Below are 144,179 nucleotides of genomic sequence, written 5' to 3'. Positions count from 1 at the left end.
AAATAATGGCTTAAACCTTCCTAAATTTAGCAAGAAACATAAACCTACTGATTCAAGAAGTGAACCTCAGGCCAAACCCAGAGTAGTCTATGCCAAGATACATCATAATTAAAGTAATGAAAACTAGAGAAAGAAAAATCCTTGAAAGCACTCAGAGAAAGAGTAGAAATCATACAAAATGTATTCTTTGACCACAAGGGAATCAAGCAAGAAATTAACAACATCACGATAATAAGAAAAGCAACAAATACTTGGAAAGTAAACAACCGTATTCTAAATAATCCATGGGACCAAAAGAAATAAAATATATATATAAAGAAATGAGTGCAAATGAAAAAATATGTCAAAATTTGTGGAACACAGCTAAAGCAATGTTGAGAGGGAAAGTTATAGCACTAAGGAAGGAAGGAAGGAAAGAACAAAGGAAAGAAAGGAAAGAAGAAAGAAAACTACAGATCAATATCCTTCATGAATATAGATGAAAAACCCTTGAACAGTTAAGAACAAAGCAATATATATAAAAAAAAAATTATACATCATGAACTATGGAATGTATTCCAAGATAAACATATTAATAGCCACATAGGTAAAATGAAAGCCAATAGTATTGCACTTTTTTTTGTGTGAAACTACATCTTTCCTTCTGTATGATTTAAAAAATCAGTAAATAAAGCAATAGTTATAAATCAATAGTATTGGGCATACAGTGAGTAAAGGTATAAGGTACAACACTAACAACATAGAGTATGAAAATGTAAAAGAGTTTTAAATATAAAATAGTTTTTATACTATTGAAACTAAGTTGTTATTAATTCAAACCTGATTGTTATAAAGTTAAGATGGGGACTTCCCTGGTGGGCCAGTGGTTAAGAATCTACTTGCCAATGCAGGGAACATGGGTTTGATCCCTGCTCTGAGAAGATTTCACATGCTGTGGGCAAGTAAGCCCATGCGCTGTAACTACTGAGCCTGTACTCTGGATTCCTTGAGCCACAATTGCTGAGCCTATGTGCAGCAACTACTGAAGCCTTTGTGCCTAGAGACTGTGCATCCTGACAAAAGAAGCCACCGCAATGAGAAGCCTGTGCACTGTAAGTAGACAAAGCCCACTTGCAACAATGAAGACCTAGCACAGCCAAAAATAAGCAAATAAATTTTTTTAATTAAAAAAAAAAAGAAACTGGAGCATAGACTTGCCCAAGGTCACGTAGCTATTGAGTCAGGGAGGCAGAATTATAAAAAAAATGTTAAGATGGTGATTGTAATTCCCCAAGGTAACCAGTAAAAGAAACAACTTTAAAATATACATAAAAACAAACAAGAAAGGAATCAAAACAGTATGCTAGAAAAATAAATGAATCACAAAAAGGCAGTAAAGGAGGCAATGAGGCAGAAAAGTTATGGTAATATAGAAAACAAAGCAAAATGGCAGAAGCCTTTCCTTATCAGCAGATACTTCAAACGAAGGGATTAAACTCTAGAATGGACTTAAGAAACATGATCCAACTATATATTTCTACAAGAGACTCTCTCTTGAAACACACAACCTGGATGAATCTCCAGAGGATTATGCTAAGCGAAAAAAAGCCAAGCCCAAAGGTTACATACATATCCTTCATATGTATAACATTCTTGGAATAACAAAATTGTAGAAATGGAGAACAGATTAATGATTGCCAGAGGTTGTGTGGGTGGATATATAAAGGAAGTGGATGAAGCTATAAATGAACGCCATGAGGGATTTTTTTCAGTGATGAAACTGTTCTGTTTCGTGACTGTATCAATGCCAATATCCTGGTGTTGATATTACACTATAGTTTTGCAAGATGTTAACTTTGGGGAAACTAGGTAATTGTTACATGAGACCTCTCCGCATTTTTTCTCACTACTGCATATGCATCTATAATTATCTCAAAAGAAAAAATTAAATTTAAAAACTCAGAATGCATAGAAAGAAATGGATGGATATATCTCCATTCTGGATGGAGATGTACTATATGTGAGTGACTATATTATTGCAGAATGTATTTTTCCTTTGGGCTTTGAACAACTTTTGAATTTGTCTAATATAAATTATATTATTTGTGTATTAATTTGGGTTATTTGTGCAGATGTGTGGGGATCATCAAAGTGGTTTCTCCTTCCTCCTTCTTCTTCTCGCCCTTCCCACAAGACTCCCAGATTGTTTAACCAACCTCCCCACCAGACTCTTATACCACCCTACCCCACCACATCCCTGTATCTGCCTTTAGATTTTACAATTACGTTATACAGTCTTTCCTGCATCTAGCTGGGATCAAAGCCTTACCTTAAGGCTAGGATCTGTAAATGGATTTCAAGTTTCAATCTAGGGAAAAGGACAGGGATAGAATTTGGAAGATTCAGAGAGGGAGCAGGAGGCCCTTTGCTACATCCTTGATAAAATACACAGTGCATAAACTAGGAACTGAGAGAAAGACTCCGGGGATATGGTTCTGCATGGTTGTTGTTGTTTTTTTTCTGTTTTTATTTTTTTGCACTTGCCCACACAGCTTTACAAATGAATCCAGAAAATAGGCACTTGGCTCCCTTTTCTCTTCTAGAAATGCTGATTCTTTTGAGGAATGAATGCTTACCTCCCTCCTAAACAATAAATCAAAGCCTTGAAAATCATTTGCAAAGACACCAAGTTTTGCCCTTGATTAATTTCTTATTTCACCTTGTTCTTACTTAAGGCTGAAATCATGTGATGTGTTTCAGTTTTAAATGAGCCCTGCTGACTGGGATTCTTGAAGTATCTTGTTGTTGCTTTGGGGGAGGGGAGGGGAAGATTCCTGTTAATTTTTTTCCAGCATTTTATTAGGAAACTTTCAAAGACTCAGAAAAGGTGAGATAATTTTTCAGTGAACACTTGTATACCCACCATATAGATTCTAGAGTTTTCATTTTATTATACTTGCTTTATAATATACTTTCCATGTAGCCACTTTATTAATACAGACATCAATCTGTTGTATTTATCATTTTGAGATTCTCCTTTGAGATCATTTCAGAATGCAAGTTATTAGCTAGAGTTCAGTAATTTCCTAAGGTTCTTTTGTTCTTTTAATGTGAAACTTACATGCAACAAAAGTATGAATTTTTAGTGATATGTTGGCTGAGTTTTGACATATATATACAAATGTGTAATCCAAACTTCTGTCCAGATACAGAATAGCATCATCACAAATCTCACTCATACTCTTTCCCAGATATTCCCTGCCCTCAGTGCCCTTCAGAGGTAACCAGAATTCTTATATTTTTGTGCCAGTGCTTAGATCTGCCCCTTCTAGAATTTCATATAATAGAATCACAAAGTATGTACTCTTTATAGAAGGCTTCTTTCACTCTACATAATGCATTTGAATCATACTTGTTGTTATGTATCAATAGTTCTTTCCTTTTTATTGCTAAGTAGTATTTCATTGTTTGAATACACCACATTTTATCCATTCTTCTGTTAATGGGCACCTGCCTTGTTTCTAGTCTTATGCTATTATGCATAAAGCTGCTATAATTGTATTTTTGTGTCTGTTAATGTATGTTTCTTATTTGAGGAAATACCCTAGGGTATTTCAGTTGCATGAATGGGGGTGGGGAAAGTGATGGTCACTCACAGAGTGGTCTGGAAAAGGGACATCCATCCCTGGATGTGCTTCCTCTGAATTCATAAATTACTCTGAGCAGGCCTTACTGTATTAAAAATTTGACTGTGTGAATTAACCCTCACAAACTCAAATCAGTTTTTCTCATTGTACTGCAGGAAAAAGCCAATTCTGACTCCATGTTGGATCTTTTACCGTTAACCTTTGTTTCCATTGCTTTTGCTCACTAAAAGGAGCAAAAAAGCCTGCCTAGGGGAACCCTGCCCCTCTGTCTGAGTATTAAACCAAAGTGCTTTTGTTCAGGGCCCTGTCCACCTGTGAATGGCAGGAAGGAAGAAATTAACACATCCACTCCCTGAGGCTTGCCATTCTAGGAGATATTTGCAAGATTAATGGCCTTTTAACTTTATTTCCTCACCTCGTTTCTATAAAAGAACCTGCCATCCAGACCTCCATAAGATGGTTATCTTGAGACTGGTCTGCCACTTTCTCAATCAATGACTTTCCAAATGAAGTCATGCTCCTTGCCTCAACACTTCAACTCCTGGATTTATTGGCCTGTAGTGTACAGAGCAAAAGGAGCTTGGACTCAGTAGTAATTGTCCACAGGCTCCACCCTAACACTGGCTTCCATTGTGTTTAATGTAGACAACTTTGACAGGTTCCTATTGGGTATTCCATTTCTGTTCTAGTCCTCTGTTATCAAAAAGTCACTGTGTAATAATACTCATTTAAAGAACTTTAAATTAGCATAAAGTTGACTTGGGATGTATACATTTCTATAAACTATAACACATTGTAGATAAAATTTTGTCCTTTAATGGAAAATTATATATACTCAATAGCACACTCTTCCAGGCTCTCTGATTCAGGCTGGTTCGTTGTCTTTGAGCAGTTTTGCAAAGAGCAAAATTGCTTTCTAAATTGTAGATAATTGATGGATATTCAAACTCTGTCTTATCCAAAAGTTTTGCCTGACTTCCCTCCCTTTTGTGGAAAAAAGTTTTGCCTTTATTTGCAAATCAATTCCTTCATTCTTTAAACATGTATTCATTTTTAGATTTGAGAGCCATGATTTTACCTTTTTCTGAAAATTATGTTTCTCCAATTTTTAATTGACATACAGTTTACATACCATAAAATTCATCCTTTTAAAGTATACAATACATTGTTTTTGGTAAATTTTTAGTACATTTACAAAACCCAGCCATCATCACTAATTCCTGAACAATTAGCATATCTTTGAGATTCATCCAATTTGTTGCAAGGATCAAGAGTTCATTCCTTTCTGCTGCTGCTAAGTCGCTTCAGTCGTGTCCAACTCTGTGCGACCTGGTGGCAGCCCACCAGGCTCCTCCATCCATGGGATTTTCCAGGCAAGAGTCCTGGAGTGGGGTGCCATTGCCTTCTCCATCATTCTTTTCTATCACTGAGCAATACTCCACTATATAGATATACAGTTCATTTATCTATCACTTAGTGAAGAACATTTGCATTGTTTCCAGGTTTTGGAGATTATGAACAGAGCTGCTATAAACATTCATGCATAGGTTTTTTTTTTTTCATGTATTGCTATTAAATATTGTATTTCCATTTTATTTTTACCATCCCAAATTGTTATTGTTACTGTTGGATTTTGTAACCAAGGCTATTTAGACTTATACATAGATTAATTTATTTGTTCGCTGCAGCAGACTATACTCTTCAAAGATAGAGACACCATTTCCCTTACCCTACATACTGTCTTGCAGTGTGACCTTGCCACTCCACCATCAATAGGTAGAGTCTAATATTTCTCCCCTTGAGTCTGAGATTAGCCTCAGTGACCTGTAGTAATCAACAAAATGTGGAGGAAGTAACACTGTATGACTTCCAAGGCTAGGTCAGAGAAAGCCACACAATTTCCACCTGGATCTCTTGGAACACTCACTGTCTGGACTCTCCCATGGAGAGGCCGTTTGTAGGTGCTATAGCTAACTATAGTTTCCACTAAGCAGTATTTGGGTCATCCCAGTTCACGTGCTAGTCATGTGGGTGAAGAAGCCCCTAGATGCTTCCAGTCCTCAGGCCTCTGAGTCATCCCTAGCCATTCAAGACTTTCCACTTGAGGCCCCAGACATCATAAAGTAGAGACAAACCACTCTTGCTGCATACATAGATTTTTATGTGAACAGAAGTTCTCATTTCTCTAGGGTAAATACCTAAGAGTGGGATGACTCAGTCATACGGTAAGTGAATGTTTAACTTTGTAAGAAACTACCAAACGATTTTCTAGAGTGGCTGTACAGTTTCACATTCCCACTAGAAATATACAAGAGTTCCAGTTGCTTGCAATCTCATTGTGACTTTAATTTGCATTTTTCTAATGGAAAATGATACAGGACATTTTTTCATGTGCTTATTTGCATTTGTTGTTGTTCAGTCACTAAGTCACGTCCAACTATTTGCAACTCCATGGACTGCAGCATGCCCAGCTTCCCTTCCTTAAGTGTCTCCTGTAGTTTGCTCAAATTCATGTCCATTGAGTCAGTGATGCTATCCAACCATCTCATCCTCTGTCGCCCCCTTCTCCTTTGCCTTCAGTCTTTCCCAGCATCAGGGTCTTTTCCAACGAGTCAGTTCTTTCCATCAGGCATCCACAGTATTGGAGCTTCAGCTTCAGCATCAGTCCTTCCAATGAATATTTGGAGTTGATTTCCTTTAGGATTGACTGGTTTGATCTTGCAGTCCAAGGGACTCTCAAGAGTCTTCTCCAGCACTGCAGTTCAAAAACATCAATTCTTTGGTGCTCAGCTCTTCTTTATTGTCCAGCTCTCACATCTGTACATGACTACCAGAAAAACCATAGCTTTGACTGTACGGACCTTTGTGGACAAAGTGATGTCTTAGCTTTTTAATATGCTATCTGTTTGTTATAGCTTTCCTTCCAAGGAGCAAGGGTCTTAATTTCATGGCTGCAGTTACCGTCTGCAGTGATTTTGGAGCCCACGAAAATAAAATCTGCTACCACTTTCCCTTTTTCCCCATCTATTTGCCATGAATTGATGGGACTGGATGCCGTGATCTTAGTTTTTTTTTTAATGTTCAGTTTCAAGTCAGCTTTTTCACTCTCCTCTTTCACCTTCATCCAGAGGTTCTTCAGTTCCTCTTCACTTTCTGCCATTAGAGTGGAAGCATCTGCTTTTCTGCATATCCTTCAGTAAAATGTTCAAGATTTTTGCCATTTTTAATTGTTGACTTAAAAAAATAAAATATAATAATAGCCCATATCTCCCCTTCCCCTCAACATGACACTTATCTCTCAGTTTATTTTCCATTCAGTTTTTCTTTTTGATGTGTATTCACTGAGTTTTGAAAAATGCATGTGCCTCGAAACTAAATCTCTATGAAGTGATACAACATAGTCATCACCTTAGAAAGTTCCCTTGTTTTCCTTCCAATTATTCCCTGTTCCTAATTCCCTTCATAATAATCAGTGTTCTAATTTTTTTTTCCACCATGGATTTTGCCTGATATAAATGAAATATTACTCTTTTGTGTAAGATGTCTTTTTTTTAAGCTTTGACTTAAAAAATAATTGTATTTATTTATTTAGTTTTGGCTGTGCTGGGTCTTCATTACCACACGGGCTTTTCTCTAGTTGCAGCAAGCAAGGACCGCTCTCGAGCTGTGGTGTGCGGGCTTCTCACTGCAGTGGCTTCTCTTGCGGAGCATGGGCTCTAGGTGTGAGTCACTTCAGTAGTTGCAGCTCTCAGGCTCTAGAGCACAGGTTCAGTAGATGTGGTGAACAGCCTTAGTTGCTTCATGGCATGTGGGATTGTCCCAGATCAGGGATCAAATCCATGTCTCCTGCATCGGCAGACAGATTCTTTCCCACTGAGCCATCAGTGAAGCCCAAGACTTTAATGCATTTTTGAAATTCATCTCTGTTGCATGTATCAGTAGTTCCTTCCTTTTTATTGCTGAGTAGTATTTCATTTTGCAAATAGATCACAGTTAGCTAATCCACTCTTGATGCACATCTGGTCTGTTTCAGTTTGGGCTAATAAAGCTAATAAATCATATATGAGTTTTTTTGGATATATGTTTTTATTTATCTTGAATAAATACCGAATAGTTGAATGGCTGGATCATAAGATATGTATATAGAAGTTTATAAGTAGCTGTCATATCTTTTTCCAAATGTGAAGAAATACTTCTTTTGTTCAAGATGCCTTAGGCATCTCTGACTCATGGGTTTCCCAGGAATAGAAGTGCCCTTTGTTGTGGAAATTGTGGAGGTGGAATGATTCCCACCCCCTTCCTGGATCAGAATTGATTCAAGGATATAAGTGCTTCTTCTAGCAGCTCTGCTCTCACAGCTGTCAGCCTTGGTCAGGGGGAGGCAGGGAGGTTTAATTATAATGCTTCTGACAGTTTCTGAGCACGGAGCCCAGCGCCTGCTGCACCAACAGCTGAGCTCAGCCAGAAGCTGCCATGCTGAAAACTCACCTCTCAGTATCAGGCTGTTCATCGGTAGGCCTGCCTAATGGTCCAAGAATTTCACATTTCCACATGCTCATTGCTCATCAGGTGCAGGTTGCAGGCACATTCCAGCTACAGAGGCTTGCATCAGTTTCCTCATATTACCACTGAGTTAGCTGCAGCTCATGATACAGTCCAGCAGAGCCCAATCCTCCAGAGAATGAAATCTTTAAACACACTCCATGTTCTCAGAGTTCATAACATTTGCACATACATCTACTGACAGGCTCTGCTCATGTCCCTCTGGGATCCATTTTATGACTTCTGACTTCTTTTTTCTGTGGCTGAAAAGGAGAGTAAGGTCACCAGGATAGTTTGGGACGGAAAGCACTCTTGTTTTTCCCCTTTCGAAATGCTCTTTACTTCTTCCCATAGCATTTCAGCAGTGCCTCTTTTATGACACTGAACACATTCTTCCCTGTATTGTCACTGTTTGAGGTCATTTGTTTACTTAATACCCACCTAGTTCCAGAAAATATTTTAAGTGATCTGTAAGAATAAATTGAATACAAATAGATACTGTAAATTAAAAGTGGAATGAAAGACAAACGAGGGTGGGGACATAAAATGGATTCAGGAATGCCATTTTTGTACACTTTTTAGCCCTCCTTATGAATATGAGTGCCCTAAGGCAAGAACTGTTTTATTCATCTTTGTATTTCTAACAAGGTTTGATCCATTAAAAAATAGTTTTATCGAGATATTTACATACCATAAAATCCACCCATTTATTTGTAAACTTCAATGTTTTTAGTATATTCACAGTTGTGCAATCATCATCATAATCCATTTTAGAAAATTTTCATCACCCCATAAAGAAACCCCAAACCCATTACCAGTAAATCCCATTTTCCCCTATTCCTACCCCTGGCAACCATTAATCTGTCTCTAAAGATGTGCCTATTCTGGGTATTTTATATAAATGGACAAATACAATATATGTCCTTTTGTGTCTTTCTTCACTTATCATAATATTTTCATAGTTCATTCATGTTGTTTCATGTATCAGTATTTGTATTCTTCTTATGGCTGCCTAGTATTCCATCACATAGATGTAACATATTTTGTTTATCCATTCATCTGTTGATGGGTATTTATGATATTTCTACCTTTCTTGGCTATTATGAATAATGCTGCTGTAAACATTTGTGTGCAAGTTTTTCTGTGCACATGTTTTCATTTCTATTGAGTATATACCTAGGAGTTGAATTGCCGAATCATATGGTAACTCTGTGTTTAGTCATTTGAGGAATTGCCAGACTGTTTTCCATGTTGGCTACACCATTTACATTCCCATCAGCAGGGCATAATGGTTCCAATTTTTCTATATTCTTTTTTAAAAATTTTTATTGAAGTATAGTTGATTTGCAATGTGTTAGTTTCAGGTGTATGGCAAATTGGTTTAGTTACATACATATATATTCTTTTTCAGATTCTTTTCCATTATAGATTAGTAATTTCTCTACATTCTTGCCAACATTTTTCATTATCTGCCTTTATGATTCTTCTCTCCTAGTGGGTATGAAGTAGTATCTCATTTTTTTAAATAATACTTGCTTATTTATTCATTTATTTGGCTGCATGAAGTCTTAGTGGCAGCATGCAGGATCTTCAGTTTTTGTTGTGGCACGTGGGATTCTTTGGTTGTGGCATGTGGGATCTAGTTCCCTGACCTGGGATTGAACTGGGGCTCCCTGCCTTGGGAGTATAGAGTCTTAGCCACTTGACCACCAGGGAAGTCCCATGTTCATTTGTTTTTGATTTGCATTTCCCTAATAACTAATAATGTTAAGCATCTTTTCATGTGGTTACTGGCCTTTTGTGTATCCTACTTGGAGATATGTCTCTCATTGCCTTTTCTATTTTTACTGGATTATTTGTTTCTTAATTTTTGAGTTGTTAGAGTTCTTTGTATATCCTATATACAAATTCCTTGTCAGCTATATGATTTGCCAAATATTTTCTCCTGTTTTGTGGGTTGTCTCTTCACCTTCTTGATGGTATCATTTGAAGCATAAGTATTTTTAATTTTGATGAGATCCAATGTATTTATTTTTTGTCATTTCTGCTTTTGATGTTGTGTGCAAGAAGGTTTAACTTAACCCAAGATCAGGGAGATTTGCCAGCTCTTTCTTATACAGAATTGCACATGTTTATTTACAACAAGAGCTACCATTTGTTGAACACTTGCTTTGAGCTTGATATTATGCCAAGCACTGTCAAGAGGGTATTTATGTCAATAACAGCAACAATAGCTAACTTTATTGAGTTTGTATATGAATGATCTTATTTAATCCTCACAACAAATCTATGAGGTAAATATGATTATATCTGTTTTACAGATAGAGAAACTGAAGATCAAAAACATTATCTGCATGTGATGCTTAGAATTGCTATAGCCATCTTCTGAGGCATTGATGTCAAACTGTGAGCAACATAAGGGAAATATGGAAAGAACAAGCTATTGATAGATAATGAGTTAAAACCAAACAGCATCAACCACAACATTAATAGCTGACATTTATTGAGCACTTGACAAGAGTTATCTCATTTAACAGTCACAATTGTTCTTTGAGGAAAAAATGTATGATGATGACCCCACTATGAGGTTCAGAAATGTTAAATACTTTAGCAACTCTTATTGGTAACTTCCACTTTTTCCTCACTAACAGAACTCCAGTTTTTTTCTCTAACCTTCCTTTGTGTAGCCATGATGGTGGTGGAGGGCAGTGAACTCTTTCTTATCCAGAGGAAGTGAATTATAATTAATTGAAGCCAGTGGTCTCATTCCCCTTGTCAGTAGTAAGTTTCTGCATGGAAATGGGATTAATACTGGAGATGGGACCTGAAGGGATATCTGCTGAGGAGCTTCTAAGAAAAAATTTTCACTGAGAATAAAAAGCAAGGGATCTTCCACTTTATCTTTGTCTTTTTGTCATGTCACCCCTCATCATATAGCACAGAGCCTGGTGCATTGAAGAAACTCAGTAAAAATTCTGTGGAATTAAACTCTTGAGTATTCTATTGTAGGTCCATTTTTTTTTTCTTATTTCACTTTGATCTATACAAGGATATTTTAGTCCATAAATTATCCCAGAGACTGGCTATAGATGAGCAAGTTTTCTAGTTGTTTCCTGGGACTTAAATTAGGCCAGTGACCACAGGCACCATCACTCTTCTAAACTTCTGGAAAAACTACATAAGGATTCGCATTCCCTTTGTTAATGTATTGAGAACACAGTTTTGCTCGGTTCAAGCAAAATTTATAGGTGACACCTTTCACTGACCTTACACTTGTCAAACATTTTCCCAGATGGAGATAGGTTATACCTTATATTTTGAAATTAATTTTAGTCATTTATATAACTAAATACATATTATTTATGTAATACATAAATGATTAACCTTTATTTCTTTAACATCATTACTTTATATGAATTATTTTTCTGTTTAAGTATATTCTGTAATAATTCATTCCAAGAGTTTCTGGGGGTGGTAAGTTTTCTGGGTTCTTATATGTCCAAAACACCTTTATTCCTCCATCCCACTCGTATAATAGTTTGTTTAGGTATTAAATCCTAGGTTCAACATTATTTTCACTCAGTAGTTTGAAGACATGGCTCCATTGCTGTCCTGCAATCTGATCGGGCTAATGGAAAGTCTGATGTCAAACCTATCCCTTGTGCATTGTGGATGGTCTTTATTTTCTCTTTGAAAGATTTCAGTATTTTCATGTTATCCTCTATGCGCTAAAATTTCTCTGTGGTATATCCAGGCTTCGAGTATTTTTTAAAAATTACTGTTCTCTTTTTTAAAACAGGTTATCATCCTTGGCACTTACAGGGTCCTTTCAATCTGAGTATTTGTGACTTCAATTCTAGGGAGTAGTTTTTTTATTTGTTTGCCATTTAATCTGCAAATATTGATTCCCATGCATTCTCTCCATTTTTACTCAGTGGAACTCCCTTTAGACAAATGCAGAAATTTCTTGATTTGTTTATATTTCATGCCTCTCATTTTTTCTTTACTACTTTTCATCCTCCTATCCTTTAATATTATGCTCTGGGTAAATGCCTCAGTCCAATTTTCTAGATCTATGATTTAATTTCTATTTGCATCCATGACAAGTCTTAGTTCGGTCCATTTATTAGCTTCACCTATGTTATTTATTTTTTAAAAGCCCTTGTTTTCATATTTACCTATTATTATTCATAATTACTTGTTCTTTCATAGATGTAATATCTTTTCTTTATCATTCTGAGGTTATTATTTTATACTGATGTCCTGAGGACTCTACTTATCTAATGAAAGTCCTTTCATTTGTTGAGCACATTATCTCTATTTAATGGCATTTGCTTTGTTTAAATGTTAGGTGATTCTTATTATATGCTTCTCTCACTAAGACATGTCCGATTCTCTGTGACCCCATGGACTGTAGCCGGTCAGGCTCCTCTGTCCATGAGATTCTCCAGGCAAGAATACTGGAGTGTGCTGACATTTCCTTCTCCAGGGAATCTTCCCAACCCAGGGATCGAACTCAGGTTTCTTGCATTCCGTACTTGAGATTTTTTCCTAGACTGTCTGTTCCTTCCATTTATATAACCTGTTTTAGAGAATAGAGGGAAAATATCTATCTGCTGTTTTCAATCAAAGTGTGTGTTGTGGAGAACATGCCAAAATAACGATGCCTTGATAAATCTGTGTACCTCTCTATTTCTCATTAATACTGTCATTTATTTTGCCATTGCCTATCACTCATGATACTAGACTATCCCACTATCCTAACTCCCATACTCATTGCTTTCACTTGAAGACAAATCTCTCTGTTACTGCTTGCTGGTCCATCTGGTTGGAAAAGGAATGGAGAGTTTTCTGGCTTTTCTTCCTGTTATACTGAGTAGTTGCCTCTAAGACCACTCTTTTGCCATAGGTTTTACCTTTTGACATGGAGAACTCCTGGGATACTTTTACTACCTATAAGAATACTCTCCACTGCTCTCCTATGTATGTCCTGAACTGTGGTTTCCTTCTTTAACCAAAACATCTTCTAAGGTGTTCCTCAGTTTTTGGCCCACCAAGAGTGATTTCAAGCATGACTATGTATTGAATCATTTTTCTGTTGTGTCAGGTAGAATAGAGCAAGTGAAGAAACTGAAAATAGCAGTGGTTCAAGGAAGATATGAGGTTATTTCTTTATCCCTGTTTTATAAATAGACTCCACCAACTTGCTCAATGTCACATAACTAATAAACTATGGAACTGGGGTCTGAACCCAGATGTGACTCCACAGTCTACCTTGTTAGGTTCTTTTCCTCTATACCAGTGGTGCTCAACTTTGGCTGTATATTAGAATCACCAAGGTAGCTTTAAAACGTACTAATGCTTCAAACCTACACCAGATCAATTAAATCATAGTGAAGAGTATTTTGTAAAACTTTCTAACATGCTTCTTTTTTTGCCTAAATATGCTATATATTCCTCTGCCAAATATTTTCCTGATTACCTGATTGCTAGCACTCTGCTTAAGTTTTACTTGTCTGTGTAATTTTGAAAATTATTTTGACAAAATATGGAAAATTACCTTAGTTCATATTTGATTCAAATTTTTAAAAAATCATTAAGAAGTACAGCAAAGCATGCAAAATTATACAGACTCTGAAAAATCAGTCTATGTAATCAATCATGTTAACAGACTACAGAAGAAAAATCACACAAATTGACGGATGCAGAAAAACCATCTGACAAAATTCAACACCCGTTCATGACTTAATTAAAAAAACCACCACAGAAAACTCTAGGAATACACAAACTTACTCAGCTTGATACAGTGCATCTACCAAAAAACAAACAAACAAAATCTCTTAGCTAATATCACATTTAACAATAAAGACTAAATGTTTTCCAGCTAAGATCAGGAACAAGTCAAGAATGCCCATTCTCACCACTGCTATTCAATATAGAACTAGAAGCTTTGCCTAAAGCAAAATGTGGAAATAAAAGGCATTCTGATTGGAAAGGACTAAAGCCATCTCTGTTTGCAGATGGGGCTTTCTGGGTGGCTCAGTGGTAAAGAACCGACCTGCCAATTCAGGAAACATGGGTTCGATCCTTGGGTCAGGAAGATCCCCTGGAGAAGGAAATGGCAATCTGCTCCAATATTCTTGCCTGGGAAATCCCCTGGAGAGAGGAGCCTGGCAGACTACAGTCCATGGGGTCACAAAAGGGTCAGGCATGACTCAATGACTAAAACAACAGCAACAATTTGTTGATGACACGATGATCGATGTAGACAATCCCAGGATAAGTATAAAAATCTTTTGAAACTAGTAAGTGAATTCAGAATGGTTGCCAAATACAAGATCAATTGCATTTCTATGTAGTAACAATGAATATGCGAAAGCAAAACTTTAAATAAAATATTATTTATAATCTTTTTAAAAAAGAGAAATATTTACGTGTAAATTCATCAAAACACATATAGGACATGTATGCTGAAAATTACTAAACACTAAGGAAAGAAATCAAAGATCTGAATAAGTAGAGAGACTTACCACATACATAGATTATAAGATTCAATATAGTAAACATGTCAGTTCTCTTTAAATTGGTATATAGGTTTACTGCAATCCCTATCAAAATTTCTCAGCAAGAATTTTCATAGATATAAGCAAGATTATTTTAAAATTTGTATGGAAATGTAAATGACTTAGAGTGGCCAAAACAATTTTGAAAAAGAATAAACTAGGAAACCAGTCTACCTGATTTCAAGACTTTTTTTTTTTATAGCTACAATAATCAAGACTGTTTGATATTGTAGGATGGATAGATACATAAATCCATGGGCTAGAATAGAGAACACAGAAATAAACTTACAAAAATATACTCAGTTCACTTTCAACAAAGGTGGAAAAGCAATTCAATGGAGGATCTTCTCAACAAATGGTGCTGGAACAATTGCATATCCATAGACAAAAAAATATGAATTATAATCTAAACCTCATACCTGACACAAAAAATTAACTCAATGTGCATCACAGATTTAAGTATAAAATGCACATCTTTAAACTTTTAGAATATGACATAGGAGAAAACTTCAGGACCTAGGCTTCATGAAGAGACATAATACCAAAAGCACAAACCATAAAAACCATGAACTCATTAAAAAAATTTTTTTTTTAATTTGCTTAACAGAGAATGAAAAGACAAGCTGACTAAGAGAAAGCATTTGCAAATCCACATGTGTGACAAAGGACTCAGATCTAGATTATATAATAAACTCTCAAAACTCACTGTTATAAAAAGCAAGCAATTCAATTAGAAAATGGGCAAAAGGCACAAAGGGTTATATCACTGAAGAAGCTATACAGTTATAGCAGATGAGCATGTGAAAAGATGTTTAACACCATTATATATTAGGGGAATGCAAATTTAAAACACAACATGATATTATTACACATCTGATAGAATAGCTAAAATAAAAATAACAAATGCTGGTGAGAATGCAGAAAAACTGCATCTCTCATATATTTCTGGTGGGTTATATAAAATATTAAACCACTCTGGAAAATAGTCTGGTAATTTCTTATATTAATAAGAAATTAATTGGGCCTTGTGGCTCAGCTAGTGAAGAATCTGCCTGTAATGTGGGAGACCTGGGTTCGATCCCTCCATTGGGAAGATCCCCTGGAGAAAGGAAAGGCTACCCACTCCACCATTTTGGCCTGGAGAATTCTATGGATTGTATAGTCCACGGGGTCACTAAGAGTCAGACACGACTGAGTGACTTTCACTTTCACACTTCACATTAATAAAATGAAGCATATAATTTTCAAATGACACAGCAGTTATACTTTTGGGCATTTCGTTTCCAGATAAATAAAATCTTATGGCTGCAAAGAAACCTGTGCATCACTGCTTACACTTAGCATTCATTTATTCTATTTCACTGTACGTAGCATTCAATGTATGAATAACCGCTAATCATTATTAGTAAGCTGATGATAGGCATCTCGGTTGTTTTTGCTTTTCAACATTTCAATAATGCTTTTTTGAATATCTTTGCACCTCTCTCCTTGAGCACATGTGTGAGGATTTCCCTAGGATGGATATCTAGAAATGGAAACTCTGGATTATAAGTTGATATATATTTTCTAACTATACTCAGTTCAGTTCAGTCACTCAGTCGTGTCTGACTCTTTGCGACCCCATGAATCGCAGCACGCCAGGCCTCCCTGTCCATCACCAACTCCCACAGTTCACTCAAACTCATGTCCATCAAGTCGGTGATGCCATCCAGCCATTTCATCCTCTGTTGTCCCCTTCTCCTCCTGCCTCCAATCCCTCCCAGCATCACAGTCTTTTCCAATGAGTCAACTCTTCGCATGAGGTGGCCAAAGTACTGGAGTTGCAGTTTTAGCATCATTCCTTCCAAAGAAATCCCAGGGCTGATCTCCTTTAGAATGGACTGGTTGGATATTCTTGCAGTCCAAGGGACTCTCAAGAGTCTTCAACACCACAGTTCAAAAGCATCAATTCTTCGGTGCTGAGCTTTCTTCACAGTCCAACTCTCACATCCATACATGACCACTGGAAAAACCATAGCCTTGACTAGACACACCTTTGTTGGCAAAGTAATATCTCTGCTTTTCAATGTGCTATCTAAGTTGGTCATAACTTTCCTTCCAAGGAGTGTCTTTTAATTTCATGGCTGCAGTCACCATCTGCAGTGATTTTGGGGCCCCAAAAAATAAAGTCTGACACTATTTCCACTGTTTCCCCATCTATTTTCCATGAAGTGATGGGACCAGATACTATGATCTTCATTTTCTGAATGTTGAGCTTTAAGCCAACTTTTTCCTCCTTTTTCACTTTCATCAAGAGGTTTTTCAGTTCCTTTTCACTTTATGCCATAAGGGTGGTGTCCTCTGCATATCTGAGGTTATTGATATTTCTCCCAGCAATCTTAATTCCAGCTTGTGCTTCCTCCAGCGTTTCTCATGATGTACTCTGCGTATACACCTGAGTGAACTCCGGGAATTGGTGATGGACAGGGAGGCCTGGCATGCTGCGATTCATGGGGTCGCAAAGAGTGGGACACTACTGAGCGACTGAACTGAACTGAACTGAACTCTGCATAAAAGTTAAATAAGCAGGGTGACAATATACAGCCTTGATGTACTCCTTTTCCTTTTTGGAACCAGTCTGTTGTTCCATGTCCAGTTATAACTGTTGCTTCCTGACCTGCATATCGGTTTCTCAAGAGGCAGGTCATGTGGTCTGGTATTCCCATCTCTTTCAGAATTTTCCACAGTTTATCGTGATCCACACAGTCAAAGGCTTTGGCATAGTCAATAAAGCAGAAATAGATGTTTTTCTGGAACTCTCTTGCTTTTTCCATGATCCAGTGGATGTTGGCAATTTGATCTCTGGTTCCTCTACCTTTTCGAAAACCAGCTTGAACACCTGGAAGTTCATGGTTCATGTATTGCTGAAGCCTGGCTTGGAGAATTTTAAGCATTACTTTACTAGCGTGTGAGATGAGTGCAACTGTGCAGTAGTTTGAGCATTCTTTGGCATTGCCTTTCTTTGGGATTGGAATGAAAACTGACCTTTTCCCAGTCCTTTGCCCACTGGTGAGTTTTCCAAATTTGCTGGCATATTGAGTTCAGCACTTTCACAGCATCATCTTTCAGGATTTGAAATAGCTCTGCTGGAATTCCATCACCTCCACTAGCTTTGTTCATAGTGATGATTTCTAAGGCCCACTTGACTTCACATTCCAGGATGTCTGGCTCTAGGTGAGTGATCACACCATCATGATTATCTGGGTTGTGACGATCTTTTTTGTACAGTTCTTCTGTGTATTATTGCCACCTCTTCTTAATATCTTCTGCTTCTGTTAGGTCCAGACCAGTTCTGTCCTTTATCAAGCCCATCTTTGCACGAAATGTTCCCTTGGTATCTCTAATTTTCTTGACGAGATGTCTAGTCTTTCCCATTCTGTTGTTTTCCTCTATTTCTTTGCACTGATCACTAAAGAAGGCTTTCTTATTTCTTCTTGCTATTCTTTGGAACTCTGCATTCAGATGCTTATATCTTTCGTTTTCTCCTTTGCTTTTGGCCTCTCTTCTTTTCACAGCTATTTGTAAGGCCTCCTCAGACAGCCATTTTGCTTTTTTGCATTTCTTTTCCATGGGGATAGTCTTGATCCCTGTCTCCTCTACAATGTCATGAACCTAACATTTTATTCTAATAATTTTCAAGCCCTGTTCTTTATATTCACATCTTTAAAACATCTGGAGTTCATTTTTACATATGGCATGAAGTAGGGATCTAATTTAATTTTTTCCATGCAAAAGTTAATTGTCCCAATATCATCTATTGAATACTCTTTGCTTTCTTTACTCTGTCCAATTAAACAAATACCCAAACTTACTATGTGCTAATCATTGTTCTAGGTACTTTGCATAAGTATTAAAAATAAACAAAATATTACTATTAACATTATAAATTATATTTCATTAATGCTGTTAGAATATGCTTGCCCTGTGGAGCTTGTATATTCTACTTTGGGTAGATATATAATAAACATAATAAATAGGTATATTATATAGTATGTTGGAAGATGATAAGTGTTATAGAAAAAACAGAGCAGGGTAAAGGAAGTTGGAGTGCTGGGTTGGGAGGAAGGTTGTCACTTTAAACAGGATGATCTGGGTTGGTCTTGTTGAGAAGTTGATATTTGGGGTTGATATTTCACTTGAAAGAAGATATTTCACTTGAAAGTTGATATTTCACTTTAAAGAAGTGAAAGAGGTGTTATGTGAATATTTGGGGCATGATAAAAGATATTTAACTGATATTTGTGAATTTCACAAAAGTTCCTGTTGAAGTTTCTACTGGAGCTTTTCACACACATTTTTATATACATTACTTTGAGGAGTACTGACACCCTTACATCATCGCATCTTGCCATTTATGAGCATGGTCTGGCTCTATATTTATTCACAGCTTCTGTTATGTTCTTTAATAGTATTACGATTTTCTCAATAAAGATCTTACACATATTTGTTGGCTTTATTACTATGTACTTCATAATTTTTGGTTCCTAGAAAATGTTTGTATATATGTCCAACCTCACTTCCTATCTGCCCATCCCACTCCACCCTAGATGGATGTTTCTGATAGGTCATTGTGTTTCTGATAGGTAATGTAAACTAACGATTGTGTGTGTGTCTGTGTGAGATGGATGATGGTCTTGTTTCCTGATCCTGATCCTAAAGCTGAGTTTGATTAACCCAGACCACAGCCCTTCTCCTTCATGATTTTTGCAAGATACATATTCTTGTCCTGTCTTCTCAGTGACTCTTCAAGTTCTTCAGGGGCAGTGGACTGATGTTTTCTACGCTGCAGCTTTCAGGTGGTACTGGGTAGGCACACTGAACTTACTCAAAAGGTCTTACTGGGATATTTCCCACAATGGGGTTGCTGCACTTTTTCTTCATTCTCTTCACTCCAGTGAACCATCAATCATGACTCTCCCTTGATCTTCAGAGTTGTCTTCCATACAGAAAGATGCACTTTTCCCCTGGACTCGTACCTGAGACATTGTTTTCTGCCGTGTTCCTTCTCCTCTGAGGAAGTGAGACAAAAAGTTTTGATTGGTAGCTGAGAATTCTTTGAGAAGAATTATGTTGGTGAAATAATCTAGTCCTGTTTTTGTAAAAGGTTTTCCCATAAGTCTATTGAATGCTCTGGGAGAAAAAAAAAAAAAGATTCTGAGTTAAAAAAAAAAAAAAAAAAAAGGCAGCAGGAAGCCCTTAATACTCAACTGACTTCTTGGAGCCTGTGCATGTGCTAGGTTGCTCAGTCATGTCCAACTCTTTGAGACCCTATGGACTGTAGCCTGCTGGGCTCCTCTGTCCATGGGATTCTCCAGGCAAGAATACTGGGGTGGGTTGCCATGCCCTCCTCCAGGAGATCTTCCCAACCCAGGGATCGAACTTGCGTTTCCTGCACTAACAGGCAGAGTCTTTGCTGCTGAGCCATTGGGGAAGCTCCGTTCTTGGAGACTTGTACCATATTTTAAGTATATTAAAGGCCCTGAGATGTTTATGATAAAGAAAACAAATTTCATTTAGCCCACCACTTTTCAAACATATATGACCAAGGAACCTTTTTTCTGTTCTTAAAGAACACCTATTAACATCCACATACCTCACAATGGGAAACACTGATCTCATTCACCCTTTGCTCTCTGGTATACATAAAGCAAACAGTCATCTATCCTAGACTGTCTTCTTGGATTTTGCATCCACACTAGTGTTTAAAGCTTAGACCATGAGGACATTTTCTCTAAGATCTATTCTAAATCCTTTATGTTTGTTTTAGTGTCCCATCCATTTTTATATCTTCACCAGAAATAAAATGATTTTGAATTCTGATGCAAAATCAATTGTTGTGTATTTACAGAATGTTTACTACATGAAATAAAACAATTTTTAAGATATTGGCCTTGCTGGACCAGGAAGTTACAGCCATTGGTTAGAATTTCCATATTTTCCTGCTTCTATTCCTTGATAGTTTTCTGCCCTTGACCTGAATAACCCTGTGTTCCCAAGAGGTGGCTACAATGTAAGGCAGAAACAAATGGAAGAAAACAGAGATGCTGTCCCCTGAAGTACTCATTTAGAAACCAGGAGAGCAGCAGCAAAGTGTTAGGAGGACTTGACTGGGCAGGTGGCACACTTGATGCTGACCACCCAACTAAGATAGATTGCTTAGGCTTTGCTGAGCTAGCACCTTCCAGAGAAGAAAAATCATATTTTTTTATCCCACTTTAAGGCAGTTTACGGTAAAACATGTGCATAGCAAGAGGTTAATTATAGGTCATCTAACATTATATCTAGAAAGGAGGGTTAATTACATTAAGAATCAGACAAAATATCAATCCTGAGCACATGATTATCTCTGAGCCTCCTGGAAGCCTAGCAGAAATGGAACAATGATAATTCAAAGCCACTGCATATTAATGCATGGAGCCTCAGTTAAAGATGGTAACCCACCCCCACTGGAGTTTCTCACTTTTCTTGTCTAATAGTTCAGCCTGATTTCTTGAATTCAATATGGATGTTTCCTGGCTTTGTATAACATATTTGATATAAAGAAGCCAATTAGTAACAAATAGGCAGTTTGAAGAGAGAGCTATTAATACTTATCTTGTAGCCATCAGACTGGGCTCACTTCACACAGAAAGGTCTCTGGGTTAGACTGGAACTCTGAAACTCTCTGTAGATCCCATGAACAAAACTATTCCACCAAGCTAAAACGTCTTTGAGATCCATCTTCAACTTCATCCTCCATGATATTCTCGAATGATTTTCCCTTGTCTTGTCCCTTTTCTACTGCTTCTTAGTCTACTCCACTAACCTCATTTCAAAACAACTAGCTGTTGGATGCATGAACTAAAATGCCATAAAGAATTCACATATTTGATTGTTTTTCTGTCAAGAACGTTAAATGAAGAGAGCTACAATTTCTAAGAAGGTTGGTTCGACTGCCTGAGTCTGGCCCCCAGGCAGAGTAGGCCAAGGTTTTGGCCAAGTGAAATTGCCAATTGCCTAAAAGAAAAGACTAGCACGTTGCTCATTAGGGCATTCTGAACTTGCCTGTGCAATCTTTTTGCTACCCTGCAATTTCCTGTCGGTTCTAAATGAAACCTTTCTAGCTGTTAATGCAGCCTGTGAATTGAAAAAAAAAAGCATGTAATTAATCAAAGGAGGTTGGGGGGATTCACTAAGCCTGGGTAAAGGGGAGAAGCTGGACAAGGCACTAGGACCTAGAAGGCATCTATCCACCCTGGCAGGAATTTCTTGCTTGGAGCTCAGACAACAAAGGCATAGAGAGATTGGTTTTCTTTCTCTCAGCATCTCCACCCAACCAGCAGAAAACCGGTGAGTGGGGCTTTCGAGTGATTTTGAGTGATTTTCAAGGAGAACGTAAGAGATGTCAAAGGGAAAAAGCACAAGGCAAAGTGCGCGCTCTCTCCCTCTCTCTCAGTGTGTCCTCTTTCTCTTTCTTTCTCTTCTCCCCTCTTTTTTGCCTTATTCTATTGGATTTTTTCCCTAAGCCTCTACCTGGGATTTTCCATTGGAAAAGTGAGTTTGATGTTCTTTTGTTTTCACTGTGATATTGATTTTAGAATAATACCACCCCAGATTCTAAAGCAAAGCCTAGTGTTGCTGGCATGCCTGGGGAGATGCTTGCTACTTGTTTTGAGGAGGTGGGGTCTCTTACACTGCAGGTTGTCTGACAGAGACAATGCTGAGCTCAGCACAGGTCATGGTGACATTGGAAGAAAAGAAGGACCGAGCCTGGCAAACCTGCTAGGCACCAGTCCTCCTTTATTGCCTGTCCTCCTGGTCCCCTGCAAATATCTCAATGTGGCAGTGTGTAGCAGCTGAGCCCTGCATGCTTTGTGAGTCCTTTTATCCCAGTCTGTGCAATGCATGTTAATAGTTTGTTTCCTAGGCTGTCACTACCTTTGCTAGCATTGGGGGCTTCTTTTGTATTTGGTTTCATATTATGATTTCCTTTCTTTCTTTCATTCTTTCAGCAGAAAGGGGGAAAGTAAATCTGACAGATGACTATCTTTTGCCTCAGCTAACACACCTAGGCAATAGACAAATTTGGGGTGTGCTGCCTGCTGTGAGGGTGAAATGCCCCTTCATTCAGTGTAGAAACCCAGAACAATGGAAGGTGTGCTTGCTTCTTAAGGTCCCATATGCTGTTCGGGGACTCATTAGAGAATCTTTACACAATTAAAATATTCCATTAAGAGATGGGGCTGCATCGTTGATGGAGGGTAGAGCACCTAGAGAAAGCGGGGGGCTAGAGGGTGGAAGGAAGGATTTTGTGGCCAAATGGTACCAGGGCTAAAGCAGAACAAATAACTTGTTAAATAACTGATTTTTGTAATCCTTTTTTTTTTTTTTTTCCCCAGCTTATTTCTTATGAATGTCGGATAGCTGCACCAGCTTGGTGGGGAAGGGGGTTGATGAATAGCACAAAGACTGGCTGTTCCCTAGAGGCTGTGGCTTTAAAGGAGAATCCTACTTTATTCTAGGGGGGAGGGGATGCACACATTAAAGTAGGAAAGGGGGCTTGGAATAAAATTAAAACACTACCCTTACAATTATTTCACTGAAATGCAAAGATCACTTCCTGAGCTAGAGATGCTAACCTTGGCTAGGTCCTTCTGTTCCCTTCAAGGGGAATTTTGTCAGGCTATGGATTCATTTACAACCGTTAGTCATGTGGGCATGTGTGAGGAAACAGATGCCAGTTTTAATGTATTTACCCTGAAGTTACAATTTGATAGGAGCCACTGTCAGTAAGTCCCATTATTTTAAGCGATTTCAAAATCCCTCCCTCTCCTCTCTTTGGAACAGTGCCCAAAGTGCCTCCCTCTGCATCTCTCACCCCCACCCCCACAACCACCAGCACCCCTCCAGCCCCTCCCTCTTCTCTATTAAGATCAATATTCTTGCAGGTCAGGGGCAAGCAGCAGATGGGTCACGGGCTTTTTCCAACCAGTTCTTTTCACAAGCAGCAGATTGCAGATCTGGATCTCGCTAATATTTGAATTCCTTTCTTTTTTCCCCCTCCTCGCCCCTTTTCTTTGCTTCCTTTCATCCCCCTCCGCCTCCCCGCTTTTCTCCAACACTCAGGTCTCTGAGGTTCCACCAAAATATGGAACTTGATTTTGGACATTTTGACGAAAGAGATAAGACATCCAGGAACATGAGAGGCTCGCGGATGAACGGGCTACCTAGCCCCACTCACAGCGCCCACTGTAGCTTCTACCGAACCCGAACCTTGCAGGCACTAAGCAACGAGAAGAAAGCCAAGAAGGTACGTTTCTACCGCAATGGGGACCGCTACTTCAAGGGGATTGTGTACGCTGTGTCCTCTGACCGTTTTCGCAGCTTCGATGCCTTGCTGGCTGACCTGACACGATCTCTGTCTGACAACATCAACCTGCCTCAGGGAGTGCGCTACATTTACACCATTGATGGATCCCGGAAAATTGGAAGCATGGATGAACTGGAGGAAGGTAATTCGAGGAGTGGGTGGTGGCCCTTAGTGGGAGGGGTTATTGTTACTTATGGTTACATTTCTTGGCTTTGATTAAAAGAAATTGGGAACTATGTTTGTTAAAACATGAGGGTGCTGCTGAGACTTCTGATTCTGTAGGCATAGTCAGAATCATTAGCCATTACCCTCCGTGGGCTTCAGTCTCGGCTGGGGTTGAAGTGTGGCTGACTGTGAGGATGCATTGTGTTGATCTCCCAGGGTATACAAAGAAAAATCTGAATTGTACCGTTTACTCTAGAATTTGTTCATCGTCAACTCTAAAGAGCACTATTGAGGCAGACCATAAAATCCTTAGGGGTATAAAATGAGGAAGGAGGTTTGGTTGGGTTAAGAGAAAGAAAACATTGCATACTTATATCCTTTAAACTGCGGAGAGACTCTTTGTGAATGGCAACTCATGGAAACGTGCACCCTAATAGCTGGACTTCCCCCAACGTATTCACAAAGGATTATACTTTTAGGTAAGTGGTCACTGCTCAGCTGTTGCTTCTAAAAAGCCCACTTCAGGGTGTGTCCCTCAGGCTGAGGTCATTAAGAGAAATGCCAAATAAAGCTGTAGGTATGTCTGGTATTTTAATAAACACTATTCCTATTAGAATAGGAACTGACCCGCTATACCTAAATCTGTATTTAAACAGATTTCTAGATTTTGGTTCTGCAATTGAATTTTATGACAAGATTGCTGAAAATCCTGACAACCTGTGCACTCAACTCAAAAACAAGGAAAACTCCAGCTCTTGCCCAAACTTGCTCAGCCATGAAGTCTTTTTCATGATCATATAGATAAATAGATCTGGGGACACGTTCTTAATATTTCACTTTATCAAATCAAGTATATTGAGGATGCCTCCCCACCCCACTTTTTCATGGGTGTAATATGTGTGATTGGTTTCACCTGACAATACTTTAAAGGACAGCTTTAGGAGTCCTTCAAGAGTCCTTGTGATAATGAAAATGTCCCCCCACCACCACCAAACTTCTTCCCATTCTCCAACCCTCCCTCCTCATTCTTTCCATTCCCCTGAGCAGATGAGTTTAGAACAGGCAGATCTCTAGGGAAACCAAATTTTGAAACAGCTGGCAAGGAAGGAGAAACAGCACATTAAAGGACTTGATAGGCAGTGCCCCGCCTCTGATTCACTGCTTCTAGGTTTCTTGTATTCCTAAACAAAGGAGCATGAGGGCTTCCCTTGTACAAGAGCACATTCTCACAAGGAGCTGCTGTTTTTCAAGTCAAGTCAAGTGATTTGGGGCCAGTTACTTATAAGAGCCGGTGCCCATATGGCTACCAGATCTGGGTCTCAGGCAGGGTTCAAGTCTGAGGTTTTTCTCCAAGTGGACCTTGAGAAACAATGCTGATGGGGCTTGATTATTTGATCAGGTGCTGGAGGGCCAGGAAGAGGTTAATCCTAGGCTTCTGAACATTGAAGGATTGGCCATCCTAGCAAATATCGTAAAAGAAAGGAGAGTCCGGGCAAACTTGAAGGACTAGAAGCTGGATCCAGGGAGCTGTCCAACAGAGTAATCGATAGGGCTTGCGTCCTTTGTCACTGTAAAATCCACATCTCAGTCAAACTGGGGTGGGGGGGAGTGTTTTCTGTGTAATAATTTTCATAAACAAAGCACCTGAATCACCAGTATGTCCACATTTCTACTAGCTGCTGTCTTTTAAAGACCACCGTAGATGCTCAGGCAGGATTCTGAATCAAGTGCCATTGTATTTGGAGCAAGGATTACAGTGTTTTTGTGTCTAATGTGAGAGATCTCAGGCACAGATTCCTCTCTTCCCCAAATACATTTTTAACATGTCTTGCTCAAAGAGTGGCCCTTGGTATTGATTTTCCTTCCTGGATTTGTGTGTGTGTGTGTGTGTGTGTGTGTGTGTGTGTGTGTGTGCGCACGTGCATATGTATATGTGTATTGTGGTGTGTGTTGTGATAATCTTAGCTGAATATATGTAATAAATACAATTTTGAAGACTGCAGCTTTCTTTTCTCTTGATCCTTTTGAGTTCTGCTAGATTGGACTCCTCTCATTTACCATTCTTAGGTGCAGTAGTAGTACTTCCTGGTGAATTTCTGGTGAGTGTGCAGAGCGTGAATTTATGCAGAGTGTGACTAAGGCTCATTTGCATTTATTCACATGTCACTTACAGTCACAGTCTGCTGTGTCCTCAATGCCCTCTCAGTCCTAAGTACTGCGATTCAGTCAAGGAAACTCTAGGGTATTCCTGGGATAGCACTGAGAACTGTGACCAATTTTCCATCACCATTGCACCAAATGGGAATATACACAGATATGAAGAGGATAAAGAAAAGGGGTCTTTGGGATTTCCCCGGTGGTCCAGTGGTTGGTACTTTGTGCTTCCATTGCAGGGACCAGGGGTTCAATCCCTGGTGGGGAAACAGATCCCACATGCTGCATGGTACAACCAAAAAAGGGGGGGCAGGTGTTTTTGCTCCCTTTTTTTTTTTTTTGTCCTTTTGCAACTACTCATGTAGGAATGGAGGATAAAAGTCTTTTACTTCGTTCACCTTTGGAAGAGGTTAAATGAATGATTAAAACAAATAATTTACACGTTGCTTTACAAGAGACTTCAAATTGAAAAGTTTGGAAAGATCCCTGGGGGAAGAGTCAGATTCATTGGGTTCTTGTCTTAGAGGCAGAAGGTTATAACAGGAAAATAAATTTTTAGAATCAGATTTGGTTCAAATCCAAGCTCTGCCACCTGCTAGCTTGTGTGAACTTGGGGAAACCATTTAGGCCTCCCAAGCCTCAGTTGTTCATCTGTAAAGTGGGCATAACTGCTTTGAGGGTTAAATGAGACAATGACTATAAATTGTTTAGTATTCTGCCTGGCACATTAGCAGTACTCAATAAAGGGTTGTAGTTTAGTCACTCAGTCATGTCCGACTCTTTGTGACCCCATGGACTGTAAGCCTGCCAGGCTACTCTATCCATGGGATTCTCCAGGCAAGAATACTAGGGTGGTTTGTCATTTCCTTCTCTAGTGGATCTTCCTGACTCAGGGATCGAAACCGGCTCTCCTGCCTTGGCAGAGGCGGGTTCTTTACCACTAGCGCCACCTGAAAATTCCAGTAATGGTAGATGTTACTATTGAGTTGGCATAAAAGTTTTAGTTTTTCTTAAGGTGGTACTGAAAAACTCGAATGATCTTCTTGGCCAACCCAATATTTGAGTCATCCTAGTTTATAGCTGGTTAAGCTACATGACTATAGATTTCTCCTTATCATCACTGTGACTAATGTTCTCTCTTTTTAAAACAACTTAAAAAAACCCAAATTTATTAGGGTTTAGTTTGCACACTGTAAAATTCACCAACTGAATTAAATGATTTTTAGAAAATTTACCAAGTGGTGAAACCATCATCATAATCTAATTTTATCCCATTTTCATCATCTCCAAAAGAAACACTGTACCAATTAGCAGTCACTGCCCACTTGCTGTATTCTCTTCAGCCTTAGATGACTACTTATCTGCCTATGTCTCTACAGATCTGCTGAGACTGGATATTTTATAGAAATTGAAATCATATTCTATGTGGTTTTTGTGACTGGCTTGTTTTCACTTAGAAAATGTTTTCAAAGTTTATATGGACAGAGAAGGCTGGTGGGCTGTAGTCCATGGAATTGCAAAGAGTTAGACAGGACTGAGCGAATAACACTTAACTAACTTATACCATGTATCAATACTTTACTTCTTTTAAAAAAGTTTTTACTTTTTTGAATGCACTGGGTGACATGTGGGATCTAATTCCTTGACCAGGGATTGAACCCAAGCCCTCTGCCTTGAAAGCACAGAATCTTAACCACTAGACTGTTAGGGAAGTCTCCATTCCTTTTTTTAAAGGAATAATATTGTATCATAAGTATAGAGCACATTTTGTATATCTATTGTAATATTCTTATCTGTAAAATGAGACTAGTAACACCTGCCTTCTGTATCTATTAGAGTGATTGTGAGGATAAAATTAGATAATAGATATGGAAACACATTGACAAGGTAAAGCTGCAGCTCCAAGGGACTATTATCGTTCATGATATAATAATAATAATGCTAGTGAGAGGTTGGAATAGCTAGTGGCTCCCAAACCTGCCTGCTTTTCAGAATCTTTTAGGGCTTTAGAAAAATATCAGTTCCTGGGCCACACCCAGGAATTGACTCAGAATCCCCAGCATGTGTTTTTACAGATTTCCCCAAGTGAACCTTACAAGCAGTTAAACTTGGGAAAGTACTAGAGTAAATAATCTTGATGGTCTCCTTTAGCTACCTACAGTAGTGGGTATTCCTGGGAATACAGAAATCTTTTTGTTTTTTGACTTGTTTATCTTAGAGAAATAATGAAGCATAGAACATACTATGTTTCCAAATGGCCACATTATGAAATTTTTAGCCTAAATAAAATAAAATGGAAACCAATTGGTTAATAATCACTATGGCCTTGTGGCACTCCTTTGTCTAATGCCTCTCTAGTCTTACTGTCTGCCGCTAGATACTGAAAGTAGTAAGGGGACTGTTTTGGACCAAAGTCAGGTTATTGATGTCAGTTTTCCCACAGTTCCTTGGTTACATGAAAGGTTTCGTGAAGCCATACAGAATGTGGTGATGTATGTATGAGCTGCATTACCAGTGGATCAACGAATGAAATCCAAGAGTGGCATTTTTGTTGTTTAGTCTTTCGTTAGAGAATTGTTCTTCCCTTATGTACTGTCTAATTCCTTCCCTACTTTCTTGTATGTAAGTACCAGATCAATCTTCATGGTATCATCTTGAGCATTATTATGCAGATCTTGGGACAAAATATTTAAATTGGTACAGCCTTGTTGAAAGATCTGTATGGTGACACTGGCTATGATCCACTTTCTTTGCCATAGCTCATTTGTTCCAATGAAATGAAACCACTTTCTCACTAGTTTATCTTCTAACTACTAAAGCAAGCACATTGCCGAAGAGGAGGATTTTAAGATACCTGGGAGAGTGATCTATCACTAATAGATCTGATAATACGATAAAGTGCCATTTAATATTTTCCTTCTAGAGGGAGGAAGCCCGGAAAAAGAGGAGAAAGTCCAGACAGATGTGCTTTTTGCACTGAGAAACTATAAACATATTTAATGTTTTTGGAAATGGAGTCCTCCTGAAAGTGAAGAGAGGTAGACATTAGATCATCTTGAGGCCACAGCTTGTTCCCTTCCTGCCCTTTCAGCTTTGCTTCCATGACTTCATTTCCTTACCCCCTCGCCCTGAAGCAGATTGTCGATTCCAGCAAATTGTCACCTTGCTTGGCTCTGAAGCCAGCTTTCCTTTTCGACTTCCAGCGGGTGGGAAATGGCTCCTGGAAGCTGTGACAGGAGTAGGACTCAGCTGTGTAAAGGTGCAACATCCCCACCCCCCTGCCTCCCACCGCCCCCCACCCCGGCTCCAAGTGCCTGGCAGCTGGACCTGCAAGAAGCATCGAGCTCTGGCAGCACACATTGCAGATGCTCACAAAATCAGAACAAGGAAACTTTGATCAAGAGAAGCAGCTCATTTGTTATCTTTCTGGAAGAGGAGAGTCCTTAGTGGTGGGCACCTATTTCTTTAACAGGCCATTACCATAACAACTGTCTCCCAAAGCCTGTTTGGGATGGAGAAGAGAAGAAAATTCCTTCTTATAGACCTTTAGGGATGGAAGGAACCGAAATGTCACCTAGCACAATACCTTCCATTATAGACAGAAAAGCTGCGACTCAGATATTAAATGATTTGCCCGAGGTCAACCCAACTTGTTGGGTTGGGTAGGATTTGAATCTAGGTCTGCCTGACTTCCCCTCCACCATCACAAACGTCCTGCCCTCTTTTGGGGGATGCAGATAATGGGTGCGGGTATGCATTATGGGGTCAGGGGTCCTATGGAAAATCTATACCTTCCCCTGAATTTTACTGTGAACCTAAAACTGCTCTAGAAAAAGATAACCTTTAAAAATATTCTGCCCTCAGTGTGCGCCAGCGGTGGCAGCAAGTGGATTTGCTTGGTGTTAGCCATAAAGTTACCACATTTGGCATGGAAGCAATGGAAGGCCTTCTCTCAAGCCTCAGGAAATATCATCTTTGAAGCATGAGTCCCATGCAGTGCTCGTATTCTATATGGATTATGGTGCAGTTCCAAGATGGCTGCCCTTGCTGCTGCCTCTTTTCTTTCCTTCAGCTTCTACTCCTCCTCTTTTCATTTCCTTTCTCTAAACTCTTTCTTCCTCCTTTCCCTCTTCGCTCTTCTAGTTCTCTCTTTATTCCTTCAGATTAGGGCCTTAATAATAGTGATGGCCGGCGTTTATCAAGTGCTTACTAGGTACCAGGCTGTGGGCTCAGCCTTCAGAAGTAGATACTGTTATCATCATCCCTACTTTGCGGACAAATAACTGAAGTGAAGGGGAGTTAGGTAATTTGCCCAAGGGTGCACAACAAGAAAATATTGGGGAACCCCATTCTGACTGACATCACATCAGCTGCTCTTTTTCCATTACTTCATATTGGGGCCAAAAGGAAAGAGAGTAGAGAGACTAAAATGTACTGTTGGAAAGTGTTCAACATAGATTTGGCTGAGAGCTGGGCCCTCGGAAAAGTTCTTGGGTGCCATATGATACTATAGCTGTCTGCCATCGTGTTCATTTTCATCTGGGGTGGTTAATCATACTCATAGTTCAGAGGCTTAAGAGGTTTAAGAGATGGAAGCAAAAAAAGTCTAGAGTCCTAATAGGGCTACACAGCTGACTCTCCAGAGGAGACTGTAGATGAGTGAAATCATAAATATATAGCCTCATACATTTGCACACCACCAGTTGTCTGACAGAGTTTTAAAGTACATGACAAATTATGGAAAACATCTGACTCAAAGGCAGTGACCTCGTGGAAGGTGCCGTGCATCTGGGAGAGTGGTAAGGCAAGAGGCCATTTCTAGCATGTGGGGAATAATGGCTGTAAATATATATGGAGGAATTGAAAGGGTCCCTTCATCCTTTAAGTCAAAAACTAAAGACCAAACCCTCTAATCACTTCGGTTGGATTGAATTGGCCAGTGGGAGCCAGAGAAATTAGGGTTTCTTTTGGCTGAGGTCTTTGACTTCCCCCGTCCTAGCTGTGCATGCAGGCACGGAGTGTAGGAGGGGGCCTGTGCTCACCTACAAACCCAGGTCTTGGTCTCTTTGTCAAGACAGAACACTAGCAACTCCTGGGACTCAGAACAGGGTTAGAAGTTTACCTTCCCCTTCCACACTCACATCTAAATGTCCTCAAAGGTGCCCTAGAGAATCTGACTGAATCTTCTCTCAGCACTAACTGAGAAATTTATTAATTAATATGACTTAAAGTCTTTGGTGCTACAGCACAACAATCAATATTTGCACAAGGAGTGAATTACCAGCCTAGCTGAATGTCTGCTCGGTTCTCCTGCTGAGACCAAAGGAAGAAGAGCCATCAGATTATAATTGTGTTTAATGCTTTCTTTGCACCAGCTTGGGTTGATTTATTTATTTATTAAACATTTTTACTGATGAGTTAAACCTGATTAAATCACACTGATTTTCTGCAGCTCGACCTCTGGATGAACTTCCGTATACCTTGAGACTAATGTGTTTTACCTGACAAATTCAACCTTTTCCAATAGTCTCTCCCTCTCCAAGCTGAGCCTTCCTCTTTTCTTCATTTCTCCAGCTTCTAGGTCCAGGTGTCTAATCCCTTCCTCTTGCCTCTGGCCTTTGCCTTTCTTCCGCTGAATTAGTCATTTCCCCTGTGCATGCATGCTCAGTCGCTTCAGTCGTGTCTGAGTCTTTGCAACCCCATGGACCATAGCCTGCCAGGTTCCTCTGTCCATGGGATTCTCCAGGCAAGACTACTGGAGTAGGTTGTCATATCTTTCTCCAGGAGATCTTCCTGACTCATTGATCGAACCCACATCTCCTGCATTGCAGGCGATTTTTACCACTTAGCCACTGGGGAAGCCCAGTCATTTCCTCTAGCCCATGGTAAATGGGAAAAGTGCGCTAGATCCCTCCGATCCATAATCAGGCTGTATAATGTATTTTCACATCTCCACCTCATTACTTGTGGCAGCCAAGGGTGAGCACTGGTGAAGATGGCCCGGAACACATAGAGCTAGTGTGTAGCATTCGGTAGGATGGAAAGATGGGGAGGGGGTAGTGAAAACGGGAAAGCATTTCTCAAGCAAGAACTAGACTGAAAACACAAGAAATAGTGTGAAACGTTTGTGTGTGTGTGTGTCCAGGTTATTATTTAGATAGTTTTTCTACCTGCCTGTGGGGATGATCAGTAGAAGACACAGTTATACACATACATGCACCACACACACACACATGCACACATTTCACATTTTAGTATTCTGCTGCTTAACCATGTACTCTGTCCAAAGTACAGTCTGCCTTCTTGGCCAGTTTGCACTGTATACCCAATATGAAAGGTTACTGTGGTCACTTTAACTTGGAATAAATTAATTAATTTTGAAAGTTCTCCCCAATTCATAATATAACAAAGGCATGGGGCTGTGAGTCCAGAAATAGAATGGGAACATTAAGAAATAGAGACATGTTAATGGAAACTTACAATACCATATGTAAAATAGATAGCCAGTGGGAATTTGCTGTATGACTCAGGGAACTCAAACAGGGGCTCTGTAACAACCTGTAGGGATGGGATGGGGAGAAAGACGGGAGGGAGGTTGTGGAGGGAGGGGACACATGTATACCCATGGCTGATTCATGTTGATGTTTGGCAGAAGCAAACAAAATTCCGTAAAGCAATTATCCTATCATATGTGAAACGAATCGTCAGTCCAGGTTTGATGCATGAGGCAGGGTGCTCGGGGCTGGTGCACTGGGATGACCCTGAGGGATGGGATGGGGAGGGAGGTGGGAGGGCGGTTCAGGATGGGGAATACATGTGCACCCGTGGCGGATTCATGTCAATGTATGGCAAAACCAATACAATAAAGTAATTAGCCTCCAATTAAAATAAATAAATTTATATTTTAAAAAAAGATTAATTAAAAAAATAAACAGAGACATGTTAAAAAACACTTCAGTAATGCCCCTAGACATTAACACATATCCTAGAAGTTAATAGACATTTCAATTCCAGTAAAACAATGTCAAGCTTGAGAACCCCACTTGGTAGATTATACTTAGATATAGTCATTGTCCTTGGGACCCTTAGCTTTATAGGATTTTTCACTAAGTATGCCATTATAATGAAGACTGTTTTGCTGGTTACTTGCCCTTGAATTTGAATGACCAAACTATTAGAGAGCCTAATTAGGAATGGCACATGAAGTTTGTTATTATCATCATTTCTCCAAAAGTCCTACTCCAAGGTCAGCGTCTATTAGTCTTGTTAGAGTAGTCCATATACCTGCTATTAATCACCATGTATTTCTTCCCTTAGGGGAAAGCTATGTTTGCTCCTCAGACAACTTCTTTAAGAAGGTGGAGTACACCAAGAATGTCAATCCTAACTGGTCTGTCAATGTGAAGACATCTGCCAATATGAAAGCCCCTCAGTCCCTGGCCAGCAGCAACAGTGCCCAGGCCAGAGAGAACAAGGACTTTGTGCGCCCCAAGCTGGTGACCATCATCCGCAGTGGGGTGAAGCCTCGGAAGGCTGTGCGTGTGCTTCTGAACAAGAAGACAGCCCACTCTTTTGAGCAAGTCCTCACTGATATCACTGAAGCCATCAAACTGGAGACCGGGGTTGTCAAGAAACTCTACACTCTGGATGGAAAGCAGGTAGGCACTTTTTTTTTTCTCCCAAATTATTCTTCATTTGTTCTGAATCCTTAGTTGACCATCTTAAACCTCAAACATCATTTTTGGTTGGAAGACCCTTCCTCCACCTCTCATTATCCCTACCTGATCTGTTATGTCTCATTTGGAAGAAATGTCCATTCAGCAGACAATGCAATGGAACAGGGATCTGAAGCTTTGGAATGCAATCTGCTTCTGACTTACCAAGTAGAATGGTCACTTATTAGCTTCCTTATCTGCTAAGAAAAGATGTGTTGAAACCTAGGTACTGCATACTCTTTTGAATATGAATTTAGCTATTACATGAGGCAACCTTGATTGTTCAATGTATATGACTGGAAATGAGATTTGTGCACTCATTCCCTGTCTGATATTCTTAAATTGGTACTCAACATCCATTCTGATGAAAAGAAGTTGAAGTGGCCACCGTATTCTATGGAAGGAGTCATATATGGGGGAAGCACTGAAGTCCCTGGTTTGTTGTCTTTGCCTCACACAAGACTACATTTTTTTCCTCTCTTTTCCATGTGACATAGCTGTCTTAATTTGGCTCCACTGATGGTTTCTGTGAGAAAGGGACTATTTCAGGATCCTAAAATTAGCCCAAGAAAGATGCTGACATCTGTTCCTCTCCAAATCAGGTTCTGCATGTCACTGGTTATGGTACTAAAGTACCACCTATATTAATATCTGGGAAAGAATGCAGCCAGGCGTCTCCATCTGACAGATGCACCATTCTCTTGAGCATGGGGAGCTGTAAATATATGGCAAAAAATGTTCCAAGGAAAGTGGAACAGTGGCTGATTCCTTTGCCTCTAAAGAGGATCCTGGTCCATCATCAGACAAGACAAGTGTGGATTATTATCAGTCCATACTTTCCACCTCTTAAAATACCTTTTGTGTTTGAACTATATAGATTCTAAAAAAAAAAAAAAATGATTCACTCTATCAGAATTATGAGTATTCAAATGCAGAGCTATGTCTCCTTCCATCATTTCTATTATATACTGTGCACTATAAGATTTTAAGTTGCTGGGAAAACGCAAATTCATGTACATGGTGATTTGGATAAATGTGTGCCTTCTATCTGTTCCCAACCATTTTGTGATCTGAGAGAAACCTGGAGGTATTGGTTGTATGTGATTTGTGTTGGTTGTGCCAAAGCAATGGGTTTGTCTGCAGTGCGAAAAGTTCTAACTCCTAAGTATCTGTCTAAAGAGTATCTGTTTTTTGAGGACCAAGTATATATTGAACAGGAGCTATCCAGGAATAGGAATACTCATCAGAAACCTCACCTCAGAGAAGTACGGCCTAGGAATTTTATGATCAGTGGATCTTAGAGTTGAGGGTGACCTTAGAAGCCATGATATTTAATCTCCCTTCCATGACAAGGATATAATCTACAACCATTTCAATTTCATAAAAGCCTATTTCACTGTTGAACAGCTGGAGTTTTTAGAAAGATTTTGCTAGCATTAGGCATAATTCCGTTTCCCTGTACCTTTAGCCTCTTGAAGAAGTACAGGACAAATACAAACCAGGAATATCAGACTGGGATTTAGAAGGCATAGTTTCTAATCTGGATACTGCCACTTACTGTGTGACCTTGGGCTCATCAGGTAACTATTCTGAGGCTCACGCTTCTCTGCACAAAGGGGCTAATCACATCTGCCCTTTCCATGCTCACAGGATTCTCATGAAGATCAAATGAAATCATGGATATGAAAGCAGTCTGGAAATCAAAACACACGATATAAATGTGTGTGCATACAATTCATCATGAAGTGAGATAAAATATGTAAATTGTCAGACAATTTAAATATGTATTAATAAATGTTATCTCTCTTTCCTCAACTTTACCTTTCTATCATTCTTACCACAAATTTCCAGCATTTTATGGGATGTGCCTTCTGCTGGCTATGCATTCCTTGCCATTCTGGGATTATTCCTAATAATAATAATAATAATAAAGGACACCTCCACCTCCTAGGTAAGCAAGCTCCAGTCCAGTGATGGTGGATTTTCATCCAATAGCAAGCTTTCCAACTCCTTTCAAGCATGGGTTCCCATTTATTTGGGGAACACTTTACAAAATGTCAAAGTATGATATGGTGTGTGTACAGACACGTCAGGGAGGAGTGTGCAAGGGAGCAGAACAATGCCTTGGCAGACATCAGTGACTCTGCACTTACTGTTCATTCTCTTTAAATTGTTTCCCTCTCCCTACTCTGACCCCTGGGGGTCATCTTTTAAGGTCTGGTCCCAATCTAATGATATTTCTGTAAACTTCTCTCCATCATGCAAAGTTAAAGTAATTTTAATCTTTATTTTAAATGCTCGCCTCCTGATACACAGTGGATGCTCTATAAATGTTTGTTGATTGAATGGGTTGTTTGTGCACAGTCTTTCAGTTGTGTCTGACTCTGCAACCCCATAGACTGTAGCCCACTAAGCCCCTCTGTCCATGGAATTTCCCAGGCAAGAATACTAGAGTGGGTTGCCATTTCCTTTTCCAGGGGATCTTCCTAGCCCAGGGATCAAACCCACATCTCTTGGGTCTCCTGCATTGGCAGGTGGGTTCTTTACCACTAGCACCAGACTATACTTAGGTCTATCAGAAGACATAGCCGGCTTCCAAAGGGGTTCATATTCCACCTGGGAAGCTCCTATTACTTACTTAGAAGTCACTGAGGGAAGACTTTTAAAGAAGTTTTTCCCACAGTATATTCTGAGGACTGAACCCATTTCCCCACTCCCAGAAGCTCTTCATGAAAGGGTTTTGTAGTCAAATAAGATTGTGAAATGCTGCACCTTATGTACCTTTCTTAGAGACTCACATTGCCCACTGGCACTCTAAATGTTCTGAGAAGTCCTACAAAAAGGAAATCCATTTAATTTAGACTCAGTATTTCCCAATCTGAAGCTTCCCTCATAGCTCACTCAGGAAGGAATCCACCTGCAATGCAGGAGACGTGGGTTGGAAAGATCCCCTGAAGAAGGAAATGGCAACCCACTCCGGTGTTCTTGCTTGGAGGACTCCATGGACAGAGGAGCCCGGCAGTCTACAGTCCATGGAGCGGCAAGAGTTGGACATAACTTAGCGATCGAACCACCACATTTCTCAATCTTATTTAACCATAAACATAGTTCATGGAATACACAGATACACACACACATGCACACACACACACACACACAAGACAGAGAGAGAGCACTACGAAATACTGTTTATAGAATATGCTGAATGATTAGGAACTAACTGCTCTTACCTCACTGGTAAGATTGTCATACATAGGGTAACCCATAAATCAAACATTGTTATATGGTTACAGCAAGGACTTTAAATAAGAGAATTTAGGGGTATGAGGACAAAACCTACTAATTACAAAATAGGGACTGAGTATACTGAAAGTGGGAGCCAAATTCAAAATTTTGGAGCCCAGCCCATTTCCCAATTCTAGTGATGACAGCCCTCATGTTAACACCTGTCAGTCACTTTGATTACTACTAGGTATTGTTACTACTTGAGAATATGACCTTCCTCTGTGCATGCTGAAGGCACATGCGTTGCAATGACTTGGACTTGCTTGGCTGAGATTCCATGCCTGTCTTTGGCTAAAAGTGGCACCAGGCAGAAATGATGAAGTATGGTCCAGGCTATTTGTTATGGAACGTTTTTATCATGAAGTCAGGACCATCACTTGGTTTCAGTCTTGCTTTAACTGGATCCCAAATGGACCAAATCAAGTAGTTTTCTGCCCCTTTGTTTAAATAATCACCAGTTAAAACAGCCCAGTTGATTGTACCTGATTTATTGTTGCTTCTGTTCTCATGTGTACCATTTGACTGACTGGCTCTAATGATTGACAAGCAATCTGGATATGGCTCTCATCTCTTTCTCTCTGTTTTTATTTTGTTTGGACGTGCTTTTGGAGCCTTTGATCTTTTTAGGGCTTATGTTTTGCTGATGTAGAAGACCAGTTTCCTTTGAGATATTTGTGGTCTGTGTAGACAGTGAAGCTGAAGTGAAAAAAGTCCAGGTGTTAGTCGCTTAGTTGTGTCTGATTCTTTGCGAACCATGGACTGTAGCCTGCTAGGCTTCTCTGTTCATGGAATTCTCCAGCCAAGAATATTGGAGTGGATAACCATTTCCTTCTCCAGGGGATCTTCTTGACTCAGGGATTGAACCCAGGCCTCCAGCATTGCAGGCAGTTTCTTTACCACTTGAACCACCAGGGAAGCTCAGATGGGGAAGCTAACCATCACTAATAGAATGAGGTCCCAATTTATTCCTCACTTCAATAAGAAATTGATAATGGAATAAGGAGTAGTTCGTAGGGCCCTGGCTACTCCCAGGGGCTATAATGGATTTCTAGGCAGCCAGGGCTTCCCCGGTGGCTCAGACAGTAAAGGATCCACCTGAAATGCAGCAGACCTGGGTTTGGTCCCTCTGTTGGGAAGACCCCATGGAGAAGGGAATGTCTACCCACTCCAGTATTCTGGCCTAGAGAATTCCATGGACAGAGGAGCCTGGCAGGTTACAGTTCATGGGGTCACAAAGAGGTGGACATGACTGAGCAATTTTCACTTCACTTCACTTCAGGGAAAACACGATGAAGGGATAGATGGTGATACATATTAGTTCACTCTTAGGTGAGCTTGTTCTTTTGATTCCTGGAGTGGTTGCAGTGTGTTGACAAAATTCAGTTCAGTTCAGTTTAGTCACTCAGTTGTGTCCGACTCTTTGCGACCCCATGAACCACAGCACACCAGGCCTCCCTGTCCATCACCAACTCCCGGAGTCCACCCAAACCCATGTCCATCGAGTTGGTGATGGCATCCAACCATCTCATCCTCTGTCGTCCCCTTCTCCTCCTGCCCTCAAACTTTCCCAGCATCAGGGTCTTTTCAAATGAGTCAGCTCTTCGCATCAGGTGGCCAAAGTATTGGAGTTTCAGCTTCAACATCAGTCCTTCCAATGAACACCCAAGACTAATTTCCTTTAGGATGGACTGGTTGGATCTCCTTGCAGTCCAAGGGACTCTCAAGAGTCTTCTCCAACACCACAGTTCAAAAGCACCAATTCTTCTGCATTCAGCTTTATTTATAGTCCAACTCTCACATCCATACATGACCACAGGAAAAACCATAGCCTTGACTAGATGGACCTTTGTTGGCAAAGTAATGTCTCTGCTTTTTAATATGCTGTCTAGGTTGGTCATAACTTTCCTTTCAAGGAGTAAGTGTCTTTTAATTTCATGGGTGCAGTCACCATCTGCAGTGATTTTGGAGCCCCAAAAATTAAAGTCTGACATTGTTTCCACTGTTTCCCCATCTAATTCCCGTGAAGTGATGGGACCAGATGCCATGATCTTTGTTTTCTGAATGTTGAGCTTTAAGCCAATTTTTTGACTCTTCTCTTTCGCTTTCATCAAGAGGCTTTTTAGTTCTTCTTCACTTTCTGCCATAGAGGGTGGTGCCATCTGCGTATCTGAGGTTATTGATATATCTCCCAGCAATCTCAATTCCAGCTTGTGCTTCTTCCAGCCCAGTGTTTCTCATGATGTACTCTGCATATAAGTTAAATAAGCAGGGTGACAATATACAGCCTTGACGTACTCCTTTTCCTTTTTGGAACCAGTCTGTTGTTCCATGTCCAGTTCTAACTGTTGCTTCCTGACCTGCATACAGATTTCTCAAGAGGCAGGTCAGGTGGTCTGGTATTCCCATCTCTTTCAGAATTTTCCACAGTTTATTGTGATTCACACAGTCAAAGGCTTTGGCATAGTCAATAAAGCAGAAATAGATGTTTTTCTGGAACTCCTTTGCTTTTTCAATGATCCAGCAGATGTTGGCAATTTAATCTCTGGTTCCTCTGCCTTTTCTAAAACCAGCTTGAACATCTGGAAGTTCACGGTTCACATATTAAATTATCCAGCTATTAATCTCTATAATCAAGCCACATGCTGACCCTTTATGGTTAAATGTCATTGACACACAAAAACTAGAACCCAAATTTCTGGTTCATTTGGTAGTAGTGGCTCAGTAGATACATGGTCTACCCTTGAAGTCATTTCCATTAAGCACAGGGCATGGTGATTCTGTTAGAGATCCAGAGCTTTAATAATAGACTTTTAGCTGCAGCTGTTTCTCACACCATCCATTTTCATGTTATACTTACTGGGATCTCTAGTCTCAGTTTAGTCCACGTCGAGGTTCTATACAATCACAGATTCCCTATGGCCTCAACATGCCTGCCTAAGGGATAAGTATGGCCTTTAGAATTTGTGTTAGCTTTGTTAGGCCAATTTTTAAAATTAGATGAATTTATTTTCTATTTCTGTCTATATCTTTCTAGTACCAACTACTTGAACCAGGAATTTTAGGTCTCAGAATAACAGAAAATAGTTTTAAATGATTCCCAGATTACCCAGAGCTTTGGAAGTTAGAACAGGAATTTTAAGAAATGTTTTGAATAATAAGATGGTAGAATAGGAAAATGAGAGCACAAAGGGTATTTGAACTGCTGTTAAGTATTCCAGGAAAGACTTTCTCCTTCCATCTTGCTATGCTAAATAACTGGGTGCTGGAAGCACAAAGGTAATTGCAGGCAACACAGGAAGACTAGTTGGACTTAACCTTGGAAATGTTGAGTGCATTTCCCAAGGTGGATATATCTTTATTTTGCTTGTGTAGGCGTTTCTTCTCCATCTCCCCCCGTCTCCCCCACATCTCAGCCCCCTCCAGCCACATCTGGTCTTAGTTATACTCCTTGGCCTTCAGGTCTCACATAGCCAACCTCTCTCCCCTGCTAGCGCTATGTCCTGTCAGTCAACGTTGGGCTCAATAGAAAAGGCCACATGGACATAAATTATGCCCTCAAAGGGAGGTCATTTATCATTGACCTTCACTGAACAAAACCAGGCTGGAAAGGTAATGTTTGTATTACCAAAAGTTCCCTCTCCTGAACCTTCTACAAATTGGATTCCTGGAGACAGGTTTTGAGAGGATTGGCTTGAGCATGAAATAGAAAAGAGCAGAGAAGTGGAGCCAGGCTGGGCCCTTTGAAAAGAGATAGTTTGCAAACGACTTTGCCATATGTAGTATAGGCTTCAAGCTGTCTCATACAAAGATAGATTTTGTACTTTTAAAGCAGGCTTAAGGGGATTCCTTGGCGGTCCAGTGGTTAGGACTTGGCACTTTCACTACCGGGGCCTGGGTTCAATCCCTGGCCAAGGGACTAAGATCCCACAAACCACGTGGTATAGCCCCCTTTCCTCTCAAAAAAGAGGTCTTATGATGGAAGTGGCCCAACATCAAATATACTGATCTTCTGAAAAGAAAGGACCAAGTATAGTCTGGTGATTGGTTATTTCTTCAGCAATTTATCATCTTCAGTTCAGTTCAATCGCTCAGTCGTGTCTGACTCTTTGCGACCCCATGGACTGCAGCATGCCAGGACTTCCTGTCCATCGCCAACTCCTGGAGATTACTCAAACTCATGTCCATTGAGTCGGTGATGCCATCCAACCATCTCATCCTCTGCCATCCCCTTCTCCTCTTGCCTTCAATCTTTCCCAGCATCAGGGGCTTTTCAAATGAGTCAGCTCTTCACATCAGGTGGCCAAAGTATTGGAGTTTCCGCTTCAGCATCAGTCCTACCAATGAACATTCAGGACTGATTTCCTTTAGGATGGACTGGTTGGATCTCCTTGCAATCCAAGAGACTCTCAAGAGTCTTCTCCGACACCACACTAAAAAAGCATTAATTCTTCAGTGCTCAGCTATCTTTATGGTCCAACTCTCACATCCATACATGACCACTGGAAAAACCATAGCCTTGACTAGACAGACCTTTGTTGGCAAAGTAATGTCTCTGCTTTATAATATGCTATCTAGGTTGGTCATAACTTTCCTTCCAAGGAGTAAGTGTCTTTTAATTACATGGCTGCAATCACCATCTGCAGTGATTTTGGAGCCCCCAAAAATAAAATCTGCCACTTTTTTCACTGTTTCTCTATCTATTTGCCATGAAATGATGGGACAGGATGCCATGACCTTAGTTTTCTGAATGTTGAGCTTTAAGCCAACATTTTCACTCTCCTCTTTCACTTTTATCAAGAGGCTCTTTAGTTCTTCACTTTCTGCCATAAGGGTGGTGTCATCTGCATATCTGAGGTTATTGATATTTCTCCCGGCAATCTTGATTCCAGCTTGTGCTTCTTCCAGCCCAGCGTTTCTCATGATGTACTCTGCATATAAGTTATATAAGCAGGGTGACAATATACAGCCTTGACATACTCCTTTTCCTGTTTGGAACCAGTCTGTTGCTCCATGTGCAGTTCTAACTGTTGCTTCCTGACCTGCATACAGATTTCTTAAGAGGCCAGTCAGGTGATCTGGTATTCCCATCTCTTTCAGAATTTTCCACAGTTTATTGTGACCCACACAGTCAAAGGCTTTGGCATAGTCAATAAAGCAGAAATAGATGTTTTTATGGAACTCTCTTGCTTTTTCCATGATCCAGCGGATGTTGGGAATTTGATCTCTGGTTCCTCTGCTTTTCTAAAACCAGCTTGAACATCTGGAAGTTCATGGTTCATGTATTGTTGAAGCCTGGCTTGGACAATTTTGAGCATTACTTTACTAGCATGTGAGATGAGTGCAATTGTGTGTAGTTTGAGCATTCTTTGGCATTGCCTTTCTTTGGGATTGGAATGAAAACTGACTTTCTCTAGTCCTGTGGCCACTGGTGAGTTTTCCAAATTTGCTGGCATATTGAGTGCAGCACTTTCACAGCATCATCTTTTAGGATTTGAAGTAGCTCAACTGAAATTCCATCACCTCCACTAGCTTTGTTTGTAGTGATGCTTCCTAAGGACCACTTGACTTCACATTCCAGGATGATTGGCTCTAGGTGAGTGAGCACACCATTGTGATTATCTGGGTCATGAAGATCTTTTTTTGTATAGTTCTTCAGTGTATTCTTGCCACCTCTTCTTAATATCTTCAGCTTATGTTAAGTCCATACCATTTCTGTCCTTTATTGAGCCCATCTTTGCATGAAATATTTCCTTGGTATCTCTAATTTTCTTGAAGAGATGTCTAGTCTTTCCCCTTCTGTTGTTTTCCTTTATTTCTTTGCACTGATCACTGAGGAAGGCTTTCTTATCTCTGCTTTCTATTTTTCGGAACTCTGCATTCAAATGGGTATATCTTTCCTTTTCTCTTTGCTTTTTGCTTCTCTTCTTTTCACAGCTATTTGTAAGGCCTCCTCAGACAGCCATTTTGCCTTTTTGCATTTCTTTTTCTTGGGCATGATGTTGCTCCCTGTCTCCTGTACAGTGTCACGCACCTCCGTCCATAGTTCATCAGGCACTCTATCAGATCTAATTTATTATCTTAGAGTTTTATTGTTGATGACATGCTGTAGGCTCTGAGCAGTGATGGAGCTGGGGCTTGGTCATTTCAATCAAAACTTTGACACAGTATTCCAGTCTCTCACACTGACTAGTGTATCTATATCCAACATTCAGCAGATGGAAAGAGCCTGAAAGTGGGATTCAAAGAGCTAAATTCTAGTCTTCACTCTATTTTCCACTAGTTATATGTTTTGGGAGTCAATCAAATCTCTTTTCTGGACCTCAGTTTTTGAGATAAGTACATGACATACAAGAGTATTTCTATCTCCATGTTAACAGAGTAGTCTTCTTACAGTGTTGCTTCTGTTTAGGTATTTTTTTTTCACCAAGCTGCTATTCTTCTCAAAGCCCTCCACCTCTCTATGCTCCTAGTCTCTCCAAACTGATGTAGTAATCACCTTGGTGGATATGTTATTTTCTAGGATGGTTCCTAAAGGGATTTACACAGTTCTTATATTCAGATCTTTCAGTGTCTGTGATGACATAACCAGAGAATACTTTCAAATGTAATTTTGATTTGACTTCCTTTTCTTAACAATGTGGATGACATGAGAAGCAGAGGGTGGAGGAATCATGAAACAAAATGAGATAAAAGCCAGCTTGCCAATTGTTCCAAGCATTTGACAGTGCCATTATTAAGGTGTCTTCAACATAGTGGTGCTATTTTCAGTGCAGAAAAGGAATATTGCCAATGGGAGAGGCTAGCATGAGAGCTATTTCTTAAGTAATCAGAAGAATCATTAAGTGGGAGTTTGTTAGGGAGTTGATTCCATGAACAACCTTTGAAGTAACTGGCTTCTTGTTTTTAGTTCTTTATTTTCATCTTTTCCATTATTGCCATTCCCTCAAAGTGAAGGACAATTCATTGTCTCCAAATGCAGTTTTAAAAATAGCTTTATTGAGATATAAACCTTTGTGTGTGCTTAGTCGCTCAGCTGTGTCTGACTCTTTGCAACCCCATGGCCTATAGCCCGCCAGGCTCCTCTGTCTATGGGATTCTCCAGTCAAGAATACTGGAGCGGGTTGCCATGCCCTCCTCTAGGGGATCTTCCCAACCCAGAAATCGAACCCAGGTCTCCTGCATATAAACCTCATACCATACAACTCACCCAATTCAAGTGCACAGTCCAATAGCTTTTAGTTTATTCAGACAGTTGTGCATCTGTCACCAGGATCAATTTTAGACAATTTTTATCATCATGAAAAGAAACTCTACACCCTTTAAACATCATGGTCCAATCCCCCAACCACCCCTTTCTCCAGGCAATCACTTATCTACATTCTGTCTCTACAGATTTGCTCATTCTGGACTTTTAATATGAATGAAATCATCCCACATGTGATCTGTTGTGGCTGGCTTCTTTACTTAGCATGTTTCCAAAGTTCATCATGTTGTAGCATCACACTATTTCATTCCTCTTTATGGCTGAATAATATTATATTATTGTAAGAGGATATACTACATTTTATTTATTATTGAATGGAAATTTGAGTTGTTTCAACCTTTTGTTATTATGAATAAAGCTGCTATGAACATTCATGCTCAGATTTTTATGTGGACTTATGTCTTTATTTATCTTGGATAAACACCTAGAAATTGTGTTGATGGGTTGCATAGTATGTATATGTTTAAAATTTTAAGAAACCACCAGACTATTTTCTAAAATGGCTGTACCATTTTACATCCCCACTAGCAATGTATAAGGATTCTTCACATCTTGCCAACACTTGTTATTGTCTATCTTTTAATGAGTCATTCTAGTGGATATAAAATGGTATCTCATTGTGTTTTTTTTAATTTTCTTATCCCTAATAACTAATGGTATCAAATATATTTTCTCATGCTTATTGGACATTTGTGTATCTTCTTTGTTAAAATGTCTATTTAGATCTTTGCCATTTAACAATTAAATTATTTCCTTATTACTGAGTTATAAGAATTTTTTATATATTCTGGATATGTCTTATATCACATGTATAATTGCCAAATATTTTTCTCCCAGTCTGTAGTATGTGTTTACATCTTTTTAATGGCTGTCTTGATTTTTCAAGAATGAATTGTTTTATTTTGCTGAAATCCAGTTTATTAATTTTTGTGTATCATGTGAGTTAAGGGTCAAAATTTTTTTCCTTCCTTCTTCATTCCTCCCTCCCTCTCCCTCTTTCTTTCTGGTCTTTCTTTTTTTGCAAATGTATATCCAACATTTCCAGCACCATTTGTTGAAAAGATAAGACAGATTTTTTTTTAATGTGAGTTTAATCCAAGAGTTAGAAATAGCAGTGACCCATATATCTGGCAAGTACCTTGACTTCAAAAGTTAGCAGCCAAATTCTGTGAAGTTTTCTCTTCCAAGAACTTTGGATGTGAACTAACAGCACAGAAGTTTCTCTTGTATGGATGTTCTGGAACAGTAACTCAGTCCAAAGCTATAACAGTGAGGTTGGCTAAGCCTCATTAAGTAGGAAAAACATAAGAGGGCTCAAGAGAACTTAAAAGGACCTATTGTTCCTTGGCAGTGCCCCCCATGCTCTAGACTCTTGGTCTCAACCCACACCCATCCAAACTTGCTTATCCCCCGTCGTATCCCTTCAGGGTGGTGTTACACAGGATTGGGCCTGCGGAGTAGGGAGATGCCAAGAATTTCTTGGATTACTTTTTTGGGGAAAAGCTTAATTAAGATATAATTCACATACCATATATTTCACCCATTCAAAATATACAGTTCAATGATTTTTTAGTGTATTCATAGACGTGTTGCAGGCATTACCATAGTCAATTTTTAAATATTTCATAACCTCAAAAAGAAATTGTGTTAACTTTTAGCTACCTCTCCTCTACCTCCTATTTCTCCTAGCCCTAAGCAATCATTAATCTACTTTCTGTGTCTGTAGATTTGCATTCTCTGGACATTTTATGCAGATGAATCCTGTAGTCTTTTGTGACTGGTTCTGTTCACTTAACATAATGTTTTAGGCTCATCTATGTTCTAGTATATGTTTGGATTTCATTTCTTTGTATGGGTGAATCATATTCCATTATATGATTATACCACATTTTATGTACCCATTCATTGGTTGATGGACATTTGAGTTGTTTTGTTTCCATCGTTTGACTATTATTACTAATGTTGCTATGAGCATATGTGTGCAAGTTTTTGAGTGGCCATATATTTTTATTTCTCTTGAAGATATACCTAGTAATAGAATTCTTGGGTGCTGGGGTTTTTCCTCTTGCCTAATCACCAAATTCATGTTCCTAAAGCATGTACCCAAAAGACTACTCCAAGCAAACAAATTGACAGTCTTTTTTTTTTTCTATATAGAGATTTGGCCCAGATTTCTTGCCTAAGGGAACACTAGAAGGAAATATGAGGGTCCCTTTAACAAATTTCCTTAAAGCTAGAGCAAATACAAAGAAGTCATTTCCCTCTTCTTTTTATCTTAGTCCCACCCTGACCTTTCTAACTCTCAAGCATCAAAGAATCTTTCTAAACAGAAGGAACTTCTACTACAAAGAATTACAGGTTCTTCCCTAACCACCATAGCTTCTTTTAAAAAAGTATACCAAAAGGGATCTCCAGAACCCCAATCCATCTATTTTTCCTAGATTTAAAATTCTTTTATTTTTGATATCACAGATTCTACCCTCTCCAGGTCTTGTGATATTAGCTCTTAAGGGGGAAAAAAAGAAGTTTGGGTGTAGAGAGCTACCACAATCCTGTATACATTATTAGCTCAGTGGTCTTTATCTGAAGCAGTTTTGCCCCTAAGGGAGCATTTGGCGTTATCTAGAGTTTCCTTTTGAACTGTGGTGTTGGAGAAGGCTCTTGAGAGTCCCTTGGACTGCAAGGAGATCCAAACAGTCCATCCTAAAGGAGATCAGTCCTGGGATTTCTTTGGAAGGAATGATGCTAAAGCTGAAACTCCAGTACTTTGGCCACCTCATGTGAAGAGTTGACTCACTGGAAAAGACTCTGATGCTGGGAGGGATTGGGGGCAAGAGGAGAAGGGGACGACAGAGGATGAGATGGCTGGATGGCATCACCGACTCAATGGATGTGAGTTTGAGTGAACTCCGGGAGATGGTGATGGACAGGGAGGCCTGGCGACTGACTGACTGAACTGAACTGAACTGAGGGCTTCCTTTGTGGCTCAAATGGTAAAGAATCTGCCTGCAATGCAGGAGACTTAGGAGATGTGAGTTTGATCCCTGGGTTGGGAAGATCCCCTGGAGGAGGAAATGACAACCTACTCCAGTATTCTTGCCTGGAGAATCCCATGGACAGAGGAGCCTGGTGGGCTACAGTCCATGGGTTACAAAGAGTCAGACATAACTGAGCAACTAACACTTTGATTTTCACTTTCAGAGACATTGTTGGTTGTCACAAATGAGGGTGAGATGCTACTGAAATCTAGTTGGAAGAGGCCAGGGATGCTGCTTAACATCCTACCATGCACAGAACAACTCCCTGCAGCAGAGAATTATCTGATCCAAAATGGCAGGAGGGCTATGACTGATAAACTGTGTTACAGGAAATAGTGCAAGGCAAACATGGCAGAAGATGAATCTAAGAAGAAGTCAAGGGAAAGATTCAGGAATAACCTTGTAAAAACTACCTTACAGAGCTTGGATATTATCCTGTAGAGAAAGAAACCACTAAAAGATTTTAAGCAAAGGAACAGTGTGATCAGATTTGCAGTTTGGGTTAGTCACACTGTTGTTCTGGATTTGAGGAAGACAAAACCAGTAGGGAGACCAAGTAGAGGATTGTGTGGTAGTATAGGAAAGAAAATAGAAGGATCTAAGCCCAGGCAGTGGTATTGGACATTGTTGTTATTTAGTCGCTAAGTTGTGTCTGACTTTTGCGACCCTATGGACTGTAGCCCACAGGCTCCTCTGTCAGTAGGATTTCCCAAGCAGGAATACTGAAGTGGATTGCCATTTCCTCCTCCAGGGAATCTTCCCAACCCAGGAATCAAACCCACATCTCCTACGTTTCCTGCACTGTCAGGCATATTCTCTACTGAGTCACCTAAATTACTACAAATGTAGCAGTTTAGAGCACCAGCCACTTATTATTTCACAGTTCTATAGATCAGAGCTAAAGCAGCCTTGACTGAGTTCCCTGTTTAGGATCATGCAAAACTAAAGTCACAGTGTCATATGGGCAAGGCTCTTCCTGGGAGGCTCTGAGTATGAATCTGGGCTTCCTTGGTGGTTCAGCTATAAATAATCTGCCTGCACTGCAGGAACCACAGGAGACACAGGTTCAATCCCTGGGTCAGGAAGATCCCCTGGAGAAGGAAATGACAACCCGCTCCAGTATTCTTGCCTGGAGAAGCCCATGGACAGAGGAGCCTGGTGGAATACAGTCCATGGGGTCACAAAGAGTCAGACATGACTGAAGTGATTCAGCACACACGAGGATGAACCTAGGTCCAAGCTCATCCAGATTTTTGGCAGAATTCAGTTCCTTGGAACTGTAGGTCTGAGGTCCTCACTTCCTTGCTGATTGTCAGCTGGGAGCCATTTTCAGCTTCTGGAGGCTACCAACATCCTTCTCACATGGCTCTCTCCATCTTCAAGCCAACACAGTTACATAAAATCCTTCTCAGGCTTAGAATCTCTCTAATTTCCCCTTCTGCCAGCAGTCAGAGTAAACTTTTGCTTTTGAAAGGCTCACGTGATTAGATGGTTGCTACCTATGTAATCTCCCCCTTGATGAACCCAAAGTCAACTGATTATTAACCCTAATTATATCTGAAAAGTCCCTTTGTGCCATATAACATAACATAATCATAAAAATAACATATCATGTTCCCATGTTCTTGCCATATTCAAGGGGAGGAGATTATACAAGGGCAAGGGTCATTCTTATAATTTTGCCTGTCATAGGTGAGGAAGGAGGAGGATTCAGGTGACTCTGGGGTTTATGGGTAGATTGTAGAGCCATTCACTAGACTAGGGAAATCCAGGGCAAGAAACAGAGTTTAGATGTACTGAATTTGGGATGCCTTGCTACATCTGAGTGGAATCTCCAGAATATAGTGATATATATGGGTCTGGCATCTGGAGAGAGGTCTGGGCTGGAGATATGTAGATTTGGGAATAATCTGCAAACAACGGTGGTTAAAATAATGCAAGTAGAGAAGTTGCTCCAGGAAAAGACTATAGGGGGATATTTGCATTAAGGGGATGAGTAGGAGGAGGAGCCCAGGAATTGATAAAGAGGTTTGTGGGTAACTAGATGATGTGTCCAGAGAGGCTAAGAGAATAGTTTTGAGATAGGACTGTGCAAGTGTGTCAAATATGACAGAAAATGTCTATTTCAAATGGCAATTTAGGTTATTAAACCAGTCAAATTCAGGTCATTCGAACAGTCATTATGGCTGATTATAGGAGGCAAAATTTTCCAATCGATCAGAGGGCAGAGTCTGGCTCCGGAAGGTCCTCAGAGGCATGTAGGCAGATGGAGTCATGAGTGGGTCAGGCTATGGGATTTGATGCTTTTTGGCAGTTCCCATGCTCCAGATCTATCATAACTTGCTTGTCCAACGTTTCATTTTCCCAGGGCTTTCCTCTCTGTCAGCTCCTGTGTTATATGTCATTACCAAAATGCCCTTCTGGTATAACTTATGTCATGTGTGCATTTTAATATGCAGAGCTAGCCATTTATCTATTGTGCCCTGTCCTGCCTTATAACTTTAAGCTGTATATGGCAACCCACTCCAGTACTTTTGCCTGGAAAATCCCATGGACGAAGGAGCCTGGTAGGCTGCAGTCCATGGGGTCACTAAGAGTCGGGCATGACTGAGCGACTTCACTTTCACTTTCATGCATTGGAGAACGAAACGGCAACCCACTCCGGTGTTCTTGCCTGGAGAATCCCAGGAACGGCGGAGCCTGATGGGCTGCCGTCTATGGGGTCGCACAGAGTCGGACACGACTGAAGCAACTTAGCAGTAGCACCAGCAGATAAGTTAGACTTTTTTCAGAGCCTCCATCTCTGCTCACAGATTCAGTTGGTAAGGAAATCATTCCTTACTATAATGTTATCTCCTATCAGTTTAGAGAACATTTCCAAATTTGTGTTACATGTAATACTAAGACAAGGAGGCCTGGTGTGCTGTGATTCATGGGCTCACAAAGAGTCGGACACGACTGAGCGACTGAACTGGATTGAGTCTGATCAGAAGTTCTTTGATCAAATAAGTTTAGTAACATTGTACAGTATATTCCCCTCTTGAAAAAAGGCTCCAATAAGCCCTCTATAGAGAAACCTGCTTGATTTTGTTTAGACCAGTGTTCCCCAAACTTGTTTGAACACCAAACTTATCATTAAAAAAAAATAAAAAAACTTTGACCATATGGTAGAATGCACTTTGGGAATCAATGGCCTCTGCCTTGGGTATTTATTTGCATTTTAATTAGAGAAGCTTAAAAAGAAAAAAAAAAAAAAAAAAAACCTTCGAGGCCCAAAGGAGTAATTAAATGGAGAGAAAACAGGCACCATTACATTTTGACAGGGGTGGTAAACTGGAGCATGGGAGCCTTTGTAGATAGAGTATCAACAATCACCACGAAGGCAACACCTTTTTACCCATGTTCAGTGTAGGGCTTGAGCACACATCTCTCTGATATAGACTTGAGAGGGAAAAGAAGAAATTGACCAAAAGGGAGATTTGTCTAGATGTTTCAAGAGTCCCCCAGAGTTGTAAGTGATTAGGAGAATCCTTTTGGTCACAGGAATTCAAGTTCGGCTTTGCTAACAAGAGTGATAAAGAGTCAGCAACGTCAATTCCATTGCCAGGTTTAGAACCTTCACAGTAGATTTAGTTCTGAATAAAGCAGTACTCCTTCCACTAGCCCATGCTGCAGAGTAAGGAATCAGAGACAGGTTCACTGATGAGACTTAACTGCCATAAGTGGTGCTTGCCATTTATGTAGGCTGCATACTTCCTATTGCACCAAGTCTGGGCTTCTCCAACTGGCAACAATTTGGCAGACCCTAGGGGTCTGAGCAGCTCGCTCAGCATGATAATATCCCTTAAAAGAGGTTTGGGGGCAGAGACCAGTACCTCCTGAAGTCTCTTTATGTCTGCCTATGCATGGCTGTGCCCTGTTTCTTTTAAGTACGGGCTGTCTCATCTGATGAAGTCGTATATAAATATTTATATGTCAGGACATTTCTGGTCTTACTCACCAGAGACATTACAGCCTTGATAAAAAGCTTCCCTCTGGCAGTCTTTGCCTCCACAGTTTATTTAATATGGCAGTTGATAGGTGAACTTCCTCTTGCTGTTTGCAAAGAGGATGGGGCCTTGCCTTGCTTGAAGTTTCAAGTGTTTGGCTTGTGGCCTGCTGGGAATTGATGTTTGTGCTTTCCCAGGGACTCCTCTGATTAAGAGAAGTGTGGGTTCTCCAGTGGGCCATCCTACCTTTTAGGTTTCAGATCTCCAGTACTAGTTGGTAAACTTACAGATGCATGATGACTGGTGGGCCCTAGGCAACTTTTGTCTTGCTAGACCCCGTTCTCCACTTAAAAAATAATTGCCACTACATTGGTATGAATATATTAATATTATATATTTCAATATTTTGTATAATCTAATATTTTTCTGATTTTAAAAGAAATTAAATAATGCTCGTGCATGTGTGCTAAGTCACTTCAGTTGTGTCTGGCTCTTTGTGAGCCTATGGACTATAGCCTGCCAGACTTCTCTGTCCATGGGATTCTCCAGGCAAGAATACTGGAGTGGGTAGCCATTTTTTCCTCCAGGAGATCTTTCTGACCCAGAGATCAAACCCACAACTCCTGTGGCTTCTGCATTGCAGGCAGATTCCTTTATCACAGAGCCACCAGGGAAACAGGGGTTCCTAAACATATGGGGAGTCCTAGGCACTGTGCCTAGTGTACCTAATGAATTGTTGTTGTTTATTTGCTAGGGCTTTTCCTGGTGGCTCAGAGGTTAAAGCGTCTGCCTGCAATGCAGGAGACCTGGGTTCGATCCCTGGGTCGGGAAGATCCCCTGGAGAAGGAAATGGCAACCCACTCCAGTATTCTTGCCTGGAGATCCCATGGACAGAGGAGTCTGGTGAGCTACAGTCCACGGGATCACAAAGAGTTGGACACGACTGAGCAACTTCACTTTATTTGCTAAGTCATATCCAACTCTTTTGTGAGCCATGGACTATAGCCCACCAGGCTCCTCTGTCCATAGGATTTCCCAGGTGAGATTACTGAAGTGGGTTGTCATTTCCTTCTCGAGGGGATCTTCCCGACCCAGGGATCGAACCCACGTCTCCTGCATTGGCAGGTGATTCTTTATCACTGAGCCACCAGGGAAGCCCACCTAATCAGCCCTAGATACAATGGGCTGTTTTCTAGGCTGGCACTGTGAGCTCACATGAGCTAAGCAGTGACTAAAGAGCGGTAGCTTCTTAGACCTCCCAGTGAATAACTAAGTACCAAGCAGAGCTCTTCTCCTAGTTCAGTTCTAACATATTTTACCCACTGTTACAAAGCATGATAAAATTTCGTCCTTAGTCAGCATTTTCTCTGAACTGGTGGATAAGTGTTGGGAATAGGAATCTGCTTCTTCAGCATCTTTACAGAGAGACTTCTGGGATTGATGAATGGCATCATTCATTTCCAGGCTGGAACTGCTTCTGTCATTTAGCCTGCAGCACCTCAGAAGGCAGCTGAGTGAAAGGGGCTGTGGAAGTTGATTAACAATGAGATAGATTACTGCAGCTCAACTGGAGAAAACAGGCTTGGGGCTGGCTTTAATCCATGTCTGTTTTTAGTGGTAATCGATATAGACACCTCTTTTTCAACCCCAACCGTAATCTTCCATAGCAACAGCCTGGAATGGGGTTCAGAATGCTACCACTGCTGTCACATGGGCTGCTGAAGAGTTTATTAATGAGCTCCACCTGAAAACTGATGGTGGCTGGAACTGGGTAGAACTGATATAGAAGATAACTTGGAGGGGTCCCCCACCCATGGGGTATACTTTACATAGCCACTCTTGCTTTTGGATTTTCCTCCAACTGGGACTAGGCTGGGACTCACACTGTAGAGGAAATAAATAGTTGTTACTGAGCAGGCTAAAAACTCCTAGCCCCACTTGGCTTAATAGTCCTGGCTCTGGTTCAGTTCACTGAGTGGTATGGAGTTTGGCTACTCCACAGGGACCTTGCTGAGACCTTGAGTTCAGATTGAGCAATCTCTCTCCCTCCCTTCTTGTAAAGCAAAAATTCTGTTTAAATCAATATGTTTCCATCCCCCGAGCTGAATGTGGCTTTCGAGGATGACAGCATCAACTCCATACTGCCCTTGCCCTTGTCAAGTCCTGACCTGAAATAGAACAGAATGGTGTGGGGTAGCTGGGTTTGTATATGTTAGCACATACAGCATAAATGCAAAGATACAGACCCTGGGAATCTTCACACAAAAGGCAGAACTGGTGGGGATACAAAACAAAAGTAATCAGAGTGAAATAGAATTAGAAAGAAGTGAAGTTCCCTGGTGGCTCAGAGGTTAAAGCGTCTACCTGCAATGCAGGAGACCTGGATTCGATCCCTGGGTTGGGAAGATCCCCTGGAGAAGGAAATGGCAACCCACTCCAGTATTCTTGCCTGGAGAATCCCATGGACGGAGGAGCCTGATGGGCTACAGTCCACGGGGTCACAAAGAGTCGGACACGACTGAGCGACTTCACTTTATTTGCTAAGTCATATCTGACTCTTTTGTGAACTGTGGACTATAGCCCACCAGGCTCCTCCATCCATAGGATTTCCTAGAGACAGTGCTTGCAGTCTCTAGGAAACTTCCCTTTGGAAAACAAAGGAGAATGTGATTTTCCATTACTTACAATACAATAGGTCAAGGGTCTGCAAACTATAGGTTTAAAAATTAAAAAGAAGAAAAATACGCGGTGGAGACTGGTTGGGATCATAAAGCCCAATATATTTATTGTACGGTCTGTGTTAGCCAGGAGTCTTCAGAGAAGCAGAACCAATAAGATACAATCTAGCTAGGCAGACATGCTCCATACCTAGAATAAAGCCTTAAATCCTGTAGAATAAAATACAAACACTTGTTGAGGGCACGGCCTTGTCTTGTTCATAGATATATCCTCAGGGCCTAGAACAGTATCTTGACCATGGTACACGCTTAATATGTTTGTTGAATGAATGAGAGAGTAGAGAATGACTTAGTGAGTAGGTAGGTAGGTTTGGTCACACAGTCATGTCTGACTCTTGCAACCCTGTGGACTGTAGTACGCCAGGCTCCTCTGTCCATGGGATTTCCCTGGCAAGAATACTGGAGTGGGTTGCCATTTCCTTCTCCAGGGGCTCTTCCCGACCCAGGGTTCGAACCTGGGTTTCCTGCATTGCGGACAGACTCTTTATCAACTGAGCCAGTACTAAAGGAATGAATGCACACTTAGATGAGGGACAGGTGGAAGAAAATTTGGGCAGGCCTTCTAATAGAGAAGAGGGTATAGTGAACTCAGCTGACTTCCCTGGTAGTTCAACCGGTAAAGAATCTACCTGCACTGCAGGAGACTCTGGTTAGATTCCTGGGTCGGGAAGCTCTGCTGGAGAAAGCATAGGCTACCTACTCCAGTATTCTTGGGCTTCCCTGGTGGCTCAGCTGGTAAAGAATCTGCCTGCAATGCGGGAGACCTCGGTTTGATCCCTGGGTTGGGATGATCCCCTGGAGGAGGGAAAGGCTACCCACTCCAGTATTCTGGCCTGGATAATTCCATGGATTATTCCATGGGGCTGCAAAGAGTCAGACACAACTTTCACGTTCATAGTGAACTCAACAGAGGAAGCCAAATGGCCCAAGGGTGATATTTCTGAAATGCTAGATTTTTATACATAAAGGTAGAAGGGTTAATTTAAGGACCATACATGTTTGGACATTAGGTAAACTGAAGCCAGCCTGAAATAGAGGTCTAAGCTTTGAAGTAGAAAGATGTAAGTTCTATCTCCCATCTTAGAACTGACTTAATTTTTTAACTATTGGCAGTCATTTAACCTCTCTGTGCCTCGGTATCCTCATCCAAAAAAAAATGCAAATAACATTCAGACTCAGAATGTCAAATGGGAGAAGGCCTAGACCGCATCTGGTTCAGGGGGTTTCAGTCCTGGCTGCCCCTTAGAAACACTTGGAGAACTTTTGGAAGTTCAAGTGCTCAGGCCTGGCCGCACATCAATCATATCAGAATCCTTGGAAGTGGGCCCAGGTAACAGTATCAGTATCTTTTAAATCTCCCCAGGTAAGACGATGTTCAGCCAAGATTGCAAACCATTGTTCTAGTCCAACCCTCTCATTTTATAGATGAATAAACTGAGGCCCAGGGCAGGTTAGGGAACTTGTTCAACCTACTTCATATGGTCATTAGAAGGATAATATTAGATCATAAAACTTTAGAGGTAAAAGGGACCTTGGATATCAATATAACTGTGAAAGTGCTCCTAATAACATAACACATTATTCATGTGTTTATTTTATCAACAGAATCAGAAAATGTTCATTGCCAAGCAGGCCAAACATCCCCTCTGTCATTAAATTACATTAGAAGGACATTCTCTTTTATTTTCCAGGTCTCCCTAAATTAGGAAATGAGTAAACGTTCCATTCCAGTTATTAAATTGAATCATTGGTAAATAAAGATGGCACACATGCTTGTGTCTGTGTTCAGTCGTGTTTGACTCTGCGACACCATGGACTGTAGCCCACCAGGCTCCTCTGTCCATGGGATTCTCCAGGCAAGAATACTGGAATGGGTTGCCATGCCCTTCTCCAGGGCATCTTTCTAACCCAGGGATCGAACACATGTCTCCTGCATCTCCAGCACTATAGGCAGTTTCTTTATAGCTGAGCCACCACAAAAGCCCAAAGATGGCATCAGTCAGTTCAGTTGCTCAATCATGTCTGACTCTTTGAGACCCCATGGACTGCAGCATGCCAGGCCTCCCTGTCCATTACTAACCCCCGGAGCTTGCTCAAACTCATGTCCATCAAGTTGGTGATGCCATCCAACCATCTCATTCTCTGTCGTCCCCTTCTCATCCTGCTTTCAATCTTTCCCAGCATCAGGGTCTTTTCAAATGAGTCAGCTCTTTGCATCAGGTGGCCAAAGGATTGAAGTTTCAGCTTCAACATCAGTCCTTCCAATGATGGCAAACATTGCCCTAAAAAGTCACAGTTTTTCAAGAAGAAGCATAAGCATAGTATAAATGTAGGAGTTCATAGATCCATAGCAGGGAGAGCTGTTTAGCCTAGTTATAGCTTATTTCCATCTTATATCATCTGTTTGGGGCACAGTCATCCCTAGAGGCAGAGGAAGAGATTTGGAATGAGGTTTTAGCATGATATCAGGCCCTTTTTTCTTAGAAGGGCCTTCACTTGCTCCTGGTTTGGGAGACTTCGGGTTGCACTGAGCTTGAAGATGCTTCACTTTGCAGAGGATGGAAAGTCAGGGTAATTTCCTTTCAAGATACATTTTCCCATTCCCACCCTTTCTTTATTCCATCATATCCACTCTTTGTAATTCATCCTTCTATACCAGAGTGTGAGGCCGGGTGTTAAGTGCATTTTCTACTTCCCCTGTTTAGCTCCTGTTGTTGAGTTATATTGAGTTATATTTTGTTGTTGAGTTATATTATTTGTCTGAGACACTATTGGTTGAATGATTTCGTAGGGAAAAAAACGATTCAAATGTAAGATAAATTTTTATGCAGTCTCACTGCCTACCTCTTTTGTGAAACTTTCTTGACTATTTCAATTCACATATCCTATTTCAATATAAATCATACTGAGAATGTCAGGGAGTTAATCATTCATTGTTTTGTAATTTTTTAAAGGTGTGATAAGTCTATCTCCATCGCAGATCCCACCTTGCACTTACTTTACCCCTCAGCGTACCTCAGTGTTTAGATTATTGTTTTTACAAAAATCAGTGCTTAGGTCATTTATCTGGGCAAGTACCAGTTGCTAAAGCCGCTCCAGTACCTCAGTAAAATGTTTCTCTGCCAGGCTCTTTTATCACCCAGGGAAGCTTCTGGGAGGATAAGATGTAGGGAGGGGGGATGGGGAAAGTGAGGGAGTTGTGATAAAAATATATTGGGATATCACTAGTCCAGAGCAGTGTTTCCCCAAGTGGCTGTGCATCAGAGTCACCCAGACACCTCCCCTCCAGGGAGGAGCTTGAGAATCTGTATTCTCAAATGATTCTGTTTCCTCAAATGATTCTGATGTGCAGCCGGCACTGACCTCATTGTTCTCTAGTGCTTGTCCAACTTGAACTTATACGCAAGATTGTGCACTTCTGACAAGTTCCCAGGTGGTGCTGATGCTGCTGGTCAGAAGAACAAACAAGGCTGTCGGGTAGTGGTTCTCAGCATGTGGTTCCTGGACCAGCAACGTCAGAATCATCTGGGAACTTGTTTGAAAACACATTCTCAGTTCCCACTCTGGATCTACTGAATCCAAAACTCTGGGGTGAGGCCCAGCAATCTGAGTTCCAACAAATTTTGTGGGTAATTCTGATCTTCCCCAAAGTCTGACAACTGCTACTGTAAATAATACTAGTAGTAAGGTACGGGGGGCGGGGGGCTTCCCAGGTGGCGCTAGTGGTAAAGAACTCACCTACCAATGCAGGAGACGTAAGAGATGAGGGTTCGATCCCTGGGTTGGGAAGATCCCCTGGAGGAGGGCACAGGAACCCACTTCAGTATTCCTGCCTGGAGAATCCCATGGACAGAGGAGCCTGGCAGGCTACAGTCCATAGCATCGCACAGATTAGTACATAACAAGCGACTTAGCATGCATGCATCCAAGGTACAAGGGAGTGACACAATGGGTTTGGAAAACTTGAGTTCACATGTCAGCTGTGTCCCCAACTCTTCCTGGAACTATAAAATGGGGATAGAAATAATAACATGAATTCAACACTGATTTTTCCAGGCATTCCATTGGATGTTGGGAATATATTAGGATGAGTAAGATAAATCCTCTGCCCTTGAAGAGTTCCGTTGCCTTGCCTAATGAATAAGGCTTTGTGTGTCTTAAATGAGATAGTGTATGTGAAAGTGCTCTGCAAACTATCACGTATGTTTAAAATTTATGGTTCTGAGCAAATCCTGCCCCTTTTTCTTAGATCTTGCATTCTGAAGTAGTTCACCTAAGTCTTTAAGCTTTAGTAGATATTCCACTGATAAAAGATGAAAGATGTTCTTCAGTTTATTGATGTGGTGTATCACACTGATTGACTTGCGGATAAAGAAAAATCCAAAGATGAAAGATGTGAGTTTAATAGTAATAAAAACATTTTAAATGTGTCCGGTGCGTCATACTTTAGAGGTTCTTTCACTTCTGTTATTTGTTTTAATCGTCACAACAACTCTGTGAGATAGTGTACAAGGATTATCAGATGGATTATCTCTGATAGACACAGGCTCCAATATTCAGTGAGGTGAAGTGACTCACCCAAGATCACAGAACTGATTAATGGCAGAGCCATAACTAGAATCCAGATCTCTTGACACCTAGGTCAGTACTCTTTCCCCATATCATGTTGACTGATCAAGCAAAAGTCATCTCAGATATTCACTACATGCTAATTAGGGTACTGTAAGCACAGATGTGAGACAAGCTAAAGCCTTCTTTAAAAATCTTAAACCTGTCCAGGTTTTATTCATCTGCTTGAATTAAAGCATACAGTGACTGTCAGAGAGACATAGCTAAACTCCTCTGTTTTGAATTTATATATATCAGAAGCCTTATCAACTGCTGGCAGGCAGTTGGATTACATGCACATTTCAAGAATCAAAGGCTACATGAGGAAAACATAATAATATTCTTTCATCATCAAAAACCCTTTGGAATGGATTATAAATAAGAACTTTATATCTTTTCTCATACAAGCTGAAACTGGAGGCCTCTTCTTTGTTGAATTTTGTTTTTCTTGACACAGAGCCTGATTTTCAGAGTAAGTGGATATTGAGGACTTACAGCTTTGGACAAGCAGTTACTGGGACTTACATCTCAACACAGACATTTTTTATTGCAAGTAAATGCTAGACAATGAAATGTTTTGCTTGAACAGACAAAACTGAAGGATAAGATAAGCTTGTTTTCTAAAGAGGATGGTTTTGAAATGTTCTGGACAGAGTTGTTTTCTTCATGTAACAGAACAAATGGCCTCCTGCTTGAGTCTTGAGAACAATTCTACAGTCTTCCATGACAGCTTCCCTACCCACCACCACAAGAACCTTTCACCATATCACTATACACAGATAATTCTCCACCACCCAAATTATGTTTAAAGTTCTCCTATGGGGTATGTTCCTTTGGGGTTTCCTGTGCCATGGACTATGCTTCACTGGTACTTTCATTTAACACTGTCTTCTGTCTAATACTTTGCACCAAATGTTGTAATCTCCAGATACCTTTGATTTAGGAAACAAATGCTACACAAATATTTCAAACCTGATAAATTCGTCTATAATAAATACACAGATAAAGCATAAGGAAACAAAATTGGCATAGTAAAATCTTATTGTTAATAAAGAGTTTGGAGAAGGGGAAACAGGGGAAGAGAACTTATGTTCCAAGCAGAAACGTAACAGAATTATTTCAACAACATAATTTATGCCATTTTAATTTTTTAAAATTAAGAAACAAAGGAAGAGAGTGTGGTCTGGTGAAATCATCTTTGACTGGGAGTCAGAAAACCTGGGTTTCAGAAGCAGTTCTATCTTTAGGCTGTGGTTCCAGCTGTAAGTCAGATGCTTAACCTATCAGGACATCAGTTCCCACATCTATGAAATGGAAGAAATACACTTACTCTAAACTACAGGTGTTCAAAGATATTTTTCAAAAAGGGGTTAAAGTCAGGACTCTTGCACAGATAAAGAAATGAACACGTGTTAACTATTTTATTTATTTAATGTATAATCAGTGAAGAGCCAGATATTATAAACCAGTTCAAAAGAGAAAGATGGCATAATTTTAAGATGACATTCTTAAACTGATCTACAGATTCAATAAAATCCCTATCAAAATCCTGTGCTGCTTAGTCACTCAGTCGTGTCCAACTCTTTGTGACCCCATGGACTCCTCTGTCCATGGGATTTCCCCGGCAAGAAAACTGGAGTGGATTGCCACTTCCTTCTCCAGGGGGTCTTCCCAACCCAGGGATCAAACCCAGGTCTCCTGCATTGCAGATGGATTCTTTACCATCTGAGTCACCAGGGAAGCCCTAGCTGGCTTCTTTGCAGAAATTAATAATCTAATACTAGAATTTATTTGGAAATTCAATGGATTCAGAGTAGCCAAAAATCTTGAAAAAGAACAACAAAATGAAAGGACTTACATTTCCTAATTTCAAAGCTTACCACAAGGTTACATTAATCAAAACAGTGTGGTACTGGCATAAAGACTGACATGTAGATCAATGGAACAGAATGGAGAGTCTAGAAATTAACCCTCACACTTAACAGTCAGTTGCTTTCAAAAAGAGCATCAAGACAATTCAATGAGCAAAGAATACTCTTTCCAACAAATGATGCTTGGAGAACTAGATGGATATGCATCCATGCAAAACATAAACATATAAAAAGTTAGACCCCATCTAATACCATATACAAAAAATTCACCAAAATGAATCAAAGGCCTAAATATAAGAGTAAAAAATATAAAACTTTTTGTAAAAAACATATATAAATCTTGAATTTAGATTAGGCAATGGTTTCTTAGCTATGACACCATGAATATAAGCAACCAAAGAAAAGTTTGGCTTTATCACAATTAAGAACCTGTGCTATAAATGATACTATCAAGAAAATGGAAAGATAATTCATAAAATGGGAAAAATATTTGGAAATAATATATTTGATTAGGGACTTGCACCTAGAATATATAGAGAGAACTCTTACAAATCAATGGTAAAAACAAACAAAAAAAGAAGACAAATACTCTGATTAAAATGTGCTAAGGGTTTGACTAGGCATTTCTCCCAAGAAGATATACAAATGACCAATAAGCCTATGAAAAGATGCTCAACATCGTTAACCATCAGGGAAATGAAAATTAAAACCATAATGAGATACTACTTCATACCCATTAGGATGGCAGTAATCAAAACGACAGATAATAAAAAGTGTTGGCAAGAATATGGAGAAATTAGAGCCCTCAAAATCTGCTTGTGGGAATGTAAAATGACACATCCACTTTGGAAATGATCTGGAAACATAGAGTTATCATATGACCCAGTAATTCTACTCTTAGGGGGAATACCCCCAGAGAAATGAAAATACATGTTTACAGAAAAACTTGAACACAAATGTTCATAGCAGCATTATTCATAATAGCCAAAAGGTGGAAACAACTCAGATGCCCATCAATGAATGAAAAGATAAACAAAATATGCTATATCTATGAACTGGAATACTATTCAGTCATAAAAAGAAATGAAATACTTACACATACCATAACATGAATGAACTGTGAAAATATTACGGCAAGTTCAGGAAGCTAGGCACAAAACTACATGGTTCAGTTTTTGTAAAATGTCCATAATGGGCAAATCCATAGTAACAGAATGTAGGTAAGTGGTTGCCTAGGGTTGGAAGTTTGGGGAGAAATGAGGAGTGCCTGCTAATAGGTATGGGGTTTCTTTTGGGGGGTAATGAGAATATTCTAAAATTGATGTGATGGTATTTGCACAACTCTGTGAATATGCTAAAAACCAGTGAATTGTACCCTTTAAATGGGTGAGTTATATGGTATGTAAATTTTCTCTCTTTAAAGCTGTCAGTTTTAAAAATAAGTTTCTATTTTTACAATATTCAAGTTCAGTAATATAGTTCATGTATGAATTACAATGTACTCTTATAAACTAACATATTATATATTACAATATGCAATGCTTCACTCTTTTAAATTTGAAACACAGTAGCTCCTAGTGGTCACACAGAATGACAGAGTTGAAGTAAAAATAGTAGAGGGCCTGGAGGTCACAGATGGGAGAAGTCAGAAAGCTTTTCTTTTGCTTGTGAAGAAGTAAACCAATTTCATGTGACAGTGCCCATTGAGCACGTGGCTTTTAGAAGCTGAGAGTGCTCCCTGGCTGACAGTCAGCAGGAAAATCAGGACATCAGTCTTATAATTACAAGCAACTCTTCTAATGACAAACCTGAGTGAGCTTGTAAGAGAACCCAGAACCCAGCTGAGAGCTGCAATACAGAAGATACCTTGATTGTAGCCTTGTGCAACTCTTGAGCAGAGGTCCCAATTAAGCTGTGCAGGGACTCCAGATCCCTGGGAAAATGTGAGATAATGAGTAGGTGTTGTTTAAAGCTGCTAAATTTATTATACAGCAATAGAAATCTACTACATGAACATCTATGGGAGTGAGATGGAACAGCTAAGATGGAGTTAGCATGTGGGGTCTATGTTTGCATCTGAATTTCTGCTTTTGCTGTTGCTAAAGGACTGTGAGCTGAATAACTGAAGAACAATGTAACCAGCGGGAAGTCTTCAAATGGGCAGTGCAGTCAACAGAGACAAAATGGATGCTTAGAGACAGACAACTGGGCATGTATTAGGGGCAAACTAGTGAAGCCGCCTAAAGAGGCCTCCATGCCTAAAGACAGAAACTAAGCCACTACCTCATTGGACATGTGAAGTTGGAAGATGGTTATCTCTTACAGGAGATTGTTGGGTATTATGAAGAATACTGTTTGAATGCATAAATTTTTTTGAAAAACCTTTATGTCAAAGACACCACTAACCAATATTTTGTTGTTCATAGTCTCGATCCATGTGGGGAACTTGTTAAAAATGCAGATTTCCTGAACCCCACCCAAATCTACTAAATCAGATTTGCTAAAGGATGGGATTCAGAACTCTGCATTTTAAGATGCTGACCAGGTGACTCTCATAAATGCTGATATTTGAAATCCATTGAACTAGCAATCCTTCACCGTCTGCAGTTAGAAAAATTAAAGATGGAGGTCCCCTCTATTTGTAATTTTAAAAGAAAGAGAAGGAGGGAGGGTGAGAGGGGAGAGAGAGAGACAGAAGGAGGAGAAGGAAGGAGGATGAGGAAGGAGAACGAAATGCCTAATTATTAAAAATGTGCATTGAAGATGTGCTCCATTGCCAAAGAGTAAGAACCATGTGTACCACACAGAATATTTGACATCTCTGGGAAGCATCTTCATTCCCATTCCTCCCTCAAACCTACCAGAGTTAACTGCTAGAGCAGGTGGAGGTGACAGGAAGCTGAGCTCAAGCAGCCTGGTTGGCAACTGAATCACACCAGGAGGGGGTTTCGTTTCCTGCTTGTCTTCTCTTACTGGAATATAGTATTAGACCCTAAGACAAAGCTCAGATTGAAGCAGTCCCCACCCCACCCTTTTTCTCCTTGCTTCTTTTCTGTAAGTCATGCTTTCAGTGTTTGGAGTCTGGCAGCTGCAAGGCATGGTTGCTAGGTAACAATTTCCCAGCACAAAGAACCCTCAGCTGGGAAGGTCAGGTCTGTCAGTGTGAAACAGCTGTACAGAATTTTTATTTGTCTTCCTCTTGTTTTGGTTAATCACAGGGCATGAAACCAGAATCAAACTTTTCATAGAAATGAAAAATGCTGGAGGATACCAGTTCAGCTGCTGCTGCTTTTTTCTTTTTTTGCTGTTCATCAAATCACAGCCTTTCTACTGTGTCTCAATAGAGCCCCAACAAGCTTGGCAGGCAGCAGGTGGAGGCAGGAGGTGGAGGGGTCAGGTGTTTCTTACCCTCTTAGTGTCTGGGTGGGGGAGGACATCGTTGAACCATGAGCTGAGAAGGTAATTCCCTTTTTCAAACTGCCTGGCAGTTTCATATTTCAGGATTCAGGTTGCCAGATTAAATACAGAACACCCAGTTACAAGCTGAGTTAAAGATAAACATTGAAAAACTCAAATGTAACTGTCTTTTTATTTGCTAAATCTGGAATCCTACCTAGTATGCAATCAATTTGGTGTGAATTTTGCATGGGGTTGATACCAAAAGAGTAATCGAAGTAGAGAGAGCCATTCTGATGCTGTTCTGGAGGGTCAAGCCCCACACCTGGCTTGGCACTGCTTTGACAAGTATGCTAGAAACTGAAGCAAAGAAAAGGCTGAATCCATTTCTCTTGTGATCACCTTCCTTTATAGTTTTCCCTTGGATGCTACTATAGTGACTAAATATGATTGTCATGCTCTGAAATAAAAGCACATGATTGATAATCAGGAGGCCCAGGATGTAGGACTCAGTAGATGGACTGTAACCAGCTGTGTGACCTTGGACAAGTCACTGCTCTTTAGGGCTTCTGTTGACTTTCCTATGCTCTGAAAGAGGTTGGACTAGAGCATGGTTTTCATAGTGTGCTCCTCCTCCATCAGCAGCATCAGCACCACTTGGGAATTTGTAGAAGTGCAGATTACCAGATTACATGATACCTTCTGAATCAGAAACTCTAAGGGTGGGGCCCTCAATCTGGTTTAACAAGCCCTGTGGGTGATTCTGATGCAAGCTCACATTTGAGAACCACTGAGCTGGAGAATGTATAAAGGTCCTTTCAGCTCTCACTTTCATTAGTTCAGTTCACTGTTTGGCAAGACCCAGTGGTCAGCTGATGATTTGAAATGGCGTGTTCTCCTCATTCCCACCCTCCATAGGGGTTTATTCCAAATTAGTTTGTCTGGGCTGTATTTCATAGTACAGAAATCTATATAGCCTCTCTTATTTTCTTACATTCCCTTTCCTTCTTAGGCAGGGACTTCTAAGGACCATTTTGCCAAAAGACCAGTGTCAAGGTGAAGGTTTCTGGAAGGATAAGCAAGGCTACCAATTGCTGTTTGCACGCTCCATCTCATCACTAGATTAAAGGCTATGTCTGTGGGAGTGTTGATAATGCAGGAATAACTAGCTAAGAACACATTTCAATCCACTTGGTTCTTTGAGCCATGGCTGCCTTCAATTCTGATGTTTTCCTTAAAACTCTGTTTTCTAAAGCCCTCCCCTGTTTCATTCCTGGTTCTTCCTATAGAACAGTATCAAACCCACTCTACTATCTTTCTAAATACCTGATTGCTAAGGGAGACAAACAGAATAAAGAGAAACTCAGGGAGCTAAAATGTGTCCCATACCCTGTTTCTCACAGTTAACATCTAGTGGTGTTGTCCATGGTGCTGAATATTGTTGTCAATTCTAACTTTGGAAATCTTTGTGGCAAGTGTAGGCAAAGTAGGGGAAATTGGATTGTTGTAGTAGTCTGTCATTTGTTTCATTTCCCACTGGAGACAACCTAATGAATTTGATAATCACATCATGCCACTTAGTCAAGATGACCAAGGCAATTATATTGTTTTATAGGTCAGTGCCTTTCCCTGGTGTTTTTCCAGTGAGTAGCAGAAAAAGGTGTTCCTAGCTTGGGTAACTATATTTTATTCTGACAGAGAGGACTCTGTGTAAAGTGTGTGTTTACTTAAGAGCAACAGATCTTTTTCCAGGTGCTGCACTGTAAATATAAATGAGTGGAGGGACCCTAAGATATGAAGTTAGCAATCAAGAGTAGGACTCACAAATCATTTTAACCATCAATCAACTTGAAGGGTAAGGAAACTCAAGAATGCTGCCTTAGTGTTGCATAGGCTATTCACAGAAAGCTTCTTAAATCTACTCTGGGCTATGCTTGAGTGGGTGGATAGTAGGAATCACATAATGACTGTAGAGGGGATTAGCCTAACCCTAACACTCTTTCCCAGCCTGCCCAATGGGCCTTGGTTTCTTTGCCTCCTTTGGGGTTCTCATTATGGCATAGGCTCTACTTTAATAACTTTGAGAGAGAACTCCTTTGTGTCCATAGTGGTGATATATCCCACATAGGCATCTATTCTCAAATTTTGGTGTAATTTTATGGACTCTAAAATCAGAGATCAAAGTAGGAAAAGGGCAGATGCAAGGAGTCCATGGCTGTTACTCTAATGAGCCTGGGTTTGTTTAGGAGAGAATAAGGCAGGATGTATCCAATTCCAAATCTCTTTAAAGTGTCACAGTCAATTATAGATTGTCACCCTAAGAAAGTTACTAAGCCTCTTTGAGCCTTAGTCTTATCATCTGTAAAATGGGTACAATAATACTAGGCAGTATTTATTGAGTAATTACAATATCCCAGACACTATTCCTACTTCAGAAGTCTCTTGTGATAATTAAACATAGCTGTCATAGAGTCCATGGTGTATAGTAGGCACTCAAAATTGGCATCTATTAATATTATTATTGATTTTTAAAATTTGTTTTACTTCTGAGGGTCCTGGATCCAATTAGGCCATGCATGGTAGTTTGGACTCTCTTTTCAGCCAGGAGTTGATGCTGCCTAATGTTAGCTCTTAGCAAGTCTGAGATATTTGTCCCAGAAACCACAATTTTTCCTAGAAACAAGAGTAAATACAACTAGTTTTTCCTATTTCTTGGCTCAGCACACACCATTGTTGTGTACTAACAACCTTGGGAGAGGACTAGAGCACTCCCTAAGATATGTGACTCCTTGGGTTGAAGGTCAGAGTGTCCACACAGGCAAAATTTCCTAAAGGACTGAGTCAGTTTTGTTCGTCAAAATTCACACAAATATTTTTTTTTCCCCTTCTGTGGAATCAGGAGGGCTTTCCAGATGGTGCAGTGGTAAAGAATCTGCCTACCAATGCAGGAGACATGGGTTCGATCCCTAGGTTGGGGAGATCCCCTAGAGAAGGAAATGACAACCCACTCCAGTGTTCTTGCCTGGGAAATCCCATGGACAGAGGAGCCTGGCAGGCTGCAGTCTTTAGGGTCACAAAGAGTCGGACACAACAGAGTGACTGAGCAGGTAGCACATGCAACTAGGAACCAGGGAAGGTATTTCTGGTGTCTTGAACTTGTTCCCTGTGTTCCTACAGCTCTATAATTAAATGGAATGCTCAGCCACTTTGGGACTAGAAGGATAATAGGATACTGGCTAGAAAGGCCAGCCTTGGTGTGTTTTCGCCACAAGTTCAATAACTTGTATCAAATACACAGTAATGATTCTCTGGGGACATTAACTCCGTGGGTGTTGTGATAATGGAACACTGACCTTCCTAACAGAGAATCTCACTTCATTGCATTGTTATCAGCTTTCCTCTATTGGAAAGAACCTCTTAATTGCTGACTTCATCATAACCCCAGGCACTTATTTAACTAAATTGCCAGCTATTTCCCTTCCCTGGTGGAAGGGTCCCTCATAGCCATCACATGATTAAAAGAAGCCTGGCAATCTGAGATTCCAAAGGACCACCAAACCTGAAGTTTTAGCACCCTTTCTCATCTTGTTCCCCCTCCCTTTGCTGCCTGCCTGCTGAACAGAGCTTCCAAAGCTTTGAAATAGATTTAATAGCCATTCATAGGATTTCTGATGGTGATAAAAGAAGTACTGTTCTGTTTTCAGCTGTCACTGTGCTTCCTCTTAAGGCTCGGCTACAGAGCTGACTACTAGACACCCATCTGCTCCCTGCCCAGAGCATGCCACTCTCTTCCCTTTGCCAACCAACCAGTATCATCCAGCCTGTTAGAAAGGAGTGGCCCAATAAGGAAGACTGAGGAGTAAGATGGCTCTGTGTGATGCTGCCTTACTTTGGAAGAAAATGGGCTCTGTTTGCGCATAAAAAGCCACCTTGAATAGAGTGTGGATAATTGTCCAATTTAATGGGATTCTCATTAGGAGGAAGAGTAGCATCGTGTAGCTTGAGTGAGCCCTGCCTATTCTCTGGTACCGTGGAGATGTTAATCACGCAGCTCCTGGCAAGTCTGTCAGAGCTGAAGTGGATGATGTCACTGATATTCCAGCAAGCTCTTTGTCTGAGCGACTGCAGCACTCAGACAGCTGCAGAACAGAGCGCCAGGGAGCTGAATGTGTTAATGGGAAAAAAGCGCTTCCCCTAGTTCTTTTCTTCCAGAGGGATGTTTTCACAAGGACCTTTGTGTGTTGTTCAGTACAGTGGCTGGTCTTATTGCTGATGATTCTCGGAGTCACCATGAAAAGGACATCATTAGGAACACAATAGATACAGATGATCATGCCAAGGTGTGGACCAGCAACGTTGGGCTGATGAGATATTTAAGCTTTTTCTGTGCTTGGGTCAAAGCTTCCATTCCTTCATTTGGACTCTGTAACTGAACACAATATAAATGGTAAATCTATATGATACGATGTGCAATACAATATACAGCACTTTTGAGCTCTTACTATGTGTGTCAGGCATAGAGGCAGAAGTGTACTAGTTAACGGTGTGGGAGTCTGATCCTTGAAATCAAAGCACTTTGGGATTATATTCCGGCTCTTCCAAGTATTAGCTGTGTGATTCTGGGCAGGGTACTTCCCCATGATAAGCCTCTTTTCCTATCTATCATGGGGATCCTAACAGTAGGGAGGATTAGATGAGATAATCCATGCAATTAGCTCAGTGCCTAGCCAATTGTAAGCATGTTAACTTAATTAACATTAACTTTATTGCTAATTTATTTATGTTATCTCACTTAGGTCTTCCAATCAACCTGGTGTGATAGCTACTATTATGATCCCTATTTTATAGGTGAGGAAACAGGGGTTCATACAGGTTAACTTGCCTGAAATCTCACAAATAGCAATTGGTTGAGCCAGACTTGCCCTCAAGCTAGCTGACTCCAGCGCTATTAGCTAATAAGCTCTATTGATGCAATTACAAAGGGCTAGGGAGCTGGAATTTGTGTTTCTCCGTAAGGGGTTCTCCACCTCAGCTACAAATTGAAATCATCTGGAAAAAATCAGAACAGAACACTGATGGCCCCTCAGGTGTGGGGGTGAGTGTTCACTGGGAAGATTCATGTTGTTTTTTTTTTTTATCTTGATAAAAGGTACATGCATTTGTCAAAACTCATCAAATGGTACATTTACAATCTGTACATTTCACTGAATGAAACAAATATTGAACTCTAATTAATTATATGCTTACAGAAGTATTTAAGGGTGAAGTGTCTACAGCCTATTTTGAAACATATCCAGAAATAAGATGGGTTGATAGAGGGACAGGTATATGTTAAAATAATATAGCAAATGCTGATTATAGGATCTAGGAGACACATACTATTATGTATTTGAATATGTTCATAATAAAATGTTGGAAAAATAAATTAGAATCAGCTTTTTAAAAATGCTGATGAATAGGATCCCCTCAGTTTCAGAAGTAAGTTAGTCTGGAGTAGGGAGCCCAAGTGTAGGTTTTTAAAAAAAACTTTCAAGGTGAATCTCAAGGGCCTTTAAAACAAACAGTGTACTCTGGACTCTCAAAGCCAACTCACAATAAGTGTCCCTGGGTTCAAAACTGAAAGCGTCCTGATAACGTCAGTCAGTGATAGCCCATCCCTCCTTCTCTCTTGTATATCTCCACTCTGTACCCTCTACCCCTAACTGCAAACATTTCCTCTAACTGAAAGCAGCACTGGGAAGAACTGTAATGAAGAGCATCAGGTAAATTATAGGTAGAAGCCACCTTCCTCTCCCATGCACTCCCATCCACTAGATCATAGCCCCAGGTTCTGCCCTGATGCAGAGAGCTGACTCATTGTAAAAGATCTTGATGCTGGGAAAGACTGAGGGCAGAAGGAGAAGAGGACGACAGAGAATGATATGGTTGGATGGCATCATCGACTTGATGGACATGAGTTTGAGAAGCTCTGGGAGTTGGGGATGGACAGAGGAGCCTGGCAAGCTACAGTACATGGGGTCGCAAAGAGTCAGACATAACTGAGCAACTGAACAGCAACAACAAGGCCTCTACTTTGCAGCTGCTGGAGAGGCAGACACTCAACTTCTGGCTAAGTGGTAGACCAGACACTTAGAGCTGAACACAGGTTGTGGGATCATAGAAAAGTGAGCCCAAAGTTGCTTGGATTTTAGCTCTTGCCTTGCCGCCTCTTATTTTTAAGGAGCTGGTGGGAGATTGTGTTATCAACAAGCATCATTTAGGTCTCGTCTAGAGGAGCAGGAGCAGAAACCCCAGGATCCCAGAGTTTCAGCCTGTGGGGTTTCCTAAGTGCACTGAGCATATATTTGCTGCCAACCCTACATAGAATTTCTCTCTCTCTCTCTTTCTCTCTGTGTCTCACCTCCCCTTTCTTTCCCTTTATGTCACCTCCCCGCTCTCTCCCTTCCCCCTGTTCAAGTTTCATGGATCTATAATGGCTTTTATGTGGGAAGGAACTCATGTTGTAAATGACCCATACGTTAAAGTCACATAAAAATATTTCCTTCTGCAATCAATGTGCCAGGGGTCACAGGCTGCTGATTCAGCTGAGAAGCAGTGAACCAGGTCATTTTATCATTGATGTAACTCAAAGATGGGATTATTATCTCCCCTGAATATGAAAGGCAGTTCTGCCAGGAGAAGCAAAGACTCTTTAATTAGACTGACATATGGCCAAAGAAGCATTGTGTGAAATTTGTGTCAGACTATAGTGGAATCATTTGGGGAACCAGTGTAGTCACCAGTAGTTTGGAGGGAAATGAAATTAGCCATATGCTAGATCAAGTGAAAATGGCTACTCCTGGAGTCTCTAAAATAATCTAGGTAGGTGTAATGTTCTAATAGCTAAACCTACTACTTTGGCCTGGCCAGAAACAAAGTTGAGTAGAGAAATAAATTTGCTTTTAATGGCTTCTCTCTACTTCCAAGCACTATGTACCCTGTTAATATTCCTGGCAACCCAAATTCGTCCAATGCCTTGGACCTGCCCTACTCCACAACTATACTCAGGGCCAGGGTTTCTAAAAGTTGGTAGACACTCCACCCATGATGCATGATATATTTATGGGTTTCCTAGATAAGCATTTCAAATTCTAATAGCTATATTTGGCTTTAGATGTACTAGAAAAAATGGCACATCTGTCCTATTATTTCATCACTATTACTATTTAGGATGAGGCTAATTTGTATGGACAAAAAATAGTCAGTTTTTTAAAAAAGTGTATGTGGAGATGGAAAAAATTCTGAAGGTTATGCTTGAATGACTGAAAATTAATAAAGCATGCTATAGACCAGTGGTTTTCAATCTGAGGTAATCTATTCCCCCCTCCCCACCCAACAATGGGATATTTGGCAATGTCTGGAGATAGTTTTGTTTGTCACAACGTGGTGGGAGGGGTGCTACTGGCATCCAGTAGGTATAGGGATACTAATAAACTCTCTAATGCATAGGACAGTTCCCCCACCCCCTGCAAGAAATAATTATCTGGTCTCAAATGTTAGTAGTGCTAAGGCTGAAAAACTCTGCTGTAGACCCGTGCTTCTCAGAAGTGCCTATGAGTCAAATAGGAATCTTGTGAAAGTGCAGCTTTTGATTCAGGAAGTCTGAGGTGAGGTCTGAGATTCTGCGCTTCTGAAAAACCGTTGGCTATTAGAACAACAGAGGAAAGTATCTACTGGGGCAGAACATTGTCATGAACCTCTTTAGGGTCAGAAAGGAATGCCCTTTGGCGTCTTTTTATGTGAATGGGTATCATTAAACTGGATGCATCTTCCCAAAATATACTTCTTCCCCCTTGGATGGCAGCAGGATCACTTAAAATGTTTCTTGTTAGAAATCTTTGGAGCAGGGTGAGTGTGTATGTGGTGGGCGTTTGGGGGGGCACTTTACCTGTTCCTTTGTCAGAAAGGAAGCTTTGTGGTAAAGGATTGAAGACCCAGGACCTACGAGAAGAAACTGGGCCAAAGAGGGGGATCCTCCAGCTGTGCTGGCTTGAGCTGTCAGGGTACCTTTTCCCACTACCTTTGACTCTTGGAAATGGGTGCGATTTGACATGTGCCAACCATAGGGCCACCACTGTGCCACATGCTTCCTTTTGTGGACCTGCCACACACCAGAAAGTACCCCTTTGGGAGTCATTCCCTTGGATAATACAGGTTTTCTAAAAGTTCTTATTAAAATATATGGAACTAGTATAGAGAAAGAATAGATTGGTTGCCTAGGGCTGGGGAAGTTGGAGGGATTTTGAGAGTGACTGCTAATAGGTACAAGGTTTCTTTTGTTTGGTTTTAAATATTTTTATCATTTATTTTTTTGGCTGCACTGGGTCTTAGTTGTGGCATGCATGATCTTCAATCTTTGTGGCATGCAAACTCTTAGTTGCAGCATGTAGGATCTAGTTCCCTGACTAGGGATTGAACCTGGGCTCCCTGCATTTAGGAGTGTAGAGTCTTAGCCACTGAACCACCAGGGAAATCCCTAAGGTTTCTTTTTGGAGTGATGGAAGTATCCTAAAGTTGATTGTGGTCATGGTTGCACAGCTTTGTGACTATGTTAAACCCACTGAATTGTATACTTTAGATGGGTAACTGTATAGCATGTGAATTATCTCTCAATAAAGATGTTATAAAAATACATAAATATATGAATTACATTAGGAGATACAGATTAAGAGATAACCAGGGGAACCTTAGTGGACTTCCCTGGTGGCTCAGTCAGCAAAAGGGTCTGCCTCCAATGTGGGAGACCCGGGTTTGATCCCTGGGTTGGGAATATCCCCCTGGAGAAAGAAATGGCAACCCACTCCAGTACTCTTGCCTGGAAAATCCCATGGACGAATGGAGGAGCCTGGTAGGCTACAGTCCATGGAGTCGCAAAGAGTCGGACACAACTGAGTGAATTCACTTTCACTTTTCACTTATTTATTTTTTTATTTTTTATTTTATTTTTTTTTAATTTTTATTTTTACTTTATTTCACTTTTAAGGGAACCTTGGAGAACCTCATGTAAGAGAGAAAAGATGGTTCCATCCACAGGGATGGAAACATGGAAACAAGAAATACAGGGTAGTAATCGGGATTCTTCAATTTTCAATTCTCCATAAATTCATATCTACTCTCTTGAATCCAGTTGCCAGTAACCCCAACTATTATCAACGTGTTCCAACATTAGACTGATAGGAGCCAGGAAATATTCAAATGTAGTGAACAAAAAGAGTCAGGTCCCCTAAGATAAAATAATCATGGCATAATTAATAAAGCGTAGGGTTTGGCACTACCCTGTGGTTCTGGAAGGTCTTTAAATTCAGTCAGGCCACTTGGACCATTGTTGTTTTCCACAGAGAGCTGCAAGACCTGAGGCCTAAGAAAAATGGATATTTTTTTCATTGAAATGGAGACTATGGTTTTGGAAGAGGCAAAGTTAAAACCACACTTATCTAATATAGCCTGGTGGCTAAAGGTTCCAAAACCACAGAGGGAGAACCCCTGTCTCTCCACATGTGGCTTTCCATGAACCCACTGTAATTTTAATAGTTTGGCATGTCACAGATGAAGCATAAATGGCAGGGTCACTTCAATAAATGACTTCAATAAATGTGTTTGAGAAAACAGAAATGACAGGGCGTGGAACCTAGATCCCCTATTCCTACGGCTGAGCTCGTGCGAGTTGAACACGCAAGTATCAATAGTATGGTTTTGAATGTAATAAAGAGCTCTCTCACCCTCCAACTTATGTCTTGGAAATGCCTTGGAAGGAAAAATAATGTATTTAGCTATTTAGCAAGATTATGTTTACATCTTGCTATAAATAAAGGGTCTTAGGAGTAGGACAGGATGGCTTGTTCAAGTCAGGAAAAGAATGGCTGTCCTAGGAAAGGAATGACAAGTAGGAGTTTGGGGGCTAACAAAACAAATTGGTCTTTTTCTCAGTTTTGCTCTAAGCTTCCCCTGATTACTGTGACCAGTAATTCTTGGACTTGGAAATATAAATTGAGAAGGGGGTATTCCTGGGACCCAGTATCGTGAACCTGCTGCCAGCAGCCACTGAGTAATCTACTACACAGCACATTGTTATTTGTGACTCCCTTAGGCCCCATTAGTGCAAGAGAAACCTAGGACAAAGGAAAGACTACAAGAAGATAAAGGAAATAAGCATTCAGTACAGTTACTAAATATGTATTTCACAGCAAGGAATTATCTCTATTGGACTCCAACAGGAGGCAGTCCAGCATTTGGCCTGCGATTGACCCTGGGTACAATAAAACCCCAAATTTCAAGAAAGCATTGTGGAAACTCCCCTGATTGAACTCATCTCACTCTGTAGAAGACAGTGGGTTATTTACAAGGCGTATCCTGCCACGTTCCCTTTCCTGCTACGAGGATATTTTATCATCTCTCCAGATTTCACACCAGGGTCAGTCTCACTTGGCTCTGTTTCCTTTGTGTCTGCAGATCTCAAATTGTCAGGGAACATCTTGTCAGGAAAAGGCCAGATGGGCAGACAGGGAAGTGATCCAGCCCCTGAGGAAATAAAGTGCTCAACCTGTCTGCACTCCCTTGGGGCACAGGAGAGAGGGGCCAGACAGACAGGGACACAAGAGGAGGTTCCTCCAACTTCACTCAGAGCTGCAGAAACCTGGGCCACATGAGCACTTTTGGAGTGTAGGGAGCAGGAAATTCCAATTTCCATGTTGTGAGCTAACAGGATGAAATCTGATACCACCCTCCCTATGCTCTGGAAATGAACTCAGTCCTCTCTTTGAATTGGGGTCTCGGAGCCACAGAACCTCATAATGCAATTTTCACTCCCCAGGCCCTTGTAAGAAGCAAAGTGAAATACTGGTGATACGTGGTCTAATTAAGGGCTCAAACTGAAGGGAGCTCTCACTAGATTTACATTTTGATTCCTGAGAGATGTTTTTCTCTGGCGATCACATGGCAAACAGATTTTAGACAAAAGCAATTCAGAGTCATTTTGGCATCCTCAACGCCTAGCAATGTTTGATACGTGGTGCTTAGTAAATGTGTCTTTATAGAGTAAGCCTGACTTCTGGCATCAACCTCTCCTTATCGATTTGGAATATAAGCACAGATGCCATCCCTTCCATGGTCTCTGAATTGATTATGCCCTGGGGGCCTGGAAAATATCTAAATAAAACAGACAGGAAGGGTCAAGCATTGTTAGCCAGGGAACCATGCTTCTGATTGTTCTGAGAGCTGATTCTGGGGTAAAATCTAGTTGGCTTCCTCTTCTCAGCCTTGGCCCTTAGCCCAGTGGTTTTGACCCACAGCTGTGTCTCTGGACTGATTACTTTCTACAGTCTTATTGGGTTTCCTGATTGCTCTCCCTGTTCCCTGTCCCATGAGCTGAACATTAGTCCACAGATGTCAGGGGAAGAGACTTGGCTTTTACTGTCTAATTGCTTTAGTGGTGATAAGTCAGAGTACAGTTCTGGGTTAAGGAGTCCCAAGTCAACTTACCTAGAAAAGGAGCAGTCAGAGAGCAAGGTCAAGTTCTAAAGGCCAGGGTTGAAATCTACAGGCCAGGGAGCTGAGAACAGAATAGAGACAACTCACTGGATTTAAGTTTGGAAGCATAGGATAGGTTATGAAGATTCATTTCATGACATTATGCTAATGATGTATTCAATCAATGGTTCTCAACCCAGGGACAATTTTGCTAGGGGCCATTTAATAATGTCTAGACATATTTTTGATTGTCACAACTGTGGGAGTGCTGCTATCATTTAGTGGATAGTGGTTGAGGATGCTGCTAGACATCCTACAATGCACAAGACAGCCCTGCACAGCAGAAAATTATCCAACTCAGATGACTGTATTAGAGGCACAGGATACAGATTATAGATCACAACTATATGAAATATTAAAAAGATACTGGATCGCTTATCAGTCTTTTGAATAAGATCAAGAGTAGTATCTGCTCTTATCAGTTTAATACCTGATATGTCCTCTATCTGAGGACAGTATATTAAATGGATTTTTGGAGCAGGGAGTTGGAATAGGAGCTTGCTCCATGCACTCCAAGCATCGGCCTGGCATTTCAGTACTTCCAGGAATGGTGCATCCTCTCCGGGGACAAAACTGCCAGTATGAATGAAAGTGCTGTTCTAAACTTGCAGGCAACTGGATTTTTGAAGCCCTGACACTCAGGTCTGAACTATCAGGGTCAGTCTCATCAGGCTCCATCCTCATTTCTCATGCCTCACACCCATCTTTTCTCTGTTGTCCAAGCTCCTCCCATATCTCTTGGAAAAAAAAAAAAAAGATACTGGAAGGATACACATCATAGTTATCATAGGAGAGTGTTTAGGTGGCAAGATAATGCATATTTTTTTTTCTTTTCTCTGGTCTGTAAATTCTTTAACATAACTATGTTGCTTTTAAATTTTAAATTGATTTTTAATTACATAAATAATATCTGGACACATTGTGCTTGTAAAATATTACAGTATTAAAGATAAAACTGTGAAGATGCCTTTGACCAATCTGGTTTCTTCCACCTCAGACCCCTTCCCAGAGATCACCAGTTTTGTGGCTACAACTTTTCAGAGCTTTATCTATACTTTTATACATATATTGTGTGTAACTATGGAAATATATCTACTGTGTCATTGGTTTTTACAGATTCATAGTATTCTATAGTTTATCCATTTCCCTACTAAATAACATTTAGTTTGCTTCCAGTCTGGGGTTATTATGACAAATGCTGCATTGTACATGCTTCCTTGAACATGCTTGCCAGGGTTTCCAAAAGGGTATAAAAATTGCTGGGTTATGGAAAAAACACACATTTAAAATTTTATCAGTTACAAGCAGTTGCCTTTCAGAGAGCCAACAAATTTAATTTCCTGAAAACCTCACTAACACTTGATATTTTTTGGGTTCAAACCTGAATGAAACTTTTGGCCAACCCGACAGTTTGTTTTTCATGTTTGCCAATCAGATAGTTGAGAAATAGTGTAATTCTTTTGTTTTAGTTTTAATTTGGATTTCCTTGGTTACTGCTGAGATGGAGCATCTTCCTCATGTATTTGTTGAATCTATCATATATTCTCCTCAGTGATGTTCACATCCCTTGCTCACTTTTATAAGACCTTTCCAATAGTATTTTTAAAAAACAGAAGAGAGCAGGATCAAGTTGCACAAAAACACAGAAATCAGTCTACCGAGTGTCTTGTCTGTCCTTTCTCCCTAACACAGATCCAGACCAAAATGACCCCTTTTTGCCATTACTGAGAACTCAAGAGCATAGCTATATTAGGAAACAAATTAGCAAAGCCCATTCTCACCCCAGTTCTGTGTTTCCCTGGACTGTGAGCCTTTGCTACGCCAGCATCTTGACACTGAATAGCCAGCAGGTACTGCCAGTCAGATTCGCTCCAGTCAAATACAAATCTGATATGTGATGAAGCATAAAGGAGCATGAAAGGCAGCGTGTGAACTGAATGTTATCTGCTGCCCGTGCAAATGGCAATTAGGACCATTAAATTTCAGTTAATCTTCATTAAGAACATCTGTTGTCTAGCCCACATGAGAAAACCAAAGATGGGGTGGGGTGATTGTGACCACTCCCAATAAGTAGTTGTATCAACGAGTTTCCTGCCCACCCTCAGGCATAAACTGAAAGAAATGTGGCAAGGAAAAGCAGGAAAAGTATAACATCTGATATATACTGACTAAGGAATAAAATTAGATGTACAGCATCTTCAAAACTCTTGAGTATTATTTGAAACCAGAGTGCTTGTAAGCTATGGCCCTTGTGGCGAAGAAGATGAATGATTAGTCCTAGTGAATTTCAAGATCACCAAATGGGGGTTCCAGAGTCTCAGCCAAAACTGGCTCTTGAGTGGTCCTCTTTGCTCTTTTGGTTGCTCTATCCCATACACCCTCCTACTCTGTCCACTGGGGTCCTGATCTTTGCCAGGGGACTGTGAATACAAACCATTTCAAATCACCACTACCAACATGTTGCTTGACTGCCATCCTTCTGTCTCACATGTACATGACATCTTCTGCCTTATCAGTCTCCCAGTTGGCTTGTATCTGTGATGGAGCAGATGTTCTCACCAGTTCCAAAGAGGTATTAGGGGAAGGGGAAGGACTTCTGCACCTTTGTCTGAGTTTAGGCAGGTTAAGTTCTTCCTTACCATCAACTACTATGGTGATGGTCTTCTTTTCTAAGTCAGTGGCAGGGGATGGGGGAGTCAGATAAGAAGGTAGATAGGTAGACAAGCAGTGTAAATTATGTTCCTTTGTGTAGGCTTCATGTAGCTCACCTTGGTAGCCTTGCCACAGTTGTAATTTTCCATTTGTTTGGGTGGCCATTTAATCAATATGTTTGCCCTACCAGCATGTAAGTAACATGAGTGTCCAAACCCATGTCTGTTTTTGTTCATCAGTGTACCCCCGGCACTTGGCATGGCATCTACCACATAGGTGCTAAAGATAATTTTTTGACTTAAAAAGCCAAAAAGTTGTGATTCAGATGTTTTTAAAATGAAGAAAAGCCAGGTATTCAGGCAGGAGTATATGAAGAGGCAGGGGCTTCCCTGGTGGCCCAGATAGTAAAGAATCTGCCTGCAAAGTGGGAGACCTGGCTTTGATCCCTGAGTCAGGAAGACCCCCCTGGAGAAGGGAATAGCTACCCAGTCCAGTATTCTTGCCTGGAAAATCCCATGGACAAAGGAGCCTGGTGGGCTACAATCAATGGAGTCGCAAAAAGTCAGACATGACTGAGGAACTAAACATGCACACATACGTGGGAAGAGGCATTTTTCAAAGGTAGGGCATCTTACCATCTCTCTACTCTCATCCCAGGGAGACATCTCACCCTGTGAGTCTGCCTTTGTATAAGGTTGTCCCTTGCCACAGTCTGGAGAAGGAAATGGCAACCCACTCCAGTACTCTTGCCTGGAAAATCCCATGGATGGAGGAGCCTAGTAGGCTACAGTCCATGAGGTTGCAAAGAGTTGGACATGACCGAGCAACTTCACTTCACTCACTTCATACTTTATCACTGGAGAAGGAAATGGCAATCCACTCCAGTATTCTTGCCTGGAAAATCCCGTGGACAGAGGAGCCTGGAGGGCCGTGGTCCATGGGGTCTCAGAGAATCGGACACAACCGATGTAACTAAGCACGTACGCACTTGCCACAGTGATCCCCTAACTTGTCAATAGTGCTTTCATTTAGGAAGGTTGTGAGTGATCTTGAACGAAGCCTACCTTTGATAGTTTACTATTTTCCTGTGATCTCAACGCCACTGTCTTCTCCACAACAAATGCTCATTAGCAGGCACAAGCCTATCTTGCTCCTTGGGGCCTAAGGGTAAAACTGTGCCTGCAAGTTGTGTAGCTGAGATGGCCAGTGGAGGTAGGGACTGAATACCCCAGGGAACTATATTTACATTAAAATTGAAGCAAGGACATACCAGTACATTTCTTGTATCATGATTGCTCCTAAAATCTGCCAAAATATCACTCAGTGTCTCTCAAAGAGAATTGACTTAGAAGGAGAAAAGGATGAAAGGTAATGTAGATGCTGGAAATGGAACAAAGATGGCATTTTGAACAAACTTTGACTCAAACTTTGATTCTAGAGAATTCTTATGAAGTAGTGATGCTTTCTCCACCTCTTCTCAACCATTCCATTTTACCTCTTCAAATCCTGCTCTTTTCCCACAATCCTTTTCTTGACCTCTTATCTATTACTGTGAATTCTTGCAAGGCCTTTCTTATGTTTCTGTCCCATTGACAGAAAAAAGAAGATTCTAACTGAATCCCTAGCCTTTCCCATATGTCCCAGGATCCTGATACAGAAATGAAGAGCAAGCTGAAATCATGAATGTTTTTACCACAGCACCTCCACGGTTGGCTACTGACTGGAATACCTCTTTTTCATAAAACCCAGAGATTTCCAGGGAGACCATTACTAATCCCTTAAACTCAAGACGTAGATAAAGCAGTTGGCTTGGTTATCACTAATTTCATTTTCATGCTCATGTTTGCCATCATTCACCGAGGGACAAAAACAAGTCAGATATGATAAGGGTAAACCCTGGATTAGCATTGTGTATTGTAGCTGTAAATTTTGCTGTAAATAAAAGGTACAAATGATTTGAAATCAGTTATAGAGGAAACAAGAAGCTACAAATGAACCTTTGATGGAAAATAACTTGTTTATTTCCTTAGCTGGGTATTTGGGATTGGTTTATGTTTCACATTTTATAAGGAGATAGTTCCCAGTGGACCTGAAGATTGGGTTTATAATAACAGTTTAAGAGCTTAGCTGAAATTAATAAAACCAAACTTCAAAAGGTATAGAAATAAAAGCAAGAGTTTGAAGTCTAGCTATTTTAAAGATACTGACAATTTCCCCTCTTAGAAGCATGAAACTTTTTAGGGCCAAAGACTTTACTCATCACCCACTTTGATTTTCCATGCAAAATAAAACCTCTTCTTATTGTAAGTTATCTTTTAAACTTTGAACATCTCCCAAGCAAGAAACTCATTGCTTTTCATCGTCTAAAAAAAAACATACATAATATGTTAGCTCATTATCATTTCTGGGTGATTGAAGCAACCCAAAAGCATAAATAGAATTTCGTATTTATTTATGTATTTTTTTGTAGAAAATGAAATTAAAATATTTTAATTTTGGCAAAATCAAATTTATTATTGTTTCTATTTTATGGCTACTGTGTTTTGGGTCTTGCTGAAGAAGGCCTTCTTTACCCAAAGATGGTAAAAAGTATTCTTCTATATTTTCTTCAAACATTTTTTTTTCTTTTATGTTCATCTTTTTTGTGTATTTTTGGTGTAAGCTGGGAGGAAGGGTCTACCTTGTTTCAAATAGATAGGCAAGGTCTCAATCAAATTTATGAAATAATTACTTGTTTCTTTATTGACAAGAAATTTCATCTTAACTATCAATTCATCTATAAGTTTCATTTATATACTAATTTCTCTGTTCCTGTCCTAATATTACCCTATTTCAAATAGTATAGTCTATTTTGACATCTGATATTATAAGTCCCCACTTCTTGGGAGTTACCCCCCAGTATCATTTGCTATCCGTGTACATTTTATCTTCTATATGAACTTTAGAATTGGTTTGTCAATTTTCATAAGTGTTCTATTGAGACTTTTATTTGCATTGCTTTGAATTTTATATCTATATTTAGGGAGATTTGAAATGTTTAAAACCCATTTTTAAATGAAAATCTCTTATTTTATTCAATAAAGACTTTATAGTTTTCAACCCAAGTAAGTCCAATGCATTTCTGAAATTTATTCTTTGTTGTTGTTCTGTTGCTAAGTAGGTGATACCATCCAACCATCTCATCCTCTGATATCAAGGTATCTTATAATTTTGCTTGCTTTTGTGAGTGGAATGCTTTTATTATAACTGTTTATAAATGACTATTCCTGGAGTCCAGAAAACTATTATTTTTGTAAATTGATCGTGTTTGTGGCCACCTTGCTGAACTCTCGTTCTGGAGCAAATAGTTTTTAGTTAATTTTCTGAGTAGACAATCATACAGTATGAAAACAGTAATAATTTTTTCTCTTATTTTGCAAAATTTATTCCTCATTTTCTACTCTTATTGTAATCTCATTACTTTGTAAAGCTACATGTTTAAAAGTTGCTTCTTATAAATCAAAATCTCTTCTGAAATTTTTTTGTCCAATAGTTCCAGTTAAATTTTTTAGAACTAAACAGAATAAGATAATTCCTTCTTCTATAGGATAACCACCCAACTATTTGAGTATGTTTATCATACTCTCTACATCTTCAGTTTTCCAAGATAAGCAACTCAATTATTTTCAATATATATACCTTTCCCACCCTGAGTCATCTTTCCTTAATTGCACTCCATTTTGTAAATGTCCCTCTTAAAGCATAATGTCCAAATTGGAAGAGAGTTCAGATATTGTCTGACCCTTGCAGAACATAGAGAAGCTATACATTGCAATGTTAAAGCTAAATGCTTTGTTTGTTTATTTATTTATTTATTGCAATGGAATCCTTTTATAAATGAAGTCTTAGCCAGAACCCTAATCCTTAAAACAGCTAACTGTGAAGTTTCTCTTTGTTGAAACGAAAGAAGGGTGAGAGGTTATAGAACCTTTATCATTTCAACTTCCTTCTTGTTTCCCAAGTAGCCAGCCCAAGGAGATTCCTGAGAGTCTGAAGAACATTTGAAACCATGAATTGAGTCCACCTTCTTCAGAGACGATGTGGACTAGAGAAGAGAAATGACTCACTAAGGCCACACAGTTACTTAGCAAAACTGATAGAACTAAACTTTAGGTCTCTTAACTTCCATTCCATAGATATTTTAATGATGTCATACTATTCCTCACTATTAGCCATCCCCCACTTTAATGACTCATATTAACCTTAAGATCAACTAAAATCCTAGGGCCACTGTTAAATCCATTTTGTTCCATCTTATACTGTTGAATTTGGAGATTTAAACGTGGAACTTTATTAAATGCCTTAAATATACTCTCTCCTAGAACTCAAAGGAGTGTTAGAAATCCTTTGTTTTGGCCCATCAGTCCTGCCTTTAAACTCTGTTCTAAATCTTGATTCTGTCATCCAACATCAATCTGTTTTGGCAAGGCCCTTGAAATAAGACTTTAACTTGTACTGATATTCAACCCCCAGTTCTTCCATTTACCAACAAATACATAACCAAGACTTAACTTCAAAAACTGCAGACTCACATTTTATTTTTGTGGCATTTCTCCTCCCTTACCTGGAGAATTCCTATTCATCAGTTGAGACCCATTTCAATTGCTACCTCCTCTGTGAAGTGTTGGGGCTTACCAGGTGGCTCAGCACTAAAGAATCTGCCTGCAGTGCAAGAGACACAGGAGATGTGGGTTCAATCCCTGGGTGGGGAAGATCCCCTGGAGGAGGAAATGGCAACCCACTTACGGTATTCTTCCCAGGAAAATCCCATCGACAGAGGAGCCTCATGGGCTACAGTCCACGGGGTCATGAAGAGTTGACATGACTGAGGGGCTGAGCACTGTGAAATGTTACTATGTCCGAATTCCTCATCCTTTAAGCAATGTTGACAGGCCCCATTTCTATATAGTATAATTGTATTAAATAACATACTTCCTCTGCTATTTTATGAATTCCTTCAGGTCTTATATATTCTTTGCATCCCCAGGACCTGAGCCTGGGTCAGCAGGTGGACTGTGGTGACTACTGAGGAAGACTGTGAGGTTGGGTAGGAACTCAGTGCAAGAGTGTTGTGAGGCATGAGCCATGAGCTCAGGAGGCAATGTTTTGCCAGCCCTGGCCCAGGGCATAGTCAGTACTCAAGTATCTTTTTAAATGTATTTTTGCATCCACACCCTGAGATGCCTACTTTATCAAAAGAAAAGTAAAGTGGGCATAGCTTGTGTCAACCCCTGTTTGTGTCTACTATCATAATTTCTCTTGAGTATTCACAAACAATATTCTAATAACCCTTTTAAGATATTTTTTTGGGGGGTACCAACATCAAGTTAATTATTGGTTTGTATTTTCTGAGATATACTTCTTGCCCTTTTCAAAAACTAGGACAACATTTTCTCGTCTTTAGTCTTCTGGCGCCTCTTCCATTTTCCAAGAACTTTCCAGGTGGTGGTGACTCATTTGGAGAAAATGGCCCTTTTCACTCGGACCTTTCAACAGCATTGTTTGTAATGGTCAGGGGCCATGACTAGGAGAGCTGTTTCTTGGAAAATGTCTATTTGAATTGGGCAAATCAGAGGCTGAAGTCAGGATGGCCAATAAATGTGTTATTGACAGAGGCCTGGCCTAGAAAGACAGCCAAGTCTAGGGAGGCAGTTTTCTCTGAACCTTGGCCCAGCAAGCATTTCAGATGGCTCTTCCTGTCTCTCTTCCCTTCCCCTTCTCTTGGCTCCGTGTTCTCCTCTTGCTCTAGTTTGTCTCCTCTGAGCTGAATTTGGATGGCTAAAGTGTAACCTCAGCACAAAAATGACCAGAAAAATGCACATCTGCCCTTGAGTTCCAGATGAGGACCTAGGTCAGTAACTGTTAGTGACAGAGAAAATAAACAAAACAGTTGCAAGAAATTGCAGATATTAGGTTAATAATAGACACACTGCAGCTGTATATATGTGAAAAAAGAATATCAGCTATGTAGATACACACAAAAAGTACGGTAAAATGATGATTCATTAGAATACTAAAAGCAACAGATTTTTTCTGAACCTACCATGTGTCCAGTCCTGTGCTAGACACTGAGAGAAGACAAGGAAATGATCTTAAAGATGTTGCAGTAATTTTGTAAAATCTTCTGCCTTAATAAGTCTTCCCTCGTAGCTCAGTTGGTAAAGAATCTGCCTGCAATGCAAGAGACCTGGGTTCGACTCAGAAAGACCCCATGGAGAAGGAAATGGCAATGCACTCCAGTATTCTTGCCTGGAGAATCTCAAGGACAGAGGAGCCTGGTGGGAGCCTGGTCCATGGCATTGCAAGAGTCGGATACGACTTAGGGGCTAAACCACCACCTTAATAAGAGAGTGGCAAATAGCCAAAATCCGGTGTTCAGGCTTTTTTTTTTTTTTTTTTAGAAGGCTTTTCTTGAACAAGATTGGAACCAAAATGTAAGTGAATTTTTAAAAAGGCTAACCTTCAATGACCGGAAAATGAAATTCATCTAAACTCTCTGTTCCAACTATGAATTAGTTAAATGACCCTTGATCTGTGTACACACAAAGAAAATGACATTGCTGTGACTGCAGCTTGTCTCCCCACCCAGCACTGCAATTGCTTTGCAGAAGCTGCAGCATGTCTGATTTTTATTGGGACTGGGAAATCTTATCATGCAGGTTCAGCCCAGCTCAGGTTCTTGTCCCTGTCAGTGTGAATCTTACTACTTATTTGGTTCGAGGTACAGTGAGAAGTGGGCCTTCAGCCCTCTAAGGGGCTGTGCCCTGTTGCTATAAACCACTGAAAGCCCGATTCCTGATCCCAGCAGCTCATGCAAGGGACAAATGTAAACAGAAGCTGCTTTGCTCTCAGTGGAAAGGTTTGAGTTGATCTCCTTCCAGGCGATCACACGGGCTGCCATTTTATACAGTCTATTTCTGTCTTCCTGTACACATCCCTCAATTTGCATTCCTGCTTAAACTTGCCACTAGTCCTGCCTCTCTGTGTGGGAGGTGGAATGGATTTGAAGAAGGGAAAAGAAAAGCCTTTTTGTGAGGAGGGGGAGAATACAGGACTTTCACCGGCTGTTCCTCCTGGATATCTTGAGAGAAGCATTTTGTCTCCTGGCTTCCTTGAGGGTTGTCATAGAAGCACTCATTTAGCATGGGTATAAGCCTTACTTCTTTATGCATTTGACTTTTGGCTGAGTTTGAACCGATTTGGCTCATTAAAAAAATGGTGATTTGTGTAATGGGAAGGTGAATGGCAAGAAAAAGGTGGAAACAACTTTAAAGATGGTTTACATGAAGAGAGTGTTTCAAGCGACCATCAAAAGCCCTCAAATATCTTTCAGCAGATTTTAAGGAGTATGAATTGTCTACTATTAGAGCTTTATTCCTAAGGGTTCAGTTATGGTCCTCTCTAGGCGTTACCTCCAAGGCTGGGTGGGATGCACTATTAAGCTATGAACACTCTAGCATGATTTAGCTTATCAGAAATTTGCAGGCAACTGATCCTTTCCCAGCAACCAGTCGGTGTTCCTTGCCAGTACATTTGACTTGGATGATGTCCCCCATTCTTAAGGGAACTAATTTAATTGTGTAAATTCGCAATCTTAACAGACTCAAAAAGCAATTGGTTTGAGTAAAAACTTGGAATGGCTATGCAGTTTAAATGCTTGTATAAACAAGGTCCAGAAGTCAATTTTTCAGGCCATTAAATGTAGGTCAGATGCAAGAAGAAAACTAAATTGTGATAGAAGGGACTCAACCCAAAAATGTCTACCAGACTAGCAGCTCCTTGAGGATGGGAGCTGTGTCTGTTGCTTTCTGTATCCCTGACAGTTACCATGGTGGCTGCCTTCTCACAAGCATTCAGTGAGTGCTATTCAGGAAGTAAACACAGTCAGAACAAAGAACAATTTTTTGATGGAAGAGTTGATTCTGGAATGTATTGCCAAATAATTTTGGGGAGTCCTGTATTGCAGAGATTTTATGAAAGAAGATAGTTACTACTATGCACAGAATGTGAAAGTAAAGTGCTCTGTGTTTCCCTGAGTCAATAAATTATTTTCTTCACAAAAAAAGGGCAGAGAAAGACAATGGATTTTCCTTCTAGTTCTTGAGTGCTATGAAATAGGGTGAAGATAGTTCGTATCGGGTGTCTCTTTTTGTCTGTCTCTCTCTGTTTTTTGTTTCTTTGCCAAAACCTAATTTATTTTACCAGCTTTTCTTTTTTTAAATTTTCTTTTTATTAAACTATAGTTGATTTACCATGTTGTGTTAAATTTTGCCAACTTTTCTTGGCCCTTCCTTATTTCCCCTTAGGTCACACAGCTTTTGCAAAATAATTATAATAATTTGCATTCATATAGCATTAGTGCTTTTCAAGGCATTTTCATACATACTTTCTCTTTTTGTTCTGAATTTGAAAAAAAAAACACTATGAAGCAGTCAAAGTAGTATTAGTTCCATTTTTCAGATGAGGAATCTGTGGTATAGAGTATGTAAGTGATGGTCATGATCACATTGCAATGTGTGACTGAACCAAAACTAGAAGTAAATCCCTTGGTGCAATATCACTCCAAGTCTCAAAATTCAGGAATGGAAGCTTGTTAGGAAAACAGCAGATAGCGCTACTGTCTTCATGGTTATAATCCTCATACTTTTTATATTGTTTCAAATTCCTTCTTTATACTCCTTTCTAGCTAGGCCTATGAGCCTGACATTTGAGAAATTGCCAAATCAGACATTATAGCAACTGTAAGGTATCAATTTATCCTCAGCTTTTTTCCCTTCAAATATGAAGTGCACACTTAAATACATTTCAAACAACATTGGGTAGGACATCTTTCTGTCTCTGCCTAAGCCAGCTGACACAGAAGTCTTCTGAAATGTATTGCCCCAGGGTACATCTTCTCTTTCTCTTACAGCTTTCTTTGACAGTTATGGCAAGAGGACCTCTTGCTGATATTTCATTGAGTCTTTTCCTTCCTGGAGTTGGCAACTTTCTCACACAGATTCAAGAGGCAGCAGGTCTAGTGTAATTACCAGTCCAAACCCTATTTGGTGTCCCAGAATGGAATGAGTAAGGCAGTGTTGTACTGGAACCATGGATGAAGCTGGACCTCAGAGCCTGTGAAGGATTCCAGGACTAGAAGAGCCAAGAACTTTGCAAAAACCAGAGGTCTAGGCAGGCTGTGAGTCATTAACCAAAAAAAAAAAAAAACCAGTTAGGAACTAGGAAATAAGCTTCTTACTGGGGTTAAAGCAAGGCCAAGTGTCAAAAACTCTAAACAGCAATGAACAATGGTAACAACAACAATACCACCCTAGAAAATGAGATAAATTCGGCTTTCACCCAGAAGCCTGCTAAAATTGAACTGACTTTAGGGAGTGGCCAGCCTGAGATCCATAGGTGGGAGTAAGGAAGCCATCTTTACAGGTGGGGAGTGGAGAGTGTGGTGGTCACAGCAAAGGTGCTACCTTGACTGTCAAGAAATGTCCTAGAGTATGGTTTCTCAACCCTGGTACTATTGACATGTTTGGTGCAGGGATAGTTCTTCTGTTGTGTGGAGTTGTTCTGTGCATTGTTGGATACTTAGCAGCATCTCTGACCTCTACCCACTAGATGTCAGTAGCATCCATCCAACCTGTCACAACCAAAAATGTCTCCAGATAATGTCCTTGGGGAGTTAGGAGATAAAATGGCCCTTGGTTGAAAACCACTGCTCTCGAAGCTATGGATTGTGAAAGCTTTTTGGTCTGAAGCCCTCTAGGGTCCACAGACTTCTAAATTATCTTCAGAGCAGGAAATCTAAGGTAGCAGGTCTAAGGATCTGTCGGGAAGTTAATCCCAACACATGTTCTTTCACATCCAGTGCCAGGCTCATCTCTCCCATTAGGCACTATTGCAGTTCCTAAGAATATTAAGCCCTCAGAATTTTCTTAAAATCCTACTTAATTGCAAACTGAAGGGTAGATTTCCTCATGGTTTTCATTCCTGGTTTACATGCAAATTGGGACAAATGTGAAAATACTTTTTGCAAATGAGTTCTAAAAAACATGTTAAGTTCCTGTATTCATTTTGCCTTGAACTTAATTTCTTCATTTCCATTTCTTTTTACTTTCATTCAACCATATCATTTACAGTGGAAGTATATAACTGATGAGGTGGAACACCCAGAGGCTAGGAATAAAGGAGAGAGGCTAGAGAACTTTGACTGGGGTCATTTGGTAAGAACTAGGTCTAAGAACCTCTGTTCTGGGAAATACTTGCAAAGAATATTGTACCCGCTTCTCTGTCTTCCAACTCAGCCTGTTTTCTTACCACCTTTTTTTTTTTTTTTTTAAAGAGTAAGGAAGAAGTCTATGCACTGTTTTTCCTCATTTTTGCTCATGTGGTGGATTTTCATGTCTGTCAGAAGTAAGAGTCCTCTGAAGGCCTGTCAGAACAGTTTTGTGGACAGGGTATAGTGGAAATGACCTTGGACCAGGAGTCCAAACCTAAGTTCTAGTCTCTCCCTCTTTATAGATATTTGATCTTACAAATCACCTTCCCTTGGCTGAACCTCAGTTTCCTCACATGTAAAATAGAACTACCCGTTTGCCTCCATGGTAACTATATGGTTCCAAAGAGACAATGGGATGGAAAGCAGTATGCAACATGGAAGAGCTTTTACAAATGCAAAATTATATTAGTATTATCGCTTAATTATACTTCACACATCTTCAGTTATCCTTCCCCAAGTGTCACAGTGCCCACCAGATAGATGTCATAGTCAAGGCTATAATAACAGTTCTTTTCTGTTACCTGCAGCAGCAGACCTACTCTCTAGGCCTCCCTCTCCAGATCTACTCTCTCCTTTCTACCCTATTCCACCCTGTTCTGTGCCCTGGGAGGCTGCCCCATATCAACAGGCTCCCTTGTCTCCAAAATTCCAGTTGTGTTTTGTCAATGGGAAACATTGGCAAGGAAGAGAGCAGTGAGGTTAGGCTGTTTATTCCCTGGTACCCTGCCAGCAAGGGTGCTGGTCATCCCTTCACTGAAGGTCACAGCTCCTATCAGGAAGCTCTCTTTGTATAATTGTCATGTTCTCTCCTGGGTTCTGGTATCTATTACCTCTCCTCTATCTTTCAGCTCTAAGGGTGGTAATGGATCCCATTATTACTAGTCCTGAGATACTTCAGCATGTCCTATGGTTTCTTTATACCCTGCCCATACTTTTGTAATCCGTTGCCTTTATTAAACTCTATCTACTCTGATTATGTCATGTGTTTGTTTGTTTGTTTTTACTAATATCCTGACTGATATACCCACCAATCTCTTTCTTTACTTCTCCCCTGACTTTTTATTGTAGTAAAATATATACTTATAAAGGATTGAACATTATAGAAGAAAATGCAGTAGGTTTCTGGTTGTTAGTATTCTGTGCAGCCGTGTGGAGAGTTAGCTCCTAAGTCACCACCTCTGAGCATCTATAATCAAGCTATCTGTTCCCTACCAGTTGCACCATGCATTCTCTTTGTCTTATCCACAACCAACTACAGAGGAACATTTAGAGGCCACAAGTCTCGTGCCTACACTCTCCCACAAAGTTTGTATCCTTGCTAAATTCCAGCATCCTGGGAGGCAACTGTCTGATGCTTACTCCAGACTATGGTTTGCTGTAAATCAGCTTGCACCCCTTTGCTTCCCTTGGACTAAGTTTGCAGAGAATGAGCTTATATCCTTTTGCTTCCCTTGGACTGGAGTCTCAGGAAGCCTGGGAAGGGGGGTACAGTTAAGCCTCTGGGATTCCATGACAGCTGCCAGCATTCTGGCCCTGATGTCTCTGCTTATTAACCGTGTCCAACCTGGAATGTTTTGTAGACTGTCAGAGCTAGAAGATACCTCAGAAATCAACTAGTCCAGAGGTTCTAAACTTAAGGTCTATAGATTGGCCACAGGGAAATCCTCAAACTCCCTACATTATGTGCAAAATTAGCTATTTCTGTACACACATGTATTTTTCTGGGAGGAAAATTCATAGTTTTAATCAAATTCTCAAAAAGGCTTATAACAGAAAGAAACATAGACCACAAATGGCTCTAGAATAGCATGCTCACCTTATAGGAGAAGAAACTGAGGCCCAGAGAGATAGCAACTTATTGGAGATTTCAAGTTGAGTCTAAGCTTTAACCTTAGAACCAAGGTGGAGATTACGTATGGCTCAGGAAACTCAAACAGGGACTCTGTATCAACCTAGAGGGGTGGGATGGGAAGGGAGATGGGAGGGAGGTTCAAAAGGGAGAGGATTATATGTGTACCTATGGCTGATTCATATTGCAGTTTGACAAAAAACAGCAAAATTCTGTAAAACAATGATCCTTCAATAAAAAATAAATAAATAAAAATGCAAACCCTTCCTTCCTCTACTTAATTCCAAAGCCATATTCCCATTCTACTTTGTGCCCAGTAGACACCAGATAACTGTTAACATGCAACTGATAATTGCAGTGGGCCCTATAAGTACACTTGCTTCTCTTAATTGACCCTACTGAACAGAATCTGGTGCTGTGTGGGGCTCAGGGCCAACCTGAGAGCTTAGTGGTGCCAAGGGATCAGGCAGGGTTTTTCCATCCCAGTTCCCTCTGATGAATGGAGTTCTGTCTCGTCCCTGTTTCTCAGAGCCAACTTGTCCCCAGGGCCCTGTGGAGGGGCAGGTGTCGGTCTTGGGCATGGACTCAGCAGCCCAACTCCAGAGCCTCTGCAGCTGTTCTCATCCCTGTGAGGCCCCAAGTGGGAGCTAACACAGAGACTCTTGGAAAATGGTAAAGAAAAGCTAAGGGAAAAACACCCTTTAGCACTGAGGGGTTGCCAGGCTTCCAGGGGATCTGGCACAGCCTTGCTCAGGTTATTAAATCACACTAGCGCCTGGTAAAACAGAGGATAAAGTCTTATTCCTTCCCATGTCCTCTTCTATGGCTCTCCTTCCCAGGTCACATTTCTTTTTCATACTATCCAGGATCCCCTACTGTATTTCCTTACCTCTGTCTCCCCATGTAGGAAATGAGTACCTTTGCCATTTAGCTTAGATACCCAGTGTAGCAGAATAAAAGCAATCTGGAGTTCTAGTATCAGCTCTGTAACTAACTAGCAATGTGATCTTGTCCAAGTTGCTTAATCCTGATGGGCTTTCATGCTTCATTAATAAAACATGGGGCTGATGAACCAAATGAAGTAATGGAGGTGATATCACTTGACAAATGCAATATACCAAAAGATGTGTGGGGTCATTATGACCTCTCACCACTCAAAGAAAAATTATTTTGAAAGTTGAAAAGAATAACCCTGAGGGCTAATAGCCCAGCAGAGATCTGGCTGCCTAGATTTCAGTCTAACTGGGTTTTCCGGGGGGGGGGGGGGAATTCTAGAATAAGTGGGATGAAAAGTCACCATTGGCTTTGAGTCCAAGACCAGTGGAAGGAGTCAGTTGACAGAAGTGTGATTTATTCCTAGAGTTTCACATGATACTTTACTTCCTAGACACCTGTGAGAAGAGCTTCTAAGGACTAGTCACTCTTCACCAGGAAAAGAAGAGAGATCCAATCAGATCTGGTGCTGGAGGATAAGAGGGAGTCAACCTTAATATGACTTGCAATAGGAGTAGTTAAACTAGCTTGCAGAGAATTTCCAGAGGGTGGCGCAAGATAGTGGGAAGAGACTATCAATCCTTCCCTGCACAATCAGCCAGTCCACACTGTTTCCTGAGATGTGCCGTGCTTTGCTCAGTCATGTCCCACTCTTTGCGACCCCATGGACTGTAGCCCACCAGGCTCCTCTGCCCATGGGATATCCCAGGCAAGAGTACTGGAGTGGGTTGTCATGCCCTCCTCCAAGGGAGCTTCTTGATCCAGGGATCGAACTCAAGCCTCCTATGTCTCCTGCATTGGCAGGTGGATTCTTTACCACTGAGCCACCAAGGAAACCCTAAGGTACCACAAGGCAAATCATGGTCAGTGCCTTCAAGAACTTTTCAAGTATCTTTCAGGGAACTCGCCTCAATACTCTGTAATGACTTACATGGGGGAAGAATCTAAAAAAAAAAAACAAAACTAGTGGATCCATGCATATTTATAACTGACTCACTTTGCTATCCAGCTGAAACTGACACAACATTGTAAATCAACTATACTTCAATAATTTTTTAAATGAAAAAAAATGCATGAATAAAACTTCTTGAAAAAAAGAAAAGAAATGCATGCTTTGATGGTTGAAAGGGAGAGAAAAGATAAAACCATAGGGTAACTAAGGTGCTTAAATAAATGGTCTTTAGTCGGGGAGAGCATTGACATTGTGTTTCTTAATGCATATAATTAGAACACAAACAGATCTAGAATTTAGTAAACAAGTCAATCTTTTATCTCTTACGATTTTCTCTAATAAGTAGTGCTAATGGTCACTAGTAGTCTAGAATCATCTTATACTCTAATATCCTTAATTATGACACTAAGTTTTAATTATCATGGTTCTTAGACTTTTCCTACTCTTGTTATTACAAGATATTACAACAATATTTTTTTAAATATTTGACACTTTAAACTTAGTGGAGATACAACAGTGAACAAGACAGATGAGGCTCTACTCACTTAGATCTTATATTGTGAAGCTGGTGGTGGTGGTTCTCTTAGACTGGTAGATAAGGAAGACTTCACAATTGAATAGGTGAAATTTGACTTCTGCTTCTGCAATATGGCAGACTAAGTATGCTACAAATCTTCCTGCTACAACTAAATCCTGGATAAATTATAGAAAAATTTTTCTTTACATTTCTCTCTTTTTGACAGCTTTATTGATATATAATCTATATAATATACAACTCATCATTTAAAGTAAATTTAATAGTTTTTGTATACTATATGATTAATGTTTTTAATTCTGGTAAAATGTATATTATAAAAGTTTATCATGTAATCACTTCATATGTACAGTTTAGTGGCATTAGTTATATTCACAGTGTTGTTCAATCATCACTACTACCTAGTTCAAGAATTTTTTTCATCACCCAAATAGAAATTCTATTACCTTTAAGCAATAACTACCCAATCCCCTTTCTCCTAGCCTGTAGTAACCTCCAATCTATTTTGTGTCTCAATGATGTTGTCTTTTCTATATATATCACCTAAGTAGAATTAAATATAATATTTGTCCTTTTGTATCTAGTTTATTTCATTTAGCATAATGTTTACAAAGTCCAATCTACATGCATCAAAACTGCATTTTTTTGTGGCTGCATTGTATGACTACATCAATACAGTACCACTCTATTGTATGTATATGCCACATTTTGTTTATACATTCATCTGTTGGATATTTATTTCTACGTTTTGGAAACTGTGAATAATGCTATAATGGACATTACATACAAGTTTATTTTGAGTTACTACTTTCATTTTTTTGGTATATATACCTAAAAGTAGAATTTCTGGGCCTTATGGTGAACATTAACATTTTAGGAATCAATTAACTAAAATGGACTGGAATGGGTGAATTTAATTCAGATGACCATTATATCTACTACTGTGGGCAAGAATCTCATAGAAGAACTGGAGTAGCCCTCATAGTCAACAAAAGAGTCTGAAATGCAGTACTTGGGTGCAATCTCAAAAACAGTAGGATGATCTCTGTTTGTTTCCAATACAGTAATCGAAGTCTATACCCAACCACTAATGCTGAAGAAGCTGAAGTTGAATGGGTCTATGATGATCTACAAGACTTTCTAGAACTAACACAAAGAATGATGTCCTTTTCATCATAGGGGACTGGAAAGCAAAAGTAGGGAGTCAAGAGATACCTGGAGTAACAGGCACATTTGGCCTTGGAGTCAAAATGAAGTGGGGCAAAGGCTAACAGAGTTTTCCCAAAAGGGCACGCTGATCATACAAACACCCTTTTCCCAGAGACGACTCTACACGTGCACATCACCCAATGGTAAATACCAAAATCAGACTGATTATATTATTTTCAGTTTAAGATGGAGAAGCTCTATACAGTCAACAAAAACAAGACCAGCAGCTAGAACTGACTGTGGCTCATATCATGAACTCTTTATTGCAAAATTCAGACTTAAATTGAAGAAAGTAGGGAAAACCACTAGACCATTCAGGTATGGCCTAAATCAAATCTATTATGATTATACAATGATAGTGACAAATAGATTCAAGGGATTAGATCTGACAGACAGTGTGCCTGAAAAACAATGTGCGAACATATGTAACATTGTACAGGAGGCAGTCAAGATCATCCCCAAGAAAAAGATGCATAAAGGCAAAATGGTTGTCTGAGGAGGCTTTACAAATATCTGAGAAAAGAAGAGAAGCTAAAGGCAAAGGAAAAAAGGAAAGCTATACCTATCTGAGGGCGGAGTTTCAAAGAATAGCAAGAAGAAATAAGAAAGCCTTTCTAAGTGATCAATGCAAAGAAATAGAGGAAAACAATAGAATGGGAAAGACTAGAGATCTCTTAAAGAAAATTAGAGATAACCAAAGGAACATTTCATGCAAAGATGGGCACGATAAAGGACAGAAACAGTATGGATCTAACAAAAGCAGAAGATATTAAGAAGAGGTGGCAATAATACACAGAAGAACTGTACAGAAAAGATCTTAATGACCCAGATAACCATGATGGTGTGATCACTCACCTAGAGCCAGACATCTTGGAGCGTAAAGTCAAGTGGGCCTTAGGAAGCATCACTATGAACAAAGAAAGCTAGTGGAAGTGATGGAATTCCACCTGAGCTATTTCAAATCCTAAAAGATGATGCTGTTAAAGTGCTGCACCCAATATGCCAGCAAATTTGGAAAACTCAGCAGTGGCCACAGGACTGGAAAAGGTCAGTTTTCATTCCAATCCCAAAGCAAGACAATGCCAAAGAATGCTCAAACTGCCACACAATTGCACTCATCTCACACGCTAGCCAAGTAATGCTCAAAATTCACCAAGGCAGTCTTCAACAGTATGTAAACCATGAACTTCCAGATGTTCAAGCTGGATTTAGAAAATGCAGAGGAACCAGAGATCAAATTGCCAACATCTGTTGGATCATAGAAAAGGCAAGAGAATTCCAGAAAAACATTTATTTCTGCTTTATTGACTATGCCAAAACCTTTGACTGTGTGGATCACAACAAACTATGGAAAATTCTTCAAGAGATGGGAAGGGAATACCAGACCACCTCACCTGCCTCCTGAGAAATCTGTATGCAGGTCAAGAAGCAACAGTTAGAACTGGATATGGAACAATGGAGCCGTTCCAAATTGGGAAAGGAGTATGTCAAGGCTCTATATTGTCACCCTGCTTATTTAACTTATATGCAGAATACATAATGTGAAATGCCAGGCTGGATAAAGCACAAGCTAGAATCAAGATTTCCAGGAGAAATATCAATAATCTCAGATATGCAGATGAAACCATCCTTATGGCAAAAAGCAAAGAGCTTCTTGATAAAGGTGAAAGAGGAGAATGAAAAAGCTGGCTTAAAACTCAACATTCAAAAAACTAAGATCATGGCATTTGGTCCCATCACTTCATGGCAAATAGACAGGGAAACAATGGAAACAATGACAGAAGTTTATTTTCTTGGGCCCCAAACTCACCGCAGATGGTGACCACAACCATGAAATTAAAAGACGCTTGCTCCTTGGAAGAAAAGCTATGACCAACCTAGACAGCATATTAAAAAGCAGAGACATTACTTTGCTGACAAAGGTCCATACAGTCAAAGCTATGGTTTTTCCAGTAGTCATCTATGGATGTGAGAGTTGGACTATAAAGAAGGCTGAGCGCTGAAGAATTGATGCTTTTGAACTGTGGTGTTGGAGGAGACTCTTGAGAGTCCCTTGGACAGCAAGGAGATCCAACCAATCAATCCTAATGGAAATCAATCCTAGTGTAAATCAATCCTGAATATTCATTGCAAAGATTGATGCTGGAGCTGAAGCTCCAATACTTTGGCTACCTGATGTGAAGAGCCGACTCATTGGAAAAGACCCTGATGCTGTGAAGGATTGAAGGCAAGAGGAAAAGGGGATAACAGAGGACGAGATGGTTGAATGGCATCACTGACTCGATGGAAATGAGTTTGAGCCAACTCCAGGAGATAGTGAAGGACCGGAAAGCCTGGTGTGCTGCAATACATGGGGTCACAGAGTCAGACATGACTGAGTGACTGAACTGAACTGTGGTTCATAATTCATATTGTGATTCATAATAAGAAATGAATCTTTGTTTTTTGTCCCTGTTTTCTTTTTTTTTTTCAAGGAGCTCTAAAAATTCTTGGAATTTTCCAAATGGTGAGAGCTATAAGGATGTTTCTATTATGTCAATGAGGTGACTTTTAGAAAGCAACTGAGGTTGGGGGCTGCTTGCTAGGAGAATCAGTCATGTGATTAAGGGGTTGGAATTTTTGGTCCCACACCCAGACCTCTTGGGAAGGGAGAGGGACTGGGGAATGAAAGGATATCCAATTACCAATAATTTAATTAATCATGCCTATGTAATCAAGCCTCCATGAACACCCAAAAGAGAGGGTTTGGAGAGCTTCTGGGTTGGTGAACACATGGACAGCAAGGGAGACTGACACCTTCAGAGAAAGCATGGACACCCCATGCCTTTCCCCATACCTTTCCCCATACCTTGCCCTAAGCATCTCTTCCATCTGGCTGTTTCTGAGTTATATTCTTTTATTATAAACTGGTGATCTAGTAAGTAAATAATTTCTTGAGCTCTCTGAGCCATTCTAGCAAATTAAACACAAGGAAGGTCTTGGGAACCTCTGATTTATAGTCAAACAGTTAGAAGTACCCATGACCACCTGGACTTGTGATTGGCATAGGAAATGGAGGAGTTGGGGGCAGACTTGTGGCACTGAGCCCTTAACCTGTAGGATCTGTTACTATGTCTGGGTAGTAGGTAGTGTGAGAATTGAGTTGAATTGTAGAGCACCCAGCTGGTGTCCAAGAGTTGTTTGTTAGTGTGGGAAACCACCCCGCCCCTGCCAACACACACACACACGCAAACACACACATTTTAGGATTGATGACTGGTGTCAGTGAAGTGGGATTTGCTGAAAGAGCCCTGGCTCACAGAAACTTGTGATTTGGAAAGAAAAAGGATAAAAGGATAGGAGAACAATGTGGAATCAAAGGTCATCTGGTCACCCACAGTACAGAGCAGCCACCATGCTGCAATCATTTCCTAAAGGTAAAAGTTACCAATGGAATTTAGAGATGGATCCAACTCTTGGAATTTAGTCACTGGATGCATAAGGAAATGTAAACTAGTAAGACAGAGGCAAAATATTCACTCCCTTGGTTATTGTGATCTATAGTAGATAAAGTAAACAAGAATAGTGTGTCAGATTTTGATGCTAGACGAAAAGCAGATTTCAGTGACTCAGAGCTGTAACTGCACCACCACCATCACCACCAAGGTTAAAAATTGTGCAAGGACAACAGAAAGTACCTTCTAAGACCTCTGGCTACCAAGACAGGTAGTCAGCGTGGAAAGAGGGAAAAACCAAGAAACTACTGATACTAGGAAGTGTAGTGTGAAGGAGTTGTCTCATTTTATGAATCAGTATCATCAGCTTCCTGAAAAACCTTTACCAAAATGGATTATGAGAGTGACTAATTTAGAAACTGTGTCTTTGTCTTTGGTTTTAGTGGAAGAGCATGCTTGTGTTGACACAGGACATACAGGTCACTATGAAACAATCACCAATGTCTATATGTGATTCAGACAGAAAACAGGTTCTTTCCAAGGGAACAGCCAGTCTGGTGGACTGGGTAAAGTGCACTGTAAGGTCCATTTACCCTGAAAAGAAGGGCTGTTCATCTCCCCCTGTGAATGTCAAGTAGAGTGCTCCAGATTAAGCAGCTGATGCTTGTATGCAAGCCATGGAGGACTGGCTTTGTGATGACAGGGATATCCATTAGCTGATTATGCCCATTATCCAGGGCTCTTTCACATGGATACCCCTTATAATCTTACTGTTGCAAAACTTACAAAAACAGTTCTGGAAGCCTTATGGAATTTTCTGCCTCAGTTTCCCCGCAGGGGTATTACAGATGCTAATAAAAACATTAGGTTTGGGCTCCTCGGTGGCTCAGTGGTAAAAAATCCACCTGCCAATGCAGGAGACATGGGTTTGACCCCTGGTCTGGGAAGATCCCATATACTACAGAGCAACTGGGCTCATGTGCCACAACTGCTGAGCCTGTGCTCTCGAGCCCAGGAGCACAAGTCCTGAGTCCCTGTGCTGCAGCTACTGAAGCCCTCTTGCCCCGCAGCCTGTGCTCTGCAGCAAGAGAGACCATCTAAATGAGAAGCTCTCACACTGCAACTAGAGAGTAGCCCCTGCTCACCCCAACTAGAGAAAAGCCCGCACAGCCACGAAGACCCAGCACAATCAATAAAGAAAGAAAAAAAAAATTTAATCATTAGGTTAATTAACAAGGGATTAGAGAGGGGCTGAGGGGAGAGTCAAGGGACTCTTTCCAACAAGGTGAACATTTTGAAATGGTTATTGAGAAATGAGATGTATAAAGTAAATATTCATAGGAGTGAAACAAAGAGGAGACAGGAAGGTGGAAATCTTTAGATGGTCATTAAGAAATGAGGCTGACATTGATGGGGTCAAAGTGTCCTCCTGCTGGTTCCCCAGCATTAGAAGACCCCAAACAAGTCTGCTCTGTTTACTCCAATGGGAAGAAATTTAACCCCTGACCTATAGCCAGTTGGTCAGAAGTATAGGTAACAACAACCTGGGCTTGCGACTTATCTCTGAGGGGTTAGGGGCAGTCTTGTAAGACTGAACCCTTAACCAGTGGAATCTGATGCTATCTCCAGATAGTGTCATAATTGAGTTGAACTGTAGGACACCATGCTGGTATCCAGGTTTTACTTATTGGCGGTATGGACAAACAAAACACACACATACACACACACACACCCTCAGAAGTTGAAATTGGTTTCAGGAATCCAGTTGTATGTAATTCTATGTTTAGTGTTTTGAGGAACCTGCAACACACTTTAAAAATGTTTTTCTAAGCTTCCGAGAAAACAAACGAAAAAAAAACAACCCAGGAGAGGGAAGCGGCAAGAGATTTTAAAACCAGAACAGCAGGCACTATGTAAAAGTTTAAGCGTCCCTGAGGGTAAAACCCCCATAATTGGAGCCAGTGCTTTAGATATTATCGGAAAGGCAGGACATGCAGGTGCAAACTAAAGAATGTACTTATCATCTGGGTCTACAAGGGGAGTCATTAGCCACTTCAGTCACTGACCTTCAACCCACCCTAAATGGAGTTCATGACAGAGATCAAGATGAGGCATTCAGTGCTCCAGGAAACTGGCAGATCAAGCCTTCAGGTAGATTATTTTCATGAGCAACTTTTTATGAACCTGGCTTTTTGCATCTTTTTGTTTTTAGAAAAGCACTAAAACCATTAACTATCTGTTCCTTGTGACTAGCAGCAACTTTCTACCAAGATGTGTGCATAGTTGCACATACCTCCTTCCCTGAAATCACCTATCTGCTAACCTCCTCCCTTACCTATTTAAAATAATTTCTCAGAGCTGTCTGAGAGGCTGTCTCCTGGGCTATAGTCCTCAGTAAGATACTGAATAAACTTGACTCATACTCTTATGTTATGCAGGGACTGTATTTTTTTTTCAGTTGACACAAGGTCCTTGAAAAGTGAGGGACCTGAAGCTGCAATCTCTGCATTAATCAGGACCCTTAAAAGCGAATATTCCCAAGACCTACACATAAACTGTTTGTCTCTGTCATGACCGTATGTAAGAAACAAAATAAACAAGAGCACTACTCTTACTGCTGCTGTGACTGGTGCTACTGGAAGTACTCACTTGAGAATTTGCAGCCCAAAGCTTGCTCTGGCTCAGGTCTAAAACAAATTCATACTATTCATGTCACTAGGGAAACCATAGGTGGATAAAAAGTGCCCCCACATTGTTAGTGCCCCTGGCACCCAGCAGAAATAAATTGCCATCTTTTTCAGAGGAAAGCTTCCCCAATCTAGACCCCTCAGGGGTCCCAAAGATTTAACTTAATCAAGTGGGAGCTCCACATTTTAAAACTATCAAACACACAAGGAAACAAATCAACATGAGGGAGAAACAACAGATTTCGGTTCTCTAGGACAGAAGATACTAGAATGATCAGGTAAGGACCTAAAGGAACTTAATATGGATTGTTTAGATAAACAAAATATGTAATCAAAATGGGATAAGAAAAAGGGACTCACCTATGACCTGGAAAATCTGGGTAGAAAAATAAAATAGAATTTCTAAAAGTCAAAATTATTGTTGTTGAAATTTGAAGCTGTTTGAGTGGGTTAAAACAGCAAGTTAAATATATCTGAAGACAGAGCAAACCTCAGATTTGGAGATATTTTCCAGAATGTTGCCCTAAGAGTTAAGAAGATGGAAAATATGGTGAGACTGAGATATGGAAGATAAGAGTAGGTAGGAAGGTCAAACAGGTACATAATTTTAAAATGGCCCCAGAAGAAAGTCCTGAGGCTTAACAATAAATGGTGATCAAATAAACTGGCAAACATGTATGTAGATAAATTTAAACAATATTAATTATTTAAAATAGTGACTAATTTGTGGGGCTAAATAAAAGATCTGAAACTCTAAGCGAGGATGGCATGTGGGCTGAAAAATGAAAGTGTTAGTTGCTGAGTTGTGTCCAACTCTGTGACCCCATGGACTGTCACTCCCCAGAGGAGCCGCTAGGCTCCTTTGTTCGTGGAATTCTCCAGGCAAGAATACTGGAGTGAGTAGCCATTCCCTTCTCCAGGGGATTGTCCCAATCCAGGAATCAAACCTGGGTCTCCTGCATTGCAGGAAGCTTCTTTACCTTCTGAGCCACCAGGGAAGCCCCAAATTGAGGGTTGCTCAGGCTTAAATATAGTATATGGTACTTTATTTTTTCATCTATATTTTTGTTGTTTTTGTTTTGCTCTGGCTGAGCCCCTCAGCTTGTGGGATCTTAGTTTCCTGATGAGGGACAGAACCCAGGCTTCCAGCAGTGGAGGCTCTGAGTTCTAACCACTGGGTCACCACGGTAGATTTGCTGGTGAAGAGGCAGCTAGGTCTGTGACTATCTGGGACGAGTACTTTCTACATAGAGGGACCTGCAAGAGGGAGGCTCTGAAGCATGAAAGTTCTTGATGTGTTTGAGAAGAAGAAAGAAGGCCAGTGTGACCAGAGCTAGCTAGCACATGTGATGTAACAGACTGGATAATACAGAGCCAAGATACAAAGTGAATTTTATTCTACCTCTGGTTGACAGGCTTTGGAGGATTTTTCACAGAGAAGTGATATGCCTTATTAAAATTTTTAAGTATTACTCTGCCCACAGTAAGAAGAGTTGCCAGTGCATGTCTACTGGGTGGTGGGGGTGTGCTGCCAAGAGTGGGTGTACAGAGGCTGGTTACGAGGCTACTGCATTGTATCTTGGGCTAGAAGAGTGACAATGGACAAGGTAAAGTGACAATGGACAAGGTAAAATGTGACTTCTAGTCAAAAGTGACTCCCAGGTTTCTGGTTTGGGAAGCTAGGGGAATTGTGGTACCAGTGCATGAGATGAGGAAAGCGGAAAGGGAAGTAGGGTTTGGAGAGGGAGCAATGAGAGTTCCCTCTTGGGCTTATTAAATCTGAGATGCCTCTCAGATAAACAAGTGGAACTATCAAGCGAGCAGTTGAATATAGGAGTCTAGAGATAAGGAACAGCATCTCAGATCACCACACCAACCCTGTGCCAGCCTGTGATTGGAGCCCATCCAAGGCAGGCAGGCAAGAAATGTTCCAGAATGAGAGTTAGCAATAACTTTTAGAAAAAGCCTCACCCGTAATGTTTACTGAATCTTTCATTAACTCATTTTGGAAAGCTTGCCAACCACACTATGGGCAGGGCACACTGTTGGCAAGACCAGGAAATCAGTGTGGTTTGACTTCCTCGCCACAAGGTTCCCTGTTGTTCACCACTGGGAACACTCCTCTCCCCATAGACACTCTCTCTTCACCCTGAATTCCACCAGTCGACAACTGAATGTTTTGTCTGTGCAGAAGGCTGGCAGATGGGTCTGGGCAATTGTGCCACAGAGAGTTAGAATCTCTGTGTCTCTAGAGGACAAGATTCAGTTCTTTTTCCAGGGCTAAAAGGAAAGGGAAAAAGGCAGGTTCCTGCTTCCTTGCATTTATTTCTGCAGTTTTCTGGAATACCTTTTACTCCTCTCTCATCAATCTCTATGCCAACCATCCTCCAAGAGTCAGACTTCATGTCGTCTTCTCTGGCAGCCTTCCCCAGTTCTGATTAGAATTCTTCTCTTTGTCTCCCATACTCCACTTGCTCTGAGTGCCTCTATAGTGCTAACAACAGTCTGCCTTGTAGTCCAATTATTTGTGAAGTTCTGACTTCCGTATTATGCTGTCAACTCGGAACACAGGGGCCTTTTATTGTATGTTTCTATATCTCTCACATAGTTCCTTTGCCACAGTAAGTAATTTATGAATGAATATTAGTGGAATTTAACTTTCAATGAAAATATTTTGCATGTTGAAAGTGAGTCTCATAGACAAGCAAGGCCTTAATTCCTGAGATAACATTTCTTTCTGAACAGTTAGATAGTGAAATGTAGAATCTACCAGCAGCAGACATGTATGAGAACTAATAATAATTGCCAGCATCTGTAATATGTGGATGGAAAATCTAATCAAGCTTATATTGAATCACAGAGTGAAATTGCCATATGCAGCTGATGGACTCAGGCTGCCCACACACAGTGATCTGTTGTCTCCATTTCCCCAGTTGTACTTCGACATTGAAGCCGCTGGATGGTCCATATAGTCTGTTGTTCATGCTAATGCACAACCAAGCTAGCCTCTCTTCCCCCAACTCATGCTGGTTTGGTTTTTTTTTTTTTTTTTTTTAAGGAAGAACAGGGAATAAATGGTTTAATGTTAATAGGAGTTGATTGATTTTATTGATTTTGTGCTGGCAGTTGATTAATTACACAGACAGGTGTCATGCTTTTGTGTTCCTTTCTCTGACTTAAATACCCAAGTGTGTTTCAAACAAAAGCTGATGTCAGCAAGACCCTTGATCTCTGAGGATTCTGTAAGTGGTATCATAATGATTATTATTTTTACCACTTTCATTGCCCCTTCACGACAGAAGTTTTATCACAAAAAAAACTGGCTTGCAAAATTAGATATTTGCAACATAACCTAAAGTGTATTTGTATTATGTTAACCAAACAGATTTTTTTTGTGTGTGTCTATGCTGGGTCTTTATTGCTGCTCAGGCTTTTCTTGAGCTGCAGCGAGCAGGGGCTACCCTCTAGTTTCGGAGCTCAGGCTTCTCATTGTGGTGGCTTCTGTTGTTGCAGAGCACAGGCTCTAGAGCATGCGGACTTCAGTAGCTGCAGCTCACAGGCTCTAGAGCACAGGCTTAGTAATTGTGGTGCATGGGTTTAGTTGCTCTGAGGCATGTGGGATCTTCCCAGACCAGGGATCAAACCCATGTCCCTTGCGTTGCAGGCAATTTACCACTGAGCCACCAGGAAAGCCCCTGAATGAAATTTTAAAAAGCAGATATGAATGTGAGTTTGATTTGGAAATTATTTCTTACACTCCATTCCCCTCCTTTTTTTCCTTCCTCTTTGTTCTTTTCCTCCTCCTTTCCTTCTCTACTGCATACTCAGTTACCAGTTATGGTAATGAAAAGGAGTTTTCTTATCCATAGATTAAAAATGTGACCCATGAAGATGTTTTCTTTCTTCAATCCACTAAAACATTCTAATATATATCGGGCATTTTATACAAACTTTTGAAATCAGGGCTTAGGGGCATGTCCTCTCAGGCAATTGATTTGTTTTGTCCTGAATTGAATCAGGATACCTGAGTGCTAGTCTCAGCTCTGCTATGATCCATCTGGGTGTCCTTCAGCCACTTTGACATTCTATGTTTTTGGGTTCCTCATATTTAACATGGAGGGCTTTCTATTTTCCCAACTCTGTAACCAAGCAGGGAAGGTTTGTTGTGTCTCAGTATCCAAGGCGTTTGGGAAAGCTGGGTATCCACATGCACCATGTGAATTTGTCTACATTCAGGAGCCAGCAAAATGTGGGGTGGGATCACGCAAGAAACCTGATGCTGAACAGCTGGATTGCAAAATGAACGTGTTTGAAGCCAGCCACACCATTGTGAGTTTGTCAGAAGCATAGGGGCTTTGCCTTTCTTAGAAGCTCCCCAGAGAAGAGGTTATCCAAAGGCTTTCCCAAAGCCTGGGTGGGGGCAGAGAGGCTTGGAGTTGGAGAAGGGTGGGTCATTTTTACAGCAACCCCAAGAGCAACCATGAAGGCTTTGTTGTTCTACAATAGGATAGCATGGCATGCCAACACAATGGCTGCTTTTGAGCTTTTGGGCTTTCTCCTGGGGAAGTGATTTTCACAAGTACCTCCAAAATGAATGGTCTGGTACCTTTGGGGGAAGGGTTTGCCGTTTGAAGTATTTACTGAATTCTTTTTATGACCAGTAGTTGGTTGAGGTTTTCCATTTCTTTTTTGCTAATTTCTTTATTTGTGTTTTCCTTTAAAAATGATTCATTTCATCTGTCTTCAAAGTAATTGGCATAATGATACAAAGAGTAACTTCTTAATTCACAGTCATTGCTCCTTTCTTGTTCTTAAATTTTTGTATTTCTGTTACCTGTCAAAACCTTTGAATGCTAGGTCGCATTATCTGTCACTGTTGAGTTCTTGTTTCTACTTTCCTGCCTTTCTGTACCCTTTCAAAGCCTCCTTCTTATTTTCTGTACTTTCAATTGAGGCAAAAACAACCCTGACTAAATTCTTACTATGTGATTAAGTGCTCTACCAGGAACCATGGGAAGATACAGAGGGAGGGATTAAATTTGGTCTTTACAGTCAGGGGACCTGTGATTTAATGGGAAGGAATAGGTGAGTACTCATGAAAATACAGGCAGGTTTTGAAACAGAGTGCTAAATGCTAGACACCACGAATGGAGGGGTACCCAAGGGAGAGGCTTCCCTCACTCATGACCACAACTAAATGAAGCCAGTCGGGGGCAACCTCAGATACAGAGTGTGGCAGAGATCTTCAAGGTCAAGAGGCAGCAGGGGCATAAATAATTCAGAGACATACAATGTTTCAAAGTTAGTCCAAGATGTCAGTGGGAGTCTGCAAAAGTGTTCCAAGCCATGTGTGTAGCCTCTATAATTGTCTCCACTACCGGGACAGTATGTGTGTGTGTTCTCTCAGTCATCTCTGACTCTGTGACCCTATGGACTGTAGCTTGCCAGGCTCCTCTGTCCATGGGATTTTCCAGGCAAGAATACTTGAGTGGGTTGCCATTTCCTCCTCCAGGGGATCTTTCCGACCCAGGGATCAAACCCACATCTTCTGCGCCTTCTGCCTTGGCAGGCAGATTCTTTACCACTGAGCCACCTTGGAAACCCACCAGGGAAATATGCAGGCTGCTTATTGAACTAACATGCCAGCTAGTGACTGGGTCACTTGAATGTGGTACTAAATAGCTCTTATGGCACCTGCAAATATTCCTAGCACTCCTGACACAATATTGAAATGCTCTATTTCAGTGTATCTCATCCATCAGATTATGAGCTCCATGAAGTCCGTGGCCTAAGTCTTACTCATTTTTGTCTCCCAATGCCTGAACCACGTGTAAGTGCTTTTATTACTGAGTGGCTAAAAGCACAGGTTAGGATCACGTCAATTTGTACTTATGTGACTTCATCACGTTCCACCTGACTCATTTACTTATTGTCTCTGGACCTCAGTTTTCTCATCTGTAACATAGTGATGACAGTAACATTGACGGAGAGTAAATGGGATGACAGTTTTGGAAGTACTTAGCAGAGTGCCTGTTCAGAGTAAGCATTCAATTAGTGGTAGCTCTGTTTGTCATTACATGATTGTGGAATGAATGGGTGAGGATGAGTGGGCTAAAGAAGGATGGTGGCCTATTTGATGAGATCAGGACCCAGGGTGGGAAGAGGCTTAATAGGAGCAAACTTGGCAGTGCTCCAAGTCTCCCTCCCTTCTCTTGGCATCCTTTGGGTGATTGGGAGGCTGAAACAATGGGGATAATCTTTAAGCCTCTCTTGCTTTGTGTAAGGCTTGCAATCATCTTGGCTGGGGGAACAGGGATTGAATAGATTCTGGGTGGGGAATGATGTTATTAATATAAACATTTTTCAAATGTAACATATTGCTCTCTGCACCCAGCAAGCTGTTGTTAGTTTGTGAGCACTGTGCCTTTGGAAAACCACTGAAAGCAGCTTGAATGGGTAGCTTAAAACAATTAGAAGCTTTGAACACTTTCAAGCTAAGGATTGGGATAAGAATGTTTTGACTCTATGGTTTCTCCTGGGGTTTCCCTGGTGTGCTGGACTAATTATCAAATGTAATTAGGAAAGCTGAGAAGTGGGGAGACTGCAGGGAGTAGCATACTTTCCCAGGGACCCTCATTTGTTTGTGCAGAAAGGAGTTGGGGGGACTGTCTCTCTACTGTGGAGAAGCAGCAACGCATAGGGCACAAGAGGGTGGGAAGGATCCTGGGAACATGAATTTCCCAGCAGAGCCTCGTGCCTACAGAGGCCCATTGCTCTTGATTAAATGTTAAGTGGTCAGGACAGGTTTTCCCTCCCTTTTCTTCAGGAAAGGATGGTATTTCAGGCCACTACTAGGTTTTTGGTACACTTTTAGGAAAAGGTCCAATTTGGGGTGGGTCCAGAGAGGTTAAAACCTGGTCTCCTTCCTTCAAAACTCATGAAGCTGGAGAGAGGGACTTCCACATCTCAGTCAGCCACGGAGTCAGTCTACCTCAAGCTGCGGAAGGTCTTTCTCATCTTCCTTGGCCTACACCCTTGACTCCAGAGTTGAGTTAGCAACACTCCATCTATGAAGCTCTGAGGAAAGGTGACATTTACAGGGCTATCTACTTGCTGACTTTTATTCAGAGGGGAACATTCCATTTGACATGGTCTTGAAGTTACTCTGGATAAGATGGAAATAAAATACCACACATGCACCATGAAAAGAAAATGGCACTCTGTGTATCTTTTACTCGCCAGGGGCTATGGTACAGACTATGAGCCTGGTAATTTGAGAAAAATGAGATCCCTGGGGACTTAAAATGATGTATGAAGTTCATTGTCACAAGACCATCAAATATCAAATCACTGTCTCTGCTTTCTCTGCAGGTAACCTGTCTCCATGATTTCTTTGGCGATGATGATGTGTTTATTGCCTGCGGTCCTGAAAAATTTCGCTATGCTCAGGATGACTTTTCTCTGGATGAAAATGGTAAGGAAAACCACTGAATTTTATTGTTTCATTGTTCTCCTTCTATACCTTAGGATTTTCATGGGTTCATATGACCTGGAGAACATCCATGAGTGGTCCCTCTGTCCCATATATTTGGATATAGGAGCCACTAAGTGAAAGTTGATTGCCTATCTCAGATGCATTGACCCTCCAAACTCAATAAAACTCACTGCCTGCCACCATAGTGACCGTGTTTCTTGAACCATATATTATTTCACCTGGGCTGACAGGCTCAATCAGACCATGGGAAGGAACATTTGGAGTCAGAAGTTAGTTATTGTATGTGTATATATTTTTTTCTAGTCAACATCCTCCAGCTATTTGGCTTATGTTGGTAGTTCCATTTTAGAACTGTTTTCCACTGTGTTCCTAGTGTCAAACATTTTCCCTCTTCCTACCTCCTGGCTTACTGCCCCATTCCTCGCACTTTGTGACTCAAGAATCCAGAAGATTGTGAATCTCAGGAAGGAGGTGAACATCTGCCCATCTCCCTTTACTTGAGTCCAAGCTCTGTGAGTAAGTTATTGGTGAATTAGCTCACACAGTCACAGAGTTAGGGGATGATCCTGACGGAAAAACACATTCAAAACATATTTCCCAATCATGAGGAGAAAAGTATGGGGAAAATATCAAGTTGCACTAATACAGACTTTACAAACAGCTCAAGTGACAAGGACCCTGAAAGAGGTGGCATTTCTGCTGTGTTCCCTTTGAGAAGAGGCAGGTGACCATAAAATAGGTAAACAAATCCCAGACTGTCCAGTTTCTTGTATCTTGTATATCTCCAGCTCTGGACAGTGATCACTAAAGTTTGTCAATCAAAACAAGAAGTAAAAAAACAAAAACAAAAATGAGCTTTCTGCTTAATTCAGTTTCCACCAAAGCTTAATATGCCAGAAAATATCTCCTAATCTTTCAGAGAACCAATATTTTTGGTGTGTCTTTAAGTAGAAGGTGATGAGGTGGTGTCCAATGAAGAGATAACCCAGTGCCTAGCTGTTTGGTTCCACTTTGAGCATGATCACATGAGGTTGGAGAAAGATAGTGGAAAGAGCTCTAGACTAGGACTCAAGAAGCTTGACTGTGCATCCTTATTTGCTGTTTTCTTCCTTTGTGGCTCTAAGCAAGAGGTTTAAGCTCTTTGCATTCTCATCAGCAAAATGATTATAATAATCCTCCTAACATATTAGCACCATCAGTGTCCCAAATTACCATGGTAGGGATGCTGAGTGACCTGCATAGAAAGGGTACTCCAAACATGTCAGACTGAGCTTGGGGGAATAGCAGAAACATTTGGCAGACTCTCCTACACACCCAAGGCCTTTTTCTCTCTGTAAGTCACAAGTGGCATAGTCTCTACTGGTCCATTTATTCATTAAACCAGGAGAACGGATTATGATGAGATAGACTGACAATCATAAAGAACTCTATAAATGCAAGGTGGTAGTGGTGGTGGTAGTATTGCTTACTTATAAAATGACATGGCATCCTTAATATGCCTATTGCAATAAATGACATGTGATGAATAATAAATAGTGGCGCCTACCCCCTCCTTTAAATTATTCATGAATATTTCATCTGTGTGGCTGCAACCTCTGAGCTGTCAATCTCTTCTCCAAGGAAATCAATTTTTCAACAGGTGCTGTTCTGAGCCATGACTAAGTTGTCCCAAAATGATTGACTATTGACTATTTAATTACCTGCTCGGACTACTTTTCAACTCCTGCCCTTGTTTCCATGATTCAGGAGTTGAAACATCTGGCTTAGCCCAGGTGCCTTTGAAAGTTTCTCCCTTGCCTCTCTCTCCAGAGCCATCATTCCTTCAAACATTGAGGACCACCTTGTAGTCCTGAGACATGAAGTGCTTTGGCATGAGGTGCTTATTCCAGTTTCCAGAAGTTGGTAACATGCTGAGTCTTGGTTCTCCCCAGCTCTACTAAGCCATCTGTGTCCTTTTCCACCAGAATGCCGAGTCATGAAGGGAAACCCATCAGCCACAGCTGGCCCCAAGGCATCCCCAACACCTCAGAAGAGTTCAGCTAAGAGCCCTGGCCCCACGCGCCGGAGCAAGTCTCCAGCTGACTCAGGTAACGACCAAGACGGTGAGTGCTCTTCTCCTAACTGTGCACGCTGACTTCATTTATGGAGGGCAGTACCCTCTGCATGCAGAGGAATGAGTTCCTCATGAACACCACTGTGTCTCCGTGAGACCAATCCTATCCATTCAGAGACTAACCGGTTCAATTTGTTTGGCCTCATGGAGATACAGCTACAACCCCGATTCTACTCAGATGGGTACAGACCAGAAATCTGGCCCACTTTCCATGCTTGCTGTAATGCTGTTTGTTACGGTTCTCTTCATTGCCATTATTCTCAACATCATCCAGCAAATGCATCGTCAGTGATATAATCAAGTCAAACAGAAATTTGGAATAGAAAATCAGAATCAGAAACAAGAAGGTTAAAAAAAAAGAGCTACTTACCTCAAAGTGTCAACATGGTAGATGCCCTTGAGCTTTAAATGTAACTTTGAATTTTTTAGAAGTCAAAACAAAAAGGGAAACAAAATAAACTGCATCATTCTCACAGGAGTAAAGGACATATAGGTCAGGTTCCCAAAGGAAAGAAAGAGATTTGATATATAGGATTTTATTTAGTGGATAGTTCATGATGTAAAAAATGTGATCTAGGGGTCTAGGGATCACTGCTGACGCATGAACTATTTATCAGTCTGTGAAGAGACTGGAGCTGGTGCCAAATGTAAATCATGCCACTGAGCAAACCATTTACTTCAGCCAGCTCTTTTTTCATAGTATGATTTTACTGATAAAGGCAGCAGTGTGTTGCTTTACATTCTGGTGCAAGGCCTTGCACCCACATTTTAAGTGGCACTGATCTAAAAAGCAAAAGGGCCACAGAAGTCCAAGCGTAGAAGCTCAGTAGACTCATGCACTGACAATTTGAATTCTTCGTGGATACGAAATTCTATGATCCAGAAGACTTACACATTTATCCTCCCAAAGCTCAGGGTTCACCATGAGAATTCTTCTAGCCAGAGAGCCTTGGGGCAGAGAACAAAAGCACTCCTTATCACATCTTCAGTTTGAGGCAGCTTGAGCAACCTCTCTTGGCTTTGAAATGTCCATGGCCTAGAAAAACAGCTGGTCCTGCTGGCCTCATCTTACCATGCCTATCACTGGGCATCTCTTTATTCTCAGGAAGAAGGAGCCCAACTGTGAAGAGGCAACTCAGGCTTTTCATACCTTCATGTCTTTGCATACCCTGTTCTCCTGCACCTGGAATGCCATCCCTCAAACCCACCACTCTTCTTTGCTTGAAAACTTCAATCCTTCAATACCTCAAGTAGAAATAGTTGTTCCATTTTCCACAATATCATAGCATGTTGTTCATATCTCTGGGGTAATAGTCACAGCTGTGTTGTAAAGTATGTATTTGCTTGTATGTATTTACTTCCTCAACCAAATCCTGGGTCCCTCAAGGGCAAGGTGTCACATTCATTTTTGTATTCTTAGTGCTGAGCACAGTACCTTTGTCCTAGTAGATGTTAACAGTGTTTGTAAAGCACAAGAGCACCTATTTCACCCTGCACAGTGCTAGAAACCCAGTAGACATGTAGGTAATACTTGCTGAAGGAATTGTTAAAAATACAGCTGTTTTGTGATATTTTGGTTAAACATAAGAATAGCACATGAAACTATGTAAGCAAATTCATATTGCTTAAACTATGAAGACTTAGATTTTAACACTTGGATTGAGAATGAATTGTTTGTAAAGGTTCTAAGCAGGGCCTTGCAAAAAAAATGTACTTGAAACACTTGATCAAGATTCATGAAGTCTGGGGACTTCCTTGGTGGCCAAGTGGTTAAGACTCTGCCCTTCCACTGCAGGGGGTACTGGTTCAATCCCTGGTCAGGAAACTAAGATCCCACATGCCGTGCAGTATAGCCAAATAAATACATAAATAAAAATATTCATAAAATCTGGCAATAATCACTTAGCTAATCAATTTTTCAGAGTATCACTGGCTATTTCTGGGATTTTTAACCTGTATTACTTATTTCTTGCTATAAAACAAATCACCCTAAAACATACTAACAAACATTTATTATCTCACGTTTTTGGTGAGTCAGGAATTCTGGGGTGGTTTAGCCGGGTGGTTCAGGATCTTTCATGTAGTTGTCATGTGGTTGAGGTCAAGGTGTCAGGGGATGCAGTCATTTGAAGACACAACTGGGATGGTAGAATTAACTTCCAAGATGGCCATTGGCAGGATCTTCTTCCAGACAGTGATTCAAGAGAATGAAGAAGAAAGAAGATGTGGTTCCTTTTATGATCTGTTCTCCAAAGCCATATACTGTCACTTCTGTTTTAGCCTTTTTATTGGAAGCAGTCACTAAGATCAGCCCACATTCAAGGAAGGGGTTGCAGCCTCCATTTCTTGAAGGGAAAGATATCTGAGAATTTGTGGGCCTGTTCTTAAGCCATCACATAATCCATTAGTTAGAAAGGCTGGGGTGGCAAAAGTTTGAAGTAAGTAGATTCTCTTTGCAGACTGTATCCAATTGGGTTACCCAGCACACATGAATACGACTACCTGTAATTAAACACAGTTTATACATACGTCAAATAATTGATCTCCAACATGCTACCTACAGAATTTCCCTTCTAAAATAGATGCACCTCACTGAGTATAATGTGTTGGAGACAGAGAAGGAATGCATTTAGGACTCAATGAACATGTATTAAATTGAGTTTTAATAGATCCCAACCTAGGCTTAAACAGGCAAGACCTATTTTTAGGTCTTGAACTCTTTCTTTCAAAAGTCCCTTGCTAAAGAGAAGGAATGAGGATGCACTCACACATACAAGATAAACAAAGTAACCAATTTGAGGTAGGAAAAATGGGACCTTACTTGGTATCAGAATTATTAACAGCCCTTGTTTCTTACCAGTAAAAAACAAACAAACAAACAAACAAAAACACCTAAAGTGGTATCCTCAGTAGAGACTATTTAAATCTTCATTTCAGGTAGTTCATGGACATAAGTGAAGTCAGACTCTAATCTAGCCAGCCTTCATGTTCTGGCAATTTTCAGAATATTTGCACTCATCTTAGATGATGTGTTTAGGGCCTCCACATGATTTCAGCCCACAAAGGTAAAAGGGAGTTTAGGGTCAAGAGTAGGACATCCGCTCAGTGAACATTCCACAGGGATAAAGCCAATCTCAGGCAAACCAGTACTTTAGGTAAAGTTTGGAGTTGACATACCCATTTTCCCTTTTCCAGCTCCTCCTCACTCAGGACTATTCCGAGCTGGGAGGCGTACGGGGATAGGATATGGAAGAGGAAAGAGAGACATCCCTCTAGGAAAACCCAACTCTACCACTTCCCAGCTTTGTGACTTGGTTCAAGTTTCTTACCTTCTCTAAGACTTGGTTCCCATTTTGGATAAGACAGAACTTGCATGTCAAGACAAAAATCGTTCTCCATGGTTATCAGTTATTTCCAGAATTGTTAACCAGATTCCACAGAATTAGATAATAAGAAGGATGAGCTATAGACAATACACAGGTTTTCATAAAGCATCAAGGTTTTCTGAGCTGTCAGCGAAAAACATATACAGATTAATTTAGGGGCTCAGATGTAAAGAAGCTGCCTGCGATGCAGGAGACTGGGTTCGATCCCTGGGTCAGGAAGGTCCCCTGGAGAAGGAAATGGCTACCCACTCCAGTATTCTTGCTTAGAGAGTTCCATGGCCAGAGGAGCCTGGGAGGCTACAGTTCATGGGGTTGCAAAGAGGTGGTCACAACTGAGCGACTAACACTTACTTCATTAAAGAATAATGGCATTGGGTTGAGCTGAAATACTTTGTTCTTTTTTAGGACTTGGTAATACTGCCCTGTTTCTGTTCTCTGTCAGTCTGTCTTGGATCTGAGACTTGTGGATGGATCCACATTTCTTCATTTAGCCTGAGTAACTAAAGGTTGTGGAAGATAGGCCATTTCCAGGGAATTTTAACTACCTTCCTTTGATGGCAAATGAAAGCCAAAAATGTTCCTCTTTAGTCGGGATTCAAACCAAATGAAACATTGGCTCATTTCAGGTTCAGTTAAAGGAATGTTTTGATGTTCTAGTTCATTAGAAAATATGTAGGTTTGATTTTGATCTGAACAAGTTTTCTAGCTTTACAAACATATATATAGTCCAATTCATGATTCAGTTAATATCTGCGTTCAGTTTGAATTGAGGTTTAGTAAATTGATGCTATTTGGTCTGTAATGTGCATCATAATTTGATTCTTTGTTCCTTAGTGTTTAAGTTGTGTCTTTCCTCTTCTGCCCATGAATAAATCAAAATCTTTCTACTTTATTCCCCTCGAGTTCAGTCCCACTCCTGCCTGCCAATATTGATGGCAGTATTGCCCCAAATGGGATGTCTGTTGCTAAGCCTAAACTTGAGTTAAGGAAAAATCTGATTGTCTATGTAATATAGCTATAAGGAGCGCTCATTCTCGCTGGACAAAGCTGATGGACTCTGAGAATATAAGTCCCATTAGCCAAGTTTGTCTTTAAAGTAGGGCAAGGGACTGTGTGGAAAGCAGGTGAAACCTGAGCCCAGAGGACTCCTGTGGAATGTGTGAAGGAAGTTTATGCAGTGCTCCATTTTGATTAACCCAGGACTTGCTATTTGATGGGCAAAGGTAAGGCTGGCTTCAGAACTAAAGGAAGATGTTTCTGCGCATCTCTCTCTATTTTTATTTCAGCCTTTAATGTGTTAATTTCTCTCTTTATGCAACCACCTCCCAATTGAATTGGATTGGATTGAATTAAAAGGACAAATTCAGCCAGATGCTGGGAAGGAATCTTTTCTTTTTCTTTCTTTTTTGAGGAGCCTCCAAGGAAGCTAATTACCCACCCTGGTAGGCTGAGAGGATTGTAATGTAATAATTAGTTTGCTATTCTTCAACAGTGAGTCATTGTTGTAGCAACCCAATGTTCCCCACCCTTTGTCCCCCAACCTAGGAGCACCTATTCCTGAAAGTCAAATCTTCCCTGTTCCCAAATTCCCGAGAATGAATGTCTTCTCTACCAAAATACACATCTTTTAAAAGGGGAGATCAAGGACCACAAAACAGCCAGGTTGGAGGGAGGATGTCCATGGGACTACTGTATCCAGGAGTCCTTCTCTTCTGAACTAAACAGGTTGCTTTGGGTTGCCTAAGATGGAGGAAACCGAATGCTCTGACTGTCCCGAACGTGACTGGATGTACCAACTCAGTCCAATAAAGATAAAATGCAAGCCACAGATGCAAGCTTTGTATGTAATTTAAAATTTTCTAATAGCCACATTTAAGATCAAAGAAACAGGTGAAATTAGTTTTGATAATTTATTTTATTTAATACATCCCAAATCTAATCATTTTGTCATGTAACCAATGTAACAAATTATTGAGGTGTTTTACATTCGTTGAAATGGAATTGTATTTTATACTTACAGTACACCTCAATTGACTAGCCACACTTCAAATGCTCACTTGCCACATGTGACCGTGTGTGTGGGCTCAGTGACCCAGTCATGTCCGACTCTTTGCAACCCCATGGACTATAACCTGCTCTGCCAGGCTCCTCTGTCCATGGAATTTTCCAGGCAAGGATACTGGAGTAGGTTGCCATTTTCTTCTCCAGGAGGTCTTCAACACACAATATCCTTCTTCTGCATCTGAGAGAAGTTCAAGATAGTGATCTTTTATGTGACGTAAATGCTCTGCACTTTGCAAAATATTTCCAAATCCATCATCTCAGTTGTCACTCATAATAGCACCATAAATTAAGTTGGGAAAAGAAAATTATCCAGTTGGTTTTTTTTAGATTGGAGAACAAAGATATAAAGAGGTTCAGTAAATCTTGCAGTCTTCCCAATATCTATTTATGACTCAAGAATGAGAGCTCAGCTCTCCTGACTCCCATGCAAACAATCCTTGCATTTTCCTTGAGGCAGGGTGTAGAAGCTCCAGAGTGGTGAATAAACAGTCTCTCTTGGATGGCCCTTGCCTCTCTGCTCCTTCTACCTTCCTCGGCTTTCAGAAAAGGGCTGTAGGGAGGCAGGGGTTGGGGGTGGTATGTGTGACATTCTCTTTGTGCAGCATAGAACACAGCCATAAATTAACTACCTTTGTTTCCAGTTCCCATCATAGACCCTCCATCAGCTCCCCTCCTGTCCATCCAAGGGGGAATGGTGTTCTTTGTCTGTGCCCTTGGTGAAGCCATAGGAAGAGAAAAAGACTTCCCTTACCTCCTCCCCCATTCTGGTTCTTTCTAACACCACGGCTTATGTCTAGTTGAAGTGGAAGAACTGTCCTATATCTAAGGCAACTTTTCCATTGCTTAGGAAATGGTTGGAGAAGCAGTATAATGGGGGCCCAGAGCACACCACAGGCCGTGGGATGTGGTGGTGTTGACCCATATCCCTGAAGTAGGAGTCCTAGCAACATGTTGCACATTGGGATTTGTGTTTAAATACAAGTGATTCTCCAAATTTTTGGTGGAGTACAAACATTGTTATTTACAAATACTGACACAGTTATGTGTCAAGCAAACATTCTAATAATTTTACATATATTAACTAATTTAATTCCTACAACAACCTTATGAGGTAGGTGCTATTGTCCCCCTTTTGCACATGAAGAAACTAGGGCATATGGACGTGGACTGACCTACCCAGGACCACACAGCCAGGAAGTAGTAGAGCTGGGGTTTGAACCCAGGCAATCTGGCCCCACACTCTACAATTTAACCATTGAACTGTGGTGCTGAAAATGAGACTTAATGATTTGTTTAGATGCTGAGTACATGAGAGACAGAGGCAGTAAGTGCTGTTGGAAGTATTGGAGTTTGTGGGAAAGTGAGTTTACTGTGGGCTAGGGTGTTACGGCTTCCTGAAAGAACTGGGGCTTGAAGGAAGATTTCAGTTGATAAAGAAGTGGATGTTTCTGGCAGCAGAGAAAACATGAACAAAAGAGCAGAGGTGGTAATGAGTATAGCATATTGAGGTACAGACAGGCTGCCATTGAACCTACATCTCCAGCCCCCACCTTCCTTCTGGATATCAGCGCCATGAATGCTGACCAGACAATTCTGCCTCCATGTGCCAAATGCAATGTGTCTACAAAACAAAAATATTTCCCTTCCCCAACCCCCTGACAATAGAATCAATTCTATTCCCTAGGCCCAGCACCTTGGCATTATCTTTGACTCTTCCCACTCTTCAGTCCTTCATGTCTACCATATCCTGTGCCTGTTGTTGTTGTTGAACCTTTAAAACATCTTCACCTTTCTCACAAAAAAATCCCTTCCTTTCCCTCATCACCTGATGCCTGAATTGCTCAACATACTCTTACATAGTATCTCTGCTTCAAATCTCTATCCACTTAGGCATTTGCTGTGGTGCCACCACATTTTTCATCCTAAAACACAGCCATTGTATAACTTCCCTGCTCCGATACCTTCAATGGTTCCACATGGAGTTCATTGACCACCCTACCCCCATGGTACTGCTGAGAGAGTCGAGAACCAAGGGCTCTGCTTTGGGGAACACAGCCATAACCTGCACAAATAAAAAGTAATGGGCTTCACTCAGGAAAACTTCAGTCTTCTAATGTCTGACCTGCTAGCCAAAGAATTAGTCCTCAGCCTCCTTAAGTTGATGAATCACACACCATGGAAGGGGATTTCCTAACTCAATGCTTCAATTCCTTCCATTTCTAGTAGTGGCCAGTAGTAATAGCAAAGGAAGCTGTCATTATTGAGCCCTCTCTATCTGCTAAGGCACTTGACTAAGTGTTTTATATGTAGTCTGTCATGTAATGCTCAAAACAAGAATTGGCATCCACATTATTTTTATTCAAATGTTACAGATGAGGAAACAGACTCACAGAGGGTAGGTTTCACCTGAGGTCACACATCTAAGAAATGGCTAAGCCCGGGTTTAAAACCCTGACTGATTCCAAAGCATATGTTCTTTCCACAGATTAAGGGCAGTGTAGTTTTTTTCTAGTTCCTGCCCCATAAAACTGGGAGTGAGTGTTGACAACAAGCTTGGTCCACCAGAAACATGTTCTCAGCAAAACCACCTTCAGCTAGAAATAAATATTGTCAGCTTTATCAAGTCAGAGGAAACAATCCTGGCACATCTATCAGTCTTCTTACAGTTGTCTTCTTCTTGAAGGAAACTGATCTGTGTCAAAATAGTGCAGAAATGGGTACACATTGTTTTTTTTGCTATAGGGAAGATTCTTACTTTTCTCCTTTATTTAAAAAATCCACCACTGCATGCTGTCCAAGACTCTGTAGGCAATTGATTTAAAATTCAAATTCCAACTTCTGAAGTTACAGAGTCTTACAACCTATGATTGAATTTGGCCTGAGAACCAGGCTTGTGATCAAATCAGTGAAAAACTGTTGTTGGGCCCTTAGTTTTTGCTTCCCTATTAGATGAGTCTGGGGAGAGGGACAAAAGCTTTCCCACTGAGCAGAAATAATTAGCCAAACCAATCCACACACCCCGCCCAAGGGCTCTTTGGAATGAATGTATGAAAACCACAGGCTCAGTCTCTTGGCCTTGTTCTGAAGTAAGTTGAAACCACCTTGGTTCTACTTGGATGGCCTTCCAGAAAACCTCCCTGTATAAGTAGGAAGAAACCAGGGTGTCTTTGGACTGGAAGGAAGGAACATTAGAGCATCTCAGTATGAGAAAAGAATGAGGAAGTGACTGAATTGTATATTGAGATCTCCCTCTTCAAGACATTAGGAAATTAGAAAAGACAAGACAGAGAACCAATCACTGAAAAGTCATGGTGGTATGTGATATGCTAACTTTGGGGGAATTTTGAAATAAATCTGTAAGCAAATCCTGAAGTCCACCATCCATTGAGAAGAAGCAGTTTATACCCTTTAAGCAAGTCCTAAACTCTCTGAGGCTCTTCTTATGATTAAAAGGAGACCATTAATTCCTGGCTACCATCTCTTGGGGTTATCAGGAGAATCATGTGAATTCATATAGTGCAAAATGCTTTGAAAACAATTGTCGAAATACATCTGCAATTTTAAAGGTGGCTCTGAAATTATTGTCATAGCTTTTTTTGTAGACTGAGTTATTTATTTTCAGTGAGCAGTATTTCAAAATAGACCTCAAACCCAAACCAGCAGACTTGATTTTGAATTGAGCTCAAATGTGGAGATTCGAATGGGAGGGAAAAGCCAGAGCTAAGTGAGAAGTAATACTAAATCAGTTTGCTCTCCAGTCAAAGGCTGGGTGAAAAGCACATGTCAAACTGACCCTTTTCTTCCTGTACCATGCAAACTTGAACCCAGAAAGTAAATGACTTGTTTAACTCATTGCCCAGACAAATCTTTAATCGCTGTACCTGGGGCTACTTATACCCACCTTTCACACGATTGCATCTTGATTTCCAGGAAGCAGTCCAGCCTCCAGACAAGGGAATTCAGAGTCTTAAGAGCTCAGCATCAATTTGCCAGGCTGGTGACAATACTCTGCCCTTGGCCACCCATGCCAGAAACTGAAATTTCTCCTTGTTCTTCGGGAACTGACTCCTTCTACCTTGTTCTTGACTCCTGGGAGCTCCTATTCCCCTACACATTTAGGTCCCTATAAATCTAGTTAATTCAACTTAGCTACCTTACCCACCATCTTTTGTTGGGGCTTGTCTTGTTCCATTCTGAGGGAGCCAAGGATTTAAAGACAAGCTCTGGGAAATGGGCAAGCATGAGCCTTCAGAGAAGCTAGTAAGCCAAGATTTTGCCAAGCCAAGCTTGGCAATTATGCTGCAAAGCTGAGGGAAGTGGCAGACAGGATGCAGATACCATCTTCTCAGAGGATTCTGTGGCATGAGGGTAGTTACATGGCTGGCTGGCCACTCTCTCTGCTATTGTTTCAGGACATTGTCTATGAATGTTGGCAGGGTGAATGAAGGATAGCTCTTGCTAATCACTTTCCAATCTAAACTAGATTGAGTAGGATAAAAAGCCTAGAAGATGGGTGTAAGCTCTGGTGTCTGCTTCTACGTGCTCCTATTTCTTTCTTTTTTTTCTCTGTTACAACTCTTCTCCCTCCTTCCTACCCATGTCAGAAAGTTGTCACAGGAAGGAGCTCCAGGAGCAAAGTGTGAAAAGGGAAGAGCAATGCAGCAAAAACTGAAAACAAACCGAAACATACATAGGCTTTGGAATCAGAAAGACCTGTGTTCAAATCCTGGACACAGGATTTGCTGTCTCTAACTGGAACAAACCTCTGTTTCCCTATCAGAAATTAGAATATGACTAGACGAGGTTGTGTGTATGTGTGTGAGAGAGAGACAGGGGGAAAGAGAGCGAGAGACGAGAAAGAGAGGAAAAGAGTTCCTGGCTTATCACAGACACAAGATAAGCATTATTATCCTGGATTTTGTTGATAAGATTGTTAAAGCAGCCTAGGAGATTGAAAAGTTCCTGATGTGCCTTGTTGTAAAGGAGTAAAAATGAACTGTACAATGAGAAGAAAGGGATGAAAGGATTTGGAATATGAGTAAATAAAAGATGCCAACAGCAAGGCTGTGGTTATGAGAAGGGAAATGAGAGAGACCAGTGAAAGATGGCAAAGACTCCCCCAGTAAATTCGCAAATTGCAGCTGAGAAATGGAACCTCCAAGACAGAAGCTAAAGATGTCTGAGCAGAATAAAGGAAAAATGAGGGTTATCAAACTGGTGTTATTTCCAGTCACGCTCAAAATGATGTGCGACAGCCTTCCATGTGGATTTGCCAATCCCAAACTAAGCACGGTTCATCAGACCCTATTTTCATCTTTTCCTGCTACTTCTTTTACTTGACATTTATATGAATTGGCTTCATAATTCAAGTCAAATGGCACTCTTCCAGATTTTTTTTCCCACAGAACCCATAGAAGAAATGCATATAAGAATATGTTTTACGTCCTCTGTAGACGTAGGAGCTCCTTCAGTTTGTAGGGAATTGACCTTTGCCTGAGTTGTGTGCTGTGTGTTCTCAGTCATGTCTGACTCTTCGTGACCCCATGGACTGTAGCCTGCCAGGCTCCTCTGTCCATGGAATTTTCCGGGCAAGAATACTGGAGCAGGTTGCCATTTCCTACTCCAGGGGGACCTTTGCCTGTTCGTGTTTACATTTTCTCATTGCTCTGTGTCCATCTTTGGGTTTAACTCCATCATGAAAGTCTGGGAAAGTGTCTGCCGTGTTTTTCCCCAACAATTAAATTGTTAATTGTAGTTAAATGGTTAAAAACTGATTTTCAAAATGCTTATTGAATGCTGATGACAAAACTAAATCCTTTATCTGCAGGTAGCTTAAGATTGATCTGGAGATTGATTGATTGGGAGAGTGGCAGTGGAACGTATATAAATATACACAGACATACAGAGAATAGAGAGAGAGGTATAGATGGAACCTTAGTGCTCTAAAATTTTGGGGTGAGAGAGTTACAGAGAATGTTGAGAAAAGAACTAGAAATTGAAAAGAAAAAACAGCCTGTGTGTGTAGCTCTATGGCCAATAAGTGGGAACTGATTCCCATGCAGACATGCTATTGTTAATAATTTCCCACATTTTGGCAAGACCAGTGGGCTCATTCTCACGTAAAAAGCTGGATAAAAGGGTAGGTAAAAAAGACAGTTTTCACACTGGAAGTATAGTAGTCATCCTCTTGTACCATGGCTGAGGAACGCTGGGAAACTTGCTTGCCCAAGGACAGAGCAACCGTGTAGAACAAAATGGCAGAACTTACCTGGGGATACCTACATCTTTGAGACTTCCTGGCTGAGGTCAGGGCTCTTCTGAAAGACTTGCATTATGTCAGTTCACATTCATGACCAAGATTGCTCTGCATCTTGAATTCTAGGGGGCCAGGTCTTGCTTGGAGACCCTGAGGCACTGCAGGTGGTGTAGTAACTCCTTCCTTTTCCTGCAGAGTAATTGACTCCTTTGCCACGTTGTGTCTCCATGGACTCTTGCTTCTTCCAAAGTGTCTCTTTTATTCACCAGAAAGCCTAGTGCCCTGGCAAAGCCTACCTCCCCCAGTCTCTGTGCTGTTTGGTACAAGTCATGTTCCTCTTTGGGTGGCTTGCATCGTATGTGTACATAACACCCTAAGTTTGCCTGACCTCTAGGTCTCTTTTCTCCTAGTCCATGCTTTACCTCTCCAGTGCTTTAATTTAAGCCATCACCACCTCTCACCTGGATGAATGCATTGTCTTTCAACCAATCTCTTTGCTTCTACCTTTACCCCACCCTAATCCAGTCCACCCACCACGACTGGAGTCATAGTTTTTAAATACAACTTTGATGGTCTCAAACTTGTGATGTATTATCAAATGTACATTTGACAATGTATGATTTCTTTCACACATCAAACCCAAACTTAACTAAAGTCCTCACAAGAGGCCCCCAGGGTCTGGTCTTTATCCTCAACTCCAGTCTCATCTCTCAGAACTCACTGCTGGCATGTATGCTTGAGCCATTTGGAGCTGTTTGTACTTCTGTAAATGTACTGTATCCTTTCACGCTGCCATTCCTTTTGCCCCTCCCAGTGAAATTCTGATCTAGACTATACTTTCTACTCTCTCTGCCTAACTAGCTCCAATTCCTCTTCTCTTAATGGCTTTATTGAGATATAATTCACATAACAAACAATTCACTCAGTTAAAATGTACAATTCACTGGATGTTGATAGTTTAGTTATAGAGTTGTACAACCATCAGTATTTAATGCCAGAACATCTTTATCCGCCTCTCGCCAAGAAACCTTGTACCTGTTAGCAGACCCTCTCCATTGCAGCCTCCTTGCTTCCTGCTGGCCTGCCTGTGGCAACCATTGCTCTATTGGACCTTCTGTCTCTGTAGATTTGTCTATTCTAGAGTCATCTCTCCAGACTTTTTTCAGGTGTTGCCTCCTCTTGTTTGCCTCCTAGTTCCCTGATTTCCAAGCATCTCTGCTGGGCTCCAATAACACCACTTGTCTGGCTCTGTCATAGTACTTATTCTACAGTATTCTTATCTGCCTCCCCATTTGAAGTGACTTACTCATCTCCGAAACCCCAGTGTCTAATTCTTGGCTCAGTTTAGAGAAAGGACTCTGGAACTACTGGCCAATTTAATGAATGACTCCCAGGAAGCCCTGACAGGGAGAAAGGCCTCTCAGTGAGTAGGTTAAAGACAAGTGAATACACAGGTAAAACCAGATGGTGGATGCCTAAGTGCCCATTTTTCAGCTCACTTGCACTTGGATAAATTCAGCTACCACCACACTGATATCTCTTTCATCTCTATAGTTGATGTGAAGGTTCCAGAACCTAGGGAAACATTACCAAAGTGGTGCAGAGGAAGTATATCTTCAGGAAATATTCATGATACATCAGTTTAAGCTTTACCTATGGGATCAACAGCAACACTCTCAGGCCATCTTCTTGCTCAATTTTTTTCAATTTCCTATTCTCTCTGTCTCTCTTCCTCTACCCGCTCTCCCCTGTCTTCCCTTCCTCCTCTTTCTCTTCTCCTCCCCTCTCCCCACAGTGCCCTTGGGATATTTGCCTTTTTTAAAAAGCACATTTCAGAATATCTGAGGAACAATGTAGGTCCTTAGATTTTAAAATAAATTAACTTAAGCATGAGATGTCTGAACATGAATTCCCTTTGAAAGCTGTTTAATTGTTCCACTTCAATGCACCACATTTCTTTTTACATGATTGGATCTTTTAAAAATCTGGTCAGCAAGGGAATATAAGACAATTTGCAACAACAATGGAATATAGAGATGTTAAATACTAAATCATTTCATTTTCAACATTTTACTGACTAGAGACAAATGGAGGTGCACCCTGACTCTGGCTATTAATGCCATCATCCTTTTTCTGTCTGTAAGCCTTCCTCCTGATTTCAAACTTCTTCCTTCTCTTTCCTAGCAACCTCTTGTCTCTCGTCTGCTTCACTTCTGATCTCTCTCATTCTCAATTCTCTCCTCTGCCCATTTTGCTGTATGCACCTCTCTTTATGTTTCACACTGTTTCTCCTCCATTTTCTTTTCCATTCTGCTTCCTAATTAGCTCTCTCTCTCTCCTTTTTTCCTTCTGGTCTTTGTACCCATAATGAGGTAGGGAAGAGAGAGTGGGGGGAAAGATGAGCAGGAAAATAGAGAGGGGAAAAGATAGATAATAGGGCTGTCCTGCACCACATCATCTGCCACCAAAGGGGACATGCCCAAATCACCCAGATGCCTTCCCCTTTAAGGTGAGGCATATGACCTCTTCATGCCTTTTTAATGTCATTTATAAAATTGAAACAGAGTAACATGTTCCCGGACTACCTCCCAGAGATGCTGCTAGGGTCAGACTTGGGAATGAATATGAAAAAGGTTTGAAAAGAACCAGATCCCTGTAATTGGAAGTACTTGGGAGGAGGTGAGGCGGGGAGAAGAGGGGGGCGGGAGTTAGATTACTGCTTTGCACCACAAGGGGATCTAATTAACTGAGGATTGTAGTTCTTGCCTTTCTGAGGAATGTGTTTCTTTTCACCTTCGTTCTACTCATCAAATCACTTGGTCGTCTGTGTAGCGCGTTTGAATGTTCTTAGTGTCTTCAGAGGGGAAGGATAACATGTTCCTTTGTATGCTGTTGATTTTTCTCCCTTCCTTTTCTCTTGCCTTGGGCTAGCAAACGGAACCTCCAGCAGCCAGCTCTCTACCCCCAAGTCTAAGCAGTCTCCCATCTCTACGCCCACCAGTCCTGGCAGCCTCCGGAAGCACAAGGTATTATGTCTCTTATACCTTACTAAACTCCCTTTCACTTGGACTTTTTGGTCCATTAGCTTGAAGCCTCAGGAATCCCAGCAGGGGTCAAGCTTCCAATCATTGTGTTTATTCTTCTGGCCCCTGGCTTAATTCTATTTACCCAAAAGGAAGTGGTATGAAGGACCCAGATACCCCCATTCTGAGCTAATCATGTCACCAAATGATGGCCCAAGGGATAAACTGAGCTTTGTCCCTCTGATTCAGAGGCACAGCAAACAGGATGGTGAGGGCAACATGAGTTCCTAGGTCCAGTAAAGGTCATAAAGAAAGTTAGTCCTGAGTTACTCCCTTTAGATTCGTGGGACATTCAAATATGAACAGACCCTAATTTCACTGTGTATTCTTCATGCTCAGGCCAATTCTGGTACACTGTGGGAAGAGAGGGCATATATTCATTGCACTGACCTTAGGTACCCTTTACACCTCTGAGTTAGCCCCAATAAATATACCATTAAAATAATAGATGTAGAAATTCTCTACCTCCACTTTCCAAACTGATTTCCACCTAGAAATCTCTTCTGTATCAAAAATATGCAGTGGCCATTGCCTTCCACCTCACTTCAGGCCACATGGATGTGGTTTCTGCTCTGATTGTTGTTGTTTACTCCCGAAGTCATGTCCAACTCTTTTGCAAACCCATGGACCATAGCCCACCAGGCTCCTCTGTCCATGGAATTCTCCAGGTAAGAATGCTGGAGCAGGGTACCATTCCCTTCTCCAGGGGATCTTCCTGACCCAGGGATCAAACCCTCATCTTCTGCATTGGCAGGTGATTCTTTACTGCTGAGCCACCAGAAGCCCTCTGCTCTGATTACCACACCATAGAGTGGCTTCCTCTAGGATTCTCTTGTGTTCCCCTGGCTCACAAGACCTGGCATGAGATGGAGAAAGGCAAAAAGCCACCAATGTGGCCAGTTCCATCACGGAACCATAGAGAGTCAGAGGTAGAAGAGATCTGAGACAGAGGTAAATTTGTTTAGTCTGATTCCTCAATGATCTTGTGGGATTGATATTTTACACATGAGGAAATTGAGACCCAGAATGGTGAAGTTACTTACTGGGGTGACATGGCTAGGCAGCAGTAGACATAAGGTCCTAACCAAGGTTATGACCCTTGGTCTACTGGAGCTGGTTTACACTAGCTCATGATAGCTGACTGTGTACACTGCTTGCCAACTCTAGTAACTAGAGCTCAGCCATGATGGGAATATTTACACCATGGAATTCAGCAAATGCTATAAATCAGAGTTGTTGTTTTCTCACACAGAAAGCTGGTTGTTACCCATTTAACAGCACACCACTACCTGACACCCATTTAAATTTCCCTTTCTCTACATCAGGATTTTAATTTCCTGGTTAACTCGACCATTACCTGCACCATAATTCCTAATGCTCATTCCATTCCTTTAATGACTCTTTTAACTTCTGCTAGTGCCCCTGGCTGGAACCTTTGGATTGTTCTCTTGAGCTACTTGGTTTTAACAAGGGAGGATCTGCTGAACTGTCTGTGTAGCCAATGTTACCCCAAGATTGTGAGATGGATGAGAACTGCTTTAGCATTCAACTTTCAGTGATTCTTCTGAGCAACAAGGCTTGTTCATGTGGACATACCAGGATGAGGAATAGCCTACTTTGGTTGTTCTATTGTCTACACAGAACCGCATAGGGATGCTCCACTGTTTCCTACTATGTCCTTGTTCCATGCATTTCTGCCCTTACTTTCCTTCTGGGAAGTGTGACCTATCCCAGTACCTTCCACCAGTACCTTTCTCAAAGGGCTGGGTGGGGGTGCTGTCTAGGCATTTATTTGGCCCACATACTTGAGTCTTTCCACTTTTTAATTGATATGTTCAGTTCATTTAGGCTGAGGCTCCACCACCCACTGGATGAGTGCATTGCTAAACTATTTCTTCTGGTTGGATTTTCAGGCTTTAGGGGGGCGTTCTTTGCTGTATTTCATTTTGCTTTTGTTTTAGATTCCATTCTAAAAACAAATTTCACCATTGAAGGACTAGAATAAGCTACAGATGGCAGCCTTGTCAAAGCCTCGCTATTTTCTTTGTATCATTGAGTTCTCAGTGTATCACTTTATTTTTCAAATTGCCCTTTTAAGATCATACATCATGACCAAGTGGGCTTTATCCCAGGGATGCAAGGATTCTTCAATATCCACAAATCAATCAATGTAATACACCACATTAACAAATTGAAAAATAAAAGCCATATGATTATCTCAATAGATGCAGAAAAAGCCTTTGACAAAATTCAACATCCATTTATGATAAAAACTCTCCAGAAAGCAGGAATAGAAGGAACATACCTCAACGTAATAAAAGCTATATATGACAAACACACAGCAAACATTATCCTCAATGGTGAAAAATTGAAAGCATTTCCCCTAAAGTCAGGAACAAGACAAGGATGCCCACTCTCACCACTACTATTCAACATAGTAGTTTTGGAAGTTTTGGCCACAGCAATCAGAGCAGAAAAAGAAATAAAAGGAATCCAAATTGGAAAAGAAGTAAAACTCTCAATGTTTGCAGATGACATGATCCTTTACATAGAAAACCCTAAAGACTCCACCAGAAAATTATTAGAGCTAATCAATGAATATAGTAAAGTTTCAGGATATAAAATCAACACACAGAAATCCCTTGCATTCCTATACACTAATAATGAGAAAATAGAAAGAGAAATTAAGGAAACAATTCCATTCACCATTGCAATGAAAAAAATAAAATACTTAGGAATATATCTACCTAAACAAACAAAAGACCTATATATAGAAAACCAGTGTTTTATACACTGGTGAAAGAAATCAAAGAGGAAACTAATAGATGGAGAAATATACCATGTTCATGGATTGGAAGAATCAATACAGTGAAAATAAGTATACCCAAAGCAATCTATAGATTCAGTGCAATCCCTATCAAGCTACCAATGGTATTTTTCATAGAACTAGAACAAATAATTTCACTGTTTGTATGGAAATACAAAAAACCCTCGAATAGCCAAAGCAATCTTGAGAAAGAAGAATGGAACTGGAGGAATCAACCTGCCTGACTTCAGGCTCTACTACAAAGCCACAGTCATCAAGACAGTTTGGTACTGGCACAAAGACAGAAATATAGATCAATGGAACAAAATAGAAAGCCCAGAGATAAACCCACGCACCTATGGACACCTTATCTTTGACAAAGGAGGCAAGAATATACAATGGAGAAAAGACAATCTCTTTAACAAGTGGTGCTGGGAAAACTGGTCAACCACTTGTAAAAGAATGAAGCTAGAACACTTTCTAACACCATACACAAAAATAAACCCAAAATGGATTAAAGATCTAAATGTAAGGCCAGAAACTATAAAACTCTTAGAGGAGAACATAGGCAAAACACCCTCCGACATAAATCACAGCAGGATCCTCTATGACCCACCTCCCAGAATGCTGGAAATAAAAGCAAAACTAAACAAATGGGACCTGATTAAAATTAAAAGCTTCTGGACAACAAAAGAGACTATAAGCAAGGTGCAAAGACAGCCTTCAGAATGGGAGAAAATAATAGCAAATGAAGCAAATGACAAACAACTAATCTCACAAATATACAAGCAACTTATGCAGCTCAATTCCAGGAAAATAAACGACCCAATCAAAAACTGGGCCAAAGACCTAAACAGACATTTCTCCAAAGAAGACATACAGATGGCTAGCAAACACATGAAAAGATGCTGAACATCACTCATTATCAGAGAAATGCAAATGAAAACCACAATGAGGTACCATTTCACGCTAGTCAGAATGGCTGTGATCCAAATGTCTACAAGCAATAAATGCTGGAGAGGGTGTGGAGAAAAGGGAACCCTCTTACACTGTTGGTGGGAATGCAAACTAGTACGGCCACTATGGAGAACAGGTTTGGAGATTCCTTAAAAAATTGGAAATAGAATTGCCTTATGACCCAGCAATCCCACTGCTGGGTGTACACACCAAGGAAACCAGAATTGAAAGAGACACGTGTACCCCAATGTTCATCGCAGCACTGTTTATAATAGCCAGGACATGGAAACAACCTAGATGTCCATCAGCAGATGAATGGATAAGAAAGCAGTGGTACATATACACAATGGAGTATTACTCAGCCATTAAAAAGAATACATTTGAATCAGTTCTAATGAGGTAGATGAAACTGGAGCCGATTATACAGAGTGAAGTAAGCCAGAAAGAAAAACACCATTACAGTATACTAACGCATATATATGGAATTTAGAAAGATGGTAATGATAACCCTGTATATGAGACAGCAAAAGAGACACAGATGTATAGAACAGTCTTAGGGACTCTGTGGGAGAGGGCGAGGATGGGATGATTTGGGAGAATGGCATTGAAACATGTATAATATCATATGTGAAATGAATTGCCAGTTCAGGATTGATGCACGATACAGGATGCTGGAGGCTGGTGCACTAGGATGACCCAGAGGGATGGTACAGGGAGGGAGATGGGAAGGGGGGTCAGGATGGGGAACACGTGTACACCCGTGGCGGATTCATGTTGATGTATGGCAAAACCAATACAATATTGTTAAGTAATTAGCCTCCAATTAAAATAAATAAATTTATATTTGAAAAATTGCCCTTTTTATGGCAGTTAATGAAACCAACATTAAGTAACAAATTATATAATTTTCTAAAGCAAACTTTAAAAAACATTTAGATTTTGGTATAGTTTTCATAACTTATTTTACTTTTTACTTTGATATTTCAAATTAAACAGTTGCAAGAATAATACAGAGAACTTCTATGTACTCTTTATAAAGACTCACCAGTTGTTTATATTTTCCCCATTTACTTTGTTTTTGTGGGTCTTCTCCCTCCTCACTATGCATACACTTTACTAAATTTTTAACCATTTGAAATTAAGTTGCACACATCATGCTCTTTTACTTCTAAATACTTCAATCTGTATTTCCTAAGAATATGGACATTTTCTTTCATAACCGTAGTACAATGGTAAAATCAGGAAGTTTGCATTGATTCAATACTGTTATATGCTCTCTCATCCATATTCAAATTTTATCAGTTGTTCCAAGAGCATTCTTTTTTTGGTCCAGGATCCAACCTAGGATCGCACATTGCTCTCAGTGGTCATGTCTCTTTAGTTTTCTTTGATTCAGAAAAGTTCTTGAGTCTTTTCAAAAATCTTTTAGGGAAGTATATTATAGAAGTGAAGAGCACAGGCTAATTATTTGGTGCAATGTCTTTTGATTTAAGTTTGTCTGATGTTTCCTTGTGGTTAAATTCAGACTGCGTTTGGAACAGAAATGTCATAGAAGTGATGTTGTGTCTCACTTGGTGCATCCTATCGGAAACAGTAGCCTCATGCTTACACTACCAGTGATAGAGGACAAATTGGTTTTTCTAAATAAGCTAAAAAGTGTGTTGTGACCTTGACTCAGTCCTCTTGGGGCTCAGGCTCAGCTTTTTGCTCCTCCTTTCACAGTTACCTGAGCCTTAGCACCATCGAGGTCCTTGGGCAGTGGGCCTGAGCAGATTTCATCTGAAATTCCATCCAAGTGGACCTGAAAGGTGTGAGTCATGGTGGAGACAGGAAGCAGGTGGCTGAGGCCATGACTTTCCTTCTGCACAATTGGAAACAAACTTGAAGTCCCAGCATCCCTTTGGTTACTTTTGATGGCTGTGTCAGGGCCCTAAGCTGTAATCAGCTGCTTGGCTTCTCCTCTTAAGCAACTCATGGAGAATCCTTTTTAATGCAGCTGTGATGAGGTTAGCCAAAGTCCGCATACTCGAATGCTGCAATATGGACATGAAGTAAATCCTTGTATAGTTAATGAGAACAACATTTTGCATTTTCATCCTGCTTTATCTTTTTTGCATATCCATTTTCTCATTTACCCTTGTGATAACCCTGCAAAAGGGATAAGGCAGATTAGTGTTTCCATTTTACAGATGAGAAAAAGAAAGTGCCCAGTCATAAAGACAACCCCAGTATGATTCAACCCTTCAGAGAAGTTACCATATAAAAGGGGGTTTCCCAGGTGGTGCTAGTGATAAAGAACCCACCTGCCAATGCAGGAGACATAAGAGATATGGGTTTGATCCCTGGGTCAGGAAGATCTCCCAAAGGAAGGCATGGCAACCCGCTTCAGTATTCTTGCCTGGAGAATCTCATGGAAAGAGGAGCCTGTGGGCTATAGTCCATAGGATCGCAAAGAGTTAGACATGACTGAAGTGACTTAGCATGCACACACCATATTAAAGATGTTAAAAATGCCTAGAAGCACAGGGAAACTTTTTCATTTATTTTAAAAAAATTTTCCAGATTAGTGATCACCATCATAGCTTGAAACTTGGAGGCATTTTGCTTGCCAAGTTGCCTGGAGATTGAAGGAAAATGTATTTGACATAGTATTTGAAAACATAACAAACATTATTTAAATATACATTATCCTCTGTTTCCAAACTCTTTTCTTCTGTCATCCTGGAAGTGCTTACAGAGATAGTTTGATGAATAAAGCAGGGTCCTGAACCTTAAATCACAGACAGCACTCTAAGTGGATTTTGGTAGTGTAATCAAGAGTGAACAAAAAACTGCGAGAGCACAAAGGAGAGGAGGAAAGACATCCAACTGTGGGAGGCAGAAAAGCTTTACAGACTAGGTGACATTGGAACCTTAAAGCCTGGGTAGGCTTTTGATGGCTGGTGAAGAGAACGGGCATTCCAGCTTTCAAAAAAAAAAAAAAAATCAGCAAGAACAAAGCCACACCATCAGAAAAGCACAGGGCACATTTGGGAAAAAGCAAACCCAAACTGGAAGCCAGGTTTCTCAAAACTTCTCTCTGACTTCCTTTGGACTATAAGCTTCTTGGACCAGAGACCAAGTTTTTGTTTTCTCTAAAGCAATAGTATCGCCAGCACAGCTGTATTTGTTACAAACATTTTGTTCTGTAGGGCTCCAGGGGACTAAGCAAATGAATTTCAGGTGCAAATTATTTGTATTGTTAAGCAATATGTGTGTTTCTGTATTTCTACATATCAATCAACAATAACAGAATGTTGAGATAATTTCTTTCCCTGAACAGTGTTTTACTCATACAAGAAAATATATTTTGAATACTAAAGAAATTGATGGAGGATAGAAGTACGGAAGTTCATACCTAGGCCTAGTTCTCTGGATTTCCTCCATAGCCTACATCTCACCCCACCCATTATAAGTCACAGCCTCCCATTTCTACCCCAGGCCTGTCTCCTCTTCCTCTGAGATAACAGTCTGGAACAATCTTCTCATATAATTATTTCCACTAGCCAACCAACTACACTAAAGTGTCTATTATATGAATGATTCAGAGCTACACTGAAGTCCATTGGTTCAGTGTTCAGTGTGGTGGGACTCAAAGTGACTTCCATCATGAAAAGACCCTTGTGTGCTGGCCTGAAGACTGCCCAGGGAGTTCACTAACTTGGCAGGGCCTGCCTCCCTTCCCCTGGCTTTGGTATAACTAGAGAAAAGCAAAATATATGTTATATTTTATAGAATTTTAGAGCTAGAACAAAACATAAAGATCTCATAGTCTTCATCTTCCTCAATTTTCAGATATAGAAGCAAAGATCCTGAAAGAGGAAGTTAGGCTTAGGATGGTTGTCCTGGTTCTTAATCCTGTGCTCTTTCTACTACAGTGGACTTGCATTTATGTGTAAATTTATGGAATTCATCAGTGGTCACAATGTAGTCATAGAGCAAAACTACTACAAAACTGTATTTTACATTTGTACATATCACTACACACTGAATATTACTGTATACACTATATACCAATATATGCATATTGCTGTATAGGGTTAGCTGCTCAGGAATCACATAAACAAGATTCAGAACCTATCTATGAAACAGAACCAGAAACATAGATATCAGGCTGGTGTTTGCAAAGGAGGAGAGGGGTGGGAGAGTTAGATTGGGAGTTTGGGATTAGCAGATGCAAACTGGTGTATATAGAATGGATACACAACAAGGCTGTACAGCTTAGGGAACTACATTCAATAACCTGTGATAAACCATAATGGAAAACTATGAAAAAGAGCATATATGTATAACTGAGTCACTTTTCTATACAGCAGTAATTAACACAACATTATAATTCAACTACACTAAAAAGTAAATTTGAAATATATAGTATTCAATTGTCAATGTGAAGGATTTTTCAAAGGTACTACTTTTTAGAACAACATGTTATTGAGATAAAATTCACCTTTTTAAATAAAATGCCCAGTTTAGTGGCTTTCAGAATAATCACAAAGTTATGCAAGAATGTATTCATCACCTTCAAAAGAAACCCTATGCCTGTTAGTAGTCACAGCCTCTTTCTCCTCCACCCACATCCCTGGTACCACTAATCTACTCTCTGTTTCTACGAGTTAGCATCTTCTGAACATTTCATGTAAATTTTCCTCTGAACACTGCTTTAGCTGCTTCCCAAAACTTTTGGTATACTGTGATTTCATTTCCCTTTATCTCACTGTATTTTCCAATTTCCTTTGTGATTTCTGACTATTCAGCAGTGTGTTGTTTAATTTCCACATATTTGTGAACGTCCCGAATATCTTTCTGTTATTGCTTCCTGATTTAATTCCACTGTAGTTGTAGAACATACTGTGTATGATTTTAAACCCTTTCAGATTTATTGAGACTCATTTTATGGCCTAACATATGATCTGTCGTGTTGAACGTTACATGGGACCTTGAGAATAAAGTGTATTCTGTTGTTGTTGGACAGAATAGGTTAGATGTGTAATTTCTTGTAGTGTCTGTCTTTCAAGTCTTCTCTTTCCTTGTTGATCTTCTGCCTAGTTATTCTATCCATTACTGAAGATGGGGTATTGAAGTTTTTGACCAGTACAGTTGAATTCTTTATTCCTTACTTTAATTCAGTAATTTTTGCTTCATGTATGTTGGTATTCTGTTGTTAAAGCAAAGATATGTTTTAATTATATTTTATCATTATGAATGTCCTTCTTTGTCTCTAGTAACAGATTTTGCCTTAAAATCGATTTTTTTCTGACATTAGTATAAGCCATTCCAGCTCTCTTTTGCTTACTAACTGCATGATAAAAATTTCTCATCATTTTACTTTCAACCTATTTATGTCTTTGAATATAAATTATGTCTCTTTCAAACAGCATAGAGCTGAATGTTTTAAAAACCATTCTGTCAGTCTATGCCTTTTCATTTGAGTGCCTAATTTACTTATGCTTAATGTAATTGTTGGTAAATTAGTAATTACATCTGCCATTTGCTATTTTGTGTATGTCTTTTTTGTTCCTTCACTCCTGGATGTTTGTCCTTTTTGTGTTAAATAGGTATTTTTCCAGTATACTGTTTTAATTTCCTTGCTGTATTTTTGCTAATTTTATTTCAAGTTATTTTCCTAGCGGTTGCCCTGGGGATTACAATTAACATCTTGACACAATCTACTTTGGATTAGTATCAACTTCATTTCAATTTGATATAAAAATTTTGCTATTGTATATCTCTGTTCACCCCCCACCCCTTTGTGTTCTTATTCACATACAAATTACATCTTCATGCATAATAAGTCCACCAACACATCTTGATAATTACTATTCTATGCAGTTGTCTTTGGAATTGGATAATAGAAGAAAAGAGTTAGAAAAATAAATTTATAATAACTTCTTTTGTCTTGACCTACATATTTACCTTTATCATTCATTGTTCTTTATTTCTTATGTGGGTTATGTGTGTTACTTATATGGGTCATGTGGGTTACTGTCCTTTCATTTCTCCCAGGAGGATTCTCTTTAGTATTTCTTATATGACATGCCTGCTAGCTCTGTCTTTGTTTATCTGGGAATGCCTTGATTTCTCCTTCATTCTTAAAGGATAATTTTGCTAGATTTCCTTAAATACTTTGATTCAGTAAGTCTCCCAGCCTCTGCTGAAGGGCTGTGTGTGTGTGTGTGTGTGTGTGTGTGTTGGAGCCTGATTTCAATGCTCTGTCAGGCGGCTTGCCTTAGCCTTCACTTGCTGTTTGTTCAGGGCTTCAAGGCCAACCAGAGGTGAGAGATTAAGAATTTCTCAGGTCTTTTTTGAGAATACACCCTGAACATGTGCCTGGCCCTGGAGGTTCCTGGGAATATTGTCAGAGCTTTTCAAAGTCCCCTATGAACATGAATTCTCCAGCTTTTCCTTTTAAGGTTTTGAGCAGCTTCATTTGCCCCAACTGTTTCCCCCACATCAGGCAGCTGTGATTTTAAACAATTGCAATTGATTAATGCTCCCTGTAAAGGCTGTTCACAGTGAGTGTGCTCTGAGTCAGGTCAAATAAAGAAGAGCCCCATAAGTGGGAATCAACCGACAGGTCAAATAGTGACAGTTCTCTGGAAAGATGGCATTTGGGAGAACTCCAGTTCCATTCTGCATCCTCTAGTGGTGTCTAGATCGCTGTTTTTCAGATACTATAGTTCTGAGGCTGTTGGTTTTCAAAGACATCCTGGAGATGGGGAGAGAGAGAACAGAAATAGGACCTGTTAAAGCACCACAAACTTTGGTATTCTTACTGAGAGTCAGCCATTTTTCTTGAAGAAATACTTTTGGGGTTGTTGCAAGCCTTTGGTTAATTTCTGGAGTTCTGAAAAAGTTGATTTTGACAATTTTTTCCAGTGTTACTGCATTTATGCAGGATCAGATTTTCAGAGAGTCTCTCCACTATTCTTAAAGTCTAAGCCTCAAAGATACTTTGACTATGTCCAATTTTCACTTTACTCAATTTCTGGAGAACTAAATCCCTTCAGAGATGCAACTCCATAGTATGCCACTTTGCCCCAACTCCATTCTACATGTTTTTATTGCTCTCCTCTTGTCTCCTCAGTGTTGTACTCCCTGCCTGTTTATCAGTATTCTAAGAAATTTTGTTTGGTAATTAAGAGCAGGAGTACCAAATCTTGTGTATGGCCTGATTGTTTTGGATGGCACCCCAATGTAAAAAAATGTTTCTAACATCTATAATGGGTTGTAAAAGAAACAAAACCCAAAAAAAGTGTGTGACAGAGACCATATGTGACCAGTAAAGAGAGCCTAAATTATTTACTATCTAGCCCTTTACAGAAAAGTTTTCCAACCCCTGATTTACAGTGTAGGGATGGCAGGTTGGTGAGAAGTGAATCCATTTGCTACAGTTGCCTTTGTTGTGTGTGTGTGTGTGTGTGTGCGCGTGTGTGTGTGTGTTAATGATTCAGTCTTTCTTTGAGTGTCCTCAGAGCTGGTAGAGACCTTACAGATTGTACATTCTGCATTTTTGTGATGAAGAAACCAAGACATAAAGACTTACTCAGTGTCTGAGTACTACTTAACTACACCCTCAGATTTCTGAGTATACTTTACTTCTGTTTCCATTCTAAGTGGCCTAACAGACTTCCTATCCCTTCTCAGCAAAAAGCATTCTCAATGTTAGATAAATAAGTCCCTCTCCTCCCTATTCTTGTCCCCGTTCATCACTTCACTTTTTCCTTTACCTCAAGAAGTTGCATTCTCTAATTTTCTTGGACAGTTCTCTACTGAAGTTTTGTGTTTATACCAAAGACAGCCTCTTAATCACCCAGAGACTTGACCCTCAGATTTCCAGTTTCCTTCAGTATCTTGCTGATAATGTAAATGAAAACAGTGGTTTTCAAATAGTACTTCATTTGGAGATGGGTGAGATTCTGCCTCCCCAATGTCTGATTTGACCAAAATAACTACGCTTCTATTTGTCTCATGTATTTGGCTTCCAAGAAAAATTTCATCTGAATAGAAAATTTAAACGAGAAGTGAGAAAGAGAGAGCCTGAGAATGAGAGAGATTTGAAAAGCACTGATTTAGACCATATGGGAAGTAAGTCTACAAGTAATCACAAGGATCTCCAAATAGAGCTCTGGGAACAGTGGAAAAAACCTTTGCTATATCATCCCATCTCCTCAAGACATAGACAAGACTTGGGGCAGTATTGGAGTCATGAATCCTAGTTCTTGGTGGGAAATGAAAGTATTAAGAAATAAATTGAAATTAGGTGATGGGGTACATTTTTTGAGTTATCCATTTGTTCAGGGTCTGGCAGCTCTCTGGAAGTCTGAAATGAATCCACTTATATATCTACAACTAATTTTTTACAAAGGTACGAAAGTCAATGAGTGGAAGAAAGAGCTTTTTCAATAAATAGTGCTAGAGGAACTGGATATCCTTAGGCCAAAAAAAAAAAAAAATCCCAACTTAGACCTCACATCTTACATAAAAATTAACTAAAAAATGGATTATAATTGTAAATGTGAAATATTTAGAAATGAAATTCAGGAGGAAATCTTGTGATGTTTGGCTAGAGTTCTTAGATATTACAACAAAAAGTGCAACCTGTAAAAGAAAAAATGATGAATTAGACAAATTAGACTTCATAAAAATTAAAAACTTTTGCTCTCAAAGGCTATGCAAAAGTTATGAAAAGATAAGCTACAGACTGCAAGCCATGTATCTAACCAAAGCCATATATAGAATATAAAAATAACTGTTAAAACTCAACAGTAAGAAAAATCAAGTTAAAAATGAATAAAAGACATGAAAAAACATTTCTGAGGAATGTTTTCTTCAACTGAACTCAGGAGGAATTATAGATGTCAATTATGCACATGAAAAGATGTTTAACATCATTAGTCATCAGGGAAATGCAAATTAAAACCACAATGGGATATCATTACAATCCCACAAGACTGGCTAAAATAAAAAGTGGTGAAAACACCAAATACTGGTGGTAATGTGAATAAACTAGATCACTAATACTTTTCTGGTGAGACTGTAAATGGTACAGTCACTCTGGAAAACCTAATATGGCAGTCTTTACCAAACTAAGCATGTAATTAATACACAACTTGGAAATTGTACTCTTGAGCATTTCTCCCAGAGAAGTGAAAACTATGTCAACACAAAAACCTGTACCTGGATGTTTATAGCTGTATTATTTATAATAGCCTACAACTGGAATCATCCCACATGCCCTTCAACCAATGAATGGTTAAATAAACTGTGGTACATCCATGGAATGTTGCTCAGCAGTATAAAGGAGTGAACTACTCTTACAGGCAACAGCTTGATGAATCTCCAGGGAATTATGCTGATGGGAAAAGCCAATCCCAAAAGGTTATATACTGTATGCTTCCATTTATATAACATCTGAAATGACAAAATTGTAGAGATGGAAAACAGAACACTGTTTGCCAAGGCTTAGGGATAGGGGAGGAGTGGATGTGGCTATAAAGGGGTAGCACACAAGAGCCCTTTGGTGAGACTACAGTTCTGTATCTTGACTGTCATGATGGTCATACAAATATACACATATGATAAAGTCACATACAACTACGCTATACACACACACACACATACACATACATGAATGCATGGAAAACTGCAAGATTGTTACCATTGGGGGAAATTGCTACCTATTTGTACTTCAAATTCCTGTGAATCTATATTTCAAAATAACAATTAGAGAAAACGTTAGTTTTTTAAAAAAGCAGTCACATAATCTTGCCCATTGCAGAGCCCAAGATGTTAAGAAAAGGAGAGTTAACTTTATCTCTTATCTTCTTACAGGACCTGTACCTGCCTCTGTCCTTGGATGACTCAGACTCACTTGGTGATTCCATGTGAAGGAGGAGAGAGTCCAGAGTACAAATGCAAGCTTACCGTTACAATAGGGTACTTCTGCTCAAGTGTCCAACAGGGCTATTGGTGCTTTCAAATTTTTATTTTGTTGTTGTTGTTGTTACTTTTAAAAACACACTGTAATATGTTGGGTTTATTTTCCCGTGATTTCTCCTCTGGGCCACTGATCCACAGTTACCAGTTATAAGAGATAGATTGATAACCATCCTTTGGGGGTAACTTTCCAGGGATGCAAAATGTACTAGTCCGTGATCTTTCTATTGGATACTTAGGCACCTGCATTATTTTCCCCCATCTCGCTTTTCTCATCCGTGACAGTCTTCCCTCTGCAGAGAGTTGTTTACACACATAGCACTTAAGATGTGTGTGGGAGTGGGGAGGGGAAAACCATTGGCAAATCCAAGAGTGACAAACATAAGCGTCCCTTGTCTCCCCATCTCAAGAAAGCTGGAGGATCCTGGGAGGACAGCAAGGCAGCTCCCCAGCCTGACACTTCACTCCTGATTGAAACTCTAGTTTGTTGTTTAGCACTAATTCTGGCTGCCAAGGGGGAGAAACACCAGCAACTTGTCATTCTGACACCAAAGGCTTAGGACCCTGGTGTAGGATAGCTTAAAGAGACTAGGCAAAATTGGAAAACACTGTAGACATTTCAATAGTGTTTATAAAGCACAGTGAATTCCTTGTCAACATCTCCACTGGGGCAATTTAGAGTCAATAAGCAATTAATAACAGTTGGAGGTGAGGGGCTTTCATATACCTGGGGCCTCTAAGAAGCTGTCTAACCTAGTGAGTTAGGCCACAAACTGTACGGTATCCATCTATCTCTGTTCTATTGAATGCCTTGTAAACAGCCAACACTGAAAACACTGTGAGAATTTGTTTTCAGGTCTGACACCTTTCAGTCGCTTTTTATAGCAAGAAACCAATATCCTTTTTATAAAACCTTGTGTCTGTATTTCAGGAGCAAACTCTTCAAGCTCCTTTTTTATAAACTGGTGATTTTTCTTTTGTCTAAAAAACACATGCAGAAAATTTACCAAAAAAAAAAATGCAGAAGAATAACGTAGTTTAGAAACCATGCTGTCACTGCCAAACAGAAACTTCCAGGAAAAAAAAAAAACAAAATGAATAGCAGAGGCCAATTCAATAGAATCAGTCTTTTGATAACTTTTTAACAGTTATGCTTACATTAATAATTTCAATGTGGACCAGACATTCTAATTATATTTTAAATGAAATGTTACGGCATATTTTAAGCAGCTTTTTTATCTATATTCCTGATATTTCATACTGAAGACACAGAATCCTTTCTCTTTGCTATAAGGACTGATCATTTGAAATAGTTCTCAGTCTTTGAGGTACAGGTTCATAACACTGCTTTTTGTCTATAATCATAGCCCATAATGGCAAAGACAACTAAATTTAAGTGAAAGCCATGCATGCCAATTCTGTGTTTGCTTTTAGCAGATATGAAGATATCCTTATTTCATTGTAATTGTTCAGATAGTTGGAAAGGTGCAACATTCAAAGTCAAGCTGCTGTTTGGCTATTGAATGGCTTGCATTTGTTCCTCTGCTTTAACTGGAATGAGCTTGGGGTGTGTGTGTGTGTGTGTGTGTGTGTGTGCGTGCACATGCATGCGTGCATGCATGCATGCATGCACACACACATAGCTGATTCATATTTAGGAGATATTACAGGACACCCTGACATGAATCAGTGGCAACATTATGGCATTGCTGATGTGCACTGTGTAGGAGGAAATGCACTGATGGAAGGGGTAGATCAGATGCCCCGAGACAAGCTTCAGATGTCCTTAGCTACAAGGAAAATCCAGATAATGGTGGTACTGATTCCTGGTAAAACTGGTCATTGAAAAACCCCAAAGTATGAGAATCTCTTTTTGCCCCCTCTCCTTTGTTTGTAAGCTGTTAGAAATCATTAAGAAGCCCATTTTACTTACCCGCTACTTCTTTCTGGAAGCTAAAGTTTTGCTTAGTGCCTCCCAGAAAAATTTGTAGTTAACTGGGAAAAATTGGTACTTGGGTTGGAGGCTGTAGAGAGGGGTAGGAGGTCAGTATCTAAATTGCAGACCAGATTCCCCAAAGATTCCACCCACAGTCTTTCTCTAGATATCATTTAGTCCAATTCCTTCAATTTAAAATGAAAGGCAGGCGGAGGCAGCCAAATGACCATCTGGTGAAGAGCAGGACCAAAGAAGAAACTCAGATTTCTTCATGTCCACACCCTAGGCTACCTCTCTGAGCATTCCCTTGCTTGTGCCACATGTACCATTAGAAAATATTCAGTGGCCATATTTTCCTCAGAATGATCTTTCAAGCTTCTATAATAATCAATGCATTTCTATTATTATCTTCTATAATAATAATAGAATTTCTATCTTTTAAAAAAATAAATAATCAAGAAATGTTTCCATACTGCCAATTTAGGGGACTTTGGTCTAGTTCAAACTTCAAGCCTTTAACAACTGCATTTTAAATTGGCCCATTTTCAAGGCAAAAGAGAAAAAATCTGGTTGTTACTGAGCTCCTTCAGTCCTGTCATTCACAATTTTACCCAATCCAGTTTTACCACAAATGTCCCATTGTATTACCTTCTGCACAGTCAGCAAATAGCAAGTCAGTCAACAAGGATTTGCCACCACTCCCCCTATTCTCCCTCCCTCTTAGACACACATGCACACACACACACAATCCATCTATTGCTTGTTCCTACCTCCTGATTTTTCTCCCTTACAGAAATAGAAATAGGGACAAAGAAGGGGAAAATGTATATATGGGGCTGGGCTGAACAACTTCATAAGTAGTGTTAACTAGGGGTAAATTGAGAGAAAAGTTCCTTTTCTCTTCACTGTTTTGGAAAGGATAGCCATTAGCATGACTGCTTTGTGTCCTTACGGACTTTAGTATTAGCCTAGACTGAATCATACAGTTTTCGAGCTGGAAGGAATCTTCAGATCATATCATTACTCCAAATTCCTCATTTTCAGGCCAGGAACGGAGATGCAGTGGTAAAGTAATTTCCCCAAGGTCACACAGCTGGCTAGGGGCAGGGCTGGGATTAGAACCCACATCTCCTGGCTCTCATTCCAAGGCCTTTCCCACTGAACTGTATTGCCTTCCACTAGGCTGCTGAGAATTCTTTCCCAGGGTCATGTTGCATCTTGGAGCCATATGCTGCTGCCCTGATCTCAGTGGGAACTCCACCCAGCAACCTAATACAGCTCTTTCTCCCTATATTCACATGGTTCCCATCCACATGGACTGCAGAGGTCCTCAGAGAGAAGCAGGCATTGAGGACCAATAGGAATAGTGGGGTTGCTGCCCTTGTCCATCAAGCACCTGGGATCCCTGCCCACCTTGAGGAGTCCTCAGAACAGTCCCCGGAGCTCCTGCTCTGTTCAAATGGGATGGGGGAAGACTGGTTTCTCCTGTCAGTTCACTTCATCTCATCTCATATGGGTTGGTCTTTGTAGGCTGAGGTAAATGGTTCTTGTTCCTAGAGCAGGGAAAGGAAAGAAGGGAGAGAGGGAGGGAGAAATAATAGCTTTGTTTATCCTGACTTTCTGAGGTGACTTTTCAGTATTTTTTAAGTGAGTGTGGCTACCATTCCCTGGCCTGGAGGAGGGCATGGCAACCCACTCCAGCATTCTTGCCTGAAGAATCCGCATGGACAGAGGAGCCTGTGGGGCTACAGTCCATGGGGTCACGAAGAGTCGAACATCACTGAAGTGACCAAGCACAGCACAGCACCATTCCCTGGCAACGATTTATTTATTTATTTATTTATTTATTTTAATTGGAGACTAATTACTTTACAGTATTTTGATGATTTCTTTTAAAACATGGGGATGAGACTAGCTAGAGAAAATAACCTGACCTTGCGGTGGTTGTGTTCATCCACAATTTTCCCATAGCCATCCAGCATCGATGGAGACAATTTCCAGGTATAAGCAAGGGGCTTTATGACTAAAATGTACCCTGGCTGATGTTAAACATTGACTCCTTGTATTTGCACTAAAATAGCAAGCTATGTGCTGTATACACCGTACTTATCTTGTTGTGTACACTGCTCATGTGGCCTTCCCTGGCAGAAACCAGGGCAATGGGGTCTGAACATGTAGCTTTCCCCACAGTGAGGTTCTTCCTGGGAACTAGGTATTCATCAGTTTAGTTCTGAAAGACCTCCTTCCAGGCTTACCTCACTCCTCTGGAAATTCTCTCTCCTTCTTGCTTCTCCTCCTCCCTCAGTGGTAATCAAGGAACCTTAAAGGAAATGTATTGTTATCGGAAGAAGGCAGGAAGAGCGGGTTTGAATCTCCAGATTCTTCTTTGAGTCACCCAACCCAAGTCTTAGGCCAGCAATCGAATGTTTGCCTTGGACAAAATTACATCCGCTTCTTAGTCCCTTTAGTACTCTGGATGGACATGTCCCTAATCCCCCTCATATTTATTTCTGAATAGCTTATCTTAAACACACACACACACACACACACATCTCCCTTGGACAAGGGTACAAGCATGCCATGTCTCCAAGATGAGCTCCAGCACACTGATGAGAATGTTCCCCCAGCTCAGTGCTCCTCAAAAACATCTGTGCCAAGGGACTTCCCCAGACAGACACAGTGGGATAGTGGTGTTTGAATGACCTCCCCATACTGTCCAGTTTACCACGGCAATAAAAACATGCATATTTCTTTCTTTTAAAGCCACTGGAACCTGTCCTTGGCCACATGGAGTCATTTGGATTTCTAAGACCAGGCCTCACTCTTGTATTGCCATTGCATTAAGGGATTTGACCTAGAGGCCTAGGCTGGCTTCCTAAGTAAACCATCTGTGTTTTGAAGCTCATCTGGGAGTAGCAAGGGGTTAGAGTCTTAATGTTTTAGTACTGGGAACCTAGAGAGAATAAAGGCCTAGCGATTGACATGCCAGAAATGACCTGAGACCTCCTATGTAGCCATGGAGCCTTACAATTGCTGGGCTTCCTGGGTCTCTCTCCTGATGTGGAACTCTGAGGCTGTTACACTCTGCCTCTCCCCAAGAAGGAGACCCCATATGTAGCTTCATCCACAGTTCGATAATCCCATTCAGGGTTGACTCTTTCTTTGTTACAGGTATGACCACCTGGAACAAGGATACCTCCTTGATTCCACTCACCTACCTTTTGGCTAGAGATACATCTCCAGCAGGTTCTCTGGCTTTGGGTGGCCCAGACCCAGTCCGGTGATGTTGACACTCAATGGATTGCCCATAGTCAGCTCTAAGTGGCATGATAATGGACTGAGACAACACAAATCATTTCTTAAAAACGAATTCCCAATTCTCTTCTTCCTCTGGCTAGCAGAACTCACTTCCCTAGTAGATACAAGGCTGGAGGTTCTTGCTACACAGCAGGCAAGACACGTCTTCAGGAAAGAAAATGCATTTCTAAACCCACAGAGCACTGGCTCCAGCAGGCAACCTACTATGGGCTGAGACTTAACAGCTTCACCTAGCCCCTTCCTCTTTTTCTTTTCAGAGACAA

At 40.5% G+C, this 144,179-nt stretch overlaps 1 protein-coding gene and 1 non-coding gene across 2 annotated transcripts; both read left to right on the top strand.

Annotated features, from left to right (window-relative positions):
- The first annotated feature begins 23,326 nt into the window (after nucleotides 1–23,326).
- Nucleotides 23,327–138,614, top strand: DCX (doublecortin). Its single transcript, XM_068963091.1, has 7 exons — nucleotides 23,327–23,538; nucleotides 23,876–24,261; nucleotides 33,756–34,096; nucleotides 107,899–108,001; nucleotides 109,987–110,109; nucleotides 124,773–124,867; nucleotides 138,558–138,614. Exons 1-7 carry the CDS (start codon nucleotides 23,354–23,356, stop codon nucleotides 138,612–138,614), a joined length of 1,290 nt encoding a protein of 429 aa, XP_068819192.1. The 5' UTR covers nucleotides 23,327–23,353.
- On the top strand, nucleotides 76,278–76,468 carry LOC138072056 (U2 spliceosomal RNA). The gene has a single exon (XR_011144211.1). It is a non-coding gene; the product is annotated as a U2 spliceosomal RNA (small nuclear RNA).
- Nucleotides 138,615–144,179: the final 5,565 nt, after the last annotated feature.

Source organism: Capricornis sumatraensis, chromosome X (genome assembly GCF_032405125.1).
Source record: "Capricornis sumatraensis isolate serow.1 chromosome X, serow.2, whole genome shotgun sequence".
In the NCBI taxonomy this organism is placed as follows: Eukaryota; Metazoa; Chordata; class Mammalia; order Artiodactyla; family Bovidae; genus Capricornis; species Capricornis sumatraensis.
Note: the sequence above shows the minus strand (reverse complement) of the source record. Positions and strands in the feature narration are given on the sequence as shown.

Coding starts and splice junctions, on each gene's coding strand:
- DCX (XM_068963091.1), top strand. CDS start 23,354: ATGCAAAGATCACTTCCTGAGCTAGAGATGCTAACCTTGGCTAGGTCC. Junction 23,539..23,875: donor TTTGATAGGAGCCACTGTCA/GTAAGTCCCATT, acceptor TCCAACACTCAG/GTCTCTGAGGTTCCACCAAA. Junction 108,002..109,986: donor CTTTTCTCTGGATGAAAATG/GTAAGGAAAACC, acceptor CTTTTCCACCAG/AATGCCGAGTCATGAAGGGA.